Source organism: Saccopteryx leptura, chromosome 1, assembly GCF_036850995.1.
Source record: "Saccopteryx leptura isolate mSacLep1 chromosome 1, mSacLep1_pri_phased_curated, whole genome shotgun sequence".
Lineage (NCBI taxonomy): Eukaryota > Metazoa > Chordata > Mammalia > Chiroptera > Emballonuridae > Saccopteryx > Saccopteryx leptura.
Window position 1 is genome coordinate 263,970,453 of NC_089503.1, and position 104,643 is coordinate 264,075,095.

The 104,643-nt window shown below is 50.6% G+C and overlaps 4 protein-coding genes and 1 non-coding gene across 10 annotated transcripts; 2 read left to right on the forward strand and 3 right to left on the reverse strand.

Moving 5' to 3' along the window:
* The first annotated feature begins 3,428 nt into the window (after positions 1-3,428).
* C1H8orf58 (chromosome 1 C8orf58 homolog) lies at positions 3,429-7,024 on the forward strand. Its single transcript, XM_066361095.1, is given in 9 exon segments — positions 3,429-3,651; positions 3,654-3,753; positions 3,755-3,842; positions 3,844-4,089; positions 4,429-4,569; positions 4,717-4,828; positions 4,952-5,064; positions 5,272-5,378; positions 5,894-7,024. Coding segments are annotated over 9 exon segments (1,059 nt in total). The 5' UTR covers positions 3,429-3,587; the 3' UTR covers positions 5,982-7,024.
* An 884-nt stretch (positions 7,025-7,908) lies between these two features.
* CCAR2 (cell cycle and apoptosis regulator 2) lies at positions 7,909-21,626 on the forward strand. Of its 4 annotated transcripts, XM_066351617.1 has the most exons (22): positions 7,909-8,032; positions 8,875-8,969; positions 9,865-9,956; positions 10,389-10,480; positions 10,680-10,794; positions 10,966-11,095; positions 11,470-11,566; positions 14,243-14,362; positions 15,971-16,193; positions 16,280-16,393; positions 16,736-16,899; positions 17,523-17,694; positions 17,781-18,011; positions 18,121-18,315; positions 18,842-18,986; positions 19,130-19,212; positions 19,642-19,788; positions 19,972-20,083; positions 20,181-20,369; positions 20,499-20,704; positions 20,937-21,013; positions 21,293-21,626. In XM_066351617.1, exons 2-21 carry the CDS (start codon positions 8,912-8,914, stop codon positions 20,979-20,981), a joined length of 2,730 nt encoding a protein of 909 aa, XP_066207714.1. In that variant the 5' UTR covers positions 7,909-8,032; positions 8,875-8,911; the 3' UTR covers positions 20,982-21,013; positions 21,293-21,626. The 4 variants fall into 4 exon arrangements, with proteins under 4 accessions (XP_066207714.1, XP_066207712.1, XP_066207724.1 ...); XM_066351615.1 differs by having other exon boundaries at positions 20,937-21,626; XM_066351627.1 differs by having other exon boundaries at positions 19,133-19,212; positions 20,937-21,626.
* A 355-nt stretch (positions 21,627-21,981) lies between these two features.
* Positions 21,982-61,819, reverse strand: BIN3 (bridging integrator 3). Its single transcript, XM_066351644.1, has 9 exons — positions 61,742-61,819; positions 40,664-40,712; positions 33,741-33,781; positions 33,256-33,317; positions 32,105-32,241; positions 31,567-31,607; positions 25,615-25,756; positions 25,297-25,431; positions 21,982-22,866 (listed from the first exon to the last, which is right to left on the reverse strand). The coding sequence occupies exons 1-9, from the start codon at positions 61,747-61,749 to the stop codon at positions 22,720-22,722; spliced, it is 762 nt and encodes a 253-aa protein (XP_066207741.1). The 5' UTR covers positions 61,750-61,819; the 3' UTR covers positions 21,982-22,719.
* Positions 61,820-64,265: 2,446 nt separating this feature from the next.
* LOC136390345 (small nucleolar RNA SNORA71) lies at positions 64,266-64,390 on the reverse strand. The gene has a single exon (XR_010748748.1). It is a non-coding gene; the product is annotated as a small nucleolar RNA SNORA71 (small nucleolar RNA).
* A 20,475-nt stretch (positions 64,391-84,865) lies between these two features.
* EGR3 (early growth response 3) lies at positions 84,866-87,665 on the reverse strand. 3 transcript variants are annotated; one of them, XM_066361097.1, is made up of 3 exons: positions 87,434-87,548; positions 86,959-87,011; positions 84,866-86,105 (listed from the first exon to the last, which is right to left on the reverse strand). In XM_066361097.1, the coding sequence occupies exons 2-3, from the start codon at positions 86,996-86,998 to the stop codon at positions 85,096-85,098; spliced, it is 1,050 nt and encodes a 349-aa protein (XP_066217194.1). In that variant the 5' UTR covers positions 86,999-87,011; positions 87,434-87,548; the 3' UTR covers positions 84,866-85,095. The 3 variants fall into 3 exon arrangements, with proteins under 3 accessions (XP_066217194.1, XP_066217193.1, XP_066217195.1); XM_066361096.1 differs by lacking the exon at positions 86,959-87,011 and having other exon boundaries at positions 87,434-87,665; XM_066361098.1 differs by lacking the exons at positions 86,959-87,011; positions 87,434-87,548 and adding an exon at positions 86,914-86,946.
* Between the last annotated feature and the right edge of the window lie 16,978 nt (positions 87,666-104,643).

The following is a 104,643-nucleotide window of genomic DNA, read 5'->3' on the forward strand; positions in this document are numbered from 1 at the left end:
AGCTCTGGTCACCAGCTGTCACAGGCCACCACATGTCTCAGGAACTCACATTAGCTGCTCCCCACTCAGGTGGGCAGTGATGGGGTGGTGGTGCTGCCCCTCCCAGTCCTTTAAGCATCATTCAAAAGGACATGATTCACCTGACCTGTGGTGGCGCAGTGGGTTAAAGCGTTGACCTGGAACACTGAGGTTGCTGGTTTGAAACCCTGGGGTTGCCCAGTCAAGGCACATATGGGAGTTGATGCTTCCTGCTCCTCCCCCTTTTCTCTTTCTCTCTCTCTTCTCTCTCTCTCTCTCTCTCCCCCGCCCTCTCTCTTTCTCTCCTCTCTGAAAAAAGAATTGAATAAATAAAGTCTTTAAAAAAAAAAAAAAAGGACATGATTCGCTCCTGAAGCAGTTCGGGTGAAGGAGAGATGGCAAAGGTGGTCACATAGGGCATGGGGCTGCCATCACCCCCCTCCCCCCAGGTATCCTGATCACCATGAGGGCTCTGGCATATCTGCCTGGTTGGGGGGGGGGGTATGGCTTGGAGTGGAGTGTGCACAGTGTGTGTGTGTGTGTGTGTGTGTGGGGTTCTTTTGAGGCCACACAAAGCCTTGTGCTGAGACATTGCATTCCTGCTGGCTGGCTTCCTGTTCCAGATGCATTCCTGCCCCAGAGTCACTGAGGAGACTGCTGCTTGGAATTTGGCCCCACATTCTCCAAATTCAGAGCAAGATCTGGCAAAGTTTCCCTCCCTTTCCTCCCCACCTCACTTTGGAGGGAGGAAGCCCCCTGACTGAGCAGCCAGCCCCCCTGCACTCCTACCCTTCTACACAGAGAGGGTGGGCCTGGGGTCTGGCAGGTGGGACTGGGGGCGTTGGTATCACACAGCCTGTTCAGTTTGGATAAAGCACTTCCTGCCAGGCCTAGTGTTCTGATTCCCTCTCTATATCTGAGAAAAAGGAATGAGGAGGGTGTGGCCCAGGATAAGGTTAGGAGGGGGCAACCCAGAGGATCACGGCTAGACTAGCTGGGAAGACCTTGCTTAGTCTGAAAATCAGGGGTTAAGGATGGCGGATAATTCAAGCACTTGGTTACCATTCTTCTTTCTCTGGGCTTGGTTAGAAGCCTGTTTCATGATCTTATAAAAAGTTAGAATCTTTTATTTTTTTTTTCTAAATTTATTTTTATTTTATTTATTCATCTTTTTTTTTTAGAAAGGAGAGAGAGACAGAGAGGAGAGAGAGACAAAGAGAGGGAGAAGGGGGGAAGAGCTGGAAGCATCAACTCCCATATGTGCCTTGACTAGGCAAGCCCAGAGTTTTGAACCGGCGACCTCAGCATTTCCAGGTCGACGCTATATCCACTGCGCCACCACAGGTCAGGCAAAAGTTAGAATCTTTTAGTTTGGGGTTCTCTGATGCAGGCAGGCATCAGAACAAGGAGCAGAAGGGGTGGGCAGTCATGTCTTCCCTCCCAGTACACAGCCACTTCCTCCCTGGCGCCAGTCCCGCCTGCCCCCAGAGGCTAATGCGCAGGTTTGCGCTTCCACCAGCATCCTCAGCTGCTTCCAGAGGATTGGGATCCTGCTGGGATTTCTCCAGCCGGTCACCTTCCTCAGGAGGATGAGGTTTCCTTAGAAGCCAGCAGCCCATCCTGTTACCAGGCCACCTCACTTTCAGCAGCTGCCTGGGCTTCCAGCCCCCTCTCCGGCCCTGGGGTGAGGGTGGTGGGGTGGTGGTGTTGGAAGCCCATGGGGCAAAAGAGCGCTGGGGTGGAGACAGGAAAGCTTTCCTGCTGGCACTGCCTCCGGGCTGCTCCCGTCTACCGGGCGGGCTAACTTCTTCCCCTGTCCTGAAGTCCCACCCAGCCTCCACTTTTAGGATCCCCAGGAGAGGACAAGGGGTGGCGCGAGGATTCAGAGCTAGCCCGGGACGCCAAGCACTCTGCAGCGTTGGAAAGGGTTTCCCCTATTGTATCGCGCCAGTTTCTGAGCGGCGATGTGACTTGCTCCAGGCACGCAGCTGGGAGCGCAGGGCCGTCCGCATCCCAGTCAGCGGCCTTCACACGGCCAGCACGTGGGGCTCCATTTCCTTCCGCGCTCCGGGCGCGTCCCCGCCCGCCGGCTTCATCTCCGCGGCAGGAAGGCGGACTCAGCGTGTGAACTGGGAGCGGAGAGACACCGCCCCAGCCAGACGGCGACCCCAAGCAGGACAGTGGATCGGGGTCGAAAAGAAAGCGGCCGCGGGCCCACATCCACGCCCCGGCAGCACTGGAGCCGCCGCCCCCTCACACCTGCGCCCCTCCTCCCGCCCCGCCCCACTCTTTCCCCGGCTGGGAGCGCCCGCGGGAGGCGTCCAGGGCGTCGGGACGCAGCGGCGAGGCCTCCCGCGTGACTGCGGCTGGGGGACGCGGCTCGAGAGCGCTCCGCCTGGCTGCGGCGGTCGGGGCGCCGCGGGGCCAGGCTGGGCCGGCGGCGGGGGTGAGTCGCTCACCCCCCGGCGGGCAGAGCCTCCCGCCCTAGCAGCCTCTCCAGGGCCCAGACCCCGCGTGCGTCCCACTCTACCCCGCACACACGCCCCGGGCGCCCGACCTCGCCACTCCCGCCTGGAAGGATCGAATGACTGCGCCTTGCACATGGAAACCCTCAGAGCTGGGCGTTAAGTCACCACCTCCATCCCACTGCCTTGGGGCCCACTTCCCTCTAATTCCCGATCTGGATCATTCTCTGCCGGCCCCAGCCACGCCCCTGCCCCTGGCCGCAGTTCCTAAAGCCCCTTGGCGGCGGCGGACCCCTTCCCACAGGCTCCGCGGGTGGACGTCGTAGCTCTCTGACTTGCGCTGGGACCTGACTCGGCATCCCGCTCTACGCACGGCCCGCTGGGAGCCGTGGCTTGGCCTCCACTCTCTCCAGCCTCAGTTTCTGCATTAACAACTGAGGCACCCAGATGGTAGGAGGGCCTGGCACCGAGGTGATAGTTAATGGGTGACAGGCTACATCTCCTGTCCATCTAAGTTCCATTTCTTCCGGTTTTTTCTTTTCAAACTCTCCAAAAAATCTTAACTGTTTCTCACTTAAAAGAACAAAAGCTCCAAATGGTTATGGCTGTTGTTATTTTTAATGGCCCTCCCCCAGGAGCTCCAGGAGAGACTTCGTCCAGTATTCTGGTGCCAGCTTGCACCCCAGGCGTCCCTCTTTGTGCTCTTCCCCCTCTCCCTGAGGGTGTGCACAGCCATACTCCCCCCTTGGAGAGCAGTGGAAGGAGCCATTCCAGGGCCCTGACCCCGGCGTTCATCTGACTCTACCCGGTACACCTGCCCTGGGTAGAGTGTTATTGACTTGGAGGTCACAGCAGACACTAGGGGCAGGAGCACAAGGGCCTCCTCAAAGGAAGATAGGCCACACCAGGAGCTGATGAAAAGGAAATCCTTTCCAACAGCCTGCCACACAGCTCATATCATGGGTGTGATCACTAACAATTACTGTTGTAGAGAGAACCCCACTGAACATCTTCCAGGCAGGGCTGGCGATTGGGAGGGGCAGTGGCTGTCCAGGCTCTTCCCTTCACCTCTGGCCCAGGACACTCCTCCCCGGGGACTGGGGAATGCTTTCAGCTGCCAGGAATGCTGGGGGTGGAGGGGGCAGCCTGTCCAGCCTGATCCTCTCCTTGCAGATGGGCCTGGTGAGAACCTGGCATGTGGTTGTGTAGTGCCTGGAGTCACCAGCACCTACAGACTGATCCCGGACGCCTCTCAAGGGTGCTTGTTGGACTTCTGAGATGGCTCTTGGGGACAGCCCCCTGGCCATCTCATTGGGCCTTTCTCAGGACTCTCTGGACTTTGAGCCTGTAGGGAGCTCTTGAGCCCCTGGCCCTGCCTATGGAGCCTTCTGCCCACCTGGGCCGGCTCCGGGCCAGCAGGAAGCTAGAGCAGGTGCTGGAGCGGTCCAGCCAGCCCCCAGCTTCTCCAGCCAGCTTGTCACAACACCACTACTCTCTGAAACCGACAAGGAAGCCTGAGTTTGAAATGCCCCTTTCAGGAGCAAGGGGGCAAGAGGCCACCAAGGCAGAAACTGACCTGAAAGCAGGCCTGGAAGAAGCAGAGGCGGTGAGTGCCACCTTTCAAGCTGAGTAAAGAGTGGGATGGGGATGGCCCTTTCACATGGGGCTGGTGGGGCCCCCAGTTGTTCTCCCCAGAGCTCTCTTGGGGTGGGGGCATTCCTCTCCCTAATTGGTGGGTTGCCTCACAGCTTCTTGATTCACCCCACTCCCAGCTGTATGGAGGTGGGCAGGTATGAGGTTTGCCCGGCACCATGGCTGGCTGGGCATTGGGAAGCCAGCTGGCTGCATGGCCCTCCTCTCCCTGCCTATTCTGCCCCCATCTAATGGCCACTGAGGGTGGGAGTCTGGCTGAGTTCAAGTCTCCCTACTTCACTCTGTTCCACAGGTGAGGGGTGTGGGGCCTGAACCCTGGGCCTGCCTCCCAGGACAGGGTCTTCGCTACCTGGAACACCTGTGCCTGGTGTTGGAGCAGATGGCAAGGCTTCAGCAGCTCCACTTGCAGCTGAAGACCCAGAGGCTCCCTGGGGTGAGTGTGCCATGTGGCAGGAGGGCCAGTGAGTAAGCTAGTGAGTGGGGCAGGCAGAGGAGAGCTGGGACCCCTGGCACCACGGTTTCCTTCAGAACAGCCTAGGTCTCTGCTCAGGTCCTGAGTGCTCTCCTCTCCTGTGTGTAGGATCCTGGAGAGGAGGAGGAGTCAACCCTGGCCTCTTCACCTCCACCCTCTTGTGCCCCAGACAGTGGGGTGCACAGGTCATGGAAGCTGCTAAGCCAGACAAAGGATACAGGTATGGAGCAATTGTGTTTCCCTCTGTGTCGCCTGCCCAGGGCCCCAGGCAGACCCTCTGAGCCCTGGGCTTGATGGGTATGTTCCTGTTCCTGGCCCGGGTAATCTGATTCTCTCTCTGAAGGTTCCAAAAAAGCTTCATTCCCAAAGGTAGGGGTGCCCAGTGCCAACCCTCCCAGGCTGTCAGAGGCCCCAGCAGAGCCAGCTCATACCTTTCAATCCTCCGAGAGTCACAAGGTAGGTGATGGATATGCGTGGGCAGGAGATCAGTAGGGGCAGGGGTGGTTGGCATGTGCAGATACCTAAAGGCCAAAAACTCTGAGAAAATGAGAGGATTCCTGTTTGGAGCAGGTGACGTCCTCTGGTTATAGTGACAGCTGTCTCTGGTAGTATGGGGTATGTTGTGGGTGGGGCTCTGTGGTGACCTCCTCATTCTCTGCTCAGCGGGATCTCTTCCACTGGAACAAGGTCAAGGTCCTTCTCAATAGAGTTTGCTGGAAGAGCCCTCAACACCCTGAGCCCCCTACCCCTCTTGATGGCCCCGCTCCCAGGTGAGTACTGCGGCCCAGCCCAGGTTAGGGCTGAGGGAGAAGCCTGGTGAACCAGATGCTGAGAGTGTACCGCTAGCTCTCTCTGTCTGTATGAAATATGAGTTACATAGTCTTGGAGAGGGTGCTGGAAGAAACAGAAAGTAGTTAGAACTCCCCACCAGCAGATGAGGAGGCTGGGGAGGGAAGCTGCATTCCTGAGGCCGCCTGGTGAGTCAGTGGCAGAGCCAGGACCAGAATATGGGAACTCCCCTTATACCAGCCTAGCCAGTCCTCAGCCCTTAAAGCTGAAACTTAGGTTACCTTTCCGGGGTTGCTGTGCAAGCAAGGTGGGGGCATAGACAAAGGATTCCACAGTGGGTGATGAGGGGGAGGTCATACTGAATAATTCTCTGGGGGTAAGAAGTGCTGTACTGGTTACCACCCTCAGGCTCCCCAGAGTAGATAAGCACTGCTGATCCATTCTGGGACCATTGTTTCCTTGTCCTGGCCCAAGGCTACCTTTCCTTTCTCCACAGGATTGAGTCGAGGGACCTTTCTGAAAGACCTCCATGTCGGCCCCTCAGAAAGACCCTTATGCCATCATTAGTGGTAAAGAAGCAATGAGCAAAAAATCTTTCTGTCTGCTGAGACCTCCTGGTGCAGGGAGGTGACACTGGGTGGAGGAGTGTGCAGTGAAGTCTTCTTCTTCACTCTTTGCCCTGTTGCTGTTTAGGGCACTGCCAGGAAAAGCTGCTGACACTTGCTCTTCTGTCTGAGGTGAGGGCTGAGTCTTTCTCCTCTGAGCAGCTTGGCAGGGGAACCCTGGTTTTCTGAGAGACCCCCAGGTACAGAAGCTCCTGGACACCTCCCTGGCTGCCAGAAATCCCTGAGCTTGGACAATGTGAACTCACTTATCAGGCATCCATGATTGGCATGGTGATTTGTTGGGGCCCAGCATGTTGCAGATGTGCATATACACAAAATGATACATACATATACCTGTGTGAGACTGTCACTGTTGTCAGCTGAAGCCAACCATCTCTTCTGAACCACACACTCACAAAAAGATTGGTCTTCTGGATGAGGTAATTGCAGAAGGATGAAACTGATCTTCATTCCTCAATGGACAGTTACTGATCTTGGAGTCCTGCTTTCCTCCTCATACCTGCATGGGAAGTCCCAGGACTTATGTAGAAGGAAGTCCCACTCTACCATGGCAGCTTCTGCATTTGAGTTTTGCTGGTGGAGCAGAGCCCTTGAAGACTGCGCCAGGAATCTGCTCTGCTCCCTACTAGCCTTTACACATCAGAGCTCAAACCAGAGGCCCATACTAGCTTTCAGACCTTGACAAAATCCCTTCTCTTTTTTTTAAAATTTTTTTTATTTATTTTAGAGAGGAGAGGGAGAGAAAGAGAGAGAGAGAGAGAGGGAGAGGAGAGGGGGAGGAGCTGGAAGCATCAACTCCCATATGTGCCTTGACCAGGCAAGCCCAGGGTTTCGAACCAGCGACCTCAGCATTTCCAGGTCGACGCTTTATCCACTGCGCCACCACAGGCCAGGCAAAAATCCCTTCTCTTATCTGAGCCCTGTCTTCTCACTTAATCTCTCAAATGGTATAATGATACCTGACCTACCTACCTCACAGGCTTGTTATGAGGATAAAGTGAGATTAAACTGTCTCTAAGTGCTTTGTGAATGTTACATGAACAAAGAAGGGGTGGGTATGGGTGTTGGAGGGATGATGGGAGTCAGGGGATAAGGGGGAATTGGAGTTGGTAATGGGGAGTAAAATGACTAGTGATTAGCAACAAGACTTTGAGAAAGTCTTTTCATTGAGGTCTTTAGATTTCCTTTTTTTAATTTTTGTTTTTCTTTTTACTATATATATATATACTTAGAAATTAAATCTCTTAGGTTTCATATCTGGAAATTATGGCACTAATTCCTGACGTGCTTATCCTCACAATTGTTGTGAAAGACTGAAAGAAAAGTCCACGAGAACTCTTATTAATGACTACCTAAATATTGTGGTAGTTTATCTTACTATAGCCTGTTAGATTCCTAGTTCTTTGTTAACTGACAAAAGGGAAAAGCTTACTCTGCAGGTACCCAGAGGATAGGAAGAGAATGTGTGAGTGTGTGCGTGTGCGTGTGTGTGTGTGTGCGCGCGCGCGCGCGCGCACCCTTAATGGAAGGGCAGGGCTGGGAATGGGGTCATTGGCTTGAATCAAACATAGGAATGTCTTCTAAAAATGGCCACTGACCAAGCATCCTTCTCCGGTCAGAAGGGTTTGGCTCTCTTGCGGCTGCAGACTTGGGGTCTGTCAGAATGAGGCAAGGTGGGGTGATTCCTTAGGTTTGGGGACCAACTCCAGCTGTCTTCGGACTAAGAACCAATTCTCTGAAGTCCATTTTCCTAATGGGACACTTAAGCGAGGACACCACCCAGGCGCGGCTTTTAACGCGTATCCGATCGGGGAAGGCGTACTTCCGCTCCCGGGTTGGAGCTGGATGTCCGACCAGCGTAGGGGAAGGGAGAGACTATATCCGGGAGAGTGGCAGCTTCCGACCAGTGGTCGCTCTTCCGGTGAGGCGCTTCCGGTGGCGGCGGCAGCAGTGGCTTTGGTGGTTCCGGGTGTCTTTGTCCCCCCTGGTGTCGCGGCCCTGGCCCGCAGGTGGGTTGGCTTGCCCCTCGCTGTCCCTTGCCCCTTCGCTCCTCCCCTAACCGAAGGGCTGCGAGGACCAGGCAGCGAAGATGCTCGGGGCGCCGAAGGGGCCGAGCCCCCCTCGGACTGCAAATCCCGTCTCCCTGGCAACGGCCTCGGCCCTGGGGGCGGGCAGCAGGAGGAGAAGCCGCGCGCCGCAGTCCTCCCACTGTGGCCGGGCCGCAGCCTGGCCCGGGAGATCGGCTCCGGCGGCTGCTGAGGCAGGAGCGAAGGGTCGGGGAGCGCGGGAGCAGGAGGGCGGGCGCGCAGCCGAATTCGCACAGCTCCCTTCCCACCAACCGGTCGGGGAACAGCAGGCCGGGCTTCCGGGGAGAGGGCCCACACGATCCTCTGGCAGCAACCTCCTCCATTTTTCCGGGCCTTGCGTGGAGCATTTTGGCGGATGTATTTGAATGAATGAATGTCTTCTGGCTCTTTCCAGTCCTCCAACCCCTCAGCCATCTGGGGGTGGCGTGGCATAGTGAGAGGAGCGCTAAATTGTCGGGAGACCTGGGTGTGAGTCCCAGTTTTGTCACTAACTGGTTGTGTGGCCTCGGGCAAGTCTCAGTCTCTGAACTTCAGTTTGCTTTTCTTTAAATCGGCCTGACAGTATCACCCGCAGCTAGGTTATTTGTGAGGGCAAACTGGAACAAACTGGAACAATGTAATTTCTTCATTTCCTGCTCTCTATATTCTCTTCGTCCATCGCCTCCATTCAGTCTCCCTATTCTCCTCAAGACACTTAGTTCCTGTTTTGGGGTTGATGGAAAATTCCCCTATGAGCTGTTAACTTAATTCTTTTCTGGTTGAAGGTCCCCCCCAAGCCTTTGAAAGAGGACAGCATTCCCAATGTCCCAGTTTAAGCGCCAGCGGATCAACCCACTTCCAGGGGGACGCAACTTCTCAGGTGATCACCTTTATCCCTACCTTGGCTCATAGTGAGAAGTATATGCTTTGGGGTTAATCTTTAAAAATATGGCTTTTGGGTTTTCCCTGGAGGAGTGCAGTTGGCTGCCCATGTTGCTTAGGAAAATAGGAGCTGACCACAGTGGTTGCCAGAAGAACCCTGTTGGAGGAGTTAGTTGGTTGGAGCCACTTTGCCCTTTGGGTTTGCCATATCCTCCAGTTCAGCGATTTTCAACTCGTGTGCTGCAAGAATTTTTAAAACACGCAATGCCTGACTATTCATGGGCACTGCCCTCTTTCCCCTTCTATTGTCCAATGAAAAAATGACAACAGACAATCCAACATAGCTGTCCAGTGTGAATGACTCAAAATTATACGTGGTGGTGGGGGGGGGTCCTCTGGTTACGACAGTCTTGACATACGACTTTTCAAGTTCATGATGTTTACTCCCATAAAAACTTTTAAAAAATTGAGACATGGGTGTTTCGGCTTATGCTGTTAGTGTATTTTTTTTTACACTCATTTTTTTTTTACTACAGTATGGTGTATAGTATATTTGTCCTTTTTCTGTGACTTGGTTGGGTTTTTATGTTCTAGAATATGATTTTACAACTGTGTTAGGATAGGTAAGTGACTTAGGCTAGGGTGTTTCGACTTACACCAGAATTCGGGTTATGTCACTGTCGTAGCAACAGAACTGTGTCGTAGCCTGAGGACCCCCTGTAGCTAGTTTTTTGTTAGATCAGCAAAATTTACTTTTTTGGTGTGCTGCAGAATTTTAGTAGTTAGTTAATGTGTACTATGAGATGAAAAAGGTTGAAAACCACTGCTCTAGTAGACTGAAGTGCTGAAGATGGTAGGTGCAGTTCATGGAGACTGCCTCTCTGTCCACATAGGCACTGCTTCAACGTCTCTTCTGGGTCCTCCTCCTGGTTTGCTCACTCCTCCTGTGGCCACAGACCTGTCCCAAAATGCCAGGCACCTTCAGGTAGGTTGGGCATCCTTTCTAGTGAGCCCTTGGGACCACCCCAGCATGCTTGGATACCTGATGCTTTCATTTCTACATCAGTGTTCATCCTTCCTGACACTGCTGTCCTGGCCAGTATGGGGGTGACCAGACACCTCTGACTGGAGAGTCCTAAGTGCTGACTCTAGGGGAATCTGTAGGGTGTTTCTTGGAATAAAAGAACTGGAAGAAACTTGTGATGTAAGAATCAGCATACTTCCCCTTCCCCTGCAAAAAGATGGATTCTGCTCACTATACATGAACAGAATGTATAATTCTGTTCACTATCCATGGATGCTTCCTTCCATGTGAATCCCGATGCAACGCTGAACGGGGTGGTGGTGGGTGGAGAAGAGATGCAATGGCTGAGCATGGACAAGTTCTCCCTAATTTAACAGCAGTCTTCTCTTTCAGGGTGGCGAGAAGCAGCGGGTCTTCACTGGCATCGTGACCAGCTTGCACGACTATTTCGGAGTGGTAGATGAGGAGGTCTTTTTTCAACTAAGGTAGGTTTGAGGCTGGTCTCCTTTTGGAAATGCTTGTTGGATTCGGTTTTGGCATCACGCTCGTGGGGCTCCTCTAAAGCCATTGCTTTGCTGTATTTATGCAAGGTGTGAGAAATCTTGGTGGGAAGGGCTCATTAGGGCGGTCAGGGTGGCTTGGCCAGGGTCTCCTGACTGGGCCTTCTGGTTTGTGTGCTGGCAGTGTGGTGAAGGGCCGGCTGCCCCAGCTGGGTGAGAAGGTGCTGGTGAAGGCTGCATACAACCCAGGCCAGGCAGTGCCTTGGAATGCTGTCAAGGTGCAAACGCTCTCCAACCAGGTAGCCATCTCTCCTTGTCATGAGCATTGGAAAGGGGAGGGAGGGAAGTCCTTGTGTCCTGAAAGCTGGACAAGAACCTTACTTTTGTGGAAGGGATAGGGCTGCATCTGTCCAAGGTAGTGAGCATATCAACCAGGCGGTGTCCTGAATTTCATGGTTACTGTTCTTCAGCCCTTACTGAAGTCCCCAGCACCTCCCCTTCTACATGTGGCAGCCCTGGGCCAGAAGCAAGGGATTCTGGGAGCTCAGCCCCAGCTGATCTTCCAGCCTCACCGGATTCCCCCACTCTTTCCTCAGAAGCGTGAGTACCAGTGGCATGGATGTTGGGGTGTAGCTTTATGGGATACTCTAGCACAGGCATCCCCAAACTACGGCCCACGGGCCGCATGCGGCCCCCTGAGGCCATTTAATCGGCCCCTGCCACATTTCCGGAAGGAGCACCTCTTTCATTGGTGGTCAGTGAGAGGAGCACTGTATGTGGCAGCCCTCCAACAGTTTGAGGGACAGTGAACTGACCCCCTGTGTAAAAAGTTTGGGGATCCCTGCAGTGATGAATGGACTTGTAACTGTCAGGTTGCGGCTCTATGAATAGAAGTACTTCTGTGCACTGAAAGACAAGGACAGGGACGTTAGGTATTTAGAGTTTTTGAGTCATCAGCCATTTCTTCTCTGCAGCTCTGAGTCTCTTCCAAACATCCCACACGCTTCATCTGAGCCACCTGAACAGGTTTCCTGCTCGGGGCCCTCATGGCCGGTTGGATCAGGGCCGAAGGTAAGAGGATGTTCAACCAGAAAACTGTTTTATTTTCTTTATCTCTAGGAGCACTGTCCCTTTCTTTGGCCCCAGGACCATGCTGCCTATTCTCTCTGGCTCACATGCCCTTTATCCTGTCTTCCTTTTTTCCTAAAGGGTTTTGCTTATATCCCTACAAGTTAAACTCCAGACTAGTTTGCTTAAGATTTGTTCTAGTTTTGTTGGTCTCGTTTTAACTTTTTATTTTGGAAAATTTCAAGTATGAGCAAAGTTAACAGAAAAGGGTGATAGACTCTCATATACCCAGCTTCAGGTTATCAACATCTGCCATTTAAAAAAAATTTTTACCTGTCTACTTTCTGCCTTATACTTGATTTTTTTAAGGTAAAATTTATATAGGTTGACATACATAAATCTTAACTGGACAATTTTGACAAATGGAAAATCTCATGTCACTGACACTCCTATTAAGTTAAATTGCATTTCCGCCACTCCAGAACATGTTGTCATTTGGGAAATGAGAAGCATACTGAGAAGGAAACCCCTGATCCCAGATGTCAGTAGATTATCACAAGGTGAACACTTAAAAGGTTCATGGAGTAACTCAAAGTTTAGGCAATTCTAACTGGGGGGGGGGGGGGGCGCTTTGATTGTCTATGATTGTTTCCACAGTGTCTTCACTAGTTTGAAACACACTGTCCCATTCTCAAGTCACTGGTATATATTTTGCATATACCCACATCTCATCTAGTGCCTCTTCTTGGTCTTTAACTTCTAAAGACTTTCCACCTCTCATATTCTGTGAACTTATTAAAAGCTTCAATATAAAATCATAGCAGATGTACTCAGGTATGAAGTAGTCTGGATGGAATTCAATGGCTGCTATGAACTTTCTGCTTTGGGTTCAAATTCAGCTTTTTCTGTATGGTCAGTTGCATTTGATTGGCCTGGATATGTCAAGCCTTGTGCAAGGCCAATGTGATATTACTTTGGCGATAATGCTTCAGTGTTGTGGCCTCTGGAGCAAGGAGTGAGGTTACCACCAGTCAGCAGAGAGAATCTGCCAAGTAGGAAAGGGAGTAGTAAGAATTAAGTCATTCTGGGGAGAACAGCAGTTTAAAAGGAGTTAGCCACATTAGCATTTTGGCTGGAAGCCAACTTTTATTTTGAATTTTAGGCTTTTGGATGCAGGGATTAATGTCTCCTCCTGCTGAGGTCACTGGGATGCCTTCCCCTGGTAATACCTTGTAACCTGTTCCTGACAAGTCACCATAAGGAGAGAATAGTGGTCACTGCGTTGACAAGGCTTAGTGGAACAGCCAAGTTAACCAGGGCTGACAGTATTTACAGCAGAGTTCACTGCAGTCATGGGGGAGCTGAAGAGACATGACTGGGGTGGTTCTGTTAGAAACAAGGACACAGTGTATGCCCTTAAAGCAGGACTGGGGGCAGCTTTTGGATAGAGATGCAAATGAACAGGGAAATTACCCAGGCAGCTATTAGAGAAAAGGAAAACTTTATATTAAACATAACCAACTTAGTTCCTGGGGTGTAATGACTAGGGAAGGTAGTTGAAAAGGAAAGGGCAGAGACCCTCTGATAACTCCCTGAGGTACCTCAGCATGAAGAAGTGATGGTTGATTTTATTTCTCTTCTGAGACATGGGGGTTTTCCCCTTATGAGTCTGGCATTTTAGAATGGTCTAAAGGTTTTCTGCTCTACTGTTTTTATTTATTGCACTCATAACAGTGATACATGATGTGATTTACTATAAGAATGTACAGAATGTGAATGCTGTTATATATAAAGAACTATAAACATGGATATTCCCTTCTTCCCTTTAAATATGACCATTCTTAAAGACCTTCAGAAAAGAATTTTGCAAGTTACTTATTGCCACTTTGCCCCATGTTCTTTTCTAGTCTTTATATATTCATGTTTTTTTTTATAATTTTAATCTTAGAGTTCATTATTTTTATACATTCTTATTAAACATTTTTTCATGTAATCCTCATTGTTTTAATGGCTGCATGATTATTTATGGTCAAAATTCAGACACTGCTGGATATGAACGTGGTTCTGATATTCTTAGCTTGAAGTTTTCCCACTATTTATAACCTTTTTCTTTTTCTGAACTAATTCCTTGGGATAGATTATCCAGAGTGGAATTACTGGATCAAAGTGTTGATTAGTTTATGACTTTAATGCGTATTGCTAAGAGTTCGTTATGAGAACTGTCTCTTTTAATAAAACTTTATAGAACCCTTAGCATGGTACCATATATATTGTTTCTTGTTTTAAAAAAAGTTAAATTATTTTTTGCTTATTTCAAAAAATGTATGTTAACTATAATTTATAAAGTTTAGAAAATATTTAAAAATTTTAAGTAAAAGAGGCAACCAACATTTATATTTTATTTTCAGTCTTTTAAAGCTTTTTTTGCACAGTTGAGGCACTGCCATATATATAGTATTACATACTATTCTTTTGACTTAACATGATTGGTTTGTTATTAAAATGATTATCCATTTTAATGCCTTTGTAACAGTCTGTTATATAGTTATTAGCATGGCTTCTTTATCCATTTGTTTAATGTTGGGGAGCCAGGTCATTTCCAGTTCCTTTTAAGCCAGTATATGTTGAATCCATAAGTAACAGTGTGATCTCTTCCTTCTGGTGATGGACCACCTCCAGCGATGACTATGACTCCAAGAAACGCAAGCAGCGGGCTGCTGGAGAGCCCTGGGGTGCTAAGAAGCCACGGCACGACCTGCCTCCGTACCGAGTGCATCTCACTCCCTATACTGTGGACAGGTGAGTGGCATGGCTCGGTGGGGTGGCTTGCAGCTGGTCAGTTTCTTATGTAAATGAATATAGTCTATAGGAGAGTTTGTGTGTGTGTTCTTATAGCCTTTCATTTGTTTGTTTTTAATGTGAGAGTTTTGTTTTTAAATTTCAAAATCTAAGATTTTGAACAGCAGAGTACCACTGACATGGATGCCTTGATAGAACTTTGATTTGATCACCAGAAATGATTATGCCAGGGTATAACAGACTTGCCAATCAAAACTCAGGGACCCAATAGCATTTATAATTCAGGTAGAAACTGCAGCTTTGTCAGCCTGGGAGTGGTTTTCTAGGGGCCCTCTGATTATTTTATAAATGCTACAGTATGTACAAAGGACACTGGCCTGCAAGCTTACTTCTCACAGTAGAAGCTGATTGACGAGGAGGTAGACAAGCGATTCCAGATTCCATCTAGCAGTGGAGAGGCAGGGCAGCAGCTGCCGTGTCAGATAGACTCCCAGAGCAGAGGCCATGGACGCCCCAGCTGAGGGGAGGGGGCAGCCTCCTGGCATCTCAAGATGGAACAGAAGGAAGGCTGCCCTTGCTCTCCCCAGTGGCACTGATTCCTCTCCCCTGGCCCGGGGAGGGCCTCTTGTTCTCCATGCTGATCCACCTGGCTCCCATCTCCTTGCAAGACACTGATTCCCACCTCACATCAAGTCAGAACATTTCTGCTATCAGCCACATGCACAACAGTGTTTTTTAAAACAGATGTCAAATGGAAGCTTATTGTACATACTGTTTGGTACTTTGCTTTTTCACTTAATATATCTTAGAATTTATTCCATATTAATGTTTATTAGCTCAAGCACACTCTTTTTTAGGAACTAGATGATATTCCACTGAATGGATGGACTATCGTTTATTTCAGCAGCTCGCTCTCTATTTGCAGTCTTATCCTTGGTATTGTTGTAATGAGCACCCTCCTACACACATCTGTGTGGACAGGCGCAAGCATTTTATTGAGATCAGTTCCTAGAAATGGAGTAGCTGGCCCAGAGGGTCTGGTTTTAAACTTGGGTGGATGCTGCTGTTCTTTAAGAGAGGGCATATCAGTTACGTCCTCACTCGGGCCGGGCGGGCTGGTTTCCCTGGCCTCTGCCAGTGCTGGGCTATCAAGCCTTTGATCTCTGCCAGTCTGACGGATGAAAAGGGATAGTCTGATCTGCATTTCTTTAATTATAAGTGACATTGAGCATGTTTTTATGGGTTTTAAGTCTAATTTCTCTTTCTGTTAAGTGTCTGTTGATGTCACTTTTCCATTTTCTCTTAAACTTGTGAACTTTTGGTTAGTGATTTCTGGGTTCCTTTTATATTAAGACCATAGCCCTTTTCTCTGTCATGTATTGCCAGTGTGTTTCTGTTTTTTCTTCCCCCAGTTTGATTATTTTGCATTTAGAGGTCGTTAACATTTTGGTGGGCAAATCTGATCTTTTTTTTTCTCCCAGATATGCCTGGGAAGGTTCTTTCCCAGATTGTGAAATAATTTGTCTTCTTACTTTTCAAGTTTTTTAGGGCTCCATTTAAAAAATCTAGTCATGGCTCATTCTGGATCCCCCTGCTTCCTTCCCACAGCCCTACCTGTGACTTCCTAGAACTCCAGCGCCGTTACCGCAGCCTCCTGGTCCCCTCAGATTTTCTGGCTTTGCATCTGAGCTGGCTGTCAGCCTTTCCTCTGAGCCAGCCCTTTTCCCTCCACCATCCAAGCCGCATCCAGGTCTCTTCTGAGAAAGAGCCAGTTCCAGACAGTGGGGCTGAGCCCAGCCCTGCAGACAGTGACCCCACTTACAGTTCCAAGGTGAGATGCCTGGGGTCCTGCCACTTTCTCTGATTGTTGGAGGCCGACAGAGCTCTCAAGCATGTCCTTCCATCAACCCTGCACAGGTACTGCTGCTCTCTTCCCCGGGATTGGAGGAACTGTATCGTTGTTGCATGCTCTTTGTGGATGACGTGACTGAGCCAAGGGAGACACCAGTACACCCTCTGAAGCAGATTAAGGTGAGAGCTGGAGTCCCCTAGGCCAGATGTATACATTGATGATATCTGGTCCTTGCAACACTTTCAGCGGCTCGACTTCTACTCATGAACTTATAGAAGCGGGGAGTTTCTGAGATACCGCTCATTTTATCAGGAGCACAGCATTGCTCAGATGCTCTTACCTGTTGGAATGTTATGGGGTTGGGTCATGTTTGTGGGTGGAGGAGCCACCCCCCACTGCCATGTAGGCCCTTCACCACATCCTATCCTGCTGCCTGTGTTCCCCAGTGGTGGCACCCTGTCTCCCAGTGGGAGACCCAGGTAATTGGTTTTTCATTTCATATCCCTGATCTCACGTTGTAGTTTTTGCTGGGCCGGAAAGAAGAACTGGCAGTGCTGGTTGGGGGTGAGTGGTCTCCTTCCCTGGATGGCCTCGACCCTAAGGGTGACCCGCAGGTGCTAGTTCGCACTGCCATCCGCTGTGCACAAGCCCAGACTGGCATTGACCTGAGTGTCTGCACAAAGTGGTGAGTGGCTGCTCGAGCTCCTGTCTGGGGTGGGCTCTTGGCGAGTTAAGTTGCTGACTGTTCAGGCCAAGCTTCTGTACCTTTCTGACCTGTCCCCTAGTCCCAGCTCATCCCTCCCTGCAGCCCTCCCAAATGGTTGCCTTGATCAGGAGCGTGACTAGGGATGTGTATGTTGAAGGGCAGTGGAACCCCAAGGCTCATCAGTGTGACTTCCAGTGACCTCCAGTGCTCCTCCTCATTGCCTTAGCACCAGAGTCAGTGTCTGCTTACATGTGACTCCCATTGACTGACTGGTTCTTGAGGACTTAGTCTATCTTTTATTTTTGGGCTTTCAAAGTTTGGCTTGCGCCTGACCCATGATGGCGCAGTGGATAAAGCGTGGATCTGGAACACTGAGGTTGCCAGTTCAAAGCCCTGGGCTTGCCCAGTCAAGGCACATATGGGAGTTGATGCTTCTTGCTCCTCCCTCCTTCTCACTCTCAGTCGCTTCTCTCTAAAATAAATAAAATCTTTAAAAAGAAAAAGCTTGGCTTGCAGTATGTGCTCATTAAATGTTGATTGGAAACTGAAACGCTTGTGGATGTCTTGGGTCACTACTACATTTTCCCCTTTGCTATGAGCAGGTGGCGCTTTGCTGAATTCCAGTACCTGCAGCTGGGACCCCCAAGGCGGCTCCGGACTGTGGTGGTATACTTGCCGGACATCTGGACCATCATGCCGACTTTGGAAGAGTGGGAGGCCCTGTGCCTGCAGAAGGCTGCAGAGGCAGCTTCCCGGGCCCAGGAGGCACCAGTGGTAAGGCGGAGCCTTACCAACAGGTGGGGGGATTAGTGCCCTGACCCCTGAGCCCAGGTGGTCAAAACTCTTGGCTTTTATCACAGGAAACAGAGCCTACAGAACAGGCAGCTGATGCGTCGGAGCAAGCAGCAGATACCTCTAAACAGAATGCAGAAAATCCGGACGTCACCACACAGCAGGAAGTGGACACTGACCTCCCAGAGGCCCCTCCGCCCCCCCTGGAACCTGCTGTCATGGCGCGCCCTAGCTGTGTGAACATCTCCCTCCACGGTATTGTGGAGGACCGGAGGCCAAAAGAAAGGATCTCTTTTGAGGCAGGTGTAGGAGTCTGGAAGGCAGTGGGGCAGGGAGTATGGGTGCATGGCAGGTTGTGAACATTCCCTTTTCCCTGGTGCTCATGGGCCCTGCTGCCTGTCTCACCAGGTGATGGTGCTGGCTGAGTTGTTTCTGGAGATGCTGCAGAGGGATTTTGGCTACAGGATTTACAAAGTGCTGCTGAGCCTTCCTGAAAAGGTCGTGGCCCCGCCTGAACCTGAGAAAGAGGAGGTGGCCAAGGAGGAGGTGGCCAAGGAGGAGGTGCAGAGTGAGGGCACCGCGGCCGAGTCAGACGTGCCGCCCGTGAGTACCTCTGCCCTGCACGGCTACACATGGTAACTCTGGGCAGGACTGGAGTGTGGGGAGACGCCGGGTGCTGCTTTAAGCACTTCGCGGGTCTTCTCTCATGGTCCTCGCTGCATGTGCCTCGAGACCCTGAGGTGCTCTCAGGTGCGGGGTGCTTAGCCCTCGCATGGGGCCACATGCCAGTGAGCGCTGTGATGGGGGAGTGGGTGGAGGACGGGGACCTCAGGGAGTGAGAGCTGAGGGCGGGTGGCGTGCTGAACCGTCACAGTCTTCTCTCAATCCTTCTAAAGCACGTGGGCTTTTTGCCTAACTTGTCTCAAGTAAACAATTTCTTACAGACTGGGGTGGGCCCCTGAGGTCTCAGGTGTTGGCTCTGAACCCTGTGTGAGGAAATGCATTACAAGATGGTGCACAGAGCCCTCTTACCAGGGCCTGGGTGTGGTGGCTGCTCAGTGTGAGCCATTACTGTTAGTGATCACAGGTGACAGGTGACAGCCCCCCTCATCTCAGGCTACTTCCCTAGAAGGAAGATGGGCTTCTGCCCAAGCCCCCATCTTCTGGGGGAGAGGAAGAAGAGAAACCCCGGGGTGAGACGTCCGAGGACCTCTGTGAGATGGCCCTGGACCCAGAGCTGCTGCTGCTGCGGGATGACGGGGAGGAGGAGTTCGGTGAGTGCACTGGGAGGGAGGCACTGGGAGGGAGGCCCTGGGCGCTGGCAAGCAGCTCCCTCCCTCGGGCTCAGTGTTCTGCTCAGACTGCACCAGTCTGGCTGCGCAGTCCCTGCTCCAAGCTCATCTCCGGTTTTCTGTAGCAGGGGCCAAGCTGGAGGATTCTGAGGTCCGGTCAGTTGCCTCAAACCAGTCAGAGATGGAGTTCTCTTCACTTCAGGACATGGTGAGACCTCTGTTCTGCCCCCTCTGGTCTCAGTGACAGTGACACTCAGCAAGGCCTGAGTCAGTCCTTGGAGAGGGATACTTCTACCAAATGACTTCCAGTGTTCGTTGATTGAGAAACAAAATGTGGTTCTTGGCTCACAGAATGACACTTCCGTAGGACCCAGGAGACTTGTCAGTATCTGTCAGGATGAATCCAAGTGAGGTATCTTGTCTAGAAGCACACGAGGTTCCTCCGTGTGTGACAGCCTTGGGGCCAGAAGTGCCCCAGATAGGCTTTTAGTTATAGGCCATGGGTCAAGTCTTCAACTGGAAGGTGTGCCTGGGTGTGACTCTCAGCCAAGGCACTCAGTTTGAAGAGGGCTATGTCCTGGGTGACAGCCCTTGAGAGAAGTATTTGTAATCCTGTTCATCCTTGTTTCTCTTGCAGCCCAAGGAGCTGGACCCCTCTGCTGTGCTCCCTTTGGACTGTCTTCTTGCGTTTGTCTTCTTTGATGCCAACTGGTGTGGCTACTTGCACCGGCGAGACTTGGAGAGGATCCTGCTTACTCTTGGGCTCCAGCTCAGTGCAGAGCAGGTGCCTTCTCCCGCGTCCCCCGTGGTCTTCCCTGAGGTGGCCTCACCTGACGTAATGTGCACAGGCATGCACCTAGCTCCCGTGGGGGACTCAGGATGCTCTAGTTCTAGGTCTTCCACACCCAGGGGTGAAGGGCTTGCATTTTCTCATCAGATGGGGATCCTGGGTGTGTGTTTTCCGTAGGCCAAACAGCTGGTCAGCAGGGTGGTGACCCAGAACATTTGCCAGTACCGCAGCCTTCAGTACAGCCGCTCAGAGGGCACCGATGGTGGGCTTCCCGAGGAGGCGCTCTTTGGTGGGTACTGGTGCTCTGCAGCCTTCTGTGGAGGACAGGAAGGGCAGGCTGCTTTCTCCTGACATCTGACCCCTAACTTTTTCATGGCCTCTGCTAGGAAACCTGGACCTGCTCCCTCCTCCTGGGAAAAGTGCGAAGCCAGGAGCCGCCCCTCTGGAGCACAAAGGCCTGGTGTCCCACAACGGCAGCCTGATCAACGTGGGGAACCTGTTGCAACGTGCAGAGCAGCAGGACAGTGGGCGGCTGTACCTGGAGAATAAGATCCATACACTGGAGCTGAAGCTGGGTGAGCAGCTGAGTGCGGGGACGTGACGGTGTGATGTGGACGTGTACGCCGAGACTCAGGCTTCAGGCCTCTTGCCCTGTACTCTGCTCCTTAACTTAGCAGCAGTCTTTCTGGTATGTTCCCCACCAGAGGAGAGCCATCACCGCTTCTCAGCCACTGAAGTGACTAACAAGACACTGGCGGCAGACATGCAGGAGCTGCGCACCCGGCTGGCCGAGGCCGAGGACACGGCCCGCACAGCTGAGCGACAGAAGAACCAGCTCCAGCGGCTGCTGCATGACTTCCGGAGGCGCCTGACCCCCCTGCAGCTGGAGATGCAGCGGATGGTTGAAAAGGTGAGCCATGGGAGAGCCGGCGTTGGGTCAGGAGGCCTGGTCAGGATGATGCCAGGACGGCAGCCCCTGTGCCCGTGCCCAGGCCCAGGCCCACCTCGCCTTCTCCCCACCACTGGCTTTTGAGGGATCCAGCAGTTAGCAGCTTTGCAGCCTTGAGCCCCCCCCCCCCTCAGGAGGAAGCTGGTAGTAGTTCTTCTTGGGGCCTAATTCTTATGCCATCTGTTTCAAACAGGCTGACAGCTGGGTAGAGAAGGAGGAGCCAGCACCTAGCAACTGAGGGGCCTGTCGTGGGAGCTGCCATCCTATGAGGTCAGCGATGGAGCCTGCTGAAGTTAGAGCTCTTTGGTTCCAGAAAGAAGCTGGAGCAGGACCTGGGAGCCATAGGCAGGTGGCTGACCCCTGTGCTCAGCCTGTGTAGGGAAGCTCAGGCCGCCAGGGTGGGGTCTGCCTGTGCTGTGTGGGACGGACGAGTGGGGAACTTACAACTAAATCCAACATCTTCTGCACCCCTCGAATGTCATTTTGCCCTCTACCTTGGGGTTTCTCCTGGGGCCCTTTAGTCTTGTGCTTTCTCCTGTCCTCTTCCAGTTTAGAGTAAGACGGGAGGAAAAGGCTTTCGACTATGTCATAAGGTCTGATGCCAATAAATGAAGAAACAGGTGAACTCTGGCTGGGGTAAGAGCCCTTTCTTTGGATGGCACAAATCTTGCTGGGTTACAGGAGCAGGTTTTTGGGGGAAGGTTTCCTGGGACCTTCAGAGTGGAGTCGGTGCCAGTGAACAACACTGACCTAGCCACCCAGACTTGCCAGAAGAAACCAGCCCTTCTGTTCCCTGGCTCCCTGTGTTCAGAATGTGGTATTGGCTCTGACCCAGCCTCTTTCCCTGTTCCCTGAGTCTCACCTCTTTCCATAATCTGTGGTTTCAGTTTGACTTTGTATATAAAGTTGTTTTTTTTTTCTTTTTGTTTTTTTAAATAAACCAAAGTAAAAAAACAAACCAAGTGTCCTCCATAGCTCTTTCCTCCCTCCTCTTCCAGGTCTGCCTGTGCTGCTGCTGCCCTTCTTGGCCCTCAGCCCAGCCTCTGCTGGATGGAGGTGTAGTTGCCTCCAAAAGGTAGCCAGGGCAACGCAGCGAGGCCCCTTGCACACTGGGTGAGCATTGGCCTCTCTGAGTAGGATACTGCAGGGGTCCTGTCAGCCCAGCAGGGGGCAGCATTACCCTGAAAAATCCTAGAGTGGCTCTCCCCTCCTTTCCTTAGTTACAGCACAGTAGTAAGGCAATTTTACTGAAAACTTTACTTGAAAAAATAAAATTCCAAATATTCAGGTAAGAGACAAATGCACTGTTGTTGCTTTGAGGCCTGTGAATTGATTCTGACTTTTTTTGGTGGTAGGACATTGAACGAGTTGAATCCATTTCCTAGAGAACCTACCAGATAGGGTCTTCTCTGCACTTGACGTAGAGGATAGAAGCAGAGGACAGAAGCGGGCTAAGCCAGCCTTTGTCGTGCTGGGAGCCTAGAGGGAGGGGCCCACTGGAAGGCCACAGCTGTCACATGCTCCAGGGCAGTGTTGCAGCCCTCTCCCAGGACAGGGGTGGAGTGGGAAGACAGCAGGGTGGCTGGACCCTAGGATGGGTCCCTTGGAGGTAGATGTGATCCCAACTATTGCAAACAAGGCTGGGACTGTGGATGAGCTGACGGAACCCAGGCCCTTTGGAAGCTGGGAGCCTGCTCTGGCGCTGGGCCAGGAGGCACTATGGACGGTTCTTCGGGAAATAAGAAAGCTTTTCAGGTTTCCCCAGACTGCTTACCTGAATGTGGGCTCCTGCTATGGGTGGGGAAGAGCAGCCTGCTTGGGGCACTGGGTGTCAGGCTCATTCCAAAGGATTGGTAAGGTAGGGCACATGTCTCCCCAGGAGGGCCTTTTGCTGGCTGATGCCTGAGCCTCACTTGGAAAGGGGACAGACTAGAGAAGCTGACTTGTGTTTCAGGAGTCTTCTGAGGGGGCGGGACTCAGTCATCAGCCACAATAGAGAGGGCTCTGAGCTCACTCAGTTTAGCCTCGTTCTCCCGCTCCCGCTGCTCATCAGTGTGGCCAGGCTGGTCCAGCTGCTGGGTCAGGTCTCCAAAGATCTTATGCATTTCAGAGTAGTAGACCACCTGAGTGGGAGGCAGGAGGTCAGCATGGGCTGGGCTCCCAGGCCCCCTCCCCCAACCCTGTACACGCTCTGGGCTGCTTTCTACTGTTTCCTCCACTGCTGCCCTTCCCTTCAGGCCATCTCCCTGAACTGCACAGCAACCAGGGAGGAGTGAGTCACTGCTTGAAGCCCTTCAGGACTGTCCACTGCCTGGGGTGGCAGTAAGATCTTTAGGAGGTAGGAGGTGGGGGCGCTGCCCTTCTCTCCAAGCAGCACAGGGTATGTGTGTGCGGGCGCGCACGAACATGAGTGCATGTGCTGGGTAGTGGGAGAAGACACAGCCCAAGGCTGGGGTCTGGGACAGTGGGAGGACCCTTGGCAGGTCCTGGGGAGACGAGGGAGTCAGGAAGTGTGACTAGATGCTCCCTGCTTTATAGAAGCTAGATACCAGAGGCTTTTGTTCCTGGGAAGAAGGCAGGTCAGGCTCCCCAAACCCTGAGAGCTGGTCTTTAGAAGGTGAGAATGGTGACACCTTCTTAGCTAGCTTCTCTTCCTTCCCCACTGATCTCACTGTTAGTCACGCCTTAGGTGCACAGCCTGGGCCACACTCCAGAGTGGGGTGGGAGAGGCCCACAGGAATGAGGTGGGGGGCATACGGAATGGGGGGAACCAACAGCAACTCAAATAACTGGTTGAGAGCTGCCTCAGCAAGCCCAGAGCAGGCTTTCCCAGGAGATGGGCACAGGAGCCGTTTTTGCCTCAGTCTCCACCTTGTGACAAATTCAAAACCCCCAACTCTCTCATCTCCAGCTCCCAGCTGCTTTTGGGGAAAGGAAGCCTACCACGTTAGCACCCTGGAGCGCCATTATTGGTGAGGCCAGGCTGAGTGGTAGGTTTGGTGGCGGGGCATGGCTGAGCTGCTTCTAGGAGTGTCTCCCACAGCTAGGTTGCGGGGGACTAAATCACGGCCTTCACATCTGCCTGGCAGGGCAGGGGACAAGGGCCTGGGCTACTCCTGGGAGGGTGAGGGGCAGCCCACTCTCCGCCCAGCCGCACTGCATGGCTGAGTCACTAGGGATGCTCACTTCTCCAATGACTAATGGTAGTGCAGCCTCAGGAGGGGGAAGCTGGTGCAAAGGAGGCAGCAACACTCCCAGCCACCCCGCTGCCTAGTGACAGGGCATCCCAAGCTCCCCCAACTGCTCCCTCCTGGGTATGCTGAAGCCTCACATCCAGCACCTTCCTCCCTGAACAGGAGGGAGGAGGCAGGGCAGCCTGCAGGGAACTGGGGGCTGGGAGCTGGGAACGGGCAGCAATGGTGTAGGAGGAGAGGCATGCAGGAGGGAAGACACAGGGCTCCTTAAACACATTCCTCCGGGCCAAGGATGAAGCAACTGAAGGAACGCCCTCACCCACAGAGGCACTGCTCTCGGGGCAGGTGTGGGAACCCCTGCTCCCTTGTGCATGCTAGCTTTCTGCCTCATGTTCCCCTGAGTGACCAACGACATGATCACAAACAAGTCCCAGCCCTAACATCAGTTCTGCTGAGTCTTGATCCCAAATGTGAGTCCCACAGGTTTGGTGTTCTCCAAAGAGGGCAGGTGGCAAGACAGAATCAGCCCTTTCCATTGGGCACCTGAGATCATGGACACTGTATGAAATGACTTTGCTACCTGGTGGGGATAGGTGGGAAAGGTCCAGTGTGGGTCCCATGTGGAGGAGATCCCTTGGCTTTGGCTCCTCAACCTTTTGTCTTTTACAAACAGCAGGACTAATCCCTGCAAATGGCTTCAAGGATGGGAAGTGAAGGGGACAAGGAGGGCAGCAGCCGTGCCCTCCACACACTCTGTGACCTTAAACCCTTGAGTAGCGGGAGATGCAGGGTTGGCCCAAGTCCAACCCTCAAGGTCTCTGGCTCTAGAGCTATGGCTGTGCACCCACCCATGCCCAGCCTGCCTTTCCTGCTGGAAGGTGCACCATGGCCCAATGCTCCGAGCATGGCTCTCCCAGGGGTCAGGACCTCCGCCAAGGGTTGCTACAAGTCAAGATACTCAGTCTCCCACCAAAGGAAGAGGAGTAACTAGGGCAAGGATGGAGACGCAGGGTCCTCAAAGTAGAGACTTCTTCCCATAGGCCTCTATTCCTGACTTCCTAAGCACACCAGGCAAAGAACCCACCCATCAAAGTGAGGTGCCAATGGTACAGCCTCATCTGAGGTGGGGATTAACCAAAGAGCAGTGCAGGAGCCAGAACACATTCCAGCCCTGACCAGAGGCTCCGCTTCCTTCCCTTGTGGCAGTGCCGGGGCAGGTGGGTGAGTGGCAGTCTTGGCAGAGGATGGCTAAGCCCCCTTCTGGTGTGGGGCTGGCATGAGATGTGTCTACAGAGCCCATGGCTATCTCCTGAGGGAACGTGCGGGGCCAGTGTTCGGGGTACGTGGGAGCAGCCTCACCTGTGCTCGGATCAGAGACTCGAAGCTGGGCTGGAAGTAGTTGAGGCGGCTGCTGTAGAACCGCGGCATCTCTTCAAGGAGCTGCTTGTTCTTGGCTTCGAAGTCGTCCCGCACAGGCCGGAGCTCTTCCCGGGCCTGGGGAGCAATACCGTGGCAGTCATAACTCTTGCTCACGCAGCATTCCTGCCAGGGGCATGGTGTGTATGTGCACGGGGGGCATCAGAACACCTGGTGTCTGTACCCCACAGCCCGAGTTGGTCCTCAGGTGAACGTGTGCCGTGTGGTCTGCTGTCCACCCCCCCTCGTTCCCCTGGGCACCTGGTGGAGCTTGGCCAGCACTGGACCCGTCTTTTCTTTTTCCTCATACTTCTCCACCTTGGCCTGCAGCCTCCTGTAGTCCTGCAAGGCCTGCTCCCGTCGCTTCACCGCCATGTTGAGGCTTGGGAAAACACTGCCGAACCTGAGGACACAGCGGTGGGACATGGCTCCTTCCTGAGCTGCGGGTTTGCAGCTCACTGCTCACTCAAACACAGAGTGCCTACCAGGGTCAGGCCCTGCTCTAGGGCTTAGGGGTTTTGCAGCTCATGCTACTGAGAACCTGTCTTGAGGTCAGACCCAGGGACAGAACACAGGGCTAAGGGCCATGGCACTGGCTTGAGCAAGACACGAGTCATGAATCCACGAGGCCATTTACCCTGCCAGGCCCCTCCCCAGGTGCCCCGTACGGCCCGCCCACACTAGACACCTGCTATGGAGCCTGTCAGAGCTGAAGACTCCTCAGAAGTCATCTGGTCAACATCTTCCTTTTAAATGATGAACTGAGGCCAGAGAGAAGACCTGACATGTCCAAGAATCACAACTAGGTAGTGATGGGTCCAGAAGAGGGCGCAGGTGTTCTAGTTCTGCCTGGCCCGTCCCACCACCTTAGATGCCACCAGCAGGTGATAGAATTGCAATGGGAACCTAGGGTGGTGATCATATTATAAGATATATATATGTCCTATTGCTATGCTGCACACCAGAAACCGATGTAATATTGCATATTCACTATCCTTTAAAAATAAAAACACGCCCTGGCCGGTTGGCTCAGTGGTAGAGCGTTGGCCTGGCGTGCAGGAGTCCCAGGTTCAATTCCCGGCCAGGACACACAGGAGAAGCGCCATCTGCTTCTCCACCCCTCCCCCTCTCCTTCCTCTCTCTCTCTCTCTTCCCCTCCTGCAGCCAAGGCTCCATTGGAGCAAAGTTTGCCCGGGCACTGAGGATGGCTCCATGGCCTCTGCCTCAGGTGCTAGAATGGCTCTGGTTGCAACAGAGCATCGCCCCCTGGTGGGCGTGCCGGGTGGAACCCAGTTGGGTGCATGCGGGAGTCTGTCTGCCTCCCCGTTTCCAACTTCAGAAAAATACAAAAAACCCCACAAAAAAACAACAAAATAATAAAAATACCCACTTTTTTTTTTAATGATTTTTTTTTTTTTTTTTTTTTTTTTGTATTTTTCTGAAGCTGGAAATGGGGAGAGACAGTCAGACAGACTCCCGCATGTGCCCAACCGGGATCCACCTGGCACGCCCACCAGGGGCAACGCTCTACCCCTCCGGGGCGTTGCTCTGACATGACCAGAGCCACTCTAGCGCCTGGGGCAGAGGCCAAGGAGCCATCCCCAGCACCCGGGCCATCTTTGCTCCAATGGAGCCTTGGCTGCAGGAGGGGAAGAGAGAGACAGAGAGGAAGGAGGGGGGGTGGAGAAGCAAATGGGCGCTTCTCCTATGTGCCCTGGCCGGGAATCGAACCCGGGTCCCCCGCACGCCAGGCCGACGCTCTACCGCTGAGCCAACTGGCCAGGGCAAAAACACCCACTTTTAATAAAGATGTTTCTAACAAGTCCAAAACAACAAATAAAAAACTTCTACTGCTGGCCTATCTTGCTAGCTGACCGCAGGAAAAGTAGGAATCCTCTGGTTCTACCACCAATGTGGCCAAACTGTCAAACCAGATGTTTGGGAAAGACTCAAAAACCTCTTCTACCTCTTGGTGACTGAGAGGAGTGGGCCACTCAGAAAAAGCAGCAGCAGATGTCTTGGCATTTTTGGCCCCCCAGGCATATCTTTGTGACTAGTGTCACCTTTAACTGGGAAGGGCGATGATATCTTGAGACCGACTTAAGGCAGGACTCAGCCCAGACAGGGATGCTGTGTGTCTCCTGCTAAGTGAGTGCTGGAAAAGGCAAGGCAACCAGCTAGCAGGGTTTCTGGAACAGGATAGGAGATAAAGCAGGATGTGCTATCGCACAGCCGGTGGAGACCTGGCCACGCGACAGAGGAGAATGACAGCATGGCGGTATTCAAGGTAGAGAAGCCTGAAGTAGGTGATCCAGAACCAGGGGAAGAGCCAGTTTCTCCTGGAGCAACCCAGAGATGAAGGAGGGGGACAGGGCAGCCTTGCACCATGTCCAGAGCCAGGAGGGCATCTGAGCTCACGGGGCATCTTGAGGTAGTTCAGATACCACATGAAGAGTGATTTCCAAGTCTGCCCCTCAAAGGGACACGATTATGAATTTGGTTTTTAAAACTCAACAAATTAAGAGTACACGTGATATAAAAGTAATAAATACTTTTGTCAGAGAATGAGAAAGGTGACTAAAACAAATTCTTCTAACTTAACGGGTGTCTGTAAGGGGCTTACCCCCAACTGGAAATGTGAAGGAAGTGACAAGACCATGCAAATGTCTCTGAGACCTCAGTCATATGCCCCTCCACATATTAATCCAATCAACATTTTTGAATGACTGATTTGCTAGGCAGAAGATGTAGGCCTACTTGGTGCCAAGCAAGCTGGCTGGGGAAACCAGCCACTTCCCAGGACACAGGGTCCCCTAGGGTAGGTCTGAGCAGCTGAGACCATCGAGAGGAGGTGGACTCACTGCTTTTGCCTTAGGCAGCTGCTCTGATGGGGTCCAGTCACTAGGAGAGCCTGGGTCTTCCCGGAAGGAGTGTGACCAGCAGCTGAGAAGGAGCAGGTGCTACCATGCCACCTCCCCTCTACCTCAACTGGACAAGGGGCCAATCAGCAGTGACCCTGATTCTCTTGTTAGAAGCAACCTGCTGCTTGGGTGGGCCCTGTGTCCGGGCCTCTGCTGTCCAGGGCTGAGTAAGGCGTGGGTCTAGCACGTCCAGACTTCCAAGCAATGCTAGGCAACCTCCTTGGCTGTGCTGCAGGATGTTAACTTCACCCTTCTCGAAGCAAGACCTCCTGTGCTCTGCAAGGAGGAAGTGTCTGCAGTGGGAACTGGTCGCTGTCGCTCTGTTAGGCCCTCCAGGAAAAGCTTCTTCACCGAGAACTTCTGCCTGCCACAGCAGCCCTCAGTCAAACTGTGAGGCCATGGAAGCTCAGCTGACTTAATTCATTGTACAGGGAGCACCAGCCACTTACCACCCAGGTGGCTTGGGGCTCTGGCTTTGGCACTCCTGAGAGGTTAAGGGCGCTGTTGCCCTTATCACATTAAAGTGAAGAAACTGAGGTCAGACAGGAAAGATCAGACAGTATATGCTAAGTGGCTGACAGAGTGGGGGACTCTGCAATCCCTGGCTCTGGGTTAGTGAGAATGTACCCCAAGGAGGCCCCACCTCCCATCTTCTACGGAGGGCAACAGAACGGCCCTGGCCAGCCCCGCGTGTTGGGGAGTGACAGCGTGACGCTGTGCAGGCAGAGGGCTCATCTGTAGGCAGAACCCCTTCTCCACTGGGGAGCTCTACTGCTTCTCTTCCCTGCAGATTCTGGGAGGTGAAGGTAGTGAGGAGGGGAAGTCAAGCACAGGCTGGTCCCAGTGCCTGGGTTCTGCCAGACATGGCCCCAGGGCTTGACAGTAGTCCCGATGGCTTTACCTGGCAAGGTTGGGGGGGGGGACCCAGCTGTCCCTGAGGTACGAACTATGCACTTTTACTAGGCTGCCACAAAGAACCAGGCCGGGCTGTCAGACCCCCTCTGCTCCACTCCAAGCTCCCCCTCCTCCTCATCCAGTGAGGTGGGACAGGAGGTCCCTGTGCCAGGGCCCACGAGACACTCAGCCCTGCACACAGGCTCAACCTGCCACTCAGCCCGCTGACACTTCTCTCCCCTTGCTGAGCAGTGGCTGTGCTGCGCCAAGAGCTTGGGTGGCTCGCCCTTTCCACCAGAGGGAAAACACTCAGAGGAGCAGGACCTGGCCAAGGTCACGGGCTGGGTCAGGGCTGGGGGAGACTGCCCGTCCAGCACTTTTCCTGCTCCACCTGGGTAGGTGTTACAGTGGTCCCTTTCCCTGAGAACACCATCATGGCTTCCACGCTAGATCACAGGCTCCTAAGCTACATCTACATTCAAAGATGGGAGAACCAGGTCGGGCCTACACAAGGCACTTGCTGAAGCTCTGCCCATAGTGACTGCCTGTCTCTTGCCTGCCCTAAGGTTCAGGAGCAAATTGCCCCAGGGTGAGTCTGGAGTGCAGAGGCAGCAAGAGAGGGAGGAGGGAAAGGGGAGGCAGAAAGAGGCCGGCTGGGAGGTGGGCTGGGCGCACCCGGCCCTGGTGGGGAATGCCTGCCATTCCTCAGTCTGTGCCCACACAGCCGGGATATTCCACCCACCAGGAAAGGGAAATTGAAAGCATCCCATCAAAGCATGTGAATGTGGCCCAGGGACTGGGGGATTAGAGGCCAAGCCCCGGGGAGGAGGTTGGGGGTGGAAGGGTAGCCATGTGGCAGTGTTCTTCACCAGACTACAGGAAAGCTGCTGTTTCCTGTTTCCGGTGCTGGGGTCCCTGGGAGCTCCTCTCCTGGCAAGAGGAGATAGCAGTGCCGGCTTTATGTGGTAGCTTAGATGGCATATCAGCTCTGAAATGCGCAGAAGCCAGCCGGGCAGCCAGGCAGGCTGGGCTCATGCAGAGGTCAGCGGATCTGCTGAGGAGATGGTGCCCGCCCCCTCTGCTACTCACCCACCTTCCTGGCAGGTGGTGTGCTGCTAGAGTGGTGGGAAGCAGCCGGGATTTCTCTCCACTTGGCTCCAGAAGCCAGGCATCAGAATTCCAGGCCGCCTCATTGGTTGTGAGACCGAGACAGGCACCAGTCCCCAGTTCTCTGAGCTGGTGTCCCCTGCCTAGCTCTGCCAGCTGTGGGTATCCACAGCGGCTTCTGTGGCAGCCCCTGAGATCCCCATGGGCAAAGTCCTTCCCACCAAACTTTGAACCCCCGGTCCTAGAGACTGGGGCAGAATGCCACAAGCAATGGAAGTCCATCTGATACCTCTATCCTGAGCCACTGGCCTTCTCAGCATCCAGCTGTTCTTGTGACCTAGGACTGAGGGTGAGGGCCAGGGGCTCGGGGAAGGGGCAGCACCAGATTCAGCCTCCAAGCCATAGCTGAGTCTCCAGACAGCCCACCTTAGAGAGCCTTCCTGAGCCCGCCCCTTGGACCTGAAGGGGGAGGGAGGAGCTCAGCAACCCCAGCGCCAGGGCCTGAGGATCAAAACCTGCTTCCTCCTCTCCCTGTGGGCCACAAGCCAGCCTCCCAGTAATTAGCAGGGCCTCATTACGTGGCCTGGCGAGGCAACTGCCAGGGCCCACCGCAGAGAGGTAATAAAGTGCAGCTGCAGGGCTGGGGCGCAGCCCTGCCGGGTCACAGGCTGCCGAGAGAGGCGGTGGAAGGAGACGGAGTGACTGGGAGCTTCAAGGCCTTGCCCAGCCCCTCAGAGCCAGAGAGGGGGCCATCTGATCCCTGACCAGGGCCTGCCTGCCTGCCAGAAGAGGGTCTCACAGAGTTCTGACCCAACAGGTCAGGAGTTAGGAGACCTTCCCAGGCGGGAACTGTGGCTGCGCCCTTCCCCATGTGCAGCCACCCCCACATTTCAGAAGCTGAGAGCCGCGCACAGCTGCTCTCCCAATCCGGCCGGCCGGGAGATGAAAGGCCTTGCTCATCTCCGCTGAGGGCTGGCCAAGATCTCTGCTGGCTCGGGCCAGCAGCTCTGGGCCTGCTGGTCCTCACACAGGAACAGAGGGCGGATGACACAGTGACCACTGGAGCAGTGGCCGGCAGCCATGGAGGATCAAGGTGCCCTGTAGCCATCAGGAGCCCCCACCCTGGGGCTGCAGATCACGTAGCTGGTGACCCTGCTGAGTTTCCTGTCACCCCCATGCCTAAGAACAGGCGGCTGGAAATGATATTCCATCGTAGGTAACCAGCTTTTTCCAATCAGTGCCCTAAGTCTCATTCCCTAAGGCCCATGGTTCCCAGATGACCTTTACTTACTTTTTCAAGGGTTCAATTACGGTCTTCTGAATCTGGTTCACCTGTCAAAAAACCCAATGACATCAAACCTGGGGGGAAGGCAGACTCTTCCCCAGTTCCTGAGAAGAGAAAGGAGACCTGTCAGGGGTACCCCGAGAGCCCGGCAGGGAGAAGACCAGAGCAGGACTGGCGAGGTGGGCACCCCGAAGTGCAGCTGGGGCGAGGCAGAGGAGGTGACCAGGAAGAACGAAGGGCAACAAGGAGCACTTTGTCCTTGTCCCTGGTAAATTCTTACCCTGTCAACCGCTGTCTGCAAAGGCCGACAATGGCCTTGCTCAGCAAGGAGGCTAGTCAGGCAGAGCTGACCTGCGTCTCCTTCAGGGCCTCACTGTGAGTGCTGTGAGCTTGTGGGAGCCATGGAAAGAGCTCACGGGGCCCGGGCATACAGGCCTGAAGGGGTTACGGGTGCCCAGAGGGGAGCCTGACCCTGTGAAGGCCTCCATGTAGGTGCTCCTCCAGGTGGAAGCCACAAGAAGGGCGAGACCTGGACCCCAGTCACCTTTTCCTGGTTGAAGGCGTCCATCCGTTTCATGGCCGTGTCCAGGGCTGTCACCATGTTCAGAAAGTCCTGGTCTTGCTCACAGAGGGGATTGGATAGCAAGTCCAAGGATATCTTCACAGCAGACTTGGACATGGCTGTAAGAAGTCAGAGTTCAGTGAACTTGAGAAGGGACAGGGTTCCAGGACTTGTTGTTAGGGCTCCCCATCTTCCCTCAGTCCAGGGCCTGCACCCACTGCCAGAGGTCGTACAAAGTACCACAGGGTATGTCACCCCAAACCTTATTGCAAAATCCCCAACTTATTGCATGTTCATCCCTAACCACCTGATGCTGTTCTGGATAACTCTTCTGGGCAGTTTTACCTGTTGCAATGACAGTATTCCAAACTCTGGGTTATAACAAAAATCTGTGTGGGAAGTTATAAAGAAATGCAGATTTCTAATTCCAAAGATTCTAATTCTGTAAGTCTAGAATCCAGGACTGTGCATTTCAAAAAAGCTTTCCAGGGCGTTGGGAGGTATAGTGTGGCTCGGGGGACAAGAGTGACACAGCATGCTACACCAGGTAGCAAACACACTTTATAGAGTCAGAGTCCAGATTGTAGGCTTGGAGGGCTGCCTAGTTTCTGTTGCAACTACTCAATTTTGCCTCAGAAAACACCTAAAGATGGCTGTGGTTGTGTTCCAATAAAACTTTACTGACAAAAGGAGGTCAGGATTGGTGTCGCTAGGCAACTGCTGGCTTTAATGACACACAGTAATAGGACGGAAGTTACAGGTCACAGCCCTTACTGGAGAGGTGGGGGGGACTGGTAAAGATGCCAGTCAGGAAACTCGGAACTAACTTCAAAACAATAGACGGTCCCAAAAAGCAGACCCTTGGCTTGCTGCTTACATAGTTCGGAGATGCTAGGGCCAGGAGTGAGGGTTGTCATGCTGGGACGTGCCTACGTCCTCTGCATTGCACTGGCCTGAGGCTCTGGGGCACAGACCACATGAGCCAGCACCCCACCTGCCTGTGGTGGCTGCTGCTGCGGCCGGGCTTTGTGGGGATCTGCTAAGTACACTTATTTCAAAGCCAGCCCTAAGGTGGCTGAAGGAGGAGGGCATCCGTCTGTGCCCCTCCCAGGTTGGCTCGGGACACCACCTACCCAGGTCTGCATCGGTGCTCTTCCTCATGTCCTTCTGCAGCCTCCTGGTCTGCTCCTCCAGCCTGCAAGGCAGGGCCGCGGGCCTGGTACCTGGCCTCACCAACTGCCCCCCTTTCTTCCCATTGACCTGAGGGAAGCCCAACCTGACCCTCTGGAATGTCCACCAGGAGGGTGCCCTCTCCGTGGGGATTCTTCTCACTGACCGAGGGGCCACTCCATGGTCTGCACGAGGCCAAGCACCCAAAGGCTACAAGCGAATGACTGTCATACAGCCATCAGCTGGGGAGAATGTCTGGCAGGTGGTGAACTGAGCTGCTGGCGTCACCCAGTGTGGGGACAGGCGGGAAGCAGCCCACTAACGGGCGATGGTGAGCAGACTACAGCATGCAGGGAGGGGGGAGGGAGACCGGGCAGGAGGCTCTTGCCCTTGCCCTTCCCCACCCCCACCCCACCCCCACCCCACCCTTCTTGGGTGTGAGACTCACTGCTGCAGTTTTCCATACTCCCTTTCAAAGTCTCTCTCCACCTGCAGAGAGAGAGAGACTCAATCATCACAGAAATGACAACACATTGGAAAAACTCTGCCGGCCTCCTGCCACTCCCTCCATGCCCTGTCCTGTCAACAGTCCACACAGGCACCAGCAGGTTAACAACACAGTGCCCGTGTTCCCAAATTAATTAAGTGTTTGATTTAGGGCGGGAGGCTCCCCTCCCAGACGTGCCAGCCAGGCGAGTACGGGTGGACCGTGGCTCCGCTCTTCCCTGGCTCTTCCCCACAGGGCGTGAGTGGAGCTGTGCTCCTCTCTCAGCCTCCCTCCTGTGAACAGCTAGGCTGCTCAGCAAGTGACTGACACTCAGCCAGGGAGGCGAGGGGCGGGGGGGAAGGCTGGGAATGGGCTTCAGGTCTGTCTCTGCCACTCAGCAGTTTGAGGTGAGCCCCAAGCAAGTCATCTCCATGGTCACAGGCCTGTTTTTCTCAAGGGTCCTACCACCTGCTAGCTTCGGGGTAGATCAAGGAAGACCACGTACCCACGCTCTGTGTGCTGGGATGTACCAAACACACATACTGTTACTACTGACTCTGGCAAGGCTCTCTGAGTTCCTGATTAGTTATCAGATTTCCCCGATGCCAGCAATACTGAAGCCAAAACAGTGTGAGCTCTGGACCTAATTCTGCCACCTATGTGCCAAGTGAAGTCAGGAAAGTGACCTGCACTTCCATGGCTGAATCTCCCCATCTGTAAAGAGGGGCCTCAGCAATGGCTCTCAGGTGAGTGGCCTGTGAGGTCAATGACATTGGAGAACCTGAAAGAGAGGGTCGGGGAGAGGCTCCTCCTCCTCTCCATGAAGGCAGTACCATTCCCTGGCTGCCCCATGGAGCCACTGGGTGAAGGGGCTCTGCAAAGTAAAACCGCGACATTCATGGAGTGCTTAATGCGGGCTTCCACAAATGCCTACACCTCCAACTCAGGCAGGAGGCAGACGGATGCATGGCCTCACGTTGCTGAGGTCACAGGGACAGAGGTGAAGTTACCTATGCAAGGTCACACCACTATGAGCAGCCAAGCTCCCAGGCCTGTGCTTTTAACTGTCATTCCACCGAAAGGGAAAAGGCGTTTGCTGAGGAATTAAACCCATGACCTGACAAAGATGGCTTCTTGTCTGTGCCCCAGGGACCCCTGCCAGTGAGAACCCTAAATCCTGACTCTCACCCTGGTTACAGGCTGAAGGTCAGGGAGTACAAATCTGCAGAAATCGTCCAAGCCACACTGCTCTTCACTTACAGGCCCTTCTGTCAAAGGTGTCCCAATGAGAGTATTCTAAACCCCATCAACTTCACACTCCATGTTTGGATCTGGGTAATCTCCATGTTTGGTCACAGGATGGCAGGACATTATTCAGGCCAATTATTTCATGTTATACATGAGAAGAATGAAGCCAAGAGATGGGATGTGATTGACATAAGGACACAGGGCTAGTGAGTGGCAAAGCAAGGCTAGAATTTAGACTCTGAGTTCAGGACTTTTATTCTTATTCTTTTAACAACATTCATTCACCCCACAAACATTTAAAGAACATTTATTAAATGCATTGCATTCTACTAGGTGCTACGTGTGACCTGATGAATAACAGACATGGGCCCTGGTGGGGACGACCCCCCCCCCCACACACACACCCTGGGGCCAGGGTGGTGCAGTGAGAGAATGAAGTGGACCCAGTTCAGCTGAGGCCCTTAGGGCACAACAGTGTGTCACCTTTCCTCATTTGAACTGAAAAACTCAGAAGCAGAACACATGGTCTTCTCCTTACTTCATGATCCTAGCATCGAGAACCTTGTACCAAGAGCAGACCTACTCTTTCTCCATCTAGGAACCCAACACTTTCACCATCGTCTTCCTTATGATCCACCAAAAGCTACTCTTTTTTTTTTTTGTATTTTTCCAAAGTGAGAAGGGGGGGAGAGGCAGACAGACTCCTGCATGCGCCCGACCAGGATCCACCCGGCATGCCCACCAGGGGGCAACATTTGGCTCCTCTGTGGCATCATTCCGCTGCAATCGGAGCCACTCCAGCGCCTGAGGTGGGGACCAGGGAGCCATCCTCAGCACCCGGGTCAACTTTGCATCAATGGAGCCTTGGCTGTGGGAGGGGAAGAGAGAGACAGAGAGGAAGGAGAGGGGGAGGGGTGGAGAAGCAGATGGGCGCTTCTCCTGTGTGCCCTGGCCAAGAATCAAACCCGAGACTCCTGCATGCAGGGCTGAGGCTCCACCGCCCAAAAGCTACTCTTAAGAAAAATTTCAAAATTCACTCCCACTAAAGCATATGTACCTGATAAGAGTTTAAAGTATTATCTATCACAGGGGATTTGTAGTTGGACAGGTTTCAGGGTTGTAGCTGGAGGCCTCAAAGACCTTTGGGGTGGCTGCTGGTGGAAGATTTGTCCTGGAGCAAAGGGGACTCCATAGTCAGCCCTGAATTGGTCTAGAGCAGCGGTTCTCAACCTGTGGGTTGCGACCCCGGTGGGGGTCGAACGACCAAAACACAGGGGTCGCCTAAAGCCATCGGAACTGACCCCTGTGTTTTGGGCGTTCGACCCCCGCCAGGGTCGCGACCCACAGGTTGAGAACCGCTGGTCTAGAGCTTCCTCTAGCAGCACTGGGGGTAGGGGAGAGTAAAGGGGGAGGAGAAGGGGAAAGAGAAGAGGAGTGAGGGGAGAGGGGGAGGGGTTGAGCAGGAGGGGGAGGAGGCGAGGGGGAGGTAGAGGAATGGGAGAGACGGGGAAGGCAGACACTTTAATCCCAACCATGGAGCATTACCTAATATTGTAAATCTCAGCTTCTTATCTAGTAAAGTAGGTATTTTATTTTGTCTCACCCCATGTAAACTTCAGAGGCTGACAAAGAAATGGGGTAACAGTGTCAGCCTCACCTGCTTGTTTTGAGGATTCGCAGAAGTATGTGTGGAGTGCAGGGCAGGGAGCCTGGCCCACAGATGGTGTTGGCCGGTTCCTCTTCCACACTGAGCTTGTAGCAGGACCAGAGCAGCCTGCGGGTGCAGACTGGTCCGTGACCGTCTGGCAGAGAGGAAGCAGCACACAGTTCACTGACAGCGAGGATGCCCCTGATTTTGGCTAAGCCTGTGCCTTCACGGGACACATCTCCTTTCTTACTTCATAGGATGTGGGCAGTCTTCACATAGCAAAAGCATCCCCTCACCCCACAAAAAAGGATTAAATTAAAATTAAGGATGTCTAGGGCAGAATGCAGCTCTTCTAAAGATGCAGAACACCGAGTAGATGCTCCGAGGGGAGGCTGCCGCCTGCCGCTCTGTGGGGCTGCAGCCTGGCTCCCGGCACTCTCTGTTGCAATTCCCCAGCATGCTGGTATGTGTGTGGGATGTCAGAGAACACCTGGTCTTCCTGGCTGGGACTGCTTGGACTTGCACAGAGAGAGACTGCAGGTTTCCAACTGGGTTGGATCACTCTGGCTGATGAGAAACTCAAGGTCTCACACTGGAGCTGAGAAGCCTGTTGGAGTGAGACACAGGTCTTTCCACTCTATGTTCCTCAAAGCCATCTGACAGCTTACGAGAAGGTCATGAAGCCTCACCTCCTCTGCCCCGCTAGCCAAGTGCAGGCTAGCTTCTGTTGTTCACAGTCCCGAGATCTCTCTCATGCACGGGAGATAGATCCGGGGGACACCACCAGGACTGCAGCCCTCAGGCGGGGAATGAAGGGACACACTGAAGTCTCATTCCATGATCTATCTGTTCTGAGGGAGAGAGCCAAACACAAAAGATCTGAAATCTCTGAACGCTTGATGCCTTTGCCAAAAGGCAGCTGGCTTGCAGTCAACAATGCAAGTGTAAACATGTGTGCACGACTGTCCGCGGTCAGGGCAGGCGGTCACTGGCAAGCTGAACGCTGGGAGTCAAGTGTGGACGGCTGCTGTGGCTGCTGCCCGTGCCCAGTGCCAGCAGGCTCCGGGCTCATGTCCGTCCCCGTGCTGAGGTCAGGCCGGTACCTGCAGGAGCTCAGTGCCTGTGAGCTGGGTGCATATGGGCAGTTCCCACCCAAAGCTGTTCCTCTGGCCAAGTGAGAGAGGAGATGAGTGGAAAGCCCCTCCACAAGGCTGCTCAGAGAGGAGGCAGCTGCCCTCTGGCACGTTCCAACCGGACAGGAACAAGGCTGAGGGCCCCTTCATTTTGCACATGGAAATCTTTCTCAAGTGAAGGCTCCATGTAGTGGGACACTTCTGCCTGTCCTCACAGAGCACCCACCTAGCTGGGGGTTGAAGTACTTTCCTCTGGGTGCGAGGCCCAGGTGACCTGGCTTGAGAGCTCTGCCAGCCCCCCAGGCCATGGAGTGAGGGGCAGCTTCTCCTGCCACATCAGGTGCTCCAGCTACTTTACGGGATGGGGGCGGGGGAGGGGGGGCAGAGGGGACGAAGTAGAAGGTGAGGATGGAGAAGTGGGGGACCTTCTGTCCTTCCATGTCAGTTCCACTGGTCAGCCCCTGCAGAGAACATGCCATTCCAGCCAAAGCTGTGACAATAGTGTAGTCTGCGTTAATGACCTGGGCACAGGAGACCAGCGAGGGCAGACACACAATGCTTTCTTTGTCTTACAGGTGGGTGCCCTGAGCCAAACACCTCCTGAAACTCCCTGAAGGTAACATGACGTTTCTTCCCATGACTGGGTGCTGTGACTTCCAATAGCCCAGGGAGCCCATCCACTCCCCTCCCTGATGGTGCCCGGACAGGAACAACAGAGTGCGTCACCACAGCTGGGGGCAGTGACAAGGAGGCTGAGGCCTTGCAGGGCCGGGAGGCGCTTGTGGAGAACAAGACTCGGGAAAGGCAGGGTCTTGCCACAGACACCTGGGAGCTGAGGGAGCAGATAACTCTATTCCAGCCTCCACACTTCACTGCACTGGGGAGCCTCAGTGCTGGGACTGGCGCAGTCCTTGGTGCTTTATCAAAAGGGCTCTCTCTCTTCCTGCAGTGCAGTTACTTACTGAGGCCTCACCATGTGCCCGACACTGTATGACATGTTCTGTATGCATCACCTCAGGTGAGGCTCATTAGACATCAGTGACATAGGTCCTAGCATTGCCTCACTTTACAAAGTAGAAAACTGAGCCTCATTGAAGATAAGGAACTTGCCTAAGGTCTCAGACAGCATGTTAGAGCCAGGATGAGAATTCAGATAGGTGATCTTCCAAATCTGGCTTCTTACCCTCTACTCGATGCCCTGTCTGTGCAAGACAGCTGACACGACAGTCAGAAGACTGCAGCTCCATCCCAGTGAGACCAATGCTAGGATGGAGAGAGGGAGTCACGGCCCACAGAGGGCCACACAGGTGCAGAGTGTGTCTTAAGACTGCATCTGGCCTTCCCCTGGGGAATCCCTGCCATTTCTCAGACTAAAACACCCACAGATATTTCTGTCAGCAAACTCTGGCAAAGAAGCTACGAACTACATTCTGGACTATACCTTTCTGTAGAGAATAAGGCCACCTAGATAAAGGTTGGAGAATTGGGAGGGTTTTTTGTTTGTTCTGTTTTTTGGTAGTGAGTGTTGGGAATAAAAGACCCTTTTCAAAACCACTTCCCTTTCAGATCTGCCCTGGATTAAACTCTGGAGACTCAAAGCCACCCCTCCCACTTCCTGAGGCCGGCTGGGGCCCAGCACTCGCACACCCAGATTATCTGCTTCAGCTGGGACCCGCAGATGGTCAGCCTCGGCATGGGAGGTAAACTCGGAGTCTGTCCATGGCCAGTGTTTGCTTGAAAAAAGGGGGAGAGCTCTTATAACACGGGCCCACTTCCTTTTAAGTGACCTAACTTTGGACTTCCCAAAGATAGAGCCATTGGTCAGATGTTTGCTGAACTCCCCTTACCGCCAGCCAACTGAAGCAGTATCTTTCCTATAGTTCTGAGTCCTGAGCCAAGAAGGGACGAGGTTATTAAGACAAGGAGAAATGCCAGGGGCTGGAATGACAAGGCCTCCACGAGGCTCCCCGGTGCTGTCACATGAGAGATGCACTATAGTTCTGTCTCCTACATGAACACCAAGGGCCTCGCTCAGATTTGTCGGGGAGAGGCCTGAGCAGTCATTCTTTACTAGAATCCCCAGCCTTGAGAGATCGTCACAGCCTGAGTGAGAGAGCATAAAGCAATGGAAAGAGCATTGAACAGAGGCTCAGACTTGAGTTCTAATTCCAGCTCTGTAAACCTTAGCTTTTTCTAACTTAGAAAGTCACTGTGACTCTATGGTCTCAGTTTCCTCATCAGGAAAAAAAACAGGTTGGATAATATATTCACTAAGGGCTTCCAGCTCTAACTTTCTAAGAAGCTATGATTCTCTTCCTTTCCCATTCTGGAGATAAAATAGGGATAAAAACTGTGGGTTTACAAGGGGGACGGATTCAATCATCCCCCCCCCCATGCTGAATGACTCTGGGTCCTGGCTGGGAATGCATTTAACAGTGGCGATGAAAGGACCTGGAGTCCTGGAGAAGCTTCCTGATAATTCAAATGGCCTGAGAAGGCTCAGGGTAAAGGCCTGGGATGTATTCTTGGCAGGGTTCCGGTTGCATGCCCTCTCTTAGAAATGTGCAGACTGCACACCAGACCCCAGAAATGATCTGTCCGAAGCAGTGTGTTTTTCCTGTCTGTGGAATCCACCTCTCCTACCTATCCAGGCTGAGCTGTGGAAGGACAGTGTCCCAGGACAGGAGGTCCCTGCAAGCCCCGTCTACACGAGGCGCTGGAGCTACCCAATTGAGAACGATAAGGCCAGGTTCTGTCTTCCCGGCCCTATGATGTGTTGAGTCAAAGCTCTGGTTCTATGAGAAGGCCATGTAAGACAGAACTGAATCTCAGAATGAAAGAAATGGGTTACTCACTGTTTTGGGGACAATCTGTTTCTTGGGCTGCCCAATCTTGAAAGGAATCCTATAAGACAAAGAGGCAAAGAGGGATGTTAGGAGAAATGGGGAAGGATGTGGCTAAAAAGAAATGATGAAATACAGGCCACTGTCCCCCAGAAAGTAAAGAATAGTGGCAGTGGCTCACTCCCAGCCACTCGTACCACATGCTCTGCGGGTCTGGGACCATCAGCAGCCAGGCTGGGCTCCGGGACAGTCATCCTCCCATGGACAGTGTCCGATGGAGGTCTTGGGTACCAGCTTCTGCCCAGAGGTGATACTAGTAGTCTGCTGTTTAAACAGATTGCAGAGGGAAAGGCAGGGAAGGGGAGACACTATACAAATAAAGTCCCCATAAACCCTGAGTCGCAAGGAGCTGCAGAATCAGAAACTACAGGTTCACTTGGATTGCTATTATTTTTGAAAACATGCCTTTAAAGATGACATAAAAACCATGTATCTGTATTAGGCGCTTCACTCCTTCTTGACAGAGGGACAAACAGTGGCTCTGACGAGATTCTTCTATGGCTGGCCAGAAATGACAAACTGTAGGGACACTAAGGATGAGCCAGGCTGGGTAATTTCCCGTGAGAACTGACAAAACCTAAACGCAGCTAACTCCAAGAAAAATCTGAGATCCAGCTTGAGTCTGCCCTGACTTGCTAGCTGTTCTGCACCTCAGGTTCCCCACTTAGCAATGGAGGACAGCCTGGCCTAGGGAAGGGCCTGGTCCCAAGCACTCACCCTGCCTCCACCTCTGCTGAGCAGGCTGCCCTTAGGCAGGTGAGCACTGCCCTGTGCCTGAATTTACTATTCTGTGAAGCAAGAGGGTTAAGCTAGATAATTTAGAACCCTCCTTAAGGTGCTGAAAATCTTATGATTCTACAATTCTGAGAAGAAAAGCAATGTGGCCAGGCTGGAAAGCAAACCCAATGCATCCTAACAGCTATACACATGTCAGTTTCACCGCCCCTTCCCAGGGAGGCGTGAGGTGAGCATTCCTGGGATCAGCTCACGAAGATGCTAAGCAGGAGCCCTGAGGGAACAGGTTAGACCCACTCTCACTACGGTAAGTCTCCATTCAAACTCCGTTCCCACTGCTGCACCCACTTCCTCCACCAGGCCTCTTTCCTCCACACCCCCTTCTCCCCAAGCCTGGCTTCTCTTGGCCCAAACTGACCAAAACTGTTGCTTAACCCAATGGTATAATTAACCACCGATAATAACCCCAGACAGTGATCTGGTTAGAGGATGGGCCAGCCTGAGTCACAGTGGTTTAAATTTAATTTCTGGAGGACATCCTGTTTATTGTTAATCCACCCCATAATTTGGGAGTGTTAACCCTTTGGGGGCTGGCTGACTCACGTGGCTTCTGTAAACAAATACTTTCTGGCTGTATAATTACCAGGGAAGGTAAGCCATGGAACTGAAAGGGAAGAAAAAATGAGATTGCAATCTCCCATTCTCAGACCAACAGAGGAAAGGTTAATGACAGATGAGCTCCTTGGTCCCCTCCCTGGGCCCCCAGTTACTTTCCCCAAATAGCATTATAGTCAACTGACACAATGGTTTCAGACAGTGAACAACTGCCCTCAAGGACCATTTGGGTGACAGTGCAAATGAGGTCCTGGTGGCACTGTGAAAAGATTGATTCTGTTCTGCACGAAGCATGTGTTGGTATAAAAGCTCCAGACCAGGAACTGGAAAACCTGGACTCTGTCTCTGACTAGTTTTGTGATTTGAACAAAGTACAATTTCTCTGGCGCTCAGTTTTTTAAACTATAAAACAAAGGAGTTGGACTATCAGGCGTCCCCAAACTACGGCCCGCGGGCCGCATGTGGCCCCCTGAGGCCATTTATCCGGCCCCCCGCCGCACTACCGGAAGGGGCACCTCTTTCATTGGTGGTCAGTGAGAGGAGCACTGTATGTGGCGGCCCTCCAACGGTCTGAGGGACAGTGAACTGGCCCCCTGTGTAAAAAAGTTTGGGGACCCCTGGACTAGATGGTCCTACACTGAGTCCATTCTAAGAACATGGGGTGTAGGTTGAGAATGCTAAAGAGTTCTCAGAGTGGTCTTCACAATGATTCTAACTTGGAGTCTAGTACTACAGACTAGGTACCAAGAAATTAAGAACTTAAGAGTTCAGTATTTGTGGAGCCACAAGATCTTAATTTAGAATCATAGTATTTTTAGAACGGTAAGTTACCATAGAAATATTTCCAGTAAACTGCTCATTTTGTAGATGAGAAGGCAGATCTAGAGAAGGCCAATGACTAGCCCAGGGTCATTCTGCTGGTTCACAATAGAACCAGGACAGCACCATCAGGGTTCTGGTGTACAATCCAGTTTTCTCCTACTACTCAGTTTAATCTTCTCCCACATGAATTTGTTATACAGTTGCCCCTTGGTATTCAATGGGGATTGGGTCCAGGACCTCCTGAAGATACCAAATCTGCTGATGTTCAAGTCCCTCATATAAAATGGTGTAGAATAGTGGCCTCCGTATCTGTGGGCTCCCAACTGTAAGACACTGTTTTCAATATGCGGCTGATTGAATCCATGGATATGAAACCTGAGGGTATGAAGGGCCAACTCTGTGTTTTAGGAAACTATATGGATTTTATTTAATTAATTTATTTTTTAAGATTTTATTGATTTTAGAGAGAGGAGAGAGAAAGAGAGAAAAAGAAAGAGAAAGGGGAAGGGGAAGAGCAGGAAGCATCCACTTGTAATAGTTGCTTCTCGCATGTGTCTTGACTAGGCAAGCCTAGGGTTTCGAACCGGCGACCTTGGGCTCAAGCCAGAGACCCTGGGCTTCAAGCCAGCAACCATGGGGTCATGTCTATGCTCTCATGCTCAAGCCAGCAATCCCCCGCTCAAGCTGCTGAGCCCACGCACAAGCAGGCAACCTTGGGGTTTCGAACCCGGGTCCTCAATGTCCCAGGATGACACTCCATCCACTGTACCACTGCCTAGTCTGGTTTATCTGAGGATTTTAATGATAGCTTTATAAAGGTTTCTTCTTGCTTTATAGTCTCAGTTTCCCTTCAAGTTGCTTTTTTTTCCCTTCTGCTTTATTCTCCATTTTTCATACTAGACACTTTCCTTGGATGTGTGGTTATTCTTGGTTATCTGCTCACGTATACGACTAGCTGCCACAGAAGCTGTGTGTGAATAATGTCTATTGTGTAGGGCGATCTGGCTGAGCAGTTTTGCAGGGAACCCCTGATGTCAGTATCTAGTCTTTTGTCCTGGGGAGGTAAGATACCCTAGAGAACATTCTTTCATTCTCTTGGCTTGGGAGCCCAGAGAGTAGACAAGGTCACATGTACGCACAGACTGCATGCGTTCATTCACTTCCCCTCCTGCCTTCAGATGGGAGTGCTGCCCTCAACTGTGCTTGAAGTTGGTCTGGGTTTTGTGAACCTGAAGCTTATACAATTTTGCATGCCTTCTTAAATATGATAAAAAGAATACAACAATACAAATATAAAAATAGGCATGAAAGTGAATTTTTATTTAGACAGAGAAAAGAGCATAATAAATTACAAGTTATAAAAGCTGACAAGCAACAGGAACATCAGAAAATCAAGAATAACCTAGTATTTTTATTAATCATTTGTCTGACACACCTCTGTGTTTATTTCCCTGTATTTTTTGGCTGCCTAGTCTATGATTGCTGCTTCATGTGACACAGAGTTGGTAACACCATTTTCTTAGGAAAAAAAAGAATAATTCAGTCTTTTTTCTAGTATGGCTGACTGAAATTTGTTTTCTATTTCTGACCGTTTAGAAAAGATTTTCTTCAGCTTACGGGTAATATATAATATAAATTTTAGAGTTGATTTAAAATTTAGGAAAATCTCATGTTTCTTTAAAAAAAACCCACTAAGATTTCAGGGTACATTCCAAGTTTTCTTGTACAATGACCAGTTTGTCATTGATGTCCTTGAAGGATGGCGTATCATGAGTTCTGCACTATCTGCATTATGCCTTTCATGTTAAATCCACCAGGGACTTATGTGTTTAATCAATGTAATGTGTTCTATGATTTGCTTCTCCTCTTCTTTTAGCTTATCAGTCATCACTCCTATTTAAAATTGACCTCATTCTCTCAATTACTAGGTTTTTTTTAAGATCTTTATTATTATTTTTTTAAATAATTAATTTTAATAGGGTGACATTGATAAATCAGGGTACATATGTTCAGAGAGAACATCTCAATTACTAGCTTTTGATACAGTGTAAGAATACTTTGTTATACTTTACTTGATTTTAGAATAATATCTATTGATTTAATGGCTCATCTCTGTCACTTTTGTTTTGTGTCCCATTAGTTTTGATCCAATTTCCCCCTAGTTTTTAAATAAATTTAAAATGGCCAAAAAGGTACTCTTTGTGTATTTCCGACTCAGGAATCTATAATTTCTCACTTGTTTTATTAATGCTTTCTAAAAAATATCTTTACAAATTACAGATAAAATAGCATATTCCCAATTCAACCCCCTTCCCAATCTTATCCTCCAAAAGGTGTGTGGGCTACTCCAAAGCTGCCTGGCCCAAGAGGGAGGAGGAAATGAAGGCAGAAGTTTTAACTGAGTGTAGTATACACACATTCTGAAGTTTACAAAAACACAGCATCACATGAACACACAGCTAGGGTTCCCTCCAGGGCCATGGACAGGGCCTATGCAAGCAAGGGGCCCGAAGGTTAAACATTGTTAGTGTCACACTGTGTATCTACCTTTGTGTGCCCTGAGACAGAAACTCCTTGTTTCACATTCCCCAGGGAAGTCCCTTCATTCCTCTGCTCAGATGAGGCAAGGTCAGTCTCCCAGTAAAATGGAGTTGGGGAGGACATGGGCTCTGAACTTAATCATGAACAGCTTTCAACCAGCCCTCCTGAACTGTGTCTGGCTTCACCCTACTTCTACAGGAACCCCGTGCCACCAATTCCTGAACCTTTGAGAACTCAGTGATGTAAGCTGGGTGGCTCTTAGTCTTACTAAATGCCAGGTTAGGTTCTGGCTTTCTTCAAACTGCTAAGTTAGTTACTTCATGTAACTGCATTCCAGTTCTTGCGGTTGATATCACTTCTATTCTCCCTAAATTTGCCGATTACAAAAATCACTTTACTGTGCTTTTTGCGGGATTTGTGAGGAACGTAAATTAGATATATGTATTTTGTCATCTTTACTCAGAACCTAGTTTACTCATTTTAAAATAGCATCTTTATTGAGATATTATTCACACACTGTAATATTCATCTTTTTTTTTTTTTTTTTTTTTTTTTTGTATTTTTCTGAAGCTGGAAACGGGGAGAGACAGTCAGACAGACTCCCGCATGCACCCAACCGGGATCCACCCGGCACACCCACCAGGGGTGATGCTCTGCCCCTCTGGGGCGTCGCTCTGCCAAGACCAAAGCCACTCTAGCGCCTGGGGCAGAGGCCAAGGAGCCATCCCCAGTGCCCGGCCCATCTTTGCTCCAATGGAGCCTTGGCTGCGGGAGGGGAAGAGAGAGACAGAGAAGAAAGGGGGGGGGTGGAGAAGCAAATGGGTGCTTCTCCTATGTGCCCTGGCCGGGAATCGAACCTGGGTCCCCCACACACCAGGCCGATGCTCTACTGCTGAGCCAACCGGCCAGGGCCTATTCATCTTTTTAAAGTGTACAATTTGGTTGCTTTTAGTATATTCAGAGGTGCAACATCACCACTTCCCGCATGCGCCCGACCGGGATCCACCCGGCACGCCTGGTGGGCGATGCTCTGCCCACCAGGGGGCAATGCTCTGCCCATCCTGGGCGTCGCCATGTTGCGACCAGAGCCACTCTAGCGCCTGAGGCAGAGGCCACAGAGCCATCCCCAGCGCCCGGGCCATCTTTGCTCCAATGGAGCCTCGGCTGCGGGAGGGGAAGAGAGAGACTGAGAGGAAAGCGCAGCGGAGGGGTGGAGAAGCAAATGGGCACTTCTCCTGTGTGCCCTGGCCAGGAATCGAACCCGGGTCCTCTGCACGCTAGGCTGACGCTCTACCGCTGAGCCAACCGGCCAGGGCACCACTTTTTTTTTTTAAATTCTTTTCCAAGTGAGAGGAGGGAGATGGAGGGACAGAGCCCTGCACGTGCCCCACCAGGACCCACCTGGCAAGCTCACTAGGAGGCAATGCTCTGCCCATCTGGGGACATCACTTTCTAATTTCAGAAATTTTCATCACCCCTTAAAAGAATTCCATACTTATTAGCAGTCGCTCCCCATTTCCTCCCTACCCACAGACCCTAGCAACCATTAATTTGTTTTCTGCCTCTAAGGGTTTGTCCCTTTCTGGGCATTTCACATCAATGGAATCACACAAAATGTGGCCTTTTGTGTTGGCTTCTTTCCCTCAGCATCATGCTTTCAAGGATTATCATGTTGTAGCATGGATCAGTGCTTTGCTCCTTTGTGTCACTAAAAATTATTTTTATTCATTCACTAGGTGACATTTGGATTGTTTCTACTTTTGGACTATCATGATTATCGCTGCTATGACCATTCATGTACAGGTTTTTGTGTGATGTATGCCTTCATTTCCCATGAGTATATGTTTAGGGCCACATGCTAAGTCAATGTTTAACCTCTGGAGGAATTGCCAGACTGTTCTTCAAAGTGGCTGCACCATTCTACATTCCCACCAGCAGCAATATGAGGGTTCCAGTGGCTGCACTGCCTCACTTGTCATCATCTGTCTTATTTCATTTTAGTCATTCTAGTTGAGTATGAGGGCTATTTCATTGTGGCTTTGATTTGCATTTCTCTAATGACTCATGACAATGGCCATCTTTTCGTGTGCTTATTGGTCATTTGTATATCTTCTTTGGAGAAACATCCATTCAAATCCTCTGTTTATTTTTAAAATGGGATGTCTTTTTGTTGTTGAGTTGTAAGAGTTCTTTATATTTTCTGGGCTAATCAGATATATGATTTGCAAATGTTTATCTCTTTTGTGATTTTCCATTTTCTTAATTAAAAAAATTATTCATTTGAGAGAGAGAGAGGAAGGGAGAGAGGGAGAGACAGAGAGAGAGAAAGAAAAACATTGATTTGTTGTTCCACTTATTTATGCATTCACTGGTTGATTCTTGTCTGTGCCCTGACTGGGTATCAAACCAGCAACCTTGGCATATTAAGATGATGCTATAACCAACTGGCCAGGGCCTGTTTTCACTTTCATTAAGAAAATTTTTTTTTTTTTAATTTATTGATTTTAGAGAGCAAGGAAGGGCAAAAGAGAGAAACATCGATTTGTTGTTCCACTTATTTATGCACTCATTGGTTGATTCTTATATGTGCCCTGACTGGGGATCAAACCCACAACCTTGGCGTATTGAAATGACTGTTTTTCACTTTTCTAATGGTGTCCTTTAAAGTACAAAAGTTTTATATTTTGAAGAAGTCTAATTTATTTTTCCTTTTGTGTGTGTGTGTGACAGAGACAGACAGAGAGAGAGAGAGAAAGAGAGAGGAGAGAGACAGAGACAGAGAGAGGGACAGATAGGGATAGACAGACAGGAAGGGAGAGAAATGAGAAGCATCAACTCTTCATTGTGGCATCTTAGTTGTTCACTGATTGCTTTCTCATATGTGCCTTGACCGGGGGGCTACAGCAGACTGAATGACCACCATCAAACCAGATGAGCCCATGCTCAAGCTGGCGACCTCAGGGTTTTGAACCTGGGTCCTCTACATCCAGTCTGATGCTCTATCCACTGTGCCACTGCCTGGTCAGGCTAATCTATTTTTTCTTCTGGTGTTTGTGCTTTTGGTATTATATCTATAAATTCTTTGCCAAATCCAAGATCATGAAGATTCATCCCTATGTTTTCTTCTTAAGAGTTTTATAGTTTTAGCTCTTAAATTCTGGTCTTGATCCATTTTGATTTAATTTTTGTATATGGTGTGAGGTAAGGATCCAACTTCAATTCTTTTGCATGTGGATATACAGGTACTCCAGCACTGTTGAAAAGATTATTCCTTCCCAGGCATCCTTCTTAAAAATCAACTGACCATAAAAATAAAAGTTTATTTCTGGACTCTTAATTCTAGTCCATTGTTCTTCATGTCTATATTTATGTCAGTACCACACTGTCTTAATTACTATAGATCTGTAGTAAATTTTGGGATTGGGAAGCATGAATCCTCTAACTTTGTTCTTCTTTGTCAAGATCATTCTAGCTATTCTGTGTACCTTGCAATTACATATGAATTTTAGTGGTTCACTTTTTATATTTTAAATCTTTGCTCCATTTAGAGCTTGAATATATGGCAAGCCAGTAATGTTGATATGATTTAAAACATAATCTATCTTTGAAAATTCATTTTTAAATATGTACATTTCAAATACTTCTTTTTCATACTGTAGACCTGGTCTACTCTTTTGCCAAATAACATAGATTTACTTATACAGGTTAATTAATTAGTTCTTAATACCCAGTTAAGCAAGTCCCTTCTCATTACTTTTCTTTTATAGATAATTTCTTGGCTATTTTAATTCATTTTAAAATTTAAGATGAACTTCAAAATCATCTGCTGTGTCCTCTAACCCCCTCCCCAAATAAGATATTAATTATTGAAAATGCATTATATTTAGAGATTAACTTTTGAAAAACCTGTATCTTTACAAATATGAGGTTTGCTCATTCAGGGGCATAATATTTTTCCCATTAATTCAAGCCTTTTTCTTATGTCCTTTAGTCTTAAGAGGTTTTTTTTTTTTCCAGATAGGTCCTCCACATTTATTTTGTTAAACATTAAGATCTCAAAGTAACATATATATGTGAAATTTATAGCCCTACATGTCTTAGGTGTGTTCCATGAAATTTTATATTTTTGGTTATATTGTAAATGGAATTCACTTTTTCACATAGGAGAGCTATTGGGTGTTAAATAAAGCAGTTACCATACCTACATATTTAACCTATATGGCCCAAAGAAATTCAGCTGGACAAAAACAAACAAAAACTAATTAAATTTTCCAAGAAGATTGTCATATTATTAATATTATTTGAAAATGATAAAGTTTCCTTTAAAATATTTTATACTTATTTCTGTGTTATGGCATTGGCTAGAAATTACAGAAAAAGTATTTCTGACTAGTAAAAATGATCATCTTTTACTATTAAATATGAAAGAAGGTGATGGTTTCAGCCAGAAAGTTTCCTGAGAGGAAGAAAATATCTTTCTGTTCCTAGTTTACTAACAGATACAAAGACTGGATTTTTGAATTATATCAAGGCCTTTTCAGTATGCGTTTAGGGGAACTGTTTGTTCTATGAACTAGTATGGTGATGAACTATCAAATACACTTCCTAAGACTGAGCCATCCTGTCATTACTGAAGGAAATTCTACTTGAGTGCTGGTTAATTAACTCTGATGTGCATAAATCTTGTTTTCTGATTATGAAACATAAGCACCTCAAAGGCAGGAACTGAATGTCAAGCTTCTTTGTAACTCCTGTAAGTACTACACTATGCATCTTTCATTAAATGAATATTCATTGGATAAGGACCTCCTTTATGCCTAGCACTAGGCTAGGTTCTAGGGATATGAGGATGAACAAGAGACTCATTCCATGACCTCATGGAACTTATAGCTTAGTTTTATGCACTAAGCACTGAATGAATTAGTAAAATCCGTACATTGCTCCAAGGGGCCCTATAAAACACCATACTCTAATGTAAGGTTTCTGAAAAAAAGCTCCTCTTAGATAAGACTATATAAAGAACAAACAAAGGTAACATCATTGTCTTTGGTCTCTCAATCCTTATCTTACTAAAACAAAACCTAAAAAGGGTATCACAAGCCACAAGCACCAGCTGGGGTCAAGGGAAGTATTCAGCGAAGACCAAGAAAACAGAGCTGGCCTTTGGTACTGGCAGGCAAGCCTGGTGAAGTTATCAGAGTATGGGTCAGGGAAAACACTGTAAAAGGCCTAAGAAGATACGAAGGGAGAGGAGTCTCCTGGGTTTACTCCAAGGCTGCCAAATGGTAGATATGCTGCACTTCGCTAGAGAAATAGCCAGAAAACTGGGGCGGGTGCCCTGGACAGATCAGAGTCTCTGCAACTGAGGTGGTGAGAGGTGGTGAAGGTGGCAAGGGGAAAGGGAGAGGGAAGAGCAACAATGACACTTCACCAGACTCTTCTGCCTCTTCCTCTCACTGATTTCCTGATCCCATACCTGGGGTTCTGGTCCCCAGCTGGAATGCAGGGACTTCCGCAAGGGACGCAGCTGCTTTGGAAAGCGTGGGGCCAGAGGACAGCATCAAGGCACGTCCCAGAGCAGCGTGGCCCTGGCACAGCTGGGGCGATGGGGGGCTGGGGCAGGCGAAACTCCAAGGCCATGGAAGGCTCATGGGGCTTCAGGACTTTTGTTTCCCCTCCTCTCAACTTTCCTCGGGGTTCTCCTCTTGGAACCGGGTGGATCAGCAGAGATCCAGAGAAAAGCCAGGGCTTGCTCCCCAGAGAATCTGTATGTTCCGGAAGAAATCAAGAGGGCTCTGAGCTCCCAGAGCGGGAGCAGGACTTCCTCCTTGGCTCTGCTTCCCATCCCATAAACATGAGTACCAGAGGGCAGGAGAAGGGCTACTTTGGTCTCGGCAGCAAGATGAAGACATTTCTCTCAACTCTCCCCTTCTCCAACCCCCAACATGCCCCACCTCAGACAGAAAAAAGTTCTATGTGTACATAGAGAAAAGGTTCTATTTTCCTTCACAATAAAGAAAAGTCAACAGGATGTTCTCCAAAGCTACAAATATAGTTTTTCAAACAGTAAATATCTCTATTAGCAGCATGATGCCAGGTGGCTAATTCTGTTTCAGTAAAACCTTTCCAAAAGACTCCTGCTCTTGTGTAATTTCTATTTACAAAATCAGCTCTTTTGCATTTTCAATTTGCTAGGTTTCTCAATCTTTTGTTTCCCCACCCCTTCTAATGCAGATGCAGAGAGACAGGAGGCAGGCCCAGATGGTAGTTTGGTGGGGATCCCCTGGTCACCTCAGCACATCCTTTGACCCTGTCTCCTGTGGAGAGTCCTCTACTCCCGTTACAAAGAAGACTGTAAAGAAGCTAAAACCTACACATTCTTCCCCGGTCTTCATTTGGTCTCCAGAATTTGTTTCTACTGAATATAAATGAGCCTAAGCTTGGCTTGGGGGTGGAAAGAGCCCCCAAATGATTCAGTCCACCCCACCTCTATCTTTCTGATATCTTTAGCTGGGCAAAGATTGCAGTTTTGGGGGAGGGAGGTGGTGAGGAAGTGAAAATGGAAGGAGGGCTGGGCAAAGAGTATGTGGCCTTGACAGTGGTTGAGATCCTGGCTCCTGGGTGAGTGGTCTGTGTCACTGTCTCAGCAAGAGCAGGAAGGTGGGCGAAAGGCAGCAGCTTCTGCAGGCTGGAAGGACAAGTCCTGCTTCCCCGTCCTTCTGTTACTTGATCCTTGGGTCACTGCCTTGTCTGGTCTGAGGCTTCACCAAGGCTACACCACCTTGACAAGCTGAGAGAGAAAACCAAGGGCCAGAGCCAGGGCAGGGCTTATGGAGAGTCAGCTGGCTCCGGCAGAGCAGCTGCTGTTGAATGCCATCCTCTCTGAAGGGCCAGCTGGTCACAATGGCATTGGGCCAAGGAAAGTTCAGCCTGAGCAAGGACAGGGGAGACCCTATCAGAATGGGAAACAAATTGAGTTGTAAATGATCCATTTCCAGTGCCTATGTTCACAGCCTGTCCAGTCCCACCGCGGTCCTTCCCCTAAATTGCCTGGATCCAAAACCAGAGTACAGAGAGCACTCCCGACCTGACACCAGGCTGAGGAGGTGTGTGTGTGTTTAAAAATAACAGGCATGACTCTGTGATGTGGGCCAGAACAACCCCCAGCTCAGCTGTGAGCCCTCCCTCCCCACTGCTCCCTAGGCTGACCTCTGAACGTAAAGACAGAATGAACTGAGAATGTTGTGAGATAATCTATTCAAAGCAAACATTTACTGAGTATCTGCTATCGTAGGTGTCTGATCTGCCAGTTCATTTAAAGTGCTATGCTCCTGTATTTCATGCAAGAGACAGTGCACTCAGTAAGGGGATGGGCTCTGGAGCCAGACTGCTTGGGTTCAAGCCCTGGCTCTGGCAACTGCCAGCTGAGAGACCTTGAACAAGCCATCTAAGCTTTCTGTGTCTCAGTTCCCTCATTTATAAAATAGGACAATAATATACCTATTGTACAGCGTTGCTATTAAGTTTAATGCTTAAACCTGTTTCTGACATAACAATAAGCAGCATGTGAGTACCTGCTGCAAAGATGATGATGGTGATATTTTGATGGTGGTGATCAAATGGAGGCCCGGTATGTGTGTGTGTGAGTGAGTTGCATGTTGGCACACCTGAAATAACTTTTTTGGTTTCAGGGCAAGCAGCAATCCCATACCAGAATGTACCACTACCAGGCCCAAGTGAATATATGTGCTTAAAATTGAGTGGTGACTTCAAAAACAAGAAGGCTGATGGAGCACGTAAAGGTCAAGAAAAGAGAGGAAGGCAGCCAATTCAGAGAGGTAGTTTGAAGTTCTTTTTTTTTCCTTTTTCTGGAAGTTCTTTAAGAAACTCCTAATATTTGACAGACAAGTTATCACCTCTTTTCATTCTAATCTGTTATGACAGAAAGAGATAGAAAGTGGGTTCCCATATTTTATAAAAGGGTAACATAAGGCATTCTGAGGTGGAAGATGTGTCCTGCTTACTCAATACACCAGAGAGAAGCCTCGGATGGCCCGACCTCCTCTCTGAGGGGTTTAAAGTGGCTTAGATGCAGACAGACTCTGAAAGCACCAGTCCAACTGTTTAGCTTCTGAGGCACTATCTCCAATCTTATTTTCACTTCTGTCTCTCACCCACCAGGAATCTTTTTTTTTTTTTTAAGTGAGAGGAGGGGAGATAGAGAGAGAGACTCCCACAGGTGCCCCAACCGGGATCCACCCACCTGGCGACCCCATCTGGAGCTGATGGTCAAATCAACTGAGCCATCCTCAGCACCTGAGGCCAATGCTTAACTCAACCAAACGAGCCACTGGCTGATAGAGGGGAAGGGAGACAGAAGGGGGTGAGGGAGGGTAAGAGAGGCAGATGGTCGCTTCTCATGTGTGCCCTGACCAGGGATCAAACCCGGGATGTCTGTATGCTGGGCCATTTTATCCACTAAGCCAACTGGCCAGGGCCCACCAGAAATCTTAAAAAAAGGTTTCACTCTTTCTTTTCCTCTCTCTGCTAAAGGTTTGACCCCTAGGAAACAGGAGGTTGAAGGAGGAGGGCCAAGTTAGAAACTTACTCCAAAGCCCACCTCCGTAGGTCACCCCCAACTATATTGGCCACAGGAGGCAATAATTCTCTTGCTATGAACAGTGAGGCCAGCCCTAGCCACCATGCCTAGCCAGGCCAAGCATGACAAAAGTTATAAAATATTGTAAACAACCAGAAAAATCATAAAGTGTATATAATACTGATGTATCCACCACCTAGCGCTGACAAATAGCACTGTCAGATTCTCCCACGGAGCCTCCTTGTCCTCTAAGCAGTACAACAGCACAGAGTCCTAGGAAGCTCCTGGAGGGCACAGCCTGATTCTAATTCCTGCTCTCCCTCCTTGCTACCTTGAATGGAACCACTCCCTGAATTTAGTGCTTAGTCCCATACTTTTACTATGTAAGTTTATATCTCTAAACACAATGTAGTATTGTTTTAAAGGTCTAATAGTTCAGTAGTGAATGTATCATTTTGAAATTAGCTTTTCATGGTCAGTATTAGGTTTCTGAGATCTGTTCAAGCCCCAATTCATTCCATTTAACTACTACATTTTTCATAATGTAAAAACAGCACATTGTATTTACCCACTCTTTAGAGGCTGGGCATCTAACATAACGAAGCAACTGGCATCCCTGTGTCCTTGTGCATATCCTGTTGCTCAGGTACAGGAGCTTCTCTGGGTGAGGGGCAAGTCAGTCTCCAATGGTGGGAAGTATCGCACACATCGCCGAAGTGGCTGCATTACTTTATATCTCTCACAGCCTCAGAGTGGCTGCTGGTCTCCCAGGTTCCTCATTCTCAGCTTCTGGCACTGCCAATCCTTAAAGTTTCTTCCAGTCTGATGGTTGTGAAGTGGCATCTCCTCGATGGATTAATCTGCTTTTCCCTGACTGCTAACAAACCAAACATCTCAGCATAAGCTTTTGTCTACTTGGGTTTTCAAAGTGATTGACAGTTTGCACGTATAGAGAGTAAGTTCTTACAAAGAACACAGCCAGTGTTTGCTATAGTTGCCCCTTCTGTATTTCTTATTATAACCCATGAAAAACAACCAAATAAACAACACAATCTCTAACCTGGCTGAAATCACAGGTGTTAGCTTATAGTCTGAATATTTGTAATAAACTCCTAGATAAGTATTTTTCAGACAAAGGTCTATGTAGAGTATCTACCCCTCATTGATCATGTTAACTGTTACTCATCAATGCATTGTAAACACACATTAAAATTATTTGGGAAATCAACTGAAATGTCATTCTAAAAAAGATGAAATAGAATGTAATAAAAAATATTGAAGTGCAGTGCACATATATTGTGTGTGTGTGTGTGTGTGTGTGCTATATCAAAGGTACTCCTAACTGTGAGTTGGATTCGAAATGTATATTTTGGAAGCCATTGTCTACGTGAGCCTCCCTGGCTCTGTTCTTTTTCTTCTCTGATTAATCCTGTGGACTACTGCTAAATTAACTTGACTAAATCATTGCTTTTGTCATTTTACTTTCCTCCCCCAAACCCTTCAATTTCCAAAAGCCTAGGCTCAATTTCAATTTCTCAGCCTGGCACTATGATGTGGCTCCAACTGGAGTGTCAACTCTTAACAAAAAGGCCTCTCACCCAAGTTGCTGTTCACTAAACTCAAACTGAGCTCCTGACTGTCTATTTGCCTCAAATATTTTTTTTGTGTGTGACAGAGACAGGGGCAGAGATGAGAAGCATCAATTCTTCGTTGCAGCACCTTAGTTGTTCATTGATTGCTTTCTCGTATGTGCTTTAACCAGATGGCTACAGCAAAGTGAGTGACCCCTTGCTCAAGCCAGTGACCATGGGGTCATGTCTATGATCCCACGCTCAAGCCAGCAAGCCCAATCTCAAGCTGGGGTCAGGAAATCAAGCCAGTGACCTCAGAGTTTTGAAGTTGGGTCCTCTGCATCCCAGTCCGACGCTCTATGCACTGCACCACCGCCTGGTCAGGCTACCCCAAATGTTCTTGATGCATTCTGTCTCCCCACACCTTCCGCCACCATTTCTCATTCCCCACTGAAACAGTACATACTAGGGAAGTCAGGTCTGGTTACAATCCCATCCTCTACTTGAAGTCTTTCTTTTTTTTTTTTTTTTTTTTTTTTTCCTGAAGCTGGAAACGGGGAGAGACAGTCAGACTCCCGCATGCGCCCGACCGGGATCCACCCGGCACGCCCACCAGGGGGCGATGCTCTGCCCCTCCGGGCGTCGCTCTGTTGCGACCAGAGTCACTCTAGAGCTTGGGGCAGAGGCCAAGGAGCCATCCCCAGCGCCCGGGCCATCTTTGCTCCAATGGAGCCTCGGCTGCGAGAGGGGAAGAGAGAGACAGAGAGGAAGGAGAGGGGAAGGGGTGGAGAAGCAGATGGGTGCTTCTCCTGTGTGCCCTGGCCAGGAATCGAACCGGGACTTCTGCACACCAGGCCGACGCTCTACCACTGAGCCAACTGGCCAGGGCTTGAAGTCTTTCTTGATGACACCACTGACATTTAGTGATTCACTAAATGTCATCACTGTGAGTCCCTGGCACCTTTCATATGCTGGGCAAAGATGGATTGATTTTTATAGCCTTTTAAATGTCCTCCAACATTTAGCATGGATCCTTGTACATTAAAAATGTTCAATATTCATTAAACCAACAAATATTTACTGAGTAATATTTATGTGTAGCACACTACACTGGGACTCATTTAATGACTGGTCACCAAGATAATGGGTTTGTGGAAACATTTCTAATAGTTTATTTATTTATTTATTTATTCATTTTTAGAGAGGAGAGAGAGAGAGACAGAGAGGGATAGAGAGGAGAGAGAAACAGAGAGAGAGAGAGAGAAGGGGGGAGGAGCTGGAAGCATCAACTCCCATATGTGCCTTAACCAGGCTGCCAAGCCCAGGGTTTCAAACTGGCAACCTCAGCATTTCCAGGTCGACGCTTTATCCACTGCACCACCACAGGTCAGGCCACATTTCTAATAGTTTAATTGCCAATCTAAAGCTGCTTCAACAGATTTACTTAAAGAGTATAATACGTAAGAAAACACCTTTGACTAAGAAGCTGTGTGACTCAACACACTCGACTCTTTCTAGAAAGAGTCCCTTGCCCCCCATTACACACAGCTAACATAAAAGTTAGATGTTTTTTACATCTGCGCCCAAAGCAATGTCTTGAATACAGAATCTCAGAGCCTCCTCACAAGGGCCCATTTTCTGGGCATTACCATGCTCTCCAGAGGACAGGGCTTGAGGAAAGCTTGGCCTGTCCTGTCACAGAACAAGTGGTATGGCTGCCACAGGCAGGGAGGACCCAGAGCGGGAAGCAGCTGAACGGGTCCAGAATACACGAAGGTCTGCAGGACACAGACTTTTCTCACCTCATGTGTGAAAACTGGCGACTCCTGTAATTCATTCCCAACCTGGTAGTGCCCATACATACCAGCAAAGTCAGGTAACTTCCTCTGGGATCCAATCAACTGGAGACTGGTCTTCCACGTTGCTAATGTTCCTGTCTGAGCACACAGAACACTCAGAAGATGGAGGTTTTAGCTCTAGTTCTGCCAGGCACTGTCTAATTGAATTCTAATAAGCTGTCAAAGGGAGATAATAAGGCCTGAACCACACCTACTTCAAAGGATAAATGTGAGGATGAGATCAGATAATGAATGGGGAAGCAACTTGAAAAGTTAAAAGCACTATACGAATGTAAGATAGCAATGGTTATGCTAGAGGAGAGACTCCACTGAGAAAATGTTTGAAACTGAATGGTTTTGTCTGACCCAGCAGTCTGCCATCTTCTCTTTATAGTCCATTCATTTCATTTCACAATTACCTATTAGGTACCTATTATGTTCAAGGTAGTATGTGAACACAAAGATGGAAGTTGTAGACCCTGCTCTCATGAAGTTTACAGGGAAGAGGTGCACATTTGTGATACCTGGAAGATGGGTAAGTCCTATAGCAGAAGTACTGTAATACAGGAGAAATAAGTTGGTGTGTGTGTGTGTGTGGGGGGGGGGGGGGGTAGGCAGGAGGGGAGGGAACATTCAGAGACATCCTCACAGAGTCTTCCTTGGAAGCCACTTCTTCCATCAGTCAATTTAACAATGGCATTCTTCATTTCAGAAAGTGGCTGGCAGAAGGTTTTCCACATTTATATCTTACAATTTTTCCTGAAGCTAAGGCAAGTCAGTAAATGGGGAAAAAAAAGTCCTCATTCATACAGTCAATACACATTTACTGTCAGGGAGACAGTGGTGACCAACAGACAGTTCCTGTTTTCAACAGCTCATAGACTAGTGGGTTTCCTGACAAGCAAACCGGTAATTCAGTACAAATGCTAATGAGGATCAGAGGAGGGACACTCAACCCAGCTTGATAGCATGTGGGGAGCCATTCAGAGAAGACCCTCAGCAGGAGAGTGAAGCCTGTCCTGACTCTTGGCCTGGTGGACGGTAGACGTGGAGGTGGGGAGTAAAGGAATTTCAGGCAGTGGGGACAGCACATAGAGTAGCAGAGGCAAGAGAGACCAGGAGAAGCTTGGACACAGGACCAAAGGTAGACAGCCACATCCAGAAGAGCCTTGTAAGTCATGGCCTGAAGTTAGGCCTTGAGCCTAAAGATGATGGGGAGGATATACGGAGTGAGAACAGAAAAAAGAGAGAACGGACCCCGAGAGATAACCAATATTTGGCAAACAGAGGTAGGAAAGCCCAGAAGAGTTGGGGAAAAAAATCCATGTCTGCAGAGTCTACATCCTTTTCACAACAGAACTGGGTGACAAAGTGTCAACTGGGATTATCCATTCCATGTTAATCCCATGGAGAAAACAAGACAGAAAAGGTTAAATGCTTGGCCAGGCCACACTGTGAATTAGGGAACCAGAACCTGCAGTCAGCACTCTAACTCCTAGCCAAGTGTAGCTGCACTGACTCTAATTTCCTTTATTCTGAGTTAAATGTCTGGACCTTTAGGTATAGGAAGATTTCCTCCAGTATTGCTTTTCCTTGTCATTTAAGCTTAAAATCATTACGGTGTGTGGTTCCAGGGAAGGCTACAATCCCCGGACACAGCTAAATCAGATTAAAGTCACCATTCTTAATTCTACTTATTTCTCCTTCCATTACATAATCAAGACACCCCCCCCCCCACACACACACACACAGAGGAGGACGTGGATAAGGAGTGGAGAGAGAGAAGCAATGGCTAGGATTAGTAATCTGAGATGTGAGCATCAAATGCCTTCTTCCTAGCAGGGCATAACACTGGGCCACCTTGCTGAAAGGCGATGGGTGGATGGGTAGATGGTGCAGGAAGGGGGCAGGTACCCGCTAAACAAACAGGGTGTGGGTGGGCTGCATGCACAGAGGAAGCAGAGAACAAAGATCTCTCATTCTTAATGCAAAATCCACAGTGTGCAAAGGGCATCAATATTGGACATTTCTCACTGTGACATTTTGAAAGCCCAGAACAATGGTTACCCTCTGGGGACAAATAGGCTGCGTATCCCTAGGCCTTATTCAACGATAGCTGGCATATCCCATGTGCATGGTGAACTTGACCTTGGGCATCAGACTCTCATGATGGCTCTACGTCACTCTGGTCTCTTCCCCCACTGAGAATTCCAGTCTTGGATGAATGGGTGGATTCATTCTGGGAGCAGAAAAACCACTCCAGGAGTGAATCAGAAGGATCCAGCCCGGTTCCCTTGCCAGCCATTGAACCAGGAACTGAGTGCAATTGTGTGCCCAGGCGCCGGTGCTGTTCCCCTATTAGGGAGAGGGGGTCAGAGTCCACGCAAGAGATGACGTAGAATTCCTCTGAGGAGGAAAAGAAAGGAATCTCAGCATTGAGGGACAAAGCTGCCCTTTTGGTTGTGACCCTCAATCCAAGGACGTGCCCAGATGTGCATATACTGGGAAATTAATTCTACTGGATAAAAATCTCAGCTTTTGCTAGACAGCTAATGGTCAATTTCAATGTTCTCCAAATGATGGACTTTAGGAAATAGGCTACTAGTTTTTCAGAAAAAAATTTTCTTGAAGACAGGTGAAAACAGTGTGCTTCAGAACACCCAGGGATCCCTTTTCCGTTAGTGGTATCTGTTCTACACTCTTCTCCTGATTTGTAAGGAAAAGATCGCCTAATTTTTTTTTAAATTGTAAACTCCTACCTAAGCAATAGGCAGCATCTGTACTTTCTGCTTTTTACCTTGAAAAATTAGGTGAGCGAACCAAATTTTCAAGATGCAGCTGGTAAGGGGACATGTACATCACAGGGTCAAGGGACCCAGGCTGACACTTTAAGGAAGTAATTCCTCTAGGAAAGGGAATTGAAGGATTGCCACTTTGCCCATCACTAACTAGGTTATCGCAAGATGGGAAAGTTAGCTTTTTAAGGCTCCAGCCCCCTATTGGCTTCCTGGAGCAAAGGTGGAAAGACAGGAGCAGCTCCTGCTGGGACTTATTAGGGCATTGCTCGGGGCTTCCCTCCATGTGCTGGCGACTACTGTCTGACATTTGTCCATCAATCTTACTCTAAGAAGCGAGGAAAAGAGAAGACAAAAATTGTCTAAATTTTACATTAGAGAGCTGTCCTTGACACTGACTGACACCAGCTGCTTATGGCCAGGGCTTATAGTCTCCACTGATGGCCAAAATGTGAGCTTGCAGGAGCCTTCCTGAAGGATACGCTACCATCTTTGTTCACCATAAGTAGGTATTGTGCATGTACTTGGAGTAAAGAAATATGCTATACTCTGAGGACAGAGTGGCAAGCATGCTCCCTGCATGAATGAAACCTGAATCCAAAAAAGGGTTGACTCATCTTATACACCCCTGGGGGGTCTATGTACTCATACATGCACACTCAGAATCCCCCAAGGTTTGGGTTTGTGGATACACAGGTTCTTGGCCTGAAGATAAGGTCCTTTGGGCAAATTGAGTCTCACAAAATAAATCAACCATTAAACATTATGAAGTGTGTACTACAGCCAAGTACCATGTAGTCCTGTAGCAACCTACTCTCCAGCTCTGCATTTGTGACTCTACTACTCTGAGCCTCCTTGCTTCTTTTCTCACTGCCTGATGGTTCTTGGGATGTTTAAGCTTACCTATGCTTATTTTAAACTGAAAGCAGTGAGTGGTCATGGCCCTGGAAATGATTACAACCAGTCCAATCCTAATGTGGGAGTGTGGGTGTGGGTGTTTAATTCTGGCCCCTTCCAAAAGAGAAGTTTTGTCTTTTAAAGACTGTTCAACGGTGGAAAGGCTAGTCATCTGAAAGCAAGTGAGTTTTGATCAGTGACTGGGGCCCAGACTGCCAGAGTGAGAAGCGCAGCTCTGGTGGAGGCGGCGGAGGGGTGCCCATCGGGCAGAAAGAAGACACTCCACCTCAACGGGTATTTAAAAGAGAAGGGAACAAGGAAGTCCCTCACTTCAAGCAGCTGGGAGAAGACAGGACCAACTCCTTGGAACACAAAGTCAGAAACGGAGTCCGACGCGCGACCCCCGGCCCCTCTTCCCGGTAAGTACTGCCGAGAGACGAAGGCAACGCCAAAGCCGGGGGAAGGCCACTCGAACGACCCTCGAATAGGGGCCAGTCGGGGCCTGCTCTGGGCGGAGGTTCCGTGCGGGGAGCGGGACGAGGGCACTCAAAAGGACGCAGGGCAAGGCGCATAGCGGGCCTGGGCTCCACCGGCCTTGCCGCCGGGGCCTCACTCACCAGCTCATGGTCCCGAACCTGCATCTGCCGCAGGGGTCCTCCGCAGCGGCCAGGTCCTCTGGGAGCACTTCCGGATTCAGCCAGTCTCCAGGAAGTGACGTATGCCCGCCCCTTCTGCCCAGCAAAGGAGGCTGAAGGGGCGGGGCCGGGCGCGTTAACCCTTCCGCCGCCGCGGATTTGTCCAAGCGATGTTCTCGCCCCAGACCTTCACGAGTGGGTTTGGGACTCCAGATTCGGCCTGTGGCGGGGCATGAGGGCCCCTGGGTGCGTTTTTTGCTTTCAACCCTGACCTGTATATTCACTTCCGCTGACTGCACGTGTCGCTTAACTGGGTTATTATTGCCTAGTTTTTCTGTCTGTAAAAAGATTTTTAATCCAGAGACCGTAGCAGTAATTGTTTCAGAGGGAATGAGCCAATGGGAAGAGGGTCAGAGGGACACTTCTATTCACTGTACGGTCTTTTGTCTTTTAAATTTTGTACATTGTACATGCTGTTACCTGTTACAAACAAATCGATCTTTTCCCTCCTTCAAGATGTCGCAGGGCAGGCTCTGAACATAAATAGCATAGGTGCTTTTCAGGTTGGAATGTTCTGTGGATTTACTCAACACAAGAGGACAGAGTAACTGTTGCTCCTTATCTTCCAGCCCTTCTCTGTGCATCTCTCTACAGAACCCAAAGGATGGGACTGGTCCCACTCTTTCTACTCATTTATTTAACAAATATTCATTGAGCTCCTACAATGTGCCAGGCACTGTGCTAACATCAAGGATTCATCCATGCCCTCCCAGACTTAATACCTGGAGGGATAGGTAAATAGGCAACTAAGTAATAATAGATCATGGGAAAGAACAAGGGGCTCTGGCAGCCTATAAGCCACCTCCCACCCCCCTGCAAGCTGCCCATAGGATTTTAGTAAAGGCTTCCAGGAGGAGCCAGTGTGTAAGCAAATCATGCTAGCTAGCCAGGTGAGTCTGAGGTGATGGTTGGGGAGAGTCCAGGCAGGAGGAACTTACCTTGATTGAGAAGGCGGCTGAGATCCAGGTAAGTGGCTCATTTGCCTTGGGTCTCCCAAAGTCATAATTCAGGGCTTTAGTCCCTCATAAGCTGCCTGGGGCTCTGGTTTGTGTTGGCTTCCTTACCCCTAAGGACCTCCTTGCTTCAGAAGCAAGAAGCACAGGCAGTAAGGCTGGTGTGGGTAACTGCTGGGCCTCTGGAGGCCTTCTCTCTGGGAATTCTCCTTCAGGTGGACTCTAGTGTTTTAGGGGCTGCTTGGAGAGTAGCTAAGTCAATGAATTAGAGCAGGGGTAGTCAACCTTTTTATACCTACCGCCCACTTTTGTATCTCTGTTAGTAGTAAAATTTTCTAACCGCCCACCGGTTCTACAGTAATGGTGATTTATAAAGTAGGGAAGTAACTTTACTTTATAAAATTTATAAAGCAAGTTAAAGCATATAATAATAATTACTTACCAAGTACTTTATGTCAGATTTTCGCTGTTTGGCAGAATAAATCTTTATAACAACTTACTGTAGTTAAATCTATCTTTTTATTTGTACTTTGGTTGCTCTGCTACCTCCCACCATGAAAGCTGGAACACCCACTAGTGGGCGGTAGGGACCAGGTTGACTACCACTGAACTAGAGCATATGTATAATTTTTCTGACTGACCTTCCAGGGCAGGGTAGAGGGCTTGGCCAGGAGTAGGGGAGCTCAGAGGACTGTCCACAGGAGATAATCTTTCATTTATGTTTTCTCTCTCCCTTTTTTAAAGTAAGAGGATGGTAAATAGAGAGATAGATGCGCCCTGACCGGGATCCACCTGGTAACCCCCATCTGGGGCCAATGCTTGAATCAACTGAGCTATCCTCAATGCCTGGGGCTGGGCTGACCTTTGAACCAGTGGAGCTGCTGGCTGTGAGAGGGGAAGAATGTGAGAAGGGAGAGAGGGAGAGGAAGAGAAGCAGATGGTTGCTTCTCCTGTGTGCCCTGACCAGGGATTGAACCCAGTATGTCTGCATGCCAGGCTGATACTCAATCCACTGAGCAAACCAGCCAGGGCCATGTGTTTTCTTTTTTTTAAAAAAAAATTTTATTTATTGATTTTAGTGAGAGAGAAAGGAAAAGAGAGACAGGAACATCAATCTGTTTCTGTATGTGCCCTGACCGAGGATTAAACCAACAACCTCTGTGCTTCGGGATGATGCTCTAACCAACCGTGCTCTCTGACCAGGGCTTCTCTTTCCATTCTTGAGGGTCTAGAGTTTGACTCAGTGGAGGTTTTTCATTAGAGGGTGGGCCTCCAAGCATATGACAGAGATCAGCTTTATCACCATGACACTCCTCAGGAAACAAGTCAAAATTAGCACTAGAGCAGCCTCAAAGAGTGAAGACAACAGGGAGAAGTCCCCAAAGGGAAGCCAGGGAAGAGTGTGTAGGTAAAAGGAAGGACAGTTCTTGCTGCATTGCACAGGGTGTGATAGATAGGGGTGAGGGTGCTGGTTTTCTGTTGTTTTTTAGATGTGTACGAATGCTCCATGGTTTGGAATGGACAGGAGTGGACCCCCCAAACATGGGGAAATGCGTTCAGCAGTTCCTGTCCCTGCACTATCAATGATCAGGGCACAGGCCCACTTTTAAATGCAGGTGTGCTGTCTTTTTGTGTGTTTTTTTTTTACTCTTTTTTTAGAGAGAGACAGAAAGACAGGAAGGGAGGGAGATGAGAAGCATCAACTCATAGTTGTCACACTTTAGTTGTTCATTGATAGCTTTCTTATACGTGCCTTGATGGGGATTCCAGTTGAGCCAGTGACCCCTTGCTCAAGCCAGCGACCTTGGGCTTCAAGCCAACAACCTTTGGGCTCAAATCAGTGACCATGGGGACATGTCTATGGTCTCATGCTCGAGCCAGTGATCCCACACTCAAGCTAGTGATCTTAGAGTTTCAAACCTGGGTCCTCAGTATTCCAGGTTGATGCTCTATCCACTGTGCCACCACCTGGTCAGGTAGATGTGCTGTATTTTTATGAGCCTCCTGGCACTTTAGCACCTATGGAAGCCTCTCCTACCTGCTTCTTTCTTTCTCCATACTCTGCCTCCCTTAGTTATTGCCTCATAGTGCTAGAGCATTTCCTAAAGTATTAGCCTAGGCAGCTGCCATGTCTCAGGGAAGGTCTGTTTCGCAGCTGGGGGATAGTAGACACATCCCACAGGGCAAAAAGGATGAGTTCTAGACTAAGAGTCGGAGGAGTCCTGGACTCTAGTTCCATCTTTGGTACTATGGCTGACCTAAGAAGTCACATCCCTCTCTGGGCCTTGGTCCTTTTATTTAGAAGATCAATGGATGGATAACACTACCAAAGTTGGAACATTTTGATGTTCCAAGTCAATGGTCTTGTTGACTTTATTTTATTTTTTTTATTTTGTGGCAGAGACAGAGAGAGTCAGAGAGAGGGTCAGATAGGGACAGAGAGACAGTAAGGGAGAGAGATGAGAAACATCAATTCTTTGTTGCGTTCCTTAGTTGTTCATTGATTGCTTTCTCATGTGCCTTGACTGCGGGCCTTCAGCAGACCGAGTAACCCCTTGCTCGAGCCAGCTACCTTGGGTCCAAGCTGGTGAGCTTTATTCAAACCAGATGAGCCCAGCCCTGGTTGGATAGCTCTGTTGGTTGGAGCATCGTCCTGAAGCACAGAGTTTGCTGGTTTGATCCTTGGTCAGGGCACATAGAGGAACAAACCAGATGAGCCCGCGCTCAAGCTGGCGAACTCGGGGTCTCGAACCTGGGTCCTCCACATCCTAGTCCAACACTCTATCCACTGCACCACTGCCTGGTCAGGTGGTCTTGTTGACTTTAAAGGCCCTTGAGAAGTAGGAGAATGGGGGAACGTTGAGGTGGAGCCTGAACAGAGAGTTAAACCGAGAGAGCAGATCTGAGGAGTCAGGCATGTCTGGGGATGAAGCCAAACATAAACCTTCTGGAAGGGAGGGATTCAGCCTGAGGCTCAACTAGGACTGTGTCTCTTACTTTTTACCCTGAATCTTTAATGTAGTCAGCAGAACTTTTATGGCACTGGGAAGAATGCTGGTCTTCCAGGGATCTGTCTGGAAAGTGCCTGCTTTGAGCTGAGCTCCATCTCCTTGTCTGAGGCTCATTTGTTCAACTTGAGGTGTGCTGGGCTGAAGATGGGTAGTCAGGCATCCTGCTGTCCTGTGGACCCAGTTTCCCTCTGTGGGTACCACATGCCATGTGGCACTGATGCTGGGAGGTAAACATAAGGAAGCACAAGCACCTCCCACTCTCATGGAAAACTCAGCTGCACAGTTTCCAGACCCAAGCTTGGGAGCTTTGTCGTGCTTTTCTTTGGAACCGGAGACAATACCATACAGGTTGACCCTGCTCCTTCAGGGGAGGGATGGAAAGGGAGCAAATGCAGTTTCTAAGTGGAAGCTGATAACAGAGGAGCTTTGGGCAGAGGTGGTCCTGTTTTCAGGCCTGGTGAAGAATGCTTTCTCCCCAGAAGTCTGACCCTGCAGTTAAAGAGTGTTGAGGTGGCAGAGATCTACTTCAGGGGACAGAGCTGTTGACCAAAGGGAAAGCAGCTGAAGATCCAACCCTGCCACTAGACCTGTGACCTCTATCAGAACCTTTCACTCAGAGATTTTTAAGCAGGTTCACCTCACTGTCCTCATCTCTGAGCTTGCCGAGCTTGCCATATGTGCCCTCCTGCAGCCGTCCCACACAGAGGCTGACCCTTCTATTTTTTCACCATGCCAACCCTTAGTCAGCTAAGACAAGTGGACCTGGGACATTAGGGACATCCTTAGAGCATGAGGACTGAGATTGAAGGGGCTGATTGTAAAAGGGCCAATTGGTGACCGAGCTCCCTTGAAGTCCTAAAGGCCTCTGCCTCCGGGAGGCTCCTGCAGCATAAATGAAGACCTAGACCCTCAGGTTTCTATGTGGTTTCACTCCCCACTTCTCTGCTCTGCACCTGCTTAGCAAGATGTCCTAGAACAACAGTTTCCTGGGCAGCCATGGGCTAAGAACATGGGAGAGGAACAAAGGTGAGAGAAGATGGAAGATATCAGATTAGACTTCCCAGTGGTGGGAAGCCCACATGGGTGGCTTAAAGACCAGCATAAAGTGGCAAATCAGAAGCTGGGCTGGCAAGCAGCAGCGAGGGCCAGGAAAAGCTGTCCAGGCTCTGGCTCTGCCTCCAAGTAGCCTGAGGGAGTCTCTTTCCTCCTTGGAGCCTTATCTTTTATTTATTTTTTATTTTTTCTTCTTTTTCCAATTGAGACAAGCAGAAATAGAGAGACGGACTCCCACATGCGCCCCGACTGGGATCCACCCTGCAACCCTCATCTGGGGCCATGCTCGCAACCGAGCTACTTTTAGTGTGTGAGGTGGAGGCTCTACAGAGGCAACCTCAGTGCCCCCAGAGCCAGTGCACTCAAACCAATAAAGAGAGAGAAAGAGAGAAAGAGAGAGAGAGAGAGAAAACAGGGAGAGGGAGGGGTGGAGAAGCAGATGGTCACTTCTCTTGTGTGCCTTGATCAGGAATTGAATCCAGGACATATACACGGTGGGTTGACACTCTACCATTGAACCAACCTACCAGGGCTCACCTTCTTGATCTTGACTATAATGTAGTCTGGGTTAGATCCCATATGCCAACTCAGATCGCTTGTTACTGGCTGCCTAGGTTGCTATGCTGAGGATTCTGAGGAATTTGCCATTGGTGGAGAAGTTCTGTGATTGTTTAGCAATGTCTGCCTGGGGAGAGTAAAAGGGATGTGATTGTATACATTCTATTTAAGTGTTTCTTGTTAATTTTTTTATTAAAAATGTTTTTTCCCCCATTGGAGAGAGGGAGAGAAGCGCCAACTCACTGTTCCACTTAGTTGTTTCATTTAGTTGTGTGCTCATTGATTGATTCTTGTACATACTCCAAGTGGGGATTAAACCAGAAACCTGGGTGTGCCAGGATGACACTTCATCCACTGAGCCACCTGACCAGGGCTCTTTTGTTACTTTTATTACCATTTAATAATTGAGCACTTACAATGTGCCAGGCACTACTGTAAGCAGTTCACATTTAATATGTGCAACAACTCTATAAAGTAGGTCTTATTATTATCAGTGTGCAGGATTGAAGCACAGCCAATAGATGGTGTGATGGAGAATCCAGTCCTGCCCCTGCCCCTCATGCTTTTCAGCACTATGGCATGCCACCTCTTGTTAATGATTTCTCAGGTCAGAAGACAGCAGCAGATGGAGCCAGGGGAAGCACAGCACTGAGTGGCTGGGTTGGAGGTGGAGGGACAGCCAGCACATGACCAGGCAACTAACAAGAAAGCCAATGCTGGGCCTCACCCTTTGAACTTTTCTATGCTTCCTCCAGTTTGGAGATCTCAGGACCGGCAGGTGGCAGCACCTGGCAGGGTGAGGGAAAAGGAAAGATACGGACTTGGCGAGAAGTCCTTCAGGGATGAGACAGCCCAGGTGTGGAGGAAAGCAAGAACAAATGAGGGTGTGGAAGAAGGCCAGCCAAAGGCCCACGGAGCAGGGCCTGAGCCTGGGACCCACAGGGAGCTGCTGTGGCTGACACTTTAGTGCTGTTGTCAACATGAGCCTCTCAGCTTATATTTCGTGGTGCCTGCTGTGGGCTCCCCCCCTCCCCCTCGGGAGAATGACTAACTTTAAGGACTAAAAAAAAAAAGTGTTTTGGTTACACTGCCTTTTTACCAACTGGGAACATTAGTCACCATGGATTGCTGCAGATAAGGGGAATGCAAGCAGCATCCCCCTCCTCCCCCTCCTTCTCCCTGATTAGCTCACAGAAGCCAGGGAGGAGACATGTGTGAGAGAGAGTGCACCCAGGAGGGAAAACAGTTCCCCCTGGATGACATGTGTCCCAGGCATCCACCCAGTGCTGCTTGGTCAAAGCTGGGCAGCCCCTGACAGCTGGTCCCCAGTTGGAGGACCCACTGGAAAGAACTGGTGGGAGGTGTGCTGAGCCCAGTGCTCCTGGGCTCTGAGTTGGCTCTGGCAGCCTGCTTCTCCATGTGGGTCCAGGGTACACCTGGGAAAGGGGAAGTCAGTGGAGATGCGGCTCCCAAGATGGGGTATTGGTGGCTGAAAGGACGAAGGAGAGTGCATGGAGGGCATGATGGCTGTGATGTGGCACTGCTGCCAAGTTCCTGCAGGTGGGGATGGCACCCACTGTCCCACATCCTGCACATCAACGTTTTTGCTTCCTCTCCATCCCCCAGGGGGCAGTATCTAATGCTATGGGCCACCTTCCTACCCTCGGTGGCCTTTGCTCTTGCTGTGCTTGGTGTTGGTGGGGCAGGAGAGGTAGGGTGCTCACCCAGTCTGGCCTGTTGGCCAGGACGACAGAGTGGGAGCTCAGTGCCTTGTTGGGGAAGAAACTGAAGCAGGGAAAGATGCAGCTGGGCTGTCTTGGGGACAAGCCAGCCCTGTGAGTCCTGTTCTTTGGCCCAGACCTTCAGCCTGTTCCCCCTGCAGTGTTGCTCCACCCTGGCCACTCACGGATATTTGTCTGAAGAATCCCAAGGATTAGGAAAAATAACTTTTTGACTGTAACAGTAAAGGAAGAAGGAAGATAGTGCTCTTTCTGTATCCCCCAAGATCATCTTGATTTTGCTGTTGCTGATTCTCTTTTAAAAATAAAATATCCACAGTTGTTGATGTCCTCTGAACTCAAAAAGCTTATATGGTGAATGGGGTTGAAAAAGGAAGGGTTGGGTTCTCCCAGAGGGAGGGGCTGGGAGAAGTCCCACTTATTCCTCAGGGCCAGAGCTGGTAGCCATGAGGCTTTCCCGTCAGTCCTGCTGTGTCCCTTCATACTTTGCTCTCCTGCAGGGTCAGCAGAACCCGGGCTGCACCACCCTGCTCCTCTGCCCTTTGCAACCCCCCATCATAACTACCACTGCAGAGTCTTATTGGCACTGCACTCAGCTTTTCACAGGTATTTTTCACAGTAACTTGATGAGGCAGCTCCTCTCTTTAAAAGATTATCTCTTTTATAGGTGAAAAAACTGAGGCTGAACCAATTGCCCAAGGTCATAGGGCTGGCCAAATGAGAATGACAGGCATTTAAAACCCAGGCTGTCTAAACTGCTTTGGAGTAGAGAAGAAAGTACCAAAAGGGGGCATACATGCCAGAGAGAGCTGGCATTTACAGAATACTCATTCTCACATGGCATTTTGTTACCCCTTCCCGTCTCCTGGACGGGCAGTGAGGCTTGGTGGCCTTGACCCCAGGAAAGTCTGTAATGAAAATTGAGCTAAGGTCCAGCTACAAAGCCTGTGCTCCCACTGTGGCACTGTCCAGAGGTCAGCTTGCAGTCAGGAGGGGTACCCACTGTCATCAAAGGGTTGTATGGGAAGTTCAGCTTTGAGCTAATGGTAGGTGGTAGAGTACCACAGGACTTTTGTTCTGTGTCTAGGACAGCCATCTACCCTCAGCTAAAGCCACATTGGGGAGGGGGGGTGTCCCAGGTGAGCACAGCCCCAAGAGAGCATGACTTTCCTAGGGAATTCTTGCAGGTCTCACAGTGATGAAAAGCAAATCTAGGGAGGGGGAAAGACTGCCCTAGTCTGACCTCCTCCAGGCCTGGCTACCCAGTGTCCGCCCTCTGCTGCTGTGGCCGAGACAGCCCCCAGACACCGGCAGGGCAGGTGGCAATTATCCCTGGGCACTGATTACACCACAAGGCTAGCCAAAGCCCCAAATAGCCCAGCAGGTCAGGCTGGTACAGGGAGTCGGGCAGGAGAAGGGTCCTGCTGGGGAGGAAGAGGCAAAAGTGAGGGGGTAGGCGAATGGATGTATTTGGAAGAACTGTGAGGTGGGGGAGGAGTTTATGTCCAGGCTTCTGCCTTTGGGGCAGTTGAGGACCCTCAGAGAAAAGGATGAGGTCTCTATGGCAGCTGGCCGACCCAGAGAAATTGGGTGGGGCCCACACCACTACTCCAACCTTTTGAGGGTCGTGCTGAGAAGGTGGTGCCCAGCAGGAGGGGGCATGCAAAGAAGGTCTCATTGCTATATAGGAAGAACCAGTAGTACCATCCAGGCCAGACCAGCTGCCCCCTCCAGTCCAAGCCCACTGTACTTCTGGACTGGTCAGGGGAGAACCCCCAAAGAAGGCACATGGAGGGGCGGGGTCAGAGGGTAAGCAAGGGTGAGGAGCGGCACAAATCCACCTGCTCCGGAGAGGCACCATCCAGACTTCAGCTCATCTTCCCACTCAGCCATTCCTCACCTTGTATAGGACCGCACCTCCTGGGCCCTCCCTCAGTGCTTTTCAAGCAGACCAGTGAGAGGCAGCTGCGGGCTCCAGAGGGTCTGTTGTGGGGCCGGATCCTTTGGGATGAGTGCCTTGTGGAAGTACTGTACTATCATGGCAGGGAGGCTTGGCTTCTCATCCTGCACTTCCAACTGCTCTCCCTCTGCCAAAGTGCCAGTTTCTGGACATCTCTGAGGTGTCCCAGAGGGCTTGGGACCTGCAGGCCTCCACAGCGAGGGCCAGGGGAAATGGGGAGAATGCAGTTTCCCCAGAAGGTCATGGATTCAGTGGGCTGGACCCTGAAGGCACTCGGTGGATTGAGTGGCAGGCTCCCTTGGGGCCTCTCTGATTCACCACCCCAGTCCTGGAGCTGGCACCTATAGAGGCTTATTTGCTGGCTGACTTAGGAGGAGGTTTTGGATGAAACAAAATGGAAACAGGGAAATATATGCCCCAGCATGCACCCCGTTTTCCTGCTTTTATAAGTGCAGATACCTCACTTTGAGAGTCTGAAACCTCTGTAGCATCCCCTCCTGTCAGCATGGGAGGGGCCTAAGCTCTGGTCCCCCTCCCTCCACCAGGGACAACTGGGGCAGAGTTGTTCCCAATATTTGTCAACTTGGGGACAAGACTGGGCAGAAATCTGGTTTTCCAGAAGTCTCTGATTGACAGGGGGTCACCTGAGACCACCATGTCCAGCATCTGTGGTCCCTCTCTATACCTGGTAGGACCCAGCACCCATGTGGCGGCACCTGCTTGAAAGCCAGCTGGGAGTTCTCTGAACCCAGGCCAGGGACAGAGGCTGTTCATGGCTCCAAACCACCTCTCCCAGCAACTGTGCTAATCCAAATAAGATAGGGAAAAGGCAGTGGGAGGAAATGATAGTTTCATGGTTATTTTCAGAAAGGAAACAAAAAAAAAATTGCAAACAGGAGCACACCCTGCATTTTGGTACAAAATCTAGGAGTCTCGAGGAAAAGAACCTGCAGTCCTTGCTTCTTCTTGTCCTCTTATCAGATGCTGGGGAGGGGGCCTGGGCTGCTTTTTCTCACTGGCAAAGGGAGGTGAGGGGATTAGGGAGGAGCCTTGAAGACCCTTCCTACCAAGGTGAGGGGAGCTGAGGCGTCTCAGTCTTGTGAGCAGACAGGGAGGGACCCACCCTTTGGGGGTGGAGGAGTTGAAGAGGTGGGGTGGTGGAGCAAGTGGAGAAGTGGGAAACTCTGGAGCTGATGCGTGTAAAGGCATGTGTAGGATTGGTGGGCTGGGAGGGTGTGTTCTGGGAGCATGCTGCAGAAGGAGAGCTGGGGGGAGGGAGGCAGGAGGGGCTGTGCTGTGGGAGAACTAAGTGGCTTCGTGTGTGTGTGTGTGTGTGTGTGTGTGTGTGTGTCCCCAGGAAGACAGCCAGGCAACCTGGGCTGCATGTGGAAGGGACCACAGAGGGCCCGCCAACTCCAGAAGGATGTGTGAACAGAGGACAGAGCCTGTCTTCTGTCCCTAGAGGGAAACTGGGCTTTGCTCTCGAACCCCGGGTTTCCCTAGATAATATGGGTGGAGTGAGAAGGGAAGTGGTGGCCTGAACCTTGGGGAGGGAGGCATTTGTTTGGATGCCTGGTGTCAAGGGTTTGATTGCACTCGTTTCGAGGATCTTACAGGAAAGCCTGCAGGGACCCAGGGTGATGAAGATAGGAGAAAGCTGGTGCCCCAGGAAGGGAGACTCAGTAAACTGGGAATCCCCAGTGGTTGGAGGAGGTATTCTAAGAGTAAGGGAGAGGAGATGAGAAGGAGCAGAACAGAGAATTGGAAGAGACCTTAGGAGATCAGCTGGCCCAGGCTCTTCCCTAAGGCAGGAAGGTATTATTATCCCCCTTTTACACATGTGTCATCTGAGGCCCAGTGAGGTTAGCTGCTGTGCCCATGTTTCCATGAGTAGTCAGAGCAGAGGCCTGGGTGGAGAGATGGGCAGCAAACACATTCCTGTGACCTGTTGGGTGACCCAGTTAGTGACAAGGGGGTCTATAGTGCTGAAGACAGAGGAAGGCCCTCTAGGTCTTTTTTCAGGGAAGACAGAGTTAGGCAGAATATCAGGAAAATCCTGGTCTGAGGAAGCTTGTGGGCCTTGGAGGCTGTGCACAGGAAGGGAAGGAGCCCTCCCTCCCAGCCTGCTGAACCAGACCAGGCCCAAGGACCTGTGAGGGCTGGGAGGGGATGGAGGCAATGACTCAAGCCATCCGACACAGGCTTGACCCAGGGGAGGTTGGGTAACCCGGCAGAGGCTCTGGTGGGGTGAAGGCTGGAATAAATGGGTGATGTTGGTGATAAGGGAGAGAGGGTGTGCCCCCAGGGAAGGGCTGCTGGTTCCAGGCAGCCTGCTGGGAGGAGGATGGGGAGGGGCACACTTGGGCTTTAGATTGTGAAGAGGAATGAGGTCTAGGACAGTGATCCCCAACCTGTTTTGGGCCACGGACCAGTTTAATGTCAGAAAATATTTTCACGGATCAGCCTTTAGGGAGGGACGGATAAATGTATCATGTGACCAAGACAAGCGTTAAGAGTGAGTCTTAGACAGATGTAACAGAGGGAATCTGGTCAGTTTTTAAAAATAAAACATCGTTCAGACTTAAATATAAATAAAATGGGAATAATGTAAGTTATTTATTTCTTCTCTGTGGACCCCCGGTAGCGGTCCGCGGCCCGGGAGTTGGGGACCACTGGTCTAGGACCTGCTGAGAGGTTCTGGAAGGAGAGGCAGAACCTCAGGTGGCGGGTTTGGGGTAAAATTCAAAATGGACGACTCTCAGCAGTCGGAATACTCAGGGTGGAGACCCAAAGGCAGAGCTTCTGAGCCCTGCAGGCCCCTGCTGCTTCCTCACCAGAACAGTGGCTCCCTCCAGGAGCTGGACTCCCTCTGGGGCCTTCCAGGCCACGGGCAGGAGGCTGGTCCATCCGTGCACCTCAGGCCATTGCCGAGAGCATCTGGCCAGAATAGAACACTAAACCAGGAGACCTGACTAAATGTCAGTTTCCACATAATTTTCAGGCAAATATGAGAGAAAAGGAGTTAAAAAAAAATACATTCCAAGAAACAAACACAGCTAGAGAACATTCATCCCGAGGCCTCCGGCCAGAGGAACTAGAATGAGGGAACAGAGGCCCCAGGGAGCCATGGGGAAGGAGAAAGGATGGCCCTTCCAAGTAGCAGGAAGCAGGATCTTTCAGTGTGGCCCCAGGAGGACAAGAGCAGAGGCCCCTTCTTCATCCTTACCCTGCCAGGCCCTGGCTCAGCCTCCAGCTGTGAGGTGGGTCTTGTGTGTGGGGAGTGGTGGTCCTGGAGGCGCTGGATACCACTCCTTTTTCTGGCAGGCACTTGAAGACCCAGAGGGGTGGCTGTGACTTTGCCAACTTAACAGCTTAGTCTTCATATCAGAGGCAAACCCAGAAGCCAGGTTTCCTAACTCCTGATGCAGTAGAGCTCAGAGGTGTACTGCTGTTTGACACCATAGTGTCTTCCTGGCTGCAGATTTCAGTGCTTGAAGACCCTGAAGGTCCAGTTGCCAGCAGTGAGTTAGGGATCATTCCTGGGCTTGTCACTTCTGAGCCATTTGGACCCTGTATGTTTTTTTTTTTTTTTACTTTATCTAGTAAGAAGAGTTCAGACCCTGCTCCTGGCTCTGCCTAGAAGATCTGCCCAGATGACTTACCCACAGAAGGAGCAAAGCATCCCCCAACAATCTTTTTCAGGTTTCTGGGGCAGGAATAGCTTTTTCATAATTTTACATTTCAGTGGATCTTCTCAACAGCCTTGTGAAGTAGGTTATTAAGCCCATTGTACAGATGGGAGAATAGTGGCTCAGCCAGATTATGAGATCGATTTATGGTCTCAGAGCGAGCAAGGCGATGCTGGGACTGAGGCTACAGTTTTGGCCTTTTGGCTGAAAGACCTGACATCTTCAGCCAGCAGTAAAGGAGAAGCAGGTGAGTGGGTCGAGAGGGGTAAGGCAGAGGTTTGTTCCTGCTTGGCTGGGATTGTGGAAACAAAACTCTAAGTGCCCAAAAGGAAGAGGACAGAGGGTGAGGTGGTGGAGGTGGGGCTTTTTCTCTCAGCTGACCATCTTGGGTCTGGGCCCAGGAACAGGCAAAGAGGTCAGCTGGAGGGGTGTCTGGCAAAGACTATGGAGAATCAGCAGTTAGAGCCCCCTCCTAATCCCTTCCCCAACCCTGGAGAAGTCTGTTCTATAGCAAGAAGAAGCAACTGTAGTGCAATGCAGGGAAGTGTCATCTGGGTTGGACAACCTCCACCAAGCCAGCTGGGCAGTCTCCGCAGATGCCAAGCTGCTATGTTGTTTCCCAGGGCCTGTGAGCCACTAGGATTTTCTCTTCCTCCTTGGAGGAAAGGACGTGAGAGTAAGAAGCCCCACAGGCCATCGGGTGAGCATTCTGGGATAGATCCATTGTATCTAGAGTCTGATGGGATAATTCATGAAGAGATCTTAGCACAGAGTTTGGCATGTACTAATTTCTCAGTCATTTAGTGATTTAATTTTTATTGTGGGACTGGGGAGAGGACTTTCTGAGATCCTCCAGGAAGTTTCCCTCACCCCCAGCCCTGTTTCCCTCACCTCCCACCAAACGATGATTGAGGTCCTCCTTCTCAGGTAACACCATCACACGACACCAAGTCTGATGTATTGAACTGGTCTCTTTCTGCATTTCCCTGACAGAATGGAAGACCTCTGAGGCAGGGACTGTATCCTGGTTATGTTCACCTTTGTACTGCCTGGCCCCATTCAAGGGTGGGCACTGTGCCCAGTTTAATACAGTTTTGCTACATTAATGGATGAAGAAATGAAATGTGAAGAAGCTCCAGATGATGCTGTGTTACAAGGGAAGGGCAGCTATGAAGGGGCCTCTGGAAAGACATGAAGTGGAAGACCAATAAAAGGTGGGCGGGGGGAAAGAAGAAAATTTTCTTCTCCAGAGTGAAACTGCTTAGATGAATCTACAGAGATGATGCTACAAGACTAAGACTTGCAACAATCTGGGGAAATGAAGTTTGTGGCCAGGAGTATCATGGATCAAGTGATTTTAGGAATATCTCATCGTGCATGTTCAGGGCCTGGGATAGGGGTGAGAATATGACCATATTGGAGAAACCTGGCCATTCACCAGCTCTTTGTTAAGGCAGGAAACATGGCCAACCCAGCCACAGACTAGAGGCAGCTGGCTTTGCGGGAGAAGTTTCTGAGAGATGAGGCCAAGGGAGATTCCCACTGTGAGGCTGGGCAGCAGGAAGAGTCATCCATCTTATTAAGGAACTTGGCACCAAGGCAAATGTCAACAGGAAGAGAAAGGGTTCTCAGGCTGTGGTTCTTGAAAGAGGCAGTTCTGTCTCTCCTTGGCCAAGATGGAGTTTAGGAATCAGCAGTGGCCTCTGAGAGGACGTGAAAGAAAAGTTGAGAAGATTGCATCGGGGGCTGAGGAAGTCAAGCATAGGCAGGGACCTTTGAGGGCTCAAAGGAGGGGAGCTTGGGCAGAGAAAGTAGGCACCTGTCCTATGGCCTAGCAGCCCAGACACAGGTCATGGCTCTCTGTGGGTGTTGGGGCTTCTCCTGACTGTAGACTTCAGGTTTGTTCACTTTCTCTAGGATGTAGTCCCACATGCCTCTGACTTCTTCCTATGGCTGACCCCTTGCTCACTGGCTCCATGTGATTCCTTGAACAGTCCAAGAACACCATCACCAGGACCTTAACACTCGCTGTCCCCTCTGCAGGAGTGCTCTTGGTCGGATGTCCACACGGCCCTCTTCCTGCATCTGTGTGCAAAGGCCCTTTCGTGGTGAGGCTATTGTGGAACACCCTATATATAGTTGTAACAACCATCCCAGCACTCCTCACTCTTACTCTGTTGTATTTTTCTCCATAACACCTATCACGATCTGACATAATATGTATTGTGTTTTTAATCTGTTTCTGCCCTAGAGAGAAGTTCTGAGAATGGAGGAAATTTTTTATCCACTGCTATATCATCAAATATGTTGCACATAGCAGACCCTTAACAAATATTTATTAAATAAATAAGCAATCAGCACATTTCCAGGGGATGCTCCAGCCTGGATCCAAAACCTGGGCTTTGCCCTTACTAAATGTGAGATCTGGGACAAGTCATAGAACCTCCGGAAGCCTTTGTTTCCTTTCCTGAAAAGAAGGAAGTACTACAGGGCCTCTTAAGTCTTATGACTACAAATATAAGGAACCCACCTAAGGTGGTAGGATGAAGTAAGGACTCTAATGCCCATGATTCTCTCTCAGAACATCACTTCCATTAAAGTTCTAGATGCCACTTCTGCTCCAAAACTAGGATTGGACAGGGGCAGCGCCACCAGGCCTGAGGCTAGAAGCTGAGAACTGGCCAGAAAGCTGAGGTCAAAGACTGATGACTAAGCAAGTCTGGGATTCAGGGAGAGGGCTGGACGGGGAAAACTGGGGCTGCTGCGTTTTATTTAAATCGTTGATAAGGATCAGGAAGCAGGCAATAGCCCAATGACACATTAATTAACTTTGCAGATGATACTGGATCAGGAAGGTGTTACATCCACCCATCTAAGTGAGAGAGACAAAAGGACCTGGAAAGAGGTCAGGAACCAGGCCAGGAAATGACAACCGTAACAGCAGCTGTGGCCCAGATGCGTGAGGACGTGTGTCCTCTGGGTGGAGTAGGAGGTGGTATGGAGGACCCCCTTTCAGATGTACCAGTGGATGGCTGGAGTTGGAAGTAGTGGTGAGGACTCAGGTTCCTCTGCCTGCGTTTGAATGGGTGTACTAATCCCTGGTGGAGATGGAGCCCTCTTTCTTACATCTGTGTTTAGATGGGGAAAGGGGATGGACAAGGAAGATAAGTCACATCTGAAGAACCCACAATGAAGAACCCACAATGAACCTAATGGACAGCCATCATATACAGGGCCTCATTTGAACTCCACAATAGCAATGATAAAACAGGAGGAAACTGATGTTCATTCAGAGACACTATGAAACTTGTTGATAGTCACACTGCAAGAAAATGGTCGAGTTGAGACTCAAATCTAGGATGGAGGTGGCAATTTCAAAGCTGGTTAAGGAGCCCAAGGGAAAAGCCAGAGTGCTGCTGGCTTATCAAACTGCCTCTCAATTTCCAGGACAGAGACCTGAATAAGTATCAAGCACCCCCCAAAAGGCTTTCCTTAGTACAGTTATCTGCCTCCCTGCTCCCAAGGCTGGAGCTTCCTAAGCAGTGGGGGGCAAGGGGGGGAACAAGGAGATGGAAGACCTTTAAGCACCTGGACAACCTGGAGGAACAAAACGCTGAGTAGAAAGTGTTAGGGCTTTTGCATCCTGTCTTTGAGAAGAAGACAAAGGGCCTAGAAGCCCAGCTCTGTGCTGGTCACTAACCTCTCCCCCTTTGCTGGAGACAGGGCCCTGATGCATTCTGGGTGGAGGCTACCCCCTGAGGCATGTTGCCCAGAGAATGCAAGTCCCCAGCAGAGGGTAAATTCCCCTGTGGAAGGCTGGGATGTCCCTAGCCTCAGGGGCCGCAGACTTCTCTTTTCCTCCAGGGAGGTTAGGACGCAGAAGCGTTCCTGAGACTTTAACTAGAAACTCAGTGGGTAACCCAAGAAGGAACTCAACTTTGCTGTTGGCTGGGTCAGAAAATAGCAGTCTGTTTCTGGTTGGATCATGATGCCTCCAATGAAAGGTTCAAGGTAAAGATGGCTGAAGACCCAGGGCAGGCCTCCCAGGGAAAGCCAGCCCATGAGCATGCTCCAGGCAAAATGAGCCAGGACACAAGTAAGGGCAATGTCAGGGTGGGACGACTGTGGAGTCCTGGCCATGAGAGAATGTGCTGGGGCCTCCCTGGACAAGAAGCAGGTTAGGCAATTTAAAGAAACTATACGGTGGTCAGACTCCCACCCAACCTAGAAGTTAGAACATTTTTGTTGAGTAGCCATCGACATCTAGAAACTTGTACTCTCTTCTAATTCTTCTTGTGGCTTTGTGGTCATGTTCTGTTGGAATTAGTTCCTTAGTAAGATTGCTCAGAAGCATTTCTTGTAGCCATTTGTGTGTTTGCCACAAGAGAAGAAATAGTATTTTCACAGGGAGATCAGTGGGCAGAGAAGCACTGTGCCCTGGTGGCCAGCAGGGATGGTGACAAGGATGCTCCAAGTCCAGATCCCAGGTGAAGCAGCCATGATGAGGTTGGGGACTGAAGATGCCAAGCAAGAAAGTCCAGACTCGGTCCCTTCCTGCTCGGGCATGGACATGTCAGAGACTTTAGAGCAAGCTGGGGAAAGCCTCATTACACCTCTGTTCTTGCAGAGGGCTATGAAAATGACCAATCATTGAAAATATTAAAGATGAAGTAGAGGGGAACCTTGAAGCAAAGAAAATGGTGAAGTTTCAAGAGCTGGGATGCTGGAAGAAGCTGACAAAGCCAGAACTGGTCCTGTTCTCTGTGGATGACTGACATGGAGTGATTGTGGCCTCAGGGCTGTCCCAGGGACTGGTGTGACCGAAGGGCTCTGACATTCACTGGGATCCTTCCTCTTTGTCTGGAGGCCTCATTCCTCTCTACACAAAGAATAGGTTTTCTAAAAAGAATTACTTGGAATAGATTTAGGATTATAACCCATTTTTAAAACCCCATGGCACCTTTTAGAAAGTAATTTTCTCCTAGTTGTTAAGATTTTGTCAGTATGGTTTCTAGTCTTTGGGACACACAGAGCCCTCCTACTTTCCCTAAGTATATTATTCCAGGACACCAGGGGAGCCAGTCAAGGCCAGGAAAAGGCAACTCACAACCCCCTCACCTAGAGCAGGCATATTTTTGACTAGCAGAAGGGAGCAGTAATGACTGGCCATAAGCTACTGCCTTCATTCACCAGAATTCACCTTGCTATTCCTTTTTATATACTTGTGAAAAAAAATACACACTTAAACATACTGATCATCACCACCATATAAAAGCATATGCCTCCTTGCCCCAGCTTTCACAAAGTATCTCCTCATTTGTACCTAACCCCAGTTCACTGAGTACAATTTTACAGAGTCATTGCTTTCAGTATGCCACTCCTGAAATGTGTGTTTGGGGGGGTATCCTTTCATTCAGCCCCAAACACCTCAGGGGTTACTTGGAGTGAGGTCTCTACCTCTTACATTTATGCCTGATTTTGCTCCTGAGCCTCTTCTTTGCAAAACCTCCATAGACTCCTCTCATGATAGCCCAGACAGGTATTTCTTCCACCATCTCCCCCCCTTTATCCCTAAGTTTCAGGGTTGAGTTTCCTCTCCCCATATTTACAAACCCAGGCAGGTTGGGTTGCTGGTGTGATGCTATCAGAGACAGCCTTATCTAGCTACAAAGTGTGAATCAGAGATTACACCACATAGGGCTGGTGCCAGCTAGGCGGGCTGCCATATTGCCAAGTAACCCAGTGGTTGAACCAGGTTGGGTTGAGTAATATGCACCAATGGGAAGCGAGTTTATTAATCATGCAGCATAGTACACTGTTGACGAAAGTGCAACTCTGAAGGCCTGGTGTGATTGGTGAAGGTGCAGGTGGGGCTGGGTGCTAACTAAGAAGACACCCAGTGACAGTCTCTTTCTCTGATAGTATTCACTTGAAAACACAGAAATCTGGATGGAACCATCTAGTTGAACAAAGAGATGGATTATATGCTCAATCAGTAGGCCATTTGGCTGTCTTGGATTCCCTTTGTTAAAAAAAGAAGGATACTTCCTTATGGCTGTATGTAAAGTTGTAGTTGGAATTTTGCAAGTTTCATGAGGTCAGAGAAGGGAATTCAAGATGGCAGCCAGTGACCTAGAATTGTTTAGGTGAGAAACTTTTAAGATTCTATCCTGCATTCTCTTTATTGATCTCTCACTTCAAAAACATTCTTTTCTAAAGCCACAGCTTACCTCCTCCATCCAAGTCTGCCCTCAACTTCTTGGTAACTACAGCCAACCAGAAATATCACCCACATTTTTTTCACGGTGATGGGTCTGCATTTGGGACAGCACAGGCAGTTTCAAAGCAGGGATGCTATGCATTTCTGCCACTGTCTGTCTGGCCTGGTTGGTCTCTCAGGTCCCGCGACACTATCTCCCAGTCATATGTTACATTTATATAGCACACTATCATACACCACACCCCTCAGCTTTGCTGAGGCAGATAATACATAGACGTGCATGGAAGAGAAACCCATGTGAGTGAGTGTTCTAGAGGGGAGGCAGGGAGAAAGGGAGAGAGGTACAGGGCTCACTTGTCTAGGACTTCTCTAGGACAAGCCTCACAGGGATAAAGGATTCTAAAGACGACAGGAAATCAGGTGCAGCGATAGGAAGGAGATGTGGACACAGGGAGGACATGGAAGGTACACATCTCTTCAAGAGAAAGCATTAGGGCTGGAGAATACAGTCAGCTAAGGCCAGGGAAGGTTCTGGGGAAAGAAGCTCAGGTAGGGGAAGTATCACATTTATGAAAGACATAAGTTGTAAGATACAAGGGATTACTGTATAATTGCTGTATAAAATATCCCCTGTATGTTCTCCAAACCCCAATGTTCTTTCTTCTCTTAAAAGCATCAGATCCCTGGGTAGTTCATAAAAGAGGTTTTCAGCCTGGACCACCTTTCCTAGGCAGCTGCGAATAGTGAGGCCTGGTGAATCCTGTCCCAGTGGGAATGAAGTTACAAAACCTTAAACCTGATTTTCCCCAATTATCTGACCACAAAATAGCTTCTAATCTCTCCGGTTATCTTGCCAACCTTGAAGAACCCTTCTCAAGTCTCCACTTGCTTTTCAAGATTCTAAAGCTTTAGCTAGAGCATCCCTCACAGTGGCTGTACAGATCTTCCCGGGCCCTGGGCTGGTGCTCCTGGGGACCTCCAGAGAAATAGTTCCTAAGTCAGGAGACCTCCTTTCTACCCTCAAAACCATGGGAGACCAGGCAGAAGGGATCTCGAAATTTCCAGCCATTAGCCCTGAATCCCATGAGTTTATCTAACCTGTTCACCTAATCTTTCCCGCAGTTTGAAGCTCCCAGAAGGGTGGGGGAGAATTCTGTCCTCTTAGATATTTTCTTGGAGCCATGGCAAACACTTAACACTGGAAACGCCAGAAACACACAAAATTCTGACCAACTTCCAGTAACACCAAATTCCACATTTCCACACAGAGCTTTCAGAGCAAAGTAAATTAAACCCAAACAAACCAACAACAAGACCAGGCATAAGAATCTATCAAACCAATCGCCAGCCCAAAACAAAACAAGAAAGAGAACAGGCCAAATCAAAACATTATGCTATAAAAACAGAAAATAAAATAAGGAGATTTATAAGTCAGTTGATTGTCAGCAAACACAATATATTTACTGTATTAGCATTTGCTCACAGTGCAAATGGTACAACATTACACCATTTCAATATTTCGGTTTTTAAAAATGCTGTTTTCATTAGCTATATTATATTGGCATAACAATGTGACAAAGGAGCAGATGAAATGTTGGTGAAGAATTTCACCTTTTCACAATATCAAGCATATTTTTTTAACCTTAGTATAAGGTACTATAAATCCAAGAAATAGAAACATCCACAAAATATATTACATCTGGTTTGTCTTTTTCTAAGTACTCAACTTTATACAAAAGTCTTTCAAAAAATATCATTCCCCATAGGTTTTCCTGTTTAAAACCTAATTTTTTTTCTCTCAGTTCACATAAGTTAGAGTGCATATTCTTTTTTTTTTTTTTAAACATGCAGACATATAAAAAGAATCTGGATAGCACAACCTTTTGGCAACAGAGTTATTTTGCTCTTAGTTTAGCTTAAATGTCTGAGAACAGTTTTATTAAAACAAAGGAAAACTCAGTTATCATGCAGTGACATGCATAAGCCAGAAGGAGCAAGGAAAAATATTAAAGGGTATCTGATTCCTCCTTCCAGCTTTGAAGTGACCAAAATTTTTGTTTTGAATAATCATCACATTATAAAAAGTATTCAGCAAAATACTGTCTCTGCAAAGAAAGATTTTACCCCTCAGCTGAAAAAATAATAAGCCCTCCTGGCAAACTTCATCCTCCTCTTCTCTCTCCTACAAAAAGTCCAAGTACCTGGAAAGAAATCCACAATCCCCCTGCTCTTTGATCCCCCCTCTTCACTACCCTCCTTTTAGTATTATTTATCCACCACACACAAAAAAACAACAGTGCTTTTTTTTTTCTTAAAAAAAAAAGTAAGTAACGCATAAAGTGACTTTACAAACAGATATTCTGTAAACTCCAGACCTTTGTTCCTTCTCTCTGGGCAGCTTACTGACCACAGGAGAAACAACGTGTATAGGAAACAGTACATTCAGTCAGGACTGCTGGCAGCTGTGTCAGTGAACAACCTTCCCTACTACTCCACTTACAAAGAGTCACCCCTGTGTGGAGAAGGGCTGGGGAGGAGAGGGGTGCCTGAGAAGAGGTGAGGTAGGGCTGGGAGAAGGTGAGACTGGGGAATGGAAAAGATAACACCTCATTAACCAACATGGATTAATGCAAAAATCCCTATGTCTTTGAGGAAAATTTGGGCAGAGATGTGTATGTGTGTATATGTATGTATATGTGTGTGTACATATACACACACACATACATACATAAAATGTATATATACTCATACACACATATAGATATAATCTCAAGTAAATTTTTCATAAAAAATAAACCATTTACAGATGTATATGCCTACAAATCATTTTCTTTATTCCAGTGCACTGCACTGGATAACCACGTACCTTTGGAGATTTATTTTGCTAGGAATACATATTGTGTGTATGTGATATATAGATGTGTGTGTGTGTGTGTGTGTGTGTACACACACACCATATACATAGACTTGAAGTCTACCTGCTGGTGACCAAGGGCAAAAAAGGAGCCTGCTTTCCCACCAACGGTGGGAAGAAAAAATGAGTGTGTGAGTGAGAGAAAGCAAAGAGACGATGAAATGGGGTGGCTGGTTGAGGCCTTCCTTTGAAAGAGGTGGAAGAAGGCTTAGAGGGAGGAGGGAGAAGAGGGTTGGGGAAGGGCGGAGGGCAAACTCGGGACATAGATTTTGAAAAGTGGGGCTGAGGAAATGCATTTTGAAAAAGGCAGGTTCAGGGATGGCTGTTCCTTTTCCCCAGAGATCAAACTGCTCTTGGGCCTAACGGGGAAGTCCCGGAAAAGGTGGGGTTCCGACGGGCCGAACCCTAAGCGGCGGAGGCGGCACCGCGGCGGTGGCATCTGAGGCATTTCTGTAAGAAACATTATTTCTGAAAAGATGGAAGACCGGTCTCCTCTGGCCACGTGCAGGCCCCTAACCTGGGACTGTCCCACAGCGGGCTGGGAACCCGAAGTGGGGAAGAGTTTGGGGTGGACACAGCTCAGTTCAGCTCAAGAGTCTGACACACACGCGCGCGCGTCCACAAACACACACGCGCGCACACACGCGAGCACGCACACTCGCGCGCATCACCGCACGTAGGCGCGCCTGCGTGAGGCGGGCGGCGAGCTCTGCGCTTTGGTGCGTTCCTTACCCTCTCCCCTCTGTGGGGTCTTCGAGGGGAAACCAAGGGAGACGCGGGGGTACCCGCGAGGTGCTTGAGTCAAACGAGGCTTGAGTGGGACCCCCGCCTTTAGTCCCCCGCAGGTCCTTGGCGCGGCCCAGCGGCCCCTGGATCAAGACGATCCGAACTGAACAAAGCCAGCTAGACGCCACCTTTCCGCCCCCCGCCCCCCACCCCACGCCTTGGCTAAAGACTGGCAGAGGGTCAGCGAGGGGAAGGCGCCTTCTGCCCTGGCCCCCGACGGTTGGCCGGTGTGAAAGAGTGAAGCGGGGGACATCGAAGGGGAACAAGGGACCTTACGTCCATGGAGAGGCCAGGATGCGGCCACTGCGCCTCCGTGGCTAGCTTTTCCGCTGCTTTCAGGCTAGCAGCAGGGAGACACTGAAGGGGGAAAGTGCGAATCTGGGGGCCCGAGCCTCAGGCACAGGTGGTGACCACAGGGGCCAGGGTCACAGGGGGCGCTGAGGACGCAGAAGGCGCACTCCCCTTCTCCGCCTTCTTCTCCTTTTGCTTGAGGTGGATCTTGGCGTGGCGCTTGCGCTCATCGCTGCGTGCAAACTTGCGCCCGCAGAACTCGCAGGCAAAGGGCTTCTCGCCCGTATGCGTGCGGATGTGAGTGGTAAGGTGGTCGCTGCGGCTGAAGCTCCGCATGCAGATCCGGCACTGGAAGGGCTTGTGGCCGGTGTGGATGCGCAGGTGCCGGGTCAGCTCGTCAGAGCGGCTGAAACGGCGGTCGCAGCCCTCCGCCGGGCACGCGTGGGGCCGCTCGTGGAGCGGGGTCTTGCTAGGTCGGTTGGGGTACTTGCGGGGCCGAATGGGTTTGAGCGTAAGTGGCGGCTGAGGCAGGCTGCCAAAGCCTGGGTGGATTTGCTTGTCTTTGAATGCCTTGATGGTCTCCAGAGGAGTAATAGGGGGCGGGTTGACTCGAATGGGGTCCATGCCCTGGAAGGGCTTGTGCTCCGGAATAGAACTCATGTCGTTGGGGTGGTGATATAGGTTGTAGTCAGGAATCATAGGGAAGAGATTGCTGTCCAAGGCCGGCTTGGCTGATTGATAATCCTGGGGGGAATAGGCGAGCCCCGGGTTGCCCTGGGGGTCGTGGAAAGACACAGGCTCCGAGTAGAGATCACTGCAGTTAGAATAGGGGGGCAGAGCCGGATACATGGCTTCTACATCGCCCTGTGGTGGCTGCACCATGCTGGCTGTGGAGGTCTGAGTGCTGAGTGCCCCTGAGGCCGGGGGCACCCCCAAAATGCCGGCGCTCATGAGGCTAATGATATTGTCTTGGCACCAGTTGGAAGGGGAGTCGAAGGCGAACTTTCCCAAGTAGGTCACGGTCTTGTTGCCGGGGGCTGGCTGGAAGGAGCTCGAATAAGAGAGTTCCGGGTTGGGCTTCTCGTTGGTCAGACCTATGTCCATCACATTCTCTGCGGAGAGCGGGGGAGAGAGGAGAGGAGTGAGTGAAGCCAAGCCGGTTCCAGGGCCGGGGTGCCCAGGTCTTGGCCCAGGTGTGGAGGGTGCGGCCAGGCGGAGTGTGCAGCTCATGGGGTAAGAGGAAAGCGGCGCCCGGCGCAAAGCCGGCGGTGCCGCGCTCCCGGGCGCAACCTGGATACAGCAAAAATACTACGGATCGGGGTGTGGAGTGGCTGCTGCACACACACCGCACACGCCGCGCACACATTCACGTACCACACACACACACACAAACGCGCGCGCGCGCGCGCACTCGAAAAGCATTGTTGTTTCCGAGGTAGGGCGGGCAGGTAGCTGCAGCTACAGGTAGTTTCAGACCCTGAGCGCGCAGGGCTCTCGCTCTCTAGCGCACACCACTCGGCCTGTTCCCCTAGCCCTGTCCGCGCTGGGACGCTGAGCCTTTCCTGCCCGGACGAAGCCCTCCTTGCGCACTGTGCCTGGGTCAATGACCCCGAGAGCTCCGACGCTTTGTCTTTGGAGCGTAGAGGGGTGCTGCCTTCAAAGGGAGCTCGCCCGCTGCCCCCTCTCCCCCCGCCCCACTGCCCCCGGCCCAGACTCCTCCGGGCCTGAAGAAGCTTTCGGCTTTTGCTGAGGGAGAAAGCCCAGCCCCAGCTAGCGAGGGTGGAGGGCGGTGGAAAACCGGCCCGCGTCTCCACGGCAGGAGTGGCCAATCTTCCCAAGCTCCTAGACCCGGGGATCGCCCCCACCCCGGGGCAGCCCTCGCGCAGGTGGACCCCCTCCCTCTTCCCACCGTCCCCACACCTCCACGGGGTTGCTGAACGCCCCGGAAAGGCAGCGTCGCAGTACCTCTCCCACCGCGGGGACTCCACGCCGCACAAGGCTCCATCCCGGGTGGGGGGCTGAGGGAGTAAGGAGGGAGAGCGCGGGTGAAAGGGACGCTCGGCTCCTCCCGGGAAAGGGGGCGACGGCACCACGCCTTGCGCGCAGCCCGGCGATCGCGCCCCCTGAGTGGAGAACCCCAGAGCCGATTGCACCTACCTCCCTCCGGTCGGCGGCTGCCCCCACCCGGGAGAACAGAAGCCTCTACCGTGGCGTCGCCAACCGAGCCTTCCCGTTCGGGGAGGGCGGGGGGAGTGGGTGGGAAAAGCAACTCGCCCCCGGGAAAATTCCCAGTGCGCCCCCATCTCTCCATCCATCCATCCACCCATCCATCCACCGTCCATCCATCCATCCATCCATCCATCCGTCACTAGCTCGTTCTCTCCTCCTCTTCCTCTCCCTCTCCTTCCTCGCTGCCTCGCCGCCTCCCCGCAGTCCTTACCTGTAGCCATCTGATTGTAATGGGCCACAGAATCACTGCTGCCGGAGAAGAGGTTGAGCGCGCTGGGGATCTCCTCGGGGTACAGATTGTCAGGCAGTTGGTTCAGCAAACTGCTCATGGTCACCGGCAGCTTCTCGGCGAGTTTGCCGGTCATAGCACTCCCGAGCTGCCGCCGCCGCCACAGCCGCCACCGCCGCCGCTCGCTCCTAACGCAGCTTCCAGGCGAGCGGCATCCGAGAGGCGATCCGTGGTGCAAGAGAACAGCATGCGAGAGGGAAAGTTCGGGGGGTGGAGGGAGGGAATAGGGGAAGGGAGTAGGGGAAGGGGTGGGCCAGAGGAGGAAATCTCTTTTTGGGGGGTGGGTGGGAGAGAGGGCAAAGGGGGATAATCTTCTTCGGTGTTTGGCTGGTGCCGTGTGAGGCTGGGGGGGGGGGCGTGTGCGACGGGTGGGCTGGGGGCTGTGGTTGGGGGGGGGTGGTCTCAGCCGGAGGGGTCGGACGCGGCCTCAGTATTGATCTTACAAACAGACGCGCGCCGGCGGCCCCCCCGCCCCCCGATCCGCCACCGCTGCCGCTGCCGCCGCCGCCGCCACTGCCGCCGCCGCCGCCGCCTCTGCCGCTGCTGCTGCCGCTGCTACCACCACCACCAGCCCCGCCGCTTCCTAGCAAGCTCACTGCTGCCCAAAAGCTCCCAGCCAGGGAACTCCACCAGCCTATTTATCCGAGCCCGGGGAAAGCTCCGTGACGTAGCTGCCCATATATGGACAGACAAAGCCCAGCGAAGGGGCGCGACGTCACAATGGAAGCTCCTCACAATGGAACATTAGAAAGCAGGAAGCGTGCCGCAGCCAGCGTGCGGCGTCCGCACCTCGCGGATCTGGAAACAAACAAACAAATAAACAAAATAAAAAACGAAAGGGAGAAACGGAAGAGAAGAAAGAAGTGCCATTCGAGAGGAGAGAGGAAAGAGAATGCAACTGAATGCAAAGCGTAAAGCACGCAGCGCGGGTTTGAAAAAACCATAACCGTCTTTATTTTGTGTCTGCACTAGAAGGCCCTGGGACAGCGCGGTGGGGGCCCTGGAGGGTGTGTGTGTGTGTGTGTGTGGGGGTGTGCAGTGTTGTTTGCTAGTGGCCTCAACACCCCTAGCAGGAAGAAAGAGAGTTGAAAACCCCGGGTGATGTCCCTTTGCAGCCTAGGAATTTATGGGGAACCCGGAAGGCGTGCGTTCCCAGGCTCCTGCCGCTCTTTTCTCATCCAGGACGTGCCTGCTCCTGGGAGAAAGGGAGCGCGTCTTTTGGAGGAGGATTCCAGCACGTTAGGGATACCTGGTCCCGGATTCCGAGAACTTTTGTACCGCCCTCTCTCTGACTCGCCGCCCCCACCCCTCCCTCTCTCAGTGCCCCTGACCCTGCGAGGACTCCCAGGTGAATGCCGGTTCCAGGAGAATCGTAGTTGCAAAGAATTCTGCGCGAAGGCGAGAATCCCATACATTTAGCGTCGAGGATGTGCGGTGTTCTTGGTAAAGAAGAAAAAATGAATTTGAGCGGATAGGAAACACGTGCACCAAGTCCTCGATAAATTCCCAACGGTTCTTAAGCACCGGCTTTGGCCACGGGATAGCAGGAGGGCCTACCAGGCCCAGGCGCAGCCGCTTTCTGTCGCTGCCTGGGAAGGGCCACTGAGTTGCAGCAGGATCATGCCGAACTCCAGAGTCTGACACTACAGGCCTCCATAGTCTCTACCCTTCCCATCGCCTTCTACAGGCAGTCCCTGGCGTTCTGCAGTCAAGGGACGCCTGTTTGCTGACCAGAGCGCTGTCACCTCCCGTAGCGGCAGCAGATCCCGGGGGCGGCTGATATGTTCCCTGAGGCCCGATCCCAGAGCGCGAGTCGCCAAGCCCAGGAGTAGGGGAGGAGAGGAAGGGAATGTGGGGGAGCGACCCGAATCACACGGGCTTGGCGTGGGAGGATTCCCTCCTCCATGTACGCGTGGGCGCAGTGAATCCTGCTTTCCTCGCTGGGGAGTCGAATTGGGGGAACTTGCATTTATCAGGGGGAGTGGGTGTGCTGACAGGAGGAAGAGAGGATACCCGGGCCTCATGCCGTGGGAGGGCCACGCGGGCCGGGGACGCGTGGGAAGAACTCCCGAGCTGCACACCGCGGTGGGGATGGAGGACAACCTCGCTCTCCTCCCCTCCATTTCACTCGGTGGAGAACTGGGAGGGGCCGGCCTCCCCCGGATCTTCTCCGGTCTTTAGGAAAGAAGGGATTCCCGCAGCCCGTGAGTCCCTTCTCCCTCGCTTCTGCAGCCACTCCAGCCAGGCTCCCGTACCTATACCGGGGTGGCACTGCGCCCCCGGGCTCTCCTCCGCCCACAAGGCGCGGGGAGAGAGCGCTCTGCAGCGGTCCCGGCTCCGGCCGGAATCAGGGCGTGCAGCGCCTCCCGCCTCCGGCTCCCTCCCTGGGGGGGCGGGCGGCCGGCCCGAGGACGTGGGCGGCAGTGTGAGACCGGCTGGGCGCGGGAGGGGTTCTCGCGGGTGCAGGGAGGGTCGCCGGGCGGCGGGCCAAGCCGGGAAGAGCCATACAAGGAGCGGATCCGGTGACGCGCCGGCCGCGCCCCTTCTCCTTCTCTATTTGGCTGCAGATTCCGGTCCCCGGATTTGCATATTTTGGCATCCAGTGGAAATGGAAAGAAGAACGGAACCCGCAGCCTTTAAAGGAACCGCACGGGCTGTAGCGTCGCCTAGAGAGGCGGTCTTGGGGGGGGGGGGGCGTGAAATATTAGCCAGAAGCTCGGGCCTCAGGCCAAAGACCTGGCAGTAGAGGCGGGGCGGGGAGCGGCCCTCCAATCCTAGCCCTGGCCCCTCGGAGGCGCCTTCTGCTGCATGTGTCCCGGAAAGTGGCAGGGGTCTCCGTAGGTTCCTGCAGGCGCGGAGACTCCGTGAGGTCTGTGGCCTAGGGCGAACCGCAGGCCCTAACGTTGACTGCAGTGCCCATGTTTCCCCGCGAGAGGCACAGCTCAGCCTGCGGGGGTGGAGGAAAGGAAGTAAGAGAACTCCAGGCCGCCCTGCTTAATTCCGGAGGATCGGACCGGGGTGCACCTCCTCCCCACCTGTTGAAACCTCTCCCCAGGAGAGGAATGTGAGAAGCTAGAATCCCTAGTTTTGTTCGATAGAGGCTCGCGTTAGGAAAGGCAGAGGCAGTGGGAATGTTTGGGATCCTTGAGAGCTTCCAGAGCTCCAAAGACCGTGGAGGAGTGCAGCCTCTCCAGAGATGGCCCCTAAACACTCTTAGACTGGTCTTTCTTGTTGCACCCGAGGAGAAGCATAAGTTGGGCTTGCCGGCTTGCTCCATAGCCTGATTACATGTTGATGAGATTGGATAGAAGGGTTCTTTTGGGGGGCGCAAATGTCTTCCCCCTTCTTCCTACTAGTTCTTGACATAAAACAGGAGTCTTCAATTAAACAAGTATTCATTAAAACTTCAGTGTGATCATGGACAACTTTCTTTCTTAGCCTCAGTTTCCTTGTCTGTATTTTGGGATAATAATAGTACTTTAGAAAGGATTAACATAGATAATCCTCATAGGGTACTTATGCTAGACCCCTAGCAAGCACTCACTAAATGGCAATTATTAATGTTCAATTGTATTCTCTCCCACCCTACCATGTGACAGAAAAACCCTTTCTGCTTGTGTGTCTTAGGAGTGAGTGTAAGTGATATAGGGAGTAAAAAGAGCCAGGTATGGAACTCCATCTCATATCAGTGTGGTCATACACCAGAAGCATTAATGTTTGTTATATAAGGGGAAAAGGAAAGTCCTATTCATGTGCCAGCTACCTGATGGGCACAGCACCAATGTAGAGATGGTTAAGGATGGTCTTCACTCTGTAGGAGCCCAGGCAAGCATTGAACCCTCAATAGCTGGTGGTGACATAGGCAGGGTTCAAAGAACTCACTCCCTTGCTCTTTAACACTTTGGAATATCCTTCTAGACATTTTTGGAGGCTAACTGTGGCCTTCAGGGTAGGGTGAGGGATTCTGGTGCCCTTCCTTCCCTCTGTCATGAAAGGAGCCACGCTGGGGACAGCCTGCCTCTGAGCATAGGCCCTCACGGCTTGGCTCCTGTTCAGGTTGTATCTCACACAGATATACTGTGTCACCGTGATGATGGTGGCAGACGGAGGCTAGGGTTTTGTGGCAAGAGGTGACAACCCTGGGTATAGAGTGGGATAGGGTATTTGGAATGGCTGCTTGTAGACTAGTAGCATTCTCCCTTCTGGTTGCCAAGCCTTGAAAGCAGCACAGAAAAAATAGTTTCTCTCCCTCCTCCTTTTTTTCTCTCTCCCTCCTGAACAGGGGCTGGGGGTGATTGTCTGTTTTATTGGCGGGCTCAGGTGAGATTGCCAAGGGCCTAATTAACTGAACTCCAAGCTCTGGACTTGTTGGGGAGCGAGTAGGCACTGGTTCAGGGCATCCTCACCCTGGAGATGGTGAAAGGCAGGCCCGACCCCTCTGCGCAGGGCCAAGGCCGCCCTGCCTCTGGCTGCTCTCTGGAATCCAGCTAGCCTCACCAGCTGCATTATGGGCACTGTGGCTGCTTGTGAGGGCAGTGGGTGTGTTTGTCTTGATTAAAGGATAAAAGAAGGAGGAGATGTGGTTCTAGACATCCACTGCAGAAAAAAGCCAGGTGTTGCTCTCTCTTGCTCCTTAGTTCTGCAGTCACCTCTGCCCTCTGAACTTTAGCTCCCCTTTTTGGTAAAGAGGTCCAGGCTTTCTCTACTGTCTTAAAAGAAAGAAACCCCAAATTAATTCAGGGGTATTCGTGACTTAATGCATTGCCCTTCTCAGAATGTATTTGAATTTTAAAAGAAATTACCTAGACAGGTGTTGGTCAAATAAGTTTGTAAAGATGATGTATATGTTTGCTTGCTTGTGGTTTGCATTGGGGGCTGGGCAACACCAGATATAGTGGTCTGTGAGGTTGCAGGTCGCCTTCCTGCTTGGGAGGGGCCATTGTCTTGCTAATGTTTACTGGAAGAGAGATTCTGCCCCCACTGCCAAGGGGTGCTGGAGGATTTCTTCTTTCTCTCCTCCCTGATCCCTTGCCCTCCATGGGAAAACAGGTTTTCTGCTTTTCCCTTGGCTTTTCTTGTGGCTTGCCTGTCTTGGTGAGACACCAATAAACAGAATGGCTCACTATCCTCCGACTCCGCCATTTCTTTAGCTACCATCTGCCCGAATTTAATGAGAACCTGCATGTGAATAGCCACCATGGTGGAGGTGGCCTCTGGCCTTACAACAGGGTAATATAAAACCCAAGGGAATTAAGCCCAGTGCTCCAGCACGATGCTTGGAGAATGAAAGGCGCTCATAAATGCTAGTGGAATGAGGTCTGAGTGAGGGTATCAGGCCCAGTAACAAAGAGTGGGAGATCTGGGCACAGAGAGAGTCTGGGGTTCCTCAAATTGCACCAGGCACCTATGTATAGAACCCACCTCCATGGGATTACTCCTGAATGACAGTTCTCTGGGAAGTCTTCAGTTGCTTTCCATTTTGGGTACCACACAGGAGATGGGCAGGTCACTGGTGAAATCTCTCTGGTCAGCCTTTCCTGCTGCTCTAGATAGAGGTCGCTGTCATTTCTTTGGCAATGACAGCCAGTTCTGAAGCAAAGTAGGTTTTGCCTAAAAGCTTGCAGAAGGGACATACTATTTTTTTTTTTAAATAAATTTTTATTAATGGTAATGGGATGACATTAATAAATCAGGGTACATATATTCAAAGAAAACATGTCTAGGTTACCTTGTCATTAAATTATGTTGCATACCCCTCGCCCAAAGTCAGATTGTCCTTCGCCACCCTCTATCTAGTTCTCTGTGCCCCTCCCCCTCCCCCTAACTCTCCCCCTGTCCTCCCTCCCCCCACCCCTGGTAACCACCACACACTTGTCCATGTCTCTTAGTCTCATTTTTATGTTCCACCAATGTATGGAATCATGTAGTTCTTGTTTTTTTCTGATTTACTTATTTCACTCCTTATAATGTTATCAAGATCCCACCATTTTGCTGTAAATGATCTGATGTCATCATTTCTTATGGCTGAGTAGTATTCCATAGTGTATATGTGCCACATCTTCTTTATCCAGTCTTCTATTGAAGGGTTTTTTGGTTGTTTCCATGTCTTGGCCACTGTGAACAGTGCTGCAATGAACATGGGGCTACATGTGTCTTCACGTATCAATGTTTCTGAGGTTTTGGGGTATATACCCAGTAGAGGGATTGCTGGGTCATAAGGTAGTTCTATTTGCAGTTTTTTGAGGAACCACCATACTTTCCTCCATAATGGTTGTACTACTTTACAGTCCCACCAACAGTGGATGAGGGTTCCTTTTTCTCCACAGCCTCTCCAACATTTGCTATTACCCGTCTTGTTGATAATAGCTAATCTAACAGGGGTGAGGTGGTATCTCATTGTAGTTTTGATTTGCATTTCCCTAATAACTAATGAAGCTGAGCATCTTTTCATATATCTGTTGGCCATTTGTATCTCTTCCTGGGAGAAGTATCTATTCATGTCTTCTTCCCATTTTTTTATTGGATTGTTTGTTTGTTTGTTGTTGAGTTTTATGAGTTCTTTGTAAATTTTGGAAATTAGGCCCTTATCTGAGCTGTTGTTTGAAAATATCATTTTCCATTTAGTTGGCTGTCTGTTTATTTTTATATCAGTTTCTCTTGCTGAGCAAAAACTTTTTATTCTGATGTAGTCCCATTCATTTATCTTTGCCTTCACTTCTCTTGCCATTGGAAGAAGGGACATACTATTGACAGCCAAGATGACTTTGGAGAGTAGGCTTGTGGCTCAGAGCTGGGACTGAGCCTCTTTTGGGGACTGCTGGAGGCTTTAGGCTTTCAGAGCCTCTGTACCTACAGAAGCTGGGGCACCAGGAGGCCCTGGGGACATACTTCATTTTCTTCATTCTTTACAGCTTGTAGGACTGTCTATCAGTGTACGTGTGTATGTGTGTATGTATATATATATAAACAGTGTAGGGCATTTGAAAGAGTCTGAGTAGTTAGTTGGAGAACAGCTGGACAGGATACCAGCTGAGCTAAGATTTGAACTCAGGACCTTATGACTCCAACACTACTGCTCTTAATTGCATTCTTTGTCCCCATTATGGCTGTCAGAGGAAAGAAATGAAATGGCAGATGTGGCCAAGAGGACAGCTAGGTATAGAACCTGTGAAGGCAATGAATAGAAGAAAGGCTAGCTGCAGTGTTGCCTCCCTGCACCCCTGGGACCCAGCATGGGGGAGGGAAGGAGCCCTCATCCAGGGGACAGTAAAGGGGCGTAGCACCCAGGGAAGGTCAAGGGGAACAGCATTCCCAGGCCTCCTAGTAGGTGGAATGGTAACTTTGACACTTTGAGCTCTGGTCCCACTGCCATAGGTTGTCTCAGAGGCCATAGCATCCTCTTCCAGCCAACTACACACTTCCATTTTCAACACTCGTTTGTGCCTTAATTCAAACTAACTCGTTGTAATCACGTTGAATGGGGTGTTTTTCATCATACTTCAAGCAATTTTGGGAGAGTCTGGTAACAAAAGGGAAAAAGTCTTCTTACAAAGTACATTTGCTGGGGTGGGGGAGAATGAAAGTGACCCTGGAGACCACTACTCAGACAGACACAAGTCCAAGGCAGTGAGTAACTGCAAGGGATGGAGATTGGGGCTGTCCAGAGGATGAGAATCAGGGCCTGGCTGGGCTGGGGCAGGGAGGGAAGAAAGGTTCTAAGATGGAAGGTGAGACTTCAAAAAATATCTGGAAAGTACAAACCCTGATTCTTCCTAGGAATCAGGAGTTTTGGGTTATGCCATAAATTGTCTATGTGACTTTGGGCCTTCGCTCTTGTTCCTGGGCTTCTGGTAAGAGCTGGCCTGGATAACCTGCCTCTGAATTCCTCCCAGCTCTGTTAATGCATGTGTTTCAGATCCTATTGCAGAGAGGGTGGAAGGAGACATGTTTTAGTGTTCCTAACAAGTTTGAGGGTCTTGAAAGAATAGGGCTGGCACCTGGGGGGGGGGGAGGAATAGGTTTGAGGAGGAGGGCTTGTAATGGGAACTTTTCAGGGGTTTGCACAGGGTAAGTGGAGTCATGTGCTCAGATGGCCTGTCATTGCCCCTGGGGACCACTGTGGGACAGCCCCCTATTCAGCTGAGAAAGGATGGTGTCTCTGAAGAAACAACTCTTAGGAAATGGGGCTTTTTGGAAAGAGGAACTTTGTCAATCTGAAATGAACCAGAAAAGGTGTGAATGGGTGGGGGGGGATGGAAGGGGAGGCAGTTGGGGGAGCAAAGAGGGAGTGAGAGAGAAAAGGAGAGAGAGAGATGAGAGAAAAGCTATTAGAGCAGGGTCTTCCCATTGCTCCCCCACAACCAGCTTCTAGCTGGGGGCAGGAATCACCCAAAGCTAGTGGCTGGATCTGGGAGGCTGGCAGCTCTTTCTCCTCCTTGCCCTGTAAGAAAAGCCTTTGGGAAACCAGGGACAGCTGTGGTCTTTAGATCCTTGTCTCTTATAAGCTCCCAGCCTCAGGACCCTCCTCACCCTCAGCAAGCAGGCTCTTTGCCTCAGGGTGAGGAGTCAGGGGCAGCCTTTCGAGTTCTTCTTTGCAGTTCAATGCAGTAAAAAATCTGGGATCCAAGCAAAAGCAGTTTGTGACTCTTTTGGGCTCAGAATTTGAGCTTCTCAGTTGTATTAGCAAGCTCTTTCAGCAGGTAGCTTAGGCAGGGCTTCTCTGCCTTTATCATGCCTCAGCTCTCCTAGAAAATGAAATGCCTTTTACAGCCCTATCCCATCACCCTGAGGGCTGGGCATGCAATGCAGTGAAGTCTGTCCATCAGCATGCGAGCTTCCCTGCCAGGGTTCAGGGCAAGTGAGCAAAGGAGAAGGGACATGATCTCCCTATACCCCATACTGCAGAATTTTTGGCTCAAGATCATCCAGAAAGACACTGGCAGAGGAGAGATGGTATCAAGCTCCCAAAGGGCAGGGACTGAGTCTTATTTCTCTTTGCGTTCCCAGCTCTACCCCCTGGGCCTGTCCCCAGCTCCATCAGAGTTTGTTGACCCAGTTCAAATGTCCATGTTGTAATTCTGATACACGGTTGATGTGCAGAACAGCTGGCTCTACTTGGCCCTTCCCACCAGGTACTTTCTTTTCTGTATCCCCAGCACCAGCTACCCCCTCCCAACCTCCCCGCACAGGATGGGGACCATTGTCCACCCAAATTCCTGTAGAGGGGTTGCTCCTGGGTCTGGGACTTCGCTCTCTCTTTCAATGAGACAAACATGCAGGGAGCACTTTCTGTGTACTCTTTGTGGAGGGAACAGACTTGAGACTGGGGTCCTGCTGTCTGCCAGGGAGCAGGCAGCTGGCAGTGGAAAAGGAAGTGAGGAATGAGACTGGTGAAAGCAATCATACACAGACATAGTGTCTCAAAGGAGAGGCAGGCAGGGAGCTCAGAGGAAGAAGGATCGCTCTAGGCTGGCAGACGTGACTTGTTCAGGGAGGAGGGAAAGCCTGACTGGGGGAGGGAGGAAGTCCCTGAGGAAGGACTAAGACCTGTCAGCACGTGACTTGTTCAGGGAGGAGGGAAAGCCTGACTGGGGGAGGGAGGAAGTCCCTGAGGAAGGACTAAGACCTGTCAGCGAGGAGGGGAGCCCAGGGAAGGAGTTAGAAGGGGAAGGAGTAGAGAGAAGGGCAGGAGGTATTCTATGCTAGGAGCTGTGATTTCCCCCCTCCTCATTTTCATGTTAACTTTATTTTTTTCATCTCTAAAATTAGAACCCATTAGCCTTGTCCTTCCAGGACTTCTGTCATAGTGCCTGGCCTGGACCTGACTGTGGTGTGCTGTGTGGACAAGTGAGAAATCTTAGAGGGGAAGAAGGGAGGTGGCACTGGGCCTGGATGTTGTAGGTCCCAAAAGACAGTTGGGCACTTTTCAAGAATGTGAGTTCCAGGCCCTGGCCGGTTGGCTCAGCGGTAGAGCGTCGGCCTGGCGTGCGGGGGACCCGGGTTCGATTCCTGGCCAGGGCACACAGGAGAAGCGCCCATTTGCTTCTCCCCCCCCCCCCCCCTTCCTCTCTGTCTCTCTCTTCCCCTCCCGCAGCCAAGGCTCCATTGGAGCAAAGATGGCCCGGGCGCTGGGGATGGCTCCTTGGCCTCTGCCCCAGGCGCTAGAGTGGCTCTGGTCGCGGCAGAGCGACACCCCGGAGGGGCAGAGCATCGCCACCTGGTGGGCAGAGCGTCGCCCCCTGGTGGGCGTGCCGGGTGGATCCCGGTCAGGCGCATGCGGGAGTCTGTCTGTCTCTCCCCGTTTCCAGCTTCAGAAAAATACAAAAAAAAAAAAAAAAAGAATGTGAGTTCCAGGAAGGCAGGGACTTGAGTCTGTACTCCTCTCTGTCCTATCCCAGCTAGAACTAGGTTTATGGGGGTGCTCCATAAATATTTGTTGAAGAATGACTGTGCCAGACACTGGCCAGGCCCTATTCCTGATGCTATTAGCAGGAAGGGGAAAGGGGTGACTTCAGGTGTGAGGAGTCCAAGGCAACATGGATTCCAGGGTGGGGGTGGAGCAGGATTAATCAGACATAAACTCAAGTGGTAATAGCCCCGTTAATTGGGTGGTAATGATCCTTGGCATTTTCATCTTCAAAGCCGGGAATAAACTGTAATTAATACTCCCGCCACCCGGGGGCAGGGTGGGGGGTGGTGTGCAGAATCGTGAACTACTGCTTCTCAGTCTGAGGAAACTGAGGCACTGGCAGAGAAAGTGGGGTTATGAGGGTGGATGCAAAGCCCAGCAGAGCCCGGGTTCATCAGGGATGCTGAGCACACCAGGGCGTGGCTCACTCCCTCCCAAACCCAGGCAGCTGGAGAGCTGAGGCCACGAGTGGGGAGGGACTCTGGAGACCGTGCAGGGGCAGAGCCGGAGGTCTTAGCGAGGCCTGGCCGAGGGTGGCAGTGGGTGCAGCAGGCTGCCAGCCCCGCCCAGGCGGGAGCAGGGTTTGCACACCTCGGCCCCGTGCTCCGGGCGCTGGAGGGGCGGGGCGTGGGGCATGGAAGGGGGGCAGGCCCATGCTCTTCGCTCTCGCAGTGGCAGCGGTTCCAGGAACAGTCAGCATGAGTCACTGGCGGCTTTCCTCATCGCAGTCTGGCTGCCCGAGCCCGGAGGGAGTTCTTCATTAGGGTGATTAACCTGCCATCATTAAAAGCTGGTAAATATCACCTAGGGACCACAGGCCCTAGGCCACCAGTTCCAATCCAGCATCGGAGTGCCAGTCCCGCCTCCCCGCCAGGGACCGGGCGCTGGGGCGCTGGTCCCTGATGTGGTGAGGGTCATCATCTTGCAGTCAGTCACCACTTACTCAAAAAAGCCTTTCTTTTGATACTCCCATTCCAGGTGACATGTCAAACACACTCCTAAATCTCCTAAGTCGCCTTAATCCTACTGACCTTTTTACATTTGTTTGTGTAATGCTTTGACAAATGTCTGCCTGCCACCTCCTGCCCCAAACCTTCCAGAAGAATCTGTCCTGAAGTGATTCTGATTTGGTGTTGTATTCCCATTGTACCCCCTCTCGGCCTACTGCACCCTACCTAGCACAAGTGTCTGGTGTGCAGCAGGCCTCAGGAGTTTTGAATTCACAAGTCTTGATTAGGCAACAGAACTACTTGATGACCAGTCCCTTCTCCCTGTTGGTTTTCCCCCCCAACAGTTGACAATGTTCTATTGTGCACCTACTGTGTGTCAGACATTGGGAACACAGCAGTGAGGAAAACAGCCCAAGTCCTTGCTGTGGATCTGATGAGCGTTCAGAGTGGAGATGGGCAGTACAGAAAGATATATGAGGTGGTAATAAGTGGCATAAGGAAAAACAAGTCAGCATAAGGGGTGTGATGAGAGTGTATATTGAGATTTTGGTAATGGCTTGAGTGCCATTGGCATTAGAGTCCTGAATGGGAGTGTGTGGGTCTGTGCTGTAGTCCAGACAATTTATTGGGATGAAGTGTGTTGTGTGTGTGTGTGTTAAAATTTGTTAAAAAAATTACACCAAGTCCACTAAGAAAAGTCTCTGAAGGCAAAGTTGCCTGCAACTTTTCCCTTTATTCTTAGTATCAGCCCCACTTCCCTAATGGCTTCTTGGCCTGCCACCAGGTGGCCTGAGAGAAAGTTCTGACAGTGCAGGAGGACACTGTCATTTCTCAGAAGCCTCCAGAGAAGGGAGAGCAGCGGGCCCCAGGTAACTGTGGCTGTGGGTACCCCAGCTCCAATCTCAGAGCTGCACTCCCCTCTGCACAAACACTTTCTCAGATCACTGGGAGAGCTACTTCTAGACTCCAAACGAAAGAAAAAGAAGAAAAAGTCGCCACAATGGAAATTCACCCTCCCTTCTTGCCCCACTTCCCTCCCGTGGTCACACTTCCGCCTGCAGACACAGGGTATTTTGGGTTCAAAAACAAAGCATCAGATCTATTTGAGCAACTTTTTTTTTCCATTGGAGTAGAAGCCCAGGGACCTGTGGCCACCCTGGCTTGGCCACTTCCCCAGGGAACTGACGCGTTTCCCCTCCTCCACTGAGGACTGATTTAGCATTCAGACTGGCCACTTTTAGCTTCTTCTTTCCCTGACCTGGCAGCCAGGGAGGTCCCAGAGGTCCGGCTTCTGGTTTTGTCTGGGTGCCTTCCTTGTGGACTCAGGGGAAGGCCTGGGTCCCCTCCTCTGCCAGAACCCTACCATGCCCCCAAATCCTTGCGTGACACACACACACACACACACACACACACACACACACACACACACATGAATCCTCCACATCTGTCTTTCCCCCCTCAGTCCACTTGCTATATCAGGAGACTGAGAAGTGCGAGTTGGGATTAGGCCTTGTTGTCTGGTCCCTAGTCCAATTCAAAAGGTGGTCTGTCTGTGTCAATGTGGGCTGGTGTGTGTGTGTAGATTACTAATGAAGTGGGTGTGCATGTGTGGAGACGGCATGTGCATGCAAATCCTACATTGGTGATTGCCTAGGCTGAACAATGCACATACATACAGCTTGCATGGATGTCTAGAAAGAGCTTGGCAGAGTCGAAACCTTGCAGTGTCTAGCGGGTGCATACACCATGTGATTTTGTGCGGGCTGGTGTATTTACAGTGTGTGTGCAGGATGTGTCTAGTAGAGGTGTGTTTAAGTGTGAGGGCATGCTTGCATATGTGCGGAGGGGCAGGGCTTGGTTCTCAGAGCTTGGGGGAAGAAGGAAAGCTCTGGGCTCCCGACAGAGGTGACCAGTGTCCTTGTGGGAGCAGGTGCAGGTGCAGTCTGTGGATCAACATTTGGGGCAGGCTGACCAGCTGCAAGTGAGAGTCTGTCCCTGCAGGAGCACTGTCTAGGGACTTCATGTGTGTCTTTCCTTCAGGACCCTCCCTCACCAGCCTGTCAGGCCTCTCTCCTTGAGCCCTTCCCTCCATGGGCTGCTCCAGCCCTCTGGCTGGAATGCCTCCCCCTCCCACTTGTTAGTCTGCCCTCCCAGCGCCCTATTCTACTGCTGGACTCCTACAAGGCTCACGATCACAGGACTCTTGACAGCCTTTGTCTCTGTCCATCCACATGCTTTCCCACCACAGAGTAAGAGCTTCTGGAAGGTTGAAATCTTTGAAGTTTCTTTTGTAGTCCCTTCAGTTCCTGTCATCCAGCCGAGTCCCCACCAACCCTACAGAATGGCTGACTGCATGCTGGTGCCACAGCCCTGGCACACGTGTAAGGGATCCGCTGCTTTATGATGACTTCTATGTGCACATCCAGTAGTTTCTCTGTGTGTGTGTGTGTGTGTGTGTGTGTGCGCGCGCGTATGTTAGTGAGCTTGCCCTTCTTCTCAGGTCCTAAGGGAGGCCCACCAAGCCCACTGTCTGCTTTCTTCATGAGAATGAAAATGAAAACTGGACTTCACAGCCCTGATGCACTCGCCTTTCTGAGAGGCTCAGCCTCTTTCCTATGAACCCTCTGCTCCCTGCCCAGCTGACGTATGCCAGTGGTCAGTGGGGCACACTCCAGCTTATGAGGAAAAAAGGGGGTGCTTCTGTGCCCCGCCCCCTGCCTCAGTCACATTTCTACCCTCTGCCCCTGAGTGCAGACACAGGGCCTGTGTACAGCTCTTCTACCCTCTGTCCACCAGGGCCCCTGGATGAATTTCCCGAGGCTGGGACCTGGGGCAGATAAGCTCTGGCACTGGCGGCTGCTTCTGGGAAGGGGGTCCTCTGAAATCTCAGGGTTGCCAGCTCCTCTTTAACTTGGGCCTGCTGGTTGGGTTTTCTGGCTCCTGCAGCCAAATGCAGTTGGCTTTTTCACATTCTTAATCCCGAGAATGCTCACTCTACCTTGTTCTGGTGGCTTCTACTCACCTCCTAGCCAAAAGGATGGTGGGAGTGCCCTTTTCTCCCATTCTCCCAAATAACCACACAGAATTGTAGAACATTCGGCTAGCATGGTGCCTCCGAGAACACCCGTCCTGAACTATTTTATAGGTGAGGGAACTGGGGCCCAGAGTGGGCAGCTGACTTGTTCAGGCTCACACAGCAGTGAAAGATGGCACTTGTCCTAAATTAGGTCTCCACTCCCAGGCAGCGGTTCTTCCACTACATCAGACCAGATGGCCATGTCATCCTTTTCTGTTTCTGTCTCTTTCTGACTCTTTCTCTTCCTTTATTTTTATATTAAAATATTTCCTTCTCCCTTTGAAATGTCCTCACTGTGCTAAACAAGACAGCTTACACGTGGTGGCACCAAGGTGGCATTCAGAGCCAAGATCTCTGTCCTGGCACAGGTTTCCCCAGTCCTTTCAAAAGACTCTTCTTCCCAGCCACTCATACCCCAGGATACTCGGGGACCTGGCCCTCCCTTCTCTCTGAACCAGCCTCTTCGGCTTCTGTTTCTCAGAAGGGGACCCTGGAGGAACTGGATCCTCTCTCCAATCTTTGTTTCCTGTCTCTAAGATGGAGTGGAGAGATCTCAGAAAGGGAAATATGGGCATGTGTGTATGTGTATGTGTGTGTGTGCATGCATGTGTGTGTCTGTAGCTCACATGTCTCCCAGCAGCCCCTGGGGGTAAATTCGAAAGGTAATTAGTATCAGGATGAAAGGTGCTGTGGATAATTACAGGTAATATCAGGACTGCTGGGAGGGTGGGGCAGGAGGCCCCTAGACCTCTGGGGGGTAGCTCCTAGCTCCACTGCTTTATGAGATCAGATACCTGGAGAGTTGAGGGCGCTGGGGAGGGAGGATTATGAGTGCAGGGTCTTTGTCTTTACAGGAAAATGCTCGTTAGTTGCTAAGGAACTGGGTTGTCTTTGCTGATCCAAGCTGCCCAATGTTTTGTTGAGCTTGGGAGGGGGATGCTGGGCTGGGGCTTGGTTCTTTGAGGGGTCTTTCAGAAAGAACGCTCAGTTAGGGAAAGTGACTCTTTCCCTTACCGGGCTGGGGAGCAGAACAAGTGAGGTGGAGACAGGAATGGAGAGGAAAAGTGGAAGTTACTGAGCAGCCTGCGTGCCAGGCATTGCGCCTGGGTGCCTTCTGTGTTATCTCGTTTAACTGTTGTGACAGATCTTTTTAAGGAAGGCACTTATTTCCATTTTTTAAAAGTTGTACTATTTTTGTAGTTGAAACACAAGTCCAGAACAGGTGAGTTCCTCGAGGTTATAGGGCTGTCAAGTGGTAAAGGTTCTATGTGAATTTAGGTATGCTAGGTAAGAAAAGTTTTGTGCTTTCTAAACTACACCACCTGATGCATTTACCAGGCTTTCTTCTTATGCCAGGGCTGCTCAGCGCCACTACCTGGATCCATCACTGGCAATACCACCGCCACTGCTGCCACCATCAGGAAGTCTCCCTATGTGGCTCCCCCTCCTTTTCCATCCCTCTTTCTTCCCTAAGAGCAGTTATCACACAAGAGGGAGGGAGGTGGTTCAGTGGGTTGAGGATGGTTAACTGTTGGGATAGTTGCCTTGGGCAGGTGGGGTGGGGGGATGGCAATGACCTTGAGCTGGGCCAGGCCATTGCTGTGAGTATCCAGGAGCTGGACCTCTCCACAAGTCACACTTGGCTGAGAATAGCTGGAGCTGGGAGAAGGGAAGATGCTTGAGGGAGACACCCCTTAAATTCTTCTAGAACTTCCAGCCTTCCCTCTTGGCCCACCTGGCTTCTGCATAAATGGAAAGCCTGCCCTTATTTTACGGAGCCCAGAAAGTACAACTAGAGTACTCCTGGCCTCTGCACACTGAGCCAGAAGGCTTGGATTAACCCCAGATTTCATCATTACTAGTTACAGAACGAGAAGTAGGTTCCTTAACATATCAGAATGTCAGTTTCCTCACCTAGAAAAGGAGACTAACAACACCTACATTTTTAGGTTGTTGTGACGACAATTGGATGAGAGAATGTGCACACAGGCCCAGTGGGCTGTGAGGCTGTGCAGGAATGCATTCAATGAGGTGCTGCAGGTTCAGCACTTGGCACAGTTCCCAGCATGCAGAAGGTGCTCGACAAACAGTATCTGACAGTGATGATGATGATGGTGGTGGTGATGGTGATAAAAGTATCAGCTCTCCTTATCTCTGTAGAGGAATCACTAATTCTCCCTTATTAGTTTTCTTAGCTACTTCATTAGAGATCCCTAAGCAATTTCCAGCGCATTTTGTTTCTTCTTAGAGGAGGCAGTGAAAAGAGACAAGGGCCCCACAGTGCTGTGCAGATGGAGAGCTGAGTCAGGGTGGGTTCCCTGGGGTCTCTCAGCCTTCGGGTTCTCTCCCTGCCACTGGGGCCTCCTTCTCTGTGGCTCCCAGGGACTGTGTGGCAAGGCTGTCTTAGTTAGCCTGGAGCCTGGGCCAGCTTTGTTCTTTTTTAATGTTTTGGGGATAGGAGGGTAGGGGTCTTTCCTGTAGTTGAACTGAAAGTCCAAAAACACCAGGAGAAAAGAAAGGAGGGGGCAAAAAGGAAGGAAAGCAAGCCAATAATTTCCTCGAAAGATAAACATCCGATTTTTTTTCCTCACCCAAAATAAACATGCTAGCCACAAAGAATTAAAAGCAGAAGAGGGAGGATGTGTCTCGATCTGGGGCTGCTCTAGGAAGCTGACCTGCTATTTATCCCAGCCTTGGG

Excerpts from the sequence above, each read along its gene's own strand:
- EGR3 (XM_066361096.1), bottom strand. The coding sequence starts at position 87,587 with ATGACCGGCAAACTCGCCGAGAAGCTGCCGGTGACCATGAGCAGTTTG. Across the intron at positions 86,106-87,433 it reads TTACAATCAGATGGCTACAG|AGAATGTGATGGACATAGGT; the intron begins GTAAGGACTGCG and ends CGCTCTCCGCAG.
- CCAR2 (XM_066351615.1), top strand. The coding sequence starts at position 8,912 with ATGTCCCAGTTTAAGCGCCAGCGGATCAACCCACTTCCAGGGGGACGC. Across the intron at positions 10,795-10,965 it reads TGCAAACGCTCTCCAACCAG|CCCTTACTGAAGTCCCCAGC; the intron begins GTAGCCATCTCT and ends ACTGTTCTTCAG. Across the intron at positions 19,213-19,641 it reads TCTCTTCACTTCAGGACATG|CCCAAGGAGCTGGACCCCTC; the intron begins GTGAGACCTCTG and ends TTTCTCTTGCAG.
- BIN3 (XM_066351644.1), bottom strand. Across the intron at positions 31,608-32,104 it reads ACGCCTTCAACCAGGAAAAG|GTGAACCAGATTCAGAAGAC; the intron begins GTGACTGGGGTC and ends GTTTTTTGACAG. Across the intron at positions 25,432-25,614 it reads TGCTGGCCAAGCTCCACCAG|GCCCGGGAAGAGCTCCGGCC; the intron begins GTGCCCAGGGGA and ends ATTGCTCCCCAG.